This window comes from Carex rostrata, chromosome 29 (assembly GCF_964058835.1).
Source record: "Carex rostrata chromosome 29, lpCarRost1.2, whole genome shotgun sequence".
Classification (NCBI taxonomy): domain Eukaryota; kingdom Viridiplantae; phylum Streptophyta; class Magnoliopsida; order Poales; family Cyperaceae; genus Carex; species Carex rostrata.
Window position 1 is genome coordinate 6651024 of NC_135946.1, and position 121896 is coordinate 6772919.

Sequence of the window (121896 nt, forward strand, 5' to 3'; positions counted from 1 at the left end):
TTTTGAACGTCTGGAACGTGCTTCCAAGTCTCGTGTGTAATCTTGATCACTGATTTTACATTTTCTGGACCATTAGATCAGCAATTTTCAAAGTGGTTTAATAAATAGTAAAAAAATTCCAAAAAATGTAAAATTTTGTCTCCAAGCACATCTTAATATATAGATCGCATCTAACAGTTCGAATTGACTATTCATACTTTGAAAACGGAGAAAAAGGATTTGAAAGATAGGGTGCATTTGGGTGCACAAAAATTTGGGTGCATTTGAACCCTCCTCATATATATATAGAGAGAGAGAGAGAGAGAGAGATGGGCTACGGTGAGTTGCGAAGTAAAGCAACATTTTACTTCACGCTCATATTTTGTGATTTTAAAGTTCAAAACGTCGATCCGAACCGTTCATCTTGTTCTCCATATTGAAATGTGCTTGGAGACCAAATTTTACATTTTTTGAAATTTTTTTACTATTTATTAAGCAATTTTGAAAGTCGCTGATCTGATGGTCCAGAAAATTTTACTGTTCACAGCAAAACAGCAATTTTCAAAAATGCTTAATAAATAGTAAAAAAATTCCAAAAAATATAAAATTTGGTCTCCAAGTACATTTCAATATGGATTAAACATCTAACAGTTCGGATCGGTCGTTTAGACTTTCAAAATAAAAATACGGCGTGAAGTAGAAACGCATTTTACTTCGCAACTCACCGTAGCCCATCTCTCTCTCTCTCTCTCTCTATATATATATATATATATAGTATTCAAATTAAACAAAATGACTTAAAATTAAACATCATTACACAAATAGATAGTAATTCAAAAATAGAACTACTTAATTACTAAATTAAACAGTAATAACTAACAACTAATTAATTAATACAACTACCCATGCATGCAGCAAGCTAGCCCGCCCGAGTACGTACTCATCTATCAGTCATTCTGTCATAAAAAATTAGAAAACCTTATTAATTAATCATGTATAGAGTATATAAAGCAAAAAAAAAGAAATTAATATTTTTACATCACATTTAAATTACACAATACTGGCCTTTTTTTAATGAGAAAAGGTTTATGTCCACTGGGTTTTGTCCACCATCTATCCACAACCTTATCCAACTCCCGTTCTAACTGTCGGTCTCCACCTTCTTCTAACAACTTCGTCTTGCTATTTAAACACTTGATCCCTCAAATTAGAATTCTCAAAACTAACCGCCTCATCTTCTCTTCTCTTTGAATCAGATCGGTCTCTTCTCTTTGAATCCGATCAAAGATTGATCTCGAGAGAGATAGCAATACTTGTCAGATTGATCGAGAGAGAGAGAGATTGATTGGAGATTGATCTTCTAAATGGAGATTGATCTTAACATCTTCAACATCAATTATTCATCATTCTTACCATTTCCTATCTTTTTGCTGAGTCACTAACGCCTTGCTTTCTTTCTGTTTTCGCAGGGAAGAGAAGGATATAAGATGTTCCACACGGTGAGTAGAGGAAGCTACTAGCTAGAGCATATAGTTATCCATCTAATCAACCCAATCGTACTAATAGCCAATTTACCTTCTCTATTGATTGTGCTTTCACCTCTCGCCTCTCATCTCTCCTCTCTCTTACCTCTCTACTGACGGCCACGAAGGCAACGAGAGTGGATAAGAAAGAGATGATCAGATCGGATCGGAAGAATAATATGGATCGGTCGCGACGGCAATAAAATTGTAATTGTTGTTTTTTTGTATTTACCTTCTCTGATTCATTTTTCCTTTGAAATGTCGATTTTAATTGAGATTACTTACTTGATCTCATTTTTTATACATGATCGCAATGGAACCTTCAATCGTGGAGCGCGATCGAATAGAAGTTGTTTTTGTTGAAGAGCACGACAAAATTCAAATCTAGTAAGTTATTTCTGTTGAATTTGTTGTTTTCATTGTATGTAGTAACAGATCTAGCATTTCAAATGAAATCTGGAGGAAAGAGATGATAGAGAAGAGATATGGAGTATTGATATGTTAATTTTACTGTATTGCCCCGTTAATTTTACAGTATTCATATTGTCATTTTGCAGTATTCATCTTGTGAAAATCTGGAAAAAATAGATGATAGAGATACGATATAGAGTATTGATCTGTTAATTTTACAATATTGCCTTGTTAATTTTACAATATTCATCTTGTCATTTTTTAGTATCCATCTTTTGGAAATCTGGAAGAAAGAGATTATTTGTTAATTTTACAGTATTTATCTTGTAATTTTATAGTATTCATCTTGTAATTTTACAGTATTCATCTTGTAATTTTACAGTATTCATCTTGTAATTTTACAGTATTCATATTGTGAAAATCTTACTCATCCGAACAATGAACACAAAAGGTTTTCAATGTAAAAGTTATTTGTTCATAGTTTTTTGTTGCTATTATGTTATTCTGAATGTTGCGATGAATATTTTTATCTTGTGTTGAACAGATGTTGTTTGTTGTAAACATATGTTGTTTTGTGGTGAACATATATTTTGTTTGATGATGGATGTATGTATAGATTTAGCAATTTTAGAGTATACATGGTATTATTTTATGGTTTATATTTTACAATTTTACAGTATACATGATTCTTTGTAGGTTGTAGTTTAAATTGAAATGTAGCATTTGTTACATTTTATCTTACAGTATAGATGGTATTATTTTATGGTTTAGTTTTAGAAATTTTGCAGTATACAAGATTCAATTGAAAATTTACAGTATTATGTGAAAATTTTACAGTATACAAGATTTAATTGAAACTTTACAGTATTATTTGGAAATTTTACATTATATATTTTACAATATACAAGATATAATTGAAAATTCTACTGTATACAAGATTTAATTTTTACAGTATACAAGATTCAATTAAAAATTCTACTGTATACAAGATTCAATTTTACAGTATACAAGATTCAATTATAAATTTTACTGTGTAGAAGATTCAATTTTACAGTGTAGAAGATTCAATTTTACAGTATACAAGATTCAATTGAAAATTTTACTGTATACAAGATTCAATTTTACAGTATACAAGATTCAACCCAGTGCAGACGCTAATAATTAACTCTAACTGCTAATAACCACTAATAACTATCTCTAACTGCCAATAACTTCCTATAACTGTAATTTTCGAAAGTACAGTTTGAAAGTATATTTATTTTGTCATGTTGTGCAAGTTGCAATATTTTTCTAACTATCATGGGACCACTTCAAATAGTTCCTGGATGTTTTGTGATTAACTGATATATTTTATGTGATATATTGTATAATTATACAGCATGTAGAAGTAATTTTACAGTATTCGCGCAAGTCAAAGCTGTGGACAAATGGTGGACAAAAGGTTGTGGACAATTAGATGCTTCCTTTTTTAATTATCGCTCAATTATATTGCATAATTTTTTCCTTCCGCGTGATCACGTCACACGTAGCCTTCATCATTCCGCCTTATGACATCTGGCAATCCAATAGAAAATGGAGGAATTTCATCACAAGGGTTGAAGTCTTCCTCGTTGACCACATTTTCGACGCCAATTATCTGACTCTTACCATCGAGGACCATATGTTTCCTGCTATCATAGGGATCTTCAACGTAGAAGACCTATTTAGCTTGTTTGGCAAGTATGAAAGGATCATCCTCAGATCCTCATTTTGAGAAATCAACAATTGTAAACCCATTGCCATCAACTTCGACGCCGCTCCTGATATCGACCCATTTACATAGGAATAGAGGAATAACTATAAATCCCAAATATGACAACTCCCAAATCTCTTCAATTTTACCGTAATAGACTTCTTTCGCGTGAGTCGCCCGTGCATCTTGGGTGTAGAACGTGCAACTATTTTTGTCATATCTCTGGTAAGTTATGACAGTGAACGAGGGACCTCTCGCCAGCCATCTCACACTTGGATCTACATGTCCTTGCTGGACTTTGACTCTTTCTTTTAGCCAGCTTGCGAATGTGTTGTAATGTTCATTTATAATCCATTGTTCTAGTCTCGAAGAGTACGACTCCCGTAGTACATCTGTGTGCTCGGCAAAGTACGGATCAATGCATGTCATGTGTTGTAATACCTTAAAGTGTGTCATTTTTTGCTCTTCCGCACCTACCTGGATTGAGTTGTGTCCGATTGTTCCTTTGCCATGTAGTTTGCCCTCGTGCTGTGCTATGGGAACCCCGATAGGTGGTAAATTGGCCATGTAACTGTTGCAAAACTCAAGGACCTCCTCATTCATGTCACCATATACGATGCTCTCCTCAGGCCGATACCGATTTCTGACATACCCTTTTAAGAAACCCATGTATCTCTCGAATGGGTACATGTACCTCAAGAATGCCGAACCACATACCTTAATCTCATGAACTAGGTGCACGATCAGGTGAACCATGATATCAAAATATGAAGGTGGGAAAATCATCTCCAGTTTACACAGAGTGACAACTACCTCTTTCTGCAATGCTTCAAGTTCAATCACATCCGCAACTTTGCTAGAAATTGCATTGAAGAAATAACAAAGCTTGTAAATCGTGCGTCTCATGGGTTCTAGGAGTATACTTCGGATTTAAACTGGTAGCAATTGTGTCAGCAGCACATGACAGTCGTGCGACTTCATCCCTGACAATTTCATTTCATCCATCATCACAAGTTTTTTCACATTAGCAGAATATTCGAATGGAACTTTGATACCGTGAAGGCATCGACAAAGTTGTCTCTTCTCAGCTTTTGACAAGGTGTGCATTGCTGGATTGAGGTAATAACACTTGTCATCGTTTACAAGTTTGGGATGTAAAGTTGGTCGTATGTCCATATCCTCCATGTCTCTGCGAGCTTTGATCCCATCTTTAGTCTTACTGGCAATGCTGAGTAACGTCCCAACTAGACTTTCACATACATTCTTCTCAATGTGCATGAGATCAAGGCAATGTCAAACATCTAAATCCTCCTAGTAGGGTAAATCCCAGAAGATTGATTTCTTTTTCCAGGTCACAGCAGCCTTATTGGCTGCTGACTTCCTTTTCTTATATTTTTTGAAGTCATTCGGAATATCCTTTACCCTATCATGCACATGCTTGCCGAACAGTGTACGAGGGGCTCTTCCCTTCTCTTCTTTTCTGTTAAAGGTATCTTTATTCCTCCGATATGGGTGGTTACACATAAGGAATCGACGATGACCCATATACACATTCTTATTCGAATGACTTAAATACAAATCATCTATCTTGTCTTCACAGATAGGGCACGTTTTTCATCCTTAACTAGACAAGTTGGCATAGGCTGGGAAATCATTTATGGTGTAAAATAGCATAGCCCGTAATGTGAATCTCTCCGGTGTATATGCATTGAAAACCTCCACTCTGTCGACCCACAACTTCTTTAGGTCCTCGATCAATGGAGCAAGGTAAACATCTATGTCATTTCCAGGTTGCTTGGGACCTGGAATTAGTAAGGTCAACATGATGTACTTGTGTTTCATGGTTAACCACGGAGGAAGATTATAAATACACAACAGACCCGGCCACGCTCTATGCTTGCTGCTCATGTTATTGTACGGATTCACGCCATCTGAACTAAATCCAAACCTTACGTTTCTAATCTCATCACTAAATTCCATGTGCTTCCTGTCAAAGTTACTCCACTGAATAGCATCTGCGGAGTGTCGTAATTTTTCATTATTTTTCCGTCCTTCAGCATGCCAACACATTAATTTTGCATCATTTTTATTTGCAAACAAACGTCTCAGTCTCGATAGCACGGGAAAGTAATGTAAGACTTTAACCAGAGGTCCTTTCTGGTCTAAATCATCATCACAGTTACTCTCGTCATTTCTCTCGGGTTTCCTATACCAGTCTGCACCACATTTTGGACAGTTTGCCATATCTCTGTAAGGGCCTCGAAACAATACACAATCATTCAGGCATGCATGTATGTTTTGTACTTTCAGACTCAATGGACACAACATTCATTTGGCTCTGTAACATGAATTTGGGAGCTCGTTGTCATTGAGAAGCATCTCTCCCATGAGTTCTAACAATTCACTAAAACTTTTATCACTCCAACTATTACTAGCCTTCAAACAATACAGTCTCAAAACAGCTTGTAATTTTGTAAATCTAGTACAACTGGGATATAATTTTTGTTTGTAATCATTTTTAAATTTAACTGAAAACCGTTTGTATTCCTTTTCTGTAAATTCCTGCTCAACCTCAAGATAAATATCATCAAAGTCATCATTATTAAGGTCTAAATCATAATCATCACAGTCAAATTCACTACCAATTCCACTACCAATTTCTCCATTACCAATATCATCACCAATTTCCCTATTTTTCCCATTAGAAACCTCATTTGCATTAATTCCATCATTATTACTACAATTACCAGCACCATTGCTAGTTTGCCCAACATTGCCAACAATTTATCCTTTCTTTGATCCCTCACCGTGCCATACCCAACGTGTGTAGTCACTTCTAAACCCACTAAAAATCAAATGAGCCATAATCGTTTTAATATTATATCACTCATGATAGGGACAACAAATAGTTTTTGCTCCCACCTTTTCCCTATGTTTCTCAGCACATTTTATAAATTTATCAACACCCTACCTAAACTCAAGACTATTACGGTCTCATGCTAAAGATTGAGATTATGGTAACATGTATTACACAATAGTTCACATTATGGACTCATATTTTCGTTTTTAAAGTTCAAACAGTCAATCTGAATCAATTGAAAATATACATGCATACCAAATTTTACAATTTTTAGAATTTTATTATTATATTTTAGATAGAAAGAATGAAATTCTGGACTATCTAGAAGCAATAGTTTTCTATCTTTTTTTTGTCTAAAAAAATAGTAAAGAAATTTCAAAAATGTAAAATTTGAGGTATGCAGGTACATTTTCATATGGAGGATATTTAACGGTTATAACACTACTACAAAAAATATTTTTCCCATCGCCTCTTTACCATCGGATGTGCTTCCGCACAGATGGCGCTCGTCACGAGTGGCAATGCTGTAATTATGTTGAACTTTTTACCGTCTGTTCTGGATAACAAACTGATGGCGTTGATGGACCCCCTCCTGCCCCCCTCCTTTGCCATCGGTTGAATTTCACGAACCGTTAGTACTGGGCGTCTCATCTACATCGGTTTGGCTAAACGGACGATGACACTGAGGGGATTACTTTTACCATCTGTCTGTTTCATGATCCGTTGGCTTTTGGGTTGATCAACATTGATTGATATCCTTACTGGACCGATGGAGATATTTTTTAGTGGCAGTGGTGGTAAATAATTAGAACCTATGTCATGTATGTACATCAGTTTAACCGATGGTGTTTAGGGTGAGTCCTTGGTAATTTTCTCTCCCAGTGGTGTCTAGCTCTAGCTCCCAGCTGGAAGCGAAGTTAAGGCGATATATATATATCTGACCATCCATGATTAGCGCGCATGCCACATTAATTTCTGGGTCATTTGGATTTAAGGCACCACCACCTTTCACATTAATTATTCTCTCAAGGTTAAATATTATTTATTTTTCTGTTATTTTGTTATTTTAATTTGTGTCATTAATTTATTTTTTTGTCTGTAATTAGTTTGACCAGATTATTAATTGTAGATATATATGGATCCCGGGTTCCGCGGAAAGTTTGGATGTATTCAACTTTGTGTGTATTATATCCTTCGCAAGGCAATGAATGGAACATCATGAAGAAAAAAAAGATTTGAGTCCGAGTCCCCTGAATTCATCATGTGATGACTGTAACTTATATTTTGTTTTCCTGTTTTTAGCATAGTAATAAACACGTGTTAATATGTGATTGATGTCTATCCGATAGGAGAGCTCATCTTTTTTTGCTCAACTTGTTTTGGTGTCAGATCGAAGAGGAGGCCTGGCTTTGAATGCAAATTTGTTTGGAGTTATGGTATCCATCACTGAGGCCCTTGTTTTCATGTGTACTATAATGATCCACGTACATCACAAAGCATTGTTCTGTTCATGGATGTTACATTACATTTGTATTATTTGCAATTTTGCATTTTCACAGTCCCTGTCTTGTACTTGTATCATATTGGATTTCGATGAAATCAACTCTTTTATTTTCTTTTTCACTGCTACAAATCAAATAACTAGCTGTATTTTTTTGGTGTTATGTGAGCCATGAATAGTGTACTTGTACTAGCAAGTCAGTAGAATTCAAATCTCTGCAGTTCATGGATTTAATTTGTTTGTTGCCATATACACTAATTATTTAATGTTAGTGTGTGTGTGTGTGTGTGTGTATTCAAAGAAGACGATTAAGAACTTTTCATGTCGCATCAATTAACACACACACACTCATAAGATAAGATTACAAGCAAGCAAGCAAATTAAGGCAAAAAGAAAGCTTATATATGGTAGAGCAGTTGCAAATTGTTGCATATTATTTCCATGTCACATGCATTCTCACAAAGCTCATAGTTGATGAAAATTAGCATTACAGAACAAAACCAAAACCAAATTAAAACCAAAAAGAAAAAGAAAAAAAACGCTTGTGACCAAGCGCTCGATCGATCAAATAGCAGGGAAGTAGCATAAGCATAAACCCTAGGAAAATATGAAGACCTGTACTTTACAATTCATCCATAATAATATAGTACTAAAATTGCAAAAGGTTTGTTCGTTATCATCATTATCATAATGAGATATAGTCGATTGTCGTCTATCTGAAATAAAATACTCTTCTCTTAGACGGTGTAGTGCTGCTGGATCGTCTCTATGTCGAGATTCTTTAGCTTCACCACTGACTCAACATGTCCCTTTAGTGTGTGCAGCTCTCTCAGCCTATAAATTTTATATCACATAATTTGTATGAGTAATCTTAGCAAAAACAAAACACATAACAAAAATGGAAGCATGAATGAATGTTAGTTAATTACCTGGCAATCTCGGCTCTGCGCTTGGCTTGCTCGGCAATCTCAGAGAGTTCACGGTAGCTGCTCTTGTCATCAAAGATGGGGTTAGACTGAGGTGGCTGGAGGCCGTGAAGAGTCCTCTGGGCCAAGGCCCATTGGGCCTCACGCTCCTCTTTCCCGTAATCCTTCTTGGTGGTGAATGCCGTCTTGTTCTCAAGGAGGGTGTCCCATGCACGGCCGCTGAGAATGTAACGGATTGCAAATTTGAAGATGTCGAGGGGTATATAGAATATAATGCTGTATAGCCAGATTACACCTGCCCAGCCCCATCCGCATCCCTTTATTCTCGCAAAGCCCCAGTTCGCATAAACCGCAATCAGGGTCGCCACCTGTCCATTCATTAATTCATTCATTCATTAATATATTCATCAATTAATTAAGAAAATAGAGGTTACAGTAAAAAAATACTTACGAGTTGAGCAATGAGGAAGGCACTGACGAGGAGGAGACCGGGGCGCTCCATAAAGGACCAGCTGCGGGACCGGGTAACGAAGATCAAGGCTTGACTGACAATGCTGACTTGGAGGTACAATACAGCCATCTCCTCATGCTCATAGTTATCCGTAACTGTTTTTTTCAATGACCTCACGCCAAATTTATCCTACAACAAGGACATGAACCATAAAACAAGATTAGTTTTCTTCAACTGATATGATATGAAGTTATGAACTGACTTCATACTTTTTTATTTTTGTTATCAAAATTAGAAGGAAGTCTTACAGGGAAGAAATCAGTCTCGTGCACAGCCCAGAAGAAAATAACAGTCATGAGAGCAAGGTATCCTCCAAGTACAACACCAGTGGCGAAAATCTCAGGCAATTTCCAGCTGTCAGGCAGAGGTGATGGCTTCACTCTATCCTTAGAAATGGTCATGATAGTACCTATATATTTTGATAACACAACTCTTTTATTAAGTAAAAACTAAACTAAACTTAAAATGAGAATTTCTAAGTGGATTAGAAGTGTTACCGTCATTGAGGATGGCGATAATAAGAACCATAAAAGGTGAGAAATCAAACTTCCATATCAGTGCAATAAGCAAAAACCCAACCTTCAAAAATAAAAATAAAATAAAAATAATCCATTAACTAAAGGAAGATTTGCCTCAAACTGAACAAAAGAAAGAAACAGAATATATATTTCTTGACAATCAGATAGATACTCACCACAATACGGATGGTGATAGAGACAGCATAAATCTGCATTATAAATTAAGAGAGCAAAATAAATTAGCTGATGATTTGCTAAAACATTAAATAATTCAATTGATAATAACACTAAGATAGAGAGAGTGACTCACAGTATAGTTCTTCATCCTCTGGAAGATGCAACGGCTGGTGAGCACAGCACTGATAATAACACTAAGACCAGGCTCTGTCAAAACGATGTCAGAAGCTGACCTGGCAGCGTCAGTTGCATCAGCAACAGCAATACCAATATCAGCCTTCTTCAAAGCCGGTGCATCATTCACACCATCACCAGTCATACCACAAATGTGTTTCTTCTCTTGCAACCTCTTCACAATCTCATACTTGTGCTCTGTAATAATTATTAATTTCCAGTGTTATCAAAATTAATTACCGAGAAAAGTTAAGATTTGTTAAAGATAAAGAACAGAAGTGTTGGTACCAGGGAAGACTCCGGCAAAGCCATCAGCCTTCTCAATAAGTTCATCGACCGGGATAGACTCAAGGGAGGCATCCTTGTGTTGGCCAAGCAAAGCTGAAGAAGGATACATGTTTACACCCATTCCAAGCCTTCTTCCCGTTTCCTTTGCAATTGTCAGATGGTCACCTGAATGTTTCAATTTCGACAAGAACATTGTAATCAATAATAAATTAATCTTATAGCAAGGATCACCAAAGAAGAATAGCAGTATAACATTTTAATATGCAGCTTTCAAACCTATGTGCCTTGTAATATACAATTTAAGTGTAATTGTTTACGTTTTAATAGACCTTTTCATACAATCTTCCAGATAAGGGAGTTCTCCTCTCAATTTGGTACAAGGGTATAGATAAATACTTATCTGTTGCAAAATAATCTATACAATATTTCTTTGTAAAACAGTAGGAATGTTGAACAATCAATTACAACTGAACAACATAAAAAGGTACAAAGTAACAGAATGTTGAAAAATTGAAAAAGGATAAAGAGAGTAAAATTACCAGTAATCATCTTGACATTGACACCAAGGTTAAGAGCCTTGCGAATGGTCTCAGCACTGTCATGACGTGGTGGGTCAAAGAGAGGCAACAACCCAACAAATTGCCATGGCGCGCCAGGGCTTTCCTTTGTCTTCTCTGGAACTTCCTGCATAATTAATTAAAATAGATGATTAAATATAAGCAAGACTAATTAATATCTTTACAAAATGATGCATTATTTGTGAGATTGTCTGTCAGGTAAGTTAAGAGATTCACCTGTCTGCCAACGGCAAGGGAACGGAGACCACGCTCACCATACTTCTCAATTATAGCAAGAGCCTTCTTCCTAACATCTTCTCTGCAGTTGCACAAGTCGAGAATCTTGTGTATGGCAATAAAAAAAATAATAATAATAATTAGTATCAAATCTTTTTGTTTGCTACTATAGCATGAGTAAATCTAACCAACACAATGTCACTCATTCTGGTACCTGCTCTGGTGCTCCCTTGCTGGCACGGTGCCAGTTGCCTTGTTCATCGATGTATGTCAGAGCAGTTCTCTTGTCAACCGGGTTGAATGGCAAAAAGTGAACCTCCCTAATTCCTGCTCTTGCCTGGCCAAACAAATAGAATTCAGTGAAATTGAACCAACTGTTGTTTCATATTTAATCATTTGTTGGAACTAAGGAGGGTACTGGTACATACCTCTTTAGGATCAGCAAGCATGCCAACCATAGCAGCATCAATGGCATCCTGATTCTCTGTCCTGGAAGCATACGCAGCCAACAGCAAGACGTAATCCTTGTCAACCCCTTTGCAGAACACCTCAACTAGATTCTTGTCAACACTCAATTTGTTCAGAGTCAAAGTACCGGTCTTATCACTGCAAAGAACATCCATACCGGCCATTTCCTCAATGGCAGTCATACGTTTGGTGATAGCACCCTGCTGAGACAACTTGTGGGACCCGATAGCCATTGTCACTGACAGCACTGTTGGCATAGCAATAGGGATACCACCGATCAAAAGCACCAACAGATTGTCAATTCCGCTACGGTACTTGCGGTGTTGAATCGGGAACATAACAATGATCTCGATAACAATACCGAGTGCAATTGAAACAATGCAGAAGTTACCGATGGCAGTTAGAACCTGCTGGAAATGTCCGACCTGGTTGGTGGAGTCGACCAGATGAGCAGCCTTGCCGAAGAAAGTGTGAACACCAGTGGCAATGACAACGGCTTCAATCTCACCCTGTTTAATAGTGGAACCCGAGAATACCTCGTCACCGGGACCCTTTGTCGTCGGCAATGATTCACCGGTCAGGGCTGACTGGTCAACCTTTAAAGCATCACCTTCCAAGAGTCTAGCATCTGCTGGTACAATGTCTCCCAACTTGATGCTGATGATGTCACCTGGTACTAGAACTGCAGCTTCCTCCTCAACCCACCTTCCATCTCTCAGTACCTTGCACTTAGGGGCGAGGTTGGCCATGAGAGCAGCAGCGGCATTGCCGGCATTGTTTTCCTCAATGAAGGAGATGGTAGAGTTGATAACCAAGAGGACAATGATACCGACAAAATCCTGCCAGTCAGGAGGCTTGCCATCGCCGTTTGCCAGAGCAATGGCCATGATGGCAGCCATCTCCATGACCCACGAAAGCGGGTTCCACATGAACCCGAGAAACTTGAGAAACTTTGACTCTTTCTTCTCTTCGAGCTTGTTTGGCCCAAAGATTGTCAGACGGTTTGTCGCCTCCTCGGCACGCAGACCCTCCCTCGAACATTTTAGCTGCTCAAACACCTCCTCAATTGGAATGCTCTCCTGTAATCACCCAAAAAAAAAAAAATATGAAATTTAGTTGTCTGATTATGAAATTCAGAAAGTAAAGATAATTGGTGCACAGTTTACTACTACTTTTCCTCTGTGGAGATGTATTATACAGAATTGAGAAAAGTGATAAAAAATAGTAGCCCGGCCCAATATGGAATTGTATCGAGTAAGGTTGCTTTCAGGACCCCACTTTTTGCATATATGCAAAACGCACCACTTTTTGCCATGTTGACTTTGTTCCAAGTGGCCACTTATCTTTTTACATTGGATTTAGACATTTAGTTAGAATGACTGAAATATCTAAATTATCCCTTCAACGTGGAAAACATTACAAGGATGCCCATATTATCTATCTATTGAACTTCCTGTAGTAAATAAAACTATATTAAAATACCATTTTACCCCTAATATTGTTTTTTTAATATAGAAATATATTTTTACTATTATCATGCAAAAACTCTTTCTCTCACTCCAAATTAGGCCGAAGTTAGGTGATTCCCCAGTCCCCACTACTGCTAGTGAAAGTAGCTGTCACTGCCACTTGGGATTGGGATCTCTTGTGGCTTTCATTTTATAGAAGAGCATGCAAGCCACCCAAGAGGACCAGTTAAGAATGACCCGCTTTATAAAAGTCTACTATACATTTATTTGACATTAGTTATAGCAAGCACTTATGACTTTTGGCTACAACGTATGTCCCAATATGATGACTAATGAGAAAATGTTGTTTCAAGAAATAATTTCCTTATTTATTTTTATAATATATATTACACTTGGATTTGGCTAATATGCTATGGGTTGCTAAGAGGCCTCCCGTGCTACGGCTCAATATTTGACTTTTCAAAATCCTAACGGTCGATCCGAACCGTTCATCTTGTTCTCCATATTAATATGTGTTTGGAGACCAAATTTTACATTTTTTGGAAAATTTTTACTATTTTTTTAGATTTATTGAATATCGCTGTTTTTTATGGTCCAGATTTGTCTGAAAAACAGCGATTTTCAATCAATCTAAAAAAATAGTAAAACATTTCCAAAAAATGTAAAATTTGGTCTCCAAGCACATATTAATATGGAGAACAAGATGAACGGTTCGGATTGACCGTTAGGATTTTGAAAAGTCAAATATTGAGCCGTAGCACGGGAGGCCTCTTAGCTACCCATAGCACTGTAGCCAAGTCCATTACACTTTGTTGATGTATACGCACTTTATATATAATATAATATCATATAATTCCAGCCACTCTTTTTCATATTCTCTGGGACCAGGGGGGCACTTTGGACTCTGTCATTTTTTTTTATTTAAATTTACAAAATAAATATTGTTTTAAAACGGCGGAGTGGTTGACACTTGACACAGAAGGCATATAATTTAAAGATATGATTTTTAAAGGTTGATTATTTATTTGATGCCCTATGAATTTGTATAAATAGCGACATGCAAATATAAAAAATAACTTGTAATAATAATACCCTTTCAGTTTCAAAAAGGGTTATGAGAAGCTAAAAAAACATATTTGACTATTGAGCCATAATTGTGCAAGTTGTCAAGAACAAAAAATTAATAATACACAGCCTGGATTTCAGATGACATCTTTACAAAGAAATATATTTTTAATTTTGAGATATTAAACGATTTTCGTCCAAAGAAAAATAAATTTTGATTCATGTACCAATATAAGATGATGATAATCTACGCAATAATTGCAGTTGGATACAAGTCAAAATGAATATTTGGAAGGAATTAAGGAAAGGAAAGAGACTGTGGGTGGAATCCGAGAGAGATGTGATATTTAATTTAATTATAATTTTACTTTTATGCACAAAAGGGCCCCACAAAGCCTAAAATTATCTTTCAAAGAAAAAGTTGACCCGGACAAGCAGAAACCGTTGGAAATGTCTGAGATGAAAGCACAACCATTGGATGAGCATATCCCAATTCAAAGGCCTTACCTTACCTTTAAAGAGTTTAGAAGAGTGGAAATTATTGGTGATGCCTGACACTCTGTATTCTACTATTATATTATATTATATTATATTATATTATATTATATTAAATTCGATTGTTTTATTAGAATTATTGAAATTTGTCTAGTTTTTAGAGGACCGGCCGATAACAAATTTGTGGGAGAGCTTACCCTAACTTACCTGACCTTACCTGTCAAAATTTCCTTTTTGGTTTATTTACTTAATTAGATACATGAGGATATAATTAGTACATATCTTATAACTGGCAACAAAAAATACTTACTATTTCTTCCTCTTTTTCTCCTTTTGTGATTAAATAAAAATAATTGCAATAAAGGAGAAATTTGCATGACAAGTCAAAGCTAAATTATTTCACTTCTCGAGGAGAAATTTGCTTGAATTTGAAGTTAAAAGATGGAGCTGCTTATTATCATTCATAATATAAGATCTAAATTGAAAAAGAAATAAAAGAGAAAGAGAAAGTAACTAACCAAATCGACAGTCTCGTTCTTGATCTCTTCGAGACCAGATCCCCCCTTCTCCGCCATCTCTTCTTTCAATTTTCAATTATAATTTCAATTCAATCTCTAGCTCAAAATCAATTTAAATCAGCGGAGAAAGAGAGAGAGAAAGAGAAAGAGAAAGAGAGAGCGAGCATGAACTAAGCACGCACGCCTCCTCCTGTAGATAAAAAAAAGGTGGGATTGATTGAAAAGGAGAGAAAGAGAGAGGCGCAGCAGAGAGTGGATTCTTCGGTGGCAGCCAATGCCTCCTAATTTATACGCGAGTGTCTATTTGCTAACCGGTTACTTCCCGTTAATACCTCCCTTATTACCGGTATATGCCGGTAATCCTGTAAGAATTGGTGCGCGCGCCATCTCTTCCTACCTGGCACTCTCTGATTGGCTTCCGTGGTGGCTCGGGCTCATTAAAAATATCTCCCCCCTATATTTCAGTTTTGACTTTTCCAAAACACCGTTGGTGTGCGTGGGGTCCTTTATCAGCAATTATTTTAATCAATTATTAAATAAATTCGTAAAAATTTATTCAAAAGAGGAGGAATAATAACAACAGTGTTTACAAATAGGTAGGGTACAATGAACATTGAACTGTCCCAATATTATAAGATATGGATCAGGTGATTCGATTCGATTCGATTCTCTCCACTCCCCTGCTAATAATGCAACACTTTTTGGTTTGGTTCAATCTGAACCGAGTCAGTTAATAAACAACCAACCATGTAATGTTCTCATAATATGTAGAATTAATTAAAATAAAAAAAAGGTAAAATGTAAAACTTTTTAAAAAGGGAATAGCACAATTGGGAACTTTTTAGTTTGGAAGAGAGAACTAAGAGGTGTAAAAGAAGTTTAGTTCTTTATGTGTTTTTTATTCCTACCTCATGGGCCCCAGCGCCGTATAGAGAGAATTATTCTAAGAGAGAATTATTGAGGACATTGCAAATTGGCAATAGCTCATACTCCTAGTCCTACCCTCCTAGGCATTTGCATTTGCATTTGCATTTGCATTTTCACAGCGACAATCCTGCGCCTACCCAAGATATCACCCAAAAAACATGTCATATACTGTTTTCATTTTTTTTTTCTTTCTTTCTATTTCTAGGAAGAGGCTATTGTCATTTTGTCGGTTGCTATACAAAGAGAACTTCTAAAGAGGTGGAGATAATTAAGGTTCTAAAACTCTCCCGTGTTGTACTATTGTAATTTTTTTTTGGACCTAAATGTCAATTCGATCCTCACTTATTTCACATATTTTTGTAGATGACGGTGCGATCGTTGGTGTAATACACGGGACCGAGATGTCATTTCGGTCTCATTTTTTTTTCCTTTTTTTATACCCTTCTTCTATAATTGTCATGGACGCAGTGCATAATCAGGCTGGATGATAATTGTCATCCAAAAAAAGTTTAACCCAAAATTTAATCATTAAATTTAAATCCAAACTGATATTAAACAAATACCCTCGTATTCGCCAAGTATAATTTGTGTTGTTCTTTAGACAACTACAATAAAGGTCCTAAGGGTAGTTCATCATCTATTTGCACTACAATATAAATAAATACATACAAAAAAAATATTAACATGCAAATTCAATTAAATATTGACATGCAAACCCAATTAAATATTAACATTCATTCTATTACTCTACATTATTCTACAATTACACTGCAAAAATTAAGTCATTCAATAATTGATTAATACTACATGAAAATAGTTAAATTACTTGCAAACTAAATAATTCTATAATTAATAAACTTAAATTGCACTAAAAAAATAAATCATTCGACAATTGCTTTATACAACATGCAAAAAGCTAAATTACTCTACATGCAAACTAAAAACTTCTACAATTAATAATTACACTACATAACCTTAAATTACCCTAAAAAATAAATCATTCACCAATTGATTTATACTGGATGCAAACTAAAAAATTCTACAATTAATAATTACATTACAAAAATCTAAATTACACTAAACAAAAACCTAAATCACAGTTTTTCCAACACGCGGCCACAGAAAATCCGAAACCACAAGGGACTGAATTGCCAATTCGATCTAGGGTATTTTCGGATTTTTTTTGTGGCCGCGTGTTGGAAAAACTGTGAAATCAGCGGGGACTGAATTGGCATTTCAGTCAAAAAAAAAAACTGTGGGACCGAAATGTTATTTTGGTTCTTATGGTTTTTATAAAAACAAAAAGTAATCGTGTTGGTTTGGTAAAAATAAATTTTCTAATTATGGTTTATAAAAAAATTCTCCTAAAAGAGTGAAGATATTAACAGTATCGATTTGACTTAGTGAATTCTTTTATATTTCTTAAAAGAGATTATTGTCGCATTTTGTATTACTATAAGAGCATCTACATCCGTGAAACTCTTGGAGTTTCTAAATAACTGTTAACTAATTTTTAGAAATTTTGTCTCTGAAAGTTTCTAAACCCCCACATCCCTGAAACTAAAATTAGAGTTTCTTAATTGCCACATCAGCAAATAAATTACAAGAGAGAAGAATTTCAGCGAATTATTTGGCCACGTCAGAGTTTATAAACAGTTTCTTATTAAGAAACTTTGGAGCAAAGTTGCTAAATAAGAAATCCATCTGCATCCCTGAAACCAGTTTAGAAATTGCCACATCAGATTAGAAACTCCAAGAGTTTCAGGGATGTAGATGCTAGAAACCTTCTAAAGGATCGAAGATATTAATTTGTGGTTTTCTTTTTTACTGTATAGATAAACCTCTTAAAAGAGTGCAAAATTTTACAGCACATGGTTAATTTGCACAAGCCAAAACGCTCTTTTATTTTAACACTGTTGTCTTCACCCAAACTTACATTATATGTCTAGGGGCTGATTTAAAAGAAAAATTACATTATATTATTCAGTTTTCTATTTTTAATCATCAAATTTTCATGATTTTATGTTGTCTTTGATCCTAAAATTAGCAATTTTATTAGAGTTAGGCTGGGGTGCTATGGATAGCATAGTGGCCTCTATGCTACGGCTCAATATTTGAGTTTTCAAAATCCAAACGGTCGATCCGAACCGTTCATCTTATTCTCCATATTAATATCTGCTTGGAGACTAAATTTTATAATTTTCTGAATTTTTTTACTATTTATTAAGCCACTTTGAAAATCGCTAATCCAACGGTTTTACTGTTTTGTGCAGCCACCGTTGGATCAACAATTTTGTAAAATACTTAATAAATAGTAAAAAAATTCAGAAAAATGTAAAATTTGGTCTCCAAGCAGATATTAATATGGAGAATAAGATGAACGGTTCGGATCGACCGTTTGGATTTTGAAAACTCGAATATTGAGCCGTAGCATAGAGGCCTCTATGCTATCCATAGCACCCAAGCCTTACTCATTTTATTAAGCATTTTGCCAAAAATTATAGGCAATATATTGAAATGCATCGAAATTATATGAGTGGCGGTAGTGCTTGTTCAACATTTTCATAAGAATAAATAGATTTAAAATAAAATTAAAAAAAAAAAAAGTATTTAAGTTGTACGCTGCATAAAATCAAACTAGCAGTGTTGTTATCTTCACCTGATCTCCTACAAATGTGTTATCTTTTAGAATACTTGGGAACATGATGTGAATATTTAATAAAAAAAAGTTGATCAATGTCAACAGATTTAGGATCTAGGAAACAATCTTGGAACAAGTAAATTAAGTAGACAAACTTTGATTGTCAAAGATATATATATACAATCCTATCCTAGACACACTTAAATTAATTAATTAAGCAATATTTACTATATATATCAAGAATGCCTAGGTCCAACTCTGAATGTTATGTTAGTACATCATTTTTATGTATCTCTAGCTAGATGTATTAATTATTATAGCACTTTACTATAGTTTCTATGCATTCATTAACATGTCATATTATTTTAGTTAAAGATAGTATGATATTGATGTCATATAACACCAACTCTAAAATTTATTAGATAGATTTCAAACGATGAATTCAAAACCGTTTAAACCGATTTACTTTATGAATGATGCGTTTACATGAAAAATTTATATATCTTTTGAGTTATTTTAGTATCAAGTCAAGCGGTCAAAAATATTGAAAAATAAATGCACTAAAATTAACTTACAAATTCTCACTTTAGACCGCTTGACTTGATACTAAATAAATTTATAAAATTATAAATTTTGTATGTAAATCCACAGCTAATAAAGTAGATCGGATTGAACGATTTAAATTCGTCATTTAAAATCAATTCGATAGATTTTAGAGTTGATAATATATAAGTTAAAATGACATTAATATCATACTAGACTAGCCAGACTCTGTCACGATGCATATATGGACTTTTCCTTTAAAAAAAAAACAATCTTACATTTTATTTAGTTACACACACGTACACATAAATTGTTTGAAAGATGAAGATTTGACATCACTTTACAATGCCGCTTCATTATTATATATTAAGCTTATATCATCATTTCAAAAGGTAAAAAAAAAAAAAAAATCTTATATATTATGACAAGACACAAGTTATGGAGAGAGCATTTTTCTTGGAGTACTGTGATCATCCACCTAATTCGTTTACTTTTATTTCCAATGATATTACTGTATTTGCGCTAACTTTTAATTTTTGTTTAATACATAACATTATTCATTTGAACCGCTGTCCTATAATCACTGCGGTTGTCAATTTCCTTCCATTTAAAATGTAACAATGAAAAGTTTTGTCTGGATCTTATGAAGCAGACACATAATATATGTGTGTGTGTGTGTGTGTGTGTGTGATATCTATGAAGTGGGTAAGAGCAATTTCTTACTATTTAGTAGCGCCTAATTGGATCTCGGTATATACAAATATAGGCAAAAAAAGAGAAAAAAAAGGGAAGAAGAGTGATGCATGGCATGCCTGAATAAATTAAAGCTGCATATAAATTTACACAACTAGTTTCACGGAAGATCCTAAAATGGTGAGATTGGGCAACAGTGCTTGCTAGATATGCGGAGGTTCAGACAACGTAAAGTTTGATTTTTATTAACAAGTTTTTTCCATGGAGTTGCTGTATGTCTAGGGCTACAAAGTGCAAACCAATGAAGCCAAGTTGAATTTTATTTCAGTTTGAATTTGAGTTTGAATAAGATTTGAATTAAACTGATTTAATTTATTTTAAAATAAATTAATTTTGAATCGAATTAATTATAGAACTACAATTTTTTTCGAATCGAATTACGAATTACAATTTTTTTGACAATCTTAGTTATACCAGTAATTTATGCATTAGTTTTTTTCATGTGGAACAAAATTCACACGGTTTCCTTTTTACCTTTCACGAATTCATACTGATGGATTATAGACCAGCTCAAGATTCCCTTACCTTTTACGCTGCTAGATTGATTAAAATCACAGCATGGACCTAGTTAGATGGAACTTATTCCATTGTTACTGTGTTACGCTGCTGAAATATTTTTCTATTATAAGTTACCATTATATTAACAATTTTGAGCTCTGATATAAGTTTGGTTCCTGCATTATTAAAGATTGATGGTTGAATCCATTAGTTGCATTATTTGAGATTCAAACCTAAATAGTTCGCGAATCAATTTTGAACGAATTATACCCAGTTTGAGTTTGATTTGAATAAGATTCGAACCGAACTGGTTTGATTTGTTTTAGAACGAACTAATTTCGAATCGAATTAACTTTTTTCGAATCGAACTCAAATTGAATCACGAACTACGAACTTTTTGTGCAACCCTAGCTATATCAACAATATTGTAAATAATAATAATAAATTATTTTATAGGCGACATTTTTTTTATAAATTCAAATAATCAATATAAAATTTACTTTGTAAAGTAACATTTTTTTATATTTAAAAAATCGCTGATTTTTTAATTTCGAAATATAATCAAAATATAACTACATATTTTTTTGGGCACTTTTATTATTTATTTTACAGACGTAACTTAAATCATCTTAATTGGTTGAAAATATGCTCAAAACAGTAATTGCTAGTACTTTTATTTATTCATTTCACCGAGATAAATCATGTTCATTCATATATTGACCTAAGAGATGTTTTAAATAGTAATCACTAGTACTTTTATTTATTTTACCAACATAACTTAAATAATGTTAATTCATATATTGAGGGAAGAGATGCCTTAAATAATAATTATTATATAGTACTTTTATATTGACCTAAGAGATGTTTTTCCCTTTAAATATATAGTAATCAATTTTACCAACATAACTTAAAACATGTTATTTTATATATTGACAAAAGATATGTCTTAAATAATAATGGTTAGTACTTTTATTCATTTTACCGACATAACTTAAATCATGTTAATCCATATATTGACCAAAGAGATGTCCAAAATAATAATTAATTACTAGTACTTTTATTTATTATACAAATGTTACTTAGATCATGTTAATTAAAATATTGATGGAAGAGATACCCAAAAGAGCAATTGCTAGTACTCTCATTCATTTTATTTACATAATTAATTTCAATTATATATGTTAATTAAATATTAAAGGAAGAGATACGGACACAAATTAAGCAGGCATTAGTAGTACTTATCAACATATATATATAACTTAAATTAGTAGTACTTTCATTCATTTTTATCGTTAATTAAATAATTAATGTTAAGTCCAATTAGAAGGAAGAAATGATGGCCAACAGCACGGGTCACATCACATGCTCCTGCTCCGCTCCTTTATTAAATTACTGTTCATTTGTCACCGCAAACATTAATTTCAATGTGAACTTGGCTAAAAAATTTCTAATTCACCAAAACTTGGCTAGAAGCCTAGAATGATTTGAACAATGAAAGTTTAAAATACAAGTGTGCATTATGTAATAGGCAAATTAATTAATGAGGAGTGTAAAAATGTGTGATTGTTCAATAATTGTGATTTTGCAATTACTAAAGTGTGTATTTTTGTAGCACCCAAAAGTTTGCATTATTATTTTAGGCATGCATGCACAATTGGTCAATTGCACATTCTTTTTAGGGGTCAGGAATTTTGAGACAAAAAGTGTGCTGACTTGATCAAAATGGTTTGACAATTTTGCATGACTATCTAAACTCAAATATGAATGTATATATGCTTTTTTTTTTTTTTTTTTTAATTTAGATGCCAAGTGTGTAAGTTATGTTTGTAATTTGACAGCCATGCAGTGTCAAAACTTTTTCAAAAAGAAAAAGAAAAAAGTGTGTAAGTTACACTACTGAATGTTCATTCATTTTACAATAATAGAATGTGTGCATTTTTGGTGGGTCAAAAAATTCATACGACTATTTTGAGAGTTTGATGATTATTAGTTATCTTGCTTAATTTGCACATCCTTCAAATATTGCTCTACTTAATATTTTTCCATCATTTTTTCAATATATTTAATTTATATGTTCTTCAACTCTTAAAATTATTTCATATTATCAATGAAACTAAATCTTGAATTTCTGCATATGGGGCAAAAATGAAACAAAAGAACAATTTTTTTTTTTTTGAAAATATAAACAGTTCCAATTAAAATGTAAGGAGTATATAGACAATATTAACAGTAGAAGAAAATAATTGGACTTAATTAATATAAACAGTTCCAATTAAAATGTAAGGAGTATATAGACAATATTAACAGTAGAAGAAAATAATTGGACTTAATTAATATAAAGAGTTCCACTTAAAATGGATGAATTTCATTGGCTACTAACCTTAAAAAAATAAAAAATGGATGAACGTGAAGGGTGTAAATGAAAAGGGAGGCTCTTATAATATTTTTAATAAATAAATAATAAATATAAATAAAGGCGGCTTATTAAGGTTCTTGGTTCTCGCGGCCTTGGCCTTGGCCTTGTCTGAAATGAAAAGGTGGCTCATCTCATATTCTCATCTCATGCTATTACTATTGCTATTGCTATTGCTATTGCTATTGCTTGTGCATCTTCTTAGGAAAAAGGCTGCCTCTCTCTCTCTTCGTCAAAAGTCAAAAGTAAAAAGTAAAAAGTACCCCCTCCCCTCCCCTTCCCTTTCTATTCCCAAAAATCAACACAGGTGGGAAGGGAAGACTGCCCGTCTGCCTCCATTAAATCCTAATTCATTAATTCTTAATCTCTCTTTCTCTCTCCTAATTATATAATAATAATATATTTAGCATCAATGTTTGAAATTTTTGTGGGTCTGGTCTGGCCTGCGTCATGGGCCATGGAACTTTCAAACATCTAATTCAATCGTTTTAATTTATTAATGGTGCCAGGTCAGCTTCTCTAACCAACCTCTGCCTATATTTTAATTTTTAATTTAATTAACCCACCTTTCATGTTTCAAACCAGCATGTTATACATGCATGTTGTTGTACAAACAACACCACTGTTACTCTATGTATCACAAACCTCATTATATTTAACTTTTCATCAATTATTGTATAATAATTAAGGTTTTCAATAACAATTATCGCGTCACAGCGGAAAGGCTAAAAAAAAAGTTATTGTGAATAGTGTAGCTATAACAAAAGCTATCATACATAACATTTTTTTTTTTTTTAAAATATATCTATATTTTATATTTCTTCTAATTATCAACGTTATCTAAAGACTAATAAAGCAATAAGTAACACAAAATTGATTTAAGGAATTAGAATATTTACATTGAACCAGTACAAAGTCCAAATTACTATTCAAAATATCTCTAATAATATTATAAACTATCTTATTTTTTTTCATTCAAAATAACCTAACCATCATGGCATAAACTATATATTTTTTCTATTAAAAAAATAAACATCATAGAATAAACTATCTATTTTTTTTCTATTTAAAAGAAAAATTAATTTTTAGTTTAAGCCTTTATATAAAAGCCTATGTAGCATAGCGTGTACTATAGCACGTAGCGTGTAGCGTAGATAGAGGACTGCTATTACCGCTATAGCTGTTGTAGTTGAAATAGTGCACTTTTATCTCATAGCGTAGCGTTTAAGAACCGAAAACGCTATTGCGTCGCTATAACGCTCTATTTAGAACACTAATAATAATAAACAACAAACAAAAATCCATTTGCATATAATAATCGGTCCAGATATATGTGGGTGGGTCTCACTTATCTATAAATATATTATATATATATATATATATAATAATAATAATAATAATAATAATAATAATAATAATAATAATATAAATGCTACATTTAAAATTTGAATTTACTTTCCTCCAAATTTGAATTGATTGAAATTATAGACGATCACAACCTCTCAGAGTCAGAGTCAAGCAAATGACTATAATACAAGATAGCAATCAAACAGAATATCTCCATTCATTAGATAATCAAATTTTAAATTTCAAAGCTGGATATATATAGACATATATATCTCAATTCGAGAGATATGTATATATATATATAAATAATGAGAGAGGTCAGGTTCTGCGAAGGGGCATGCATTGATTGATGCATCTTATGAGGTAAAAATTGATGGCGATCGAGATAGAGACTTTTATCAGAGAGAAGAAAAAAAAAAAAATATATATATATATATATATATAATATTCAAAAAGAGAGAGAAAGAGACCTTTACTAGAGAAGAGAAGCCAATTAATAGTTATCAACATGAGGAGGCAAAATAGAACTTCATTTCTTTTCTCCCTTTTACAGATCCTCTCCCAATTTGTCCATTAAATCAATCAAATTAAATAACTGTTGGGCCCATAATTAGGGATGTCTCCAGTAGTTGTTTGAACTGGAGATGAGAGAGGTTCTGCCCCAAAATGTAAGCAAGCCAAAGCCAGAAGAGGGATTCTAATTGGTTGTGTAATGCATTTTGTCATCGCCTCTGTTGACTGACTCTACAGTCTACAGCATTTACAAAAGAGTATATGTTTTCAAAAGCACTTTTTATTTCCTAGAAAGAATCACATGCATTTGCCATATGTATGTATTTATCATACTTTTTTTACTATTTTTTTTTTATTTTTTTTTTAATGTTATTGTCTATTAATATTATTGTTTGTGGATGGTGTGTCCCTAAATAATTTTCAACCCAACTTATTTGACAAATTCTAACCATTCAAGTAATTTTCAAAACTCAAGATATTGAAAGCTACCCATTTGGGAGACCAAACTCAGTTACCATGCTTTACTTGACTTCATTTCTTTTTTTCTTTTTCGTTTTTTGAAAAATAGTGGTATATACTACCGATTTCATTGAAATCATAAACTATAGCATATATATCTGACCTGGTACCAAAATCAAATTACTTCATTTTTTTTTTACAAAGCAATCTTATCCTTTCATAAAGTTCTTTATATCGTATTAAACTTTTTATACACTTCTACCTAATCTAATCTAATAGGTACTTTTCATCACAAATGGATACACTAGCTCTAGCTGTCCCGGCTTTAAAGCATTTGTAATTTAAAATTAGGAGAAAAAGGAAAGGAGTAAATGGGAGGGATGACTACTTGATTAATTCTTCTTTAAATATTTCTTCAACTCGTAGGTTTGTACCTACGTCGACTTAGGAGTTAGGATACCTCGTCTCGTCATATAATATATATATATATATATATATATATATTAAACATTTCAAATTCCATCTATTATATATTAAAAAAAATTTACATTTTACATTTCACTATTATTTTCAATCTAAATTTACTAGCTAGTTTCGTCCTTGTACATTATTATGTGTATTAGACTTTTATTATATTTTACTGAATGAGGCTATGGTACTATGCATAATGCAGATTGGTTCGTATTATAAATCAAGGACGAAAATTGTCAAAATAATTGTTATTATTATATTATATGTATATATACCTAGCTATTAGTGCGACGCAATATATATACTTGGGGAAGTGAATTGAAGGGGTTGAGGCTGACATGCATTTATTTTAAACGCGTGTGCGTGAAGCCGTGAAACATCTCCAACAATTCAAAAACCTCAATTCAATTTAATTTATCCTTGTAAATGTAAATGTAAATGTTTGACATTATATATGTTTTTGTTTGGCCTAGCTTTTAAATCTTTACCACATGACTTTTTTTACACATCTTAATTTTCAAAAACATCTTCTCCACATGACTTTTTTACACATATATATTATAATAATATGTCAAAGCTCTTTAATCAACCACATACTATATCTTATATATATATGTGCCAAAAATCAAAATTAATCACGCACCATACAATACCATTTCTGACAGTAATATATAATTCCACGGATGACTATTTAGTTATATTAATTCTTCCTTAAATATTTCTTCAACTCGTAGCTAGTTCTGTCATTGTACCAGTGTTGTAAAAAACGCCCGCTTAGGTCGATTAATCGGCCAATTATTTTCAATTATGATTCATTATTTTCGATTATTTCTGATTAATAGTTTGACGGAACCCTGTCTGTCCAATAACCGTATACTATTATTTACAACACTGTCTTGTACATCGTATTAGACTTAAAGTATATTGTATTGAGTGCCGTAATTTTTAAAAATACCATTTTTTTAAAATTAATAAACCAAAACGCCACTATGGGGGAGAATTGCTAAAAATCGCATGGCCGCTGCGAGAGGAAGCGGGCAGCTACAACCGGGCCGCATGCGTGGGAAGCGGGTGATTTTTTAGGCCACTTTTAGGCCCAGCGGGCACATGTGGCCGCTTCGGGGGGCAGAGGGCACCCTGCGCAATTTATTTATATTACAGAGTTGAGAGAGAGATTCATTTCACGTTATTTTCACTATTCTTCTCAGCTGAACCGTAAGTTTTTTATTTTCTATCTTTTAAAAAAAATTCAGTATTTATAATTAATTTTTAATTTTAGGTTTTCTTATACTCATACCAAATGGCTGTTATGGTATCTATTTACACTGGTGGTGAGATTTTAACAGGCCCTAATGGGGTTTATTACAGTATCGGGCATGTTTCTGTAATACCGGTAATCTCGGGTACTGATTTGTTGGTTCTAAAATCGACTATTTCTCAGAACCTTGGATTGAATCAAGATCGATATGACCTTGATATTCAGGCCAAAATTAGCATGCCCACTGGTTCAGGCCAAACTTGGTTCCAACTTTTTCCTGTTCAGAATGATGGAGTCTGGCAGGTACTGTACAACCAGACAATTAGTTTTTCTGGGGGTGGATACAAGATAATTGAACTCTTTGTGAAGATTAACCGAGTCCAGCGTCCTAACCCCCTTGCAAGGTTAATCCGGGGTGCTAGTCGGGCTAATGCGTCAACCTCCTTAAGTCCAGTGTCCCAACCCCTTTCCAGATTGACATGCCTGAAAGTAGTAATGCCCCAGTTCAGGAGGGCTGACGGTCTACTAGTTGGCCCTCCCGTCGGTCCCGAATCCCTTTGCCGATTGACATGCCTGAGAGTAGTCAAGCCCCAGTTCAGAGGGACCGACCGTCTAATAGTCGGCACTCCTATCGATCCCGAGCCCAGCCTTGTGATCCAGAGGAAACTGAGGAGACGGTGGATCCCGAGCCCAGCCTTGTGATCCTATCGATACCAAATGGCCATGCGATTTTTAAAAATTCACCCCTACAGTGGCGTTTTGGTTTATTAATTTTAAAAGAATGGTATTTTTAAAAATTTCGGTATTGAGTGAGGCTATGGTACTATGCATAATTGCAGATTGGTTCGTATATTATAAATCAATACTTTATTTTTAAAGTTCAAATAGTCGATCTGAACCGTTTAATATAATTTTTATATAAAAATATAAATAAAAACTAAAATTTATATTTCTTAAAAATTGTTTCCTATTTAGATAAATCACTATTTTGAATGGACTATAATATTTTAAATCAAGTAATTCTCTACTTATCTGAAATAATAGTAAAATAATTGTAAAGATCATGTTAAATAGTTCAGATTGACTATTTGAACTTTGAAAATAAAAAAATATTGATATATAGTGCATACCAATTCACTATAGCCTTCCACTATTCTATTTTTTACATTTCTGTTTTGCAAATGATATAGAGTGGCTTGCATGATTGTGGATTAGCGATTAATTCCTTTATATATCTATTGACAAAAACCACTTGTTTCTTGTTTCTGGCCTTCAATATTTGGAAATGACATTTTTTTTTCAAGAAAACAGTAGGGACCTTGTCTCTATTTTCAATCATTGCGACTAGGGGTGTTTATTGGATTCGGTTTAATTAGTTTTAAATAATATGAGAGAGTTCGGTTTAGTTTATTTTATTAAAACTGGCTAAATAGTTTGATTTATTTTGGTTGGGAATTTTTAAAACTGGTTACACTAAACTGATTCAACCTTTTAAACTCATCTTTCAACAAAACATTTTAAAAACAAAATTACAACATAATATATATTATTTGGTTGATTTAAAACCGGTTAAATAGAGCCAAACAAAATTTTTAACTTCGTCTTATTTCGGTTCAACTGAACAAACATAAATTACTTCAGTTTGTTTTTAGTCTGTCTATTTTTATTCAGTTGAATCAAACGGAACTGATGAACACCCCTAATTGCGATTATTTTTTTGAAAGTTAGTGGTTTTATATACCAACTAACAATTTCATTGATAAAAAAATGTATTTACAATGGATCAAATGATTATAGTTTCTAAATTAATTCTTTTATTCTCATAAAATATAATCTAGTATTATAATCCTCAACTTGTTTCACGATCGGATCTGCTTTTTCGACTGCCCCTGCGCTTCGATGGCAACCCGATCTACTTACTGTCGCATTTCAATCGAGATGTTGATCACCATAATACTTTCATCGCCATCTCGCTCCACGACTGGATCCGATTCTTCGACTACCGCCGCGCTCCGACAATGACCGGATCTACTCACCGTCGCGCTCCGATCGAGATGTTGATCAACTTAACGCTATCTCGCTCCAGTGGTGTAGTCAGGATTTTCATCAGGGGTAGGCAAAATTAATTATTATTATTATTTTATTTAAATTATTAAATAATTTTCATTGGAAGCGGAATCGGTAATTGACCATGAATTAAAATCGAGAAAATCGGTATAAATCAACCGAATTAGATCGAAAAGTCGATTTTTTCGAAAAATTAATATGAAATATTGAAGTATTAAATTTTACTTTGAAGTATAGTCCATAAGACTCTTCTATTAAAATTCAGTCCATTTTGAATAATTAACCTAATAAAAATAATTTAATGCATTACATTAAATTTTAGTATATTACTTTATAAAATATTTTAGTCTATTCCTTTCAAAAAAATAAAAACATGTTTATTGTGGTTCCACTATCATACCATTCTTAATCACCTTCCTCTTGTCAGTATATTTAAAAATAGATTGATAAAAGACTACCAAATTTGTAACGACAACTCGGCTAATGTCACTAATCGAGAGCTTTGACTCAGTCAGGAGTAGACAAAACTCAAATCAAGAATCAAGGAATAGGCAAAACCCAAATCCAAACTAACTATATACAAACTTGGCACCGTATTTCAAAATCCAGGGGTAGGCAGTGCTGGCTCCGCCACTGTCTCGCTCTACAACCGAATCCGCTTCTTCATCCACCGCCTACTCACCATCGTGTTTCTATGGAGACATGAACTCTACGTATGCTCCAAACTCCGATGATACTGTACTCCTGGCTCTGATCAGCTCGCTGACTCCAATTCCTCCCCTCTCTTATTCTCCTCTCTGCTCAAGAAGGTAGAACTGAGAAAGAAGAGATGTTGTGTCAAGAATAAATACTACAAAGAGTGATAGAGGTGAATAGAAAGAAAGAGAGGGATGAGGCGGCTGTCTCTAATTGCGATTATTTACATTGGTTGATCTTCTTAGAGAAACTCTCGATCTGGTCGAAGGAAATGACAAATTAAATTGAAAAAAATATTTGTCTTTCTTTGGTGAAAGGGAAGTTAACATTTAATTTATTTAGTCAAGATTCTCATCCAGCTTAAAAATTAGTCGAGTAAATTAAAGATGTTGTCATGTTGAATGGAGAAACAGATCATAGCATGATATAAGCATATCTCAATTTTCTCAACTCGGACCCCTAGCTTGGTGAAATAATTCAACAAAAAAAATAAAATAATTCAACTAATACTTAAAAATTAGTTTAAATTAACTCATAATATTAATTAGACCAATTGCTCAATTATTGCCAATGTGAGAACCCACTTGCTCCACTAATTGCTTCTTTATGCTACTTTGCTACCTACGAATTAATATATATTAATTGGATTAATTTTTTTTGAAAACTTGGTAGTAGCTACCAAGGTTCGTGAGGATTAATTGGATTAATTAATTCATGTTTATCTGACAAAATTTCTTCGAATAATTGAGCAATTGGTCAATCAATAAGACAGAGTAAATTATACTTCTTTGAAAGTATTAAAATATAATTATACATATTTACGCACCTAATTAAGTATATATATATATATATATATATATATATATATATATATATATATATATATATATATATATATATGTAGCTAATAATATATTGATCAAATTACTATGTGTAAGTGTATGATTGAGTAATAGTGCAAATACCAAACATAAATTGAAAAGACAATATGCATTGAATTAATTCCATTAATTTGGACTAAATGGGACAAAGTGGTCAATTTCATTCCATTTTGCAAAAATAATCAATTCCTGATTGGTCAGTGGTGACCTATGGCTATGTCAGTCCATTTCTTTCGTTTTCTTTTAAATTTGTTTGTATTTATAGTATACTTTATAGATAGATATCATTAATGTCATCTGTCAATAAGCTGTTCTTCCAAATTGGCATTTAACAAAATAATTTTAGAAAATTGGTGGCGGCTTCAACGATTTTTCTATTGTAAGTTTGTTTATAATTCGGTTTGAAATCTTCCCATAAAAAAATAAATAAACAAATTAAATTTACATAAATAATTCTTTGTGAATCACGTTGACAATAAATTAAAACAAATAGTTTAAATAAGAAAAGTGGAACCTTACTATTCCTACTAAAAATAATGGAAAATAGGGATGCACATCAGGTGTTTGGTCTCTTATTAGGATCTACTTTCTAATTTGGGTTAAAAGAGAAGACAAAAAAAAAAAAAGAGAGAAAGAAAATGAGAAGATGGTTAAGTTTGTATTTCTCTAAATGTGAAGGAAATACATGCTAAAAATTTTAATAGAGTGATTTATTTCATTTTTTTTTACCTTTTTTAAAAATAAAATACTTGAACAAATATTTACTTTGACATCATTTCTCTCTGATCTTAAGGTGATGTTTGATAGAGGCATAAGGTTAAGGAGGTCTAAGTTGACTATTATAATTTAGACAAATCTGGAATCAAATTAAAAAAAAATAACAAAAATACAATTAATATTCATAATATATGAAATTCATTTATGATATATAATTTGCATACTAAAGATATCTAGGGTGAAGTAAAAAATATATATCGCCGTAAATCTGGAATCGCACAAGTAAGACCTAGAGGAAGAATAAATTTAAACTATCTAGAGAGAGGTGGCTTATTTTTATTCTGCCTATAGAGGTCTATATCTAATTAGGTCGGCTTAACTATTCCGTGTTTGATGAGTTAACTGAGATATAATCTCCTTTATCTTTTCTAAAGGAATCATGAGCAAAACATTACTTAATTTCCATCACATTCTATATCTATTATATAAAATTTAATTTGTACATAGTTCACAATCGACAACAAATAAACCTTCATGAATTGCTCACACGACAAAAAATTCCGTGCAGAAAAAGAAAAGACTAACCAATTCGAAAGCAATGTTTTTGGATTATATTTTGGATTTGTAGCGGTAACGTCTTGATTAGCAATATCAATTAAAGTTTGTATCTACTTATTTAATTATTATTATTATTTTTTTCACAGCCCAATGCGACATGAAAAGAGAAAAATATTTAGATTATTGGTCCGAAATGATCAATAGCTTGGAAGCACAAGCTATTAATTAATTATTTAATTAAATGAAATTATAAAAAAGTTATTCCTAGTTGCAAAAAGGAAAAAATATCTAATGTAGAATTAATGTAGCATCTGAAATAAGAAAATTAATGATGTGTTTTTCAGTTTCTACACCGGTTATTAATTAATTACAAGTCCTTTTCAAATTAAACAGCTCTCATCAAAAACAACATTATTTCAAAGAAAAAAGTATTATATGAAATTATATAAAATAAATTACGGTGGAGCAGGAAAGTAATCTAGCTTTTATATAATAAGTATAAGGCATCACCGAATCACGGAATAACTTAATATATATTTATATATGACTCTATTGGTCTAACATTTTATGTGTAGATCGATATAAATTAGAAAATTTCTATATTAAGTCCTGAGTTAAATTTAAAAATAAAAAGATCATAGTAATTTAATATTCACGGTGAGTTTAATTCTATAACAAAATATACTTTTTCAAAATTATGCCATTCTTTTTTTTTTTTCTAAATGATTGAGACAGGATCAAATCATGTTCCTTCAAAAGGATTTTTAAAAAAAGAGAGAAGAATTTGGAGGTCAAACATGGAATAATTAGGCAAAAGTATATATAAAAGCATGGACACAAGCCTAGAAAAAAAGAAATGAAGTCAATGGTTCAATAATTGATATAAAGAAATATATCCATTGAGTTGGTGAATTCATAGTCCCAACCTGTACATAATTTTCTTTTTTATAACTAAAATTAGATAATTCATTTTTGTGCCCAATAAAAAAAATATTATTCTGATTTTTTTTGGACGGTCCAAATTAATAGCACCCCCCTCCCCATAAAAAAATGATTGTAGATGGGGTGTTTTGTATGCATTATTCAATTGGATAATTATAAAATAATAAAATATAAACAACCTAAACAAACTCCAGTTAATGAATAATTAAATAGAACAAAAAAAATTAGATATATCAAATTAGAGAATGATCACAATTTTTTATTTAACCCTTTCAATTTAGTAGTTTATGCATTTAGCAACCTCATCAAGTAAATACTATTTCAGGACAAGTGGCATCAAGGCGCGTATATGAATTCAGGCTATTAAGAAATGGTCATGATAAATTATTTTATAGTCATAAATGACATTACAGAGATTCCATAACTAACATGTACATATTTTATGAGATTATGTCAATATTTAAATTTTAAATTTTAAATTTGCAGTGGTGATGCCATCTAGCTACTTAATGCCAATCGTCTATCTTTGAACATTACTATCGCTTTCTTAATTTTAAATGAGAGTTCGAATACTTTCACTATGCTCCATTTTTGAAAAATTAATTATGAAAATTTTGTTTACATCGGTTAAATATTTTTTTTTAATTAATTATATGTAAAATATTACAACATTCCGATTTTGTTTAAATTACATCAAAATTTTGTACAACTTTAATGATGTCAACATGTATATCCAAAATAATTTTCAAGTTACTATTTCCTACTAAAATGATGTAAAATTTTTTTTTTTTTGTTGTGTGCATATATATATAAAGTAAATTAGATCATATCCAACAACTCTATTTTATTATTTAAGTTCTACAATTTTTGTCTTAAAATTTTTTAAAACTCTATTTCATTATTTAAGTTCTACAATTTTTGTCTTAAAATTTTTTAAAGAGTGGAGGGTTGAATAATAAAGGCATTTAAATCCTTCTTATTTTTAATTAGTATAAATGAATGATCATTACGAGGAGAACCAAGTTAATATAAAGTAATATAATAGAGAAATTATTAGCGAAAGATAAAAAAAAATGAAATAGAGATAGGCTAATAAGCAATCGATTGTTCCTAGCCTCCCGTGCAACCAAATCATTTTCCGATTTTTAAAGTCCAAATTATCGATCCAAACCGTTAAATGTGATCTCCATGTTAAAATGTGCTAGGAGACCAAATTTTACCTTTTTTTTTGGAATTGTTTTACTATTTATTAAGCCACTTTCAAAATCACTGATCCAACGGTAGTTTCTGATTTTACTGTTTGGTTAAGCCACCATTGGATTAGCGATTTTCAAAGTGACTTAATAAATAGTAAAAAGTTTTCAAAAAAAATGTAAAATTTGGTCTCTAGCACATTTTAATATGGAGATCACATCTAATGGTTTGAATCGATCAAAAAATCGAAAAATGACTTAATTGCACGGGAGGCTAGGAACAATCGATTGTTTATTAGTCCCCCCCTCTCTCTCTCTATACACACACACACACACACAAGATTATGAACCTTAATAAAATTTAAACTTCAATCCGAACTTGCCAAAACTTGAAAATGGATTAGAAAAATATTAGGGGTAATGTGTATAGAAAGGTGTATATAGGGAAATATGTAGCAGACATAAATGAAGCTTTGTTGGTTTTAAATATACACCTACAGCTTTCAATTATAATATAGTTTGACTTACGTACCTATATTTTTATATTACTACTAATAAGTCACAAATTTCAATGATTCAACATTAAATTATTATTTTTTTCTTCTTCTTTGAAATGGTATACAAAAGGTTCATCCAGGGATGTATTATTAGCAATTCCAAGTGTGTGTGTGTCTATATATATAGACTAATGTGCATTTGAATGTATATGGGCCGAAATACATACGGTTCAAATTCGACTTTTCAAAATCCAAATGATCGATCTGAACCATTCATTTTGTTCTCCATATTAATATGTGCTTGGAGACCAAATTTTATATTTTTTTTGTATTTTTTTACTATTTATTAAGTATTTTACAAAATTGTTGTTCCAACGGTGGCTGTTGATTTTACTGTTTTGTTAAGCCACCGTTGGATCAACAATTTTGTAAAATACTTAATAAATAGTAAAAAAATTCAAAAAATGTAAAATTTGGTCTCCAAGCACATATTAATATGGAGAACAAGATAAACAGTTCGGATCGACCGTTTGGATTTTGAAAAGTCAAATTTGGACCGTATGTATTTCGGTCCATATATATTCGAATGCACATTAGTCACTCTCTCTCTCTCTAAGTTGACTTGGGTAAGCCATGAGTAAAACACGTTGTACTCCACGCTATATTTTTATTTTGAAAATCCAAACAACCGATTTTTGAACTACTCAATGATGTGTTGTTTGCAATACAAGCAATAAATCCTAATTTACGCTCAATTCGGTTGCAAGTGTACAACCTTGTCGAGTAGTACTTAGGGATCGTCTCCACAGGGACAAGTTGGAATATCAAAGTCTAACCTAACAATTTAATTTAGTAAAAAGGTTGGTTTGATTGCGATTAAACTGAATTATACTAAAGTCTTTAAAGCAAAATCTGATTTTTAACAAGTATGAGAAATTAGGGTTTCTTAGGGTTCCTATCTACTAGTGTTACGACTAATTGGTTTGTAAATTTTGTTCTTATATTTATGAAGGCACAGTTGGATGTTGTAGGTACAAAGTGATATCTCTATATTAATACCATCTTTAAATTAGAATAAACGTCACCTCTCGGTACTTGGCTACTCTAATCTAAAGTCATTAAGTTCTTACTGTCCCAATTGATCTAGAAAACTATCTTTCACCTCTCGGTACTTGGCACAATTTTCTAAACTATTAGGTAAAGCCCGTATAAGACAAGCATCACCTCTCGGTACTTAGCCTATCAAATACCCTATTCCTTATAGTCTGGACCTAATATTCAATTTCTCAATTGCAAATACCAAATCCTAAGATTTCATGCGATTTCGATTAAGTCTTCACAATCAATTAAAATAAAGAATAGATCATAACAAAGAACAAGAACATATGAAATAAATCCAACTAAATCATAACAAAAGTTACAAGTACAGCCCTAATCAACCCTAGAAAAGCCTTTAGCCAGTCATGGCTAAAACACAAATAAAATCAAAAGAGTAAAAGAGTTCCAAAGGAAAGAAAATAATAAAACCGGTTGATCAATGATGTTCTCTTCTCCCTTCTTCTCTCTTCCTTGCTTTTCCTTGTTTTTTCTTGTTTAAAACCAGAAATTCTCTCTCTAAAAACGTCCTTAATCTATTCTACAGGTCTCATTTTATACCCCATAACGAAACCTAGAAATAAATCCCTAAAAATAGCAAATTCGGGCTCTGAACCGCCTTATTGAGGGCCGCAATAACATCTATTACGGGCCGCAATGAGTGGAGGCAGTTAAAAATTTGTCGCGCAGAAAACTGTAAACTCATTTCGGGCCGCAATGAAAGTGCAGGAAATGAAAAGGGCTCTGTCTGTTTTGTTGCGGGCCACAATGAAATCATTTCGGGCCGCAATGAAAGTGAAAGCTGCTCCAAACTTCGTGCTGGCTTGCTACAAATCACCCATTTTGCTCCTTTAAGCTCCAAACACTTGATTACCTGCAAAATAAACATAACTAGGGCAGTAACTTGAACTTTTGGACATTTCTAACCTAATCAAACCTAATTTCAACAAAACTTGACTTAATTTACATAACAAACCCTAGGTTTCAATAGATACAATTTCGGCTTATCACTCAACATGATCTCCATATTGAAATGTGCTTGGAGACTAAATTTTATATTTTTTGGAATTTGTGTACTATTTATTAAGTCACTTTGAAAATCACTGTTTTACTGTGAACAGTAAAAGTTTCTAGACCGCCGGATCAATGATTTTCAATGTGGCTTAATAAATAGTAAAAAAAATTCCAAAAAATGTAAAATTTGGTTTGCAAGCACATTTCAATATGGACATCATGTTGAGTGATTCAGATCGGTTGTTTGAATTTTCAAAATAAAAATATAGTGTCATGGAGCACAAACTTGTTTTACTCCATGGCTCATTTTAGCCCAACTCATATATATATATATAGAGATAGGCTAATGTGCATTCGAATGTATATGGTCCGAAGTGCTTACGGTCCAAATTTGAAATTTCAAAATCCAAACGGTTGATCCGAACCGTTCATCTTGTTCTCCATATTAATATGTGCTTGGAGACCAAATTTTACATTTTTCTGAATTTTTTTACTATTTATTAAGCCACTTTGAAAATCGCTGATCCAACGGTTTTACTGTTTTGTGCAGCCACCGTTGGATCAACGTTTTTGTAAAATACTTAATAAATAGTAAAAAAATTCAGAAAAATGTAAAATTTGGTCTCCAAGCACATATTAATATGGAGAACAAGATGAACGGTTCGGATCGACCGTTTGGATTTTGAAATTTCAAATTTGGACCGTAAGCACTTCGGACCATATACATTCGAATGCACATTAGCCTATCTATATATATATATATATAGGATTTGGCTAATATGCTATGGGTAGCTAAGAGGCCTCCCGTGCTATGGCTCAATATTCGACTTTTCAAAATTCTAACGGTCGATCCGAACCGTTCATCTTGTTCTCCATATTAATATGTGTTTGGAGACCAAATTTTACATTTTTTGGAAATTTTTTACTATTTTTTTAGATTTATTGAATATCGCTGTTTTTTATGGTCCAGATTTGTCTGAAAAACAGTGATTTTCAATAAATCTAAAAAAATAGTAAAAAATTCCAAAAAATGTAAAATTTGGTCTCCAAGCACATATTAATATGGAGAACAAGATGAACTGTTCGGATCGACCGTTAGAATTTTGAAAAGTCGAATATTGAGCCGTAGCACGGGAGGCCTCTTAGCTACCCATAGCACCGTAGCCAAGTCCTATATATATATATATATATATATATATAGAGAGAGAGAGAGAGAGATAGGCTAATGTGCTTTCGGTAGCATATGAGCCAAAATACACACGGTCCAAATTTGAAATTTCAAAATCCAAACGGTCGATCCGAACCGTTCATCTTATTCTCCATATTAATATCTGCTTGGAGACCAAATTTTACATTTTTCTGAATTTTTTTACTATTTATTAAGTCACTTTGAAAATCACTAATCCAACGGTTTTACTGTTTTGTGCAGCCACCGTTGGATCAACAATTTTATAAAATACTTAATAAATAGTACAAAAATTCAGAAAAATGTAAAATTTGGTCTCCAAGCAGATATTAATATGGAGAATAAGATGAACGGTTCGGATCAACCGTTTGGATTTTGAAATTTCAAATTTGGACCGTGTGTATTTCAGCCCATATGCTACCGAAAGCACATTAGCCTATCTCTCTCTCTCTCTCTCTATATATATATATGAGGAGGGATCAAGTTACAACATTTTTTGAGTTACAACAATTTACAACAAGCATTTTCTACATTTTGAAAGTCCAAATCGTCGATCCAAACCGTTAGATGTGATCTCTACAATAAAATGTGCTTGGAGACCAAATTTTACATTTTTTGGAATTTTGTTTACTATTTATTAAGATGGGTACAAAATTCAATGGTATAAATTTGACTAGTTTTTGTACCCATCTTAATAAATAGTAAAAAAATTTCAAAAAAAATATAAAATTTGGCCTTCAAGCACATTTTATTGTAGAGATCACATCTAACGGTTTGGATCGACGATTTGGACTTTCAAAATGTAGAAAATGCTTGTTGTAACTCAAAAAAATGTTGTAACTTGATCCCTCCTCTCTCTCTCTCTCTCTCTATATATATATATATAAAGGTTGGCTACTCTACTTACATAAGCATATGGAGACCAAATTTTACATTTTTCTGATTTTGTTTACTATTTATTAAGCGACTTTGAAAATCGTTGACCAAACACATATTAATATGGAGAACAAGATAAAGAATTTTGAAAACTCGAATATTGAGGCGTAGCACCGTAACCCTCTATACAATCCATAGCACCGTAGCCTTACTCATATATATATATACACACACAGAGCACATCAAATTACAATTTCAAGGTAATACAGACACATATATGATATATAATGTATTGCTTAAAATATAAAATATTTCATAAAGTTTTACCTTAGGACAAATTTTTAAATATTTCATACCCAACAAAAAAAAAATAACCATGTTTTCTGAAAAAAAAAATTGATTTTTGGCACGGTCGCATCCCCTAGATGCGGACCTCTTTTCTGGGGGTTCCTTTTTTTTTTCCCTTCCTGATGAGGCAGTTTAATTCAAACCGGCTGCAATTTCTAACCAATTCACCGCAGTTCAATTTAAAAAAAAAAAGTTTGATCAATTGATACCACAAAGAGAAGGAAAAGGAAAAAGAAAAAAAAGAAAAAGAAAGAGGAGTTCGCATCGCCGGGGCCACATCTAGGCAATGCGGACCTCATTAATGGTCTGCATGCTCTAGATGCGGTCTCCAGAAAAGGAGTCTGCATCTAGGAGATGTGGCCAGAGTATTTTTCGAATTTTCATGATTTCATGGTTATTTGATTTTTTTTTTTTTTTTTTTTGTAAATTTCGGACCTTTGGACTCGTGAAAGGCCATGGCCCTGCGGCCTATATTATCACACTTAAAAATAAAATAATAATATAAACTCAAACACATCTTTTTAATTAATCCCTTAATTTACTTGAAATAGTTGAACTAGTAAATTTATTATTAGGGAAGGTGTATCCGTGTTTCTATGGACAAAATAATTTTATTCTTTTAAATATACAAAACCCAGCTATTATAGGATTAAATATAAACCCAGCTATTTACTTTATTCATTTCCTCATTTACTAGTCATTTGATTATCACTCAAATGCTGGTCATTTGATTATGTTGAGTGTTTTTTTTTATTAATTTCCTTTCAGCTCATTAGCGAAGATTGGAGAATTTTGTCCATAGAAAATATTAAAAAGGAAGACGGGAGCAAAAACGTACTCGTTCTAAGTTGATAGAATTCCTATCAGTCTTTCTACTTATGAAAATTTATTAGTACTCGTTCTATTTTTTTTCTCTTATTTTTAAATATTTTCTACATACAAAAAAATTCTGCAGAGATTGCTGCCTATAATAGTTTTAATTTTGAAACAATTTCAAGGTAGGTTGCGGTAAATACTAGACTCTACCGAATACCTATAATAGCTATAATACCTATAATATTAGGTAGTTGATTGTTTCTTTGAATAATGAGCTTATATTATGGGCCTGATTATGTATAGGCCTAGCCCTTACATGCGTCAAACCTAAATGGGCCTAATATTCTAATTACTTGAGAAACAGTGCAATCATAGAAAACCTAAACCAAGAAATTAATGGGGCTCAAATTGGCCCAATATTGTATTGTAATTGTAATTGTAGCATCGCTTCAGATCTATTGATTTTTCTTTCCTTCTTAATTGCAATACATATAATTTTTCCTTTGTCATGGAACCATCAACCATGGATGTGTCTTTCCACGGCACATGCATTGTTCCCTACAAGTGAAAAATGAGATATTGTAAATTGCTACTAATAATAAAATTATGATAGACTGATAAATATAGAAGGAAAAGAAAAAAGGGGTGTAGAGGTCTTTTATTTCATCTTGTCCCTTATATATATATATATAGAGAAATTTTTTAAAGTTTAAATAGTCGATCCAATCTATTCAACATTCAATTTATATTAAAATGTACTTGAAGACCAAATTTTACATTTTTTTGAAATTATTTACTATTTATTAAGTCAATTTTAAAATCGTTGTTTTCAAAGATCCATAAAATTTTCACTTTTTATTAAAATCAACGATATTAAAACTAACTTAATAAATAGTAAAAAGTTTAAAAAATATATAAAATTTGATCTCCAAGCATATTTTAATATAGAGATCACATCTAATAGTTTGGATCAACCGTTTGGACTCTGAAAATTAGAAAACTAATTAGTTATAGTACCACAGCTCCAGAACAAATATTTTAATATTAACTAACCCCCTCTATCTCTATGTATATAATTTCATCAGGGGACCCATTTGATGAGCTCTCTTCCTTCTCCAAATTAATTGCATGTAATTTCATATCATGTGATGTGTCTTTCTTCATTGCCTCTCCTCGTTGTCTTGCGCGCTTATCTTCAATTCGGGTTTCATATGGCAACAATTGCGGTGACCAAATTGTGTCACTTATCTTTGTGCGTACTTCGTCCAACTTGAATTATTCTATTTTGGCACATTTTGAATTATTTTTTAATTTAGTGAATTATATGAATAACACGATACTTATTTCATATTATTAATAAATTTACGATGCTTTATTTTTATAATGTACAACTAACACTATCATTTTTCGAATTGTAAAGTATTGAGTTATTTCGGATTCATATATATGTATTATTTTTTAATTCCAAACTTGTTACCATAACGGCTAGAATTTCATTAAAAGTCGAGCTTATCTCCAATGAAAGGCATAATAAACAATTTGATTAAATATTAGTTTAACCCATATTTAATAAAATGATAGGTAGATCTTAACTTTCATATTAATTAATTAGTGAATAGGAACCATATTTTAAACAGTGCAAATTGATTACTCATAATAAGTCGTGTCATATTAATAAGTAAAGTTGTGGAATTGGGTAATTATGTATTTATGATATATATATGGATATGAAAGCATGCATGTAGGCATGTAGCTAGCTAGGCAATCTAATCTAATCTAATCTTGGTCATGAATATTGATGCTACCTCCCGCTTTCCTAGAAGGATCATTCAACTATATATATATATAATATAATATGATATGATTGCAGCACTGATACATGTTGACTTGTCTACTATATATTCTCATGTTGACTCCGATCGATATATATATATGTATTCAATCTGTAATCAGAAAATAATTTTAAAAAGACAGCTCTGAATTGAGAGACACATATACCTAGTTAATAGTTAGTTGTGCACACAAGTAACAGTAGTATCTGATTAATTGTTGAAAAAATTATGATGAATAAATAAAAATATATATAAGTGAAGTGAAGTGAAGTGAGGGCATATCACATGAATGAAATTAATTGACACCTGATAAAGTGATAATAAATAAGTGCACATGGCGGATTGGATCGGATAATAGAACCAAACCAATTTAATTTGCAGATGCCCAAATGACCCATTTGTGCCTTCAATCAAGGCCTAGGGGAGGCTGCCCTCACATGGGCTGCTGGGCCCACCCACTGACCAAACTTTTGTTTCTGTTCTGTCTCCATTTCATATATATAAACCCTATTATTCCTATTTTAATAAAAATTGAACAGCAAATAGTTCAGACAAAAAACTCCTACTTTGTGGACTCACATTTGACTCGATCGCTAACAACTTGTTCATTATTGGTCTGATATGTTAATGAGTCAGTTTGTCACCAACATTATTCAGAATTAATGAGTTTGAGTTGGACCTAGCTCACTCACGAGCTGGCGAGCTAGCTTAGTCTATGTATGAATTTGTGTGACTTTTGTGTGAATTTGTATGCTTAAATGTACAAAATTCATGTTAACTTAATTGCTATGTTATGTAAAACGATTTTTTGTCATATCTGATGGCTTGGATTATGTAAATGTTTGATGTGCTTCAATTTTTTTTTTTTTTGAATTTGTATGACAGTAGTCCAATAAATCTTAGCGATCTAATGAGTTAGTTTGGTCTAGCCCACTTCTGGCTCATGACGACTATGAGCTATACTCACTCGGCACACTCCATTGTTGTGGCAAGTCGATCACGAACTAGATCTAGTAATGAGCCAGCTCGTTACCACTCCTAATCGCAAATGACATACTCTATCATATCATACTATAAAAAATATGAGTAGGTTTCAAAGTCCAAACAGTCGTTCCGAGCTGTTTAACATGTTTCTATATAAAAATGAGTTTGGAGATCAAGTTTTATATATTTTAAAAAAAAATTATTAGTTTTTTTAGACATATACAAAATCAATACTTTTCAGAAGATTTTGGACCATTAAAAAAAATGATCATGTATCTATCTAAAATTTAGTAAATAATTGTCCAAAAGAAATTATAAAATTTGGTCTCTAAGTATATTTTAATATGAAGATCATGTTGAGCTCTTTAAGATGAATTGTTTGAACTTTAAAAATAAAGATAAAAAATGTGTGATATAAAAATAAAAATGTGCGATATGATTAAAGTACAAAAATAATGGAATATTTTTAACCCTACTCATAAAATATTTGTGTTTGTCGACTACATAGTTTGTTATTCTCTTTTCTGGTTAATGAGAAATATATCGATTTGATGAATTTTCACTTATTGTTGCAATTGATCAAATTTTAGTGGCACAAAGAGGGTGGTTTGATAGATTCTCCTCTAGAAGGTAAGTTGGCAGAAATTATTCCAAAGTTTTAATTTTAATCAAATTTCAAAGAGGACAAATTAACTATATATTTAGGATTCATTTTCTCATGAGGATATAAAGAGGACGCGTGGCAATCGTACAGATCATCCCATGTGTTCAATCAGAATCAAGCACATGCATTATGGATGCTTAATTTGGTGCAGCTAATTTATATATATTTCCATGTGAATATGTCAATATATATATATAGAGAGAGAGAGAGAGAGCAATTGCAAGTGACTTGAACGACATTAATTGGATTGGAAATAATTAAAGATGCAACAGCAGAGATATAGAGGAGTGAGGCAGAGACATTGGGGCTCATGGGTCTCTGAAATTCGCCATCCTCTCTTGTAATACATATATATATATATATATATACATTCATTCCTTCATTCATCTTTCAATTACTAATTAATGCTAATGCTAATGCTAATGCTAATTGTCATATATATGGTAATTGATGCATTAATATTTTTGCTTCTAGAAAAACAAGGATATGGCTTGGCACATTTGAAACAGCAGAGGATGCTGCAAGAGCATACGACGAAGCCGCTAGACTCATCTGCGGTTCACAAGCACGCACCAACTTCCCCTTGGAACCAAATGCACCGGGTCTATCACCCAGTCTCAGGGCCAAACTCGAGAAATATTGTATTAGTTCCACCCCAACACTACCACCCGGGAGAAATCAGAGCACCCGAGAAGAGAGTTCGATGTGCATGCATGTCGATGGAGAAGACTATGTCGATGAGATGATTGAAGAGCTCATACATTATGGATCCGTCGAGTTTTCTTCTTCTTCTTCTTCTTCCACGACTTGTTGACAAGTTTTTCTTACAAATTTTAATTCATTTTTATGCCTTCAGATTTTATTATTGTTAATATTTGAGAAATAATCATTTATGAAATTTATAGAGCAATGGATCGGCCGGTCATTACTCGTATAATAAGGGTTGTGCCTCGCGCTTTGTGAAGGATTTATATTTTTTTAAGAGAGCATTTGTAGAGATCATATCATTAATACGTGGATGCTCACTAGTTATTGTTTCCGTACATTTATGTGGATATTTATTTATCAATATTCATTATATAATTTATATATTTTTTGCATTTTGGATATTATACGATGTCCATAAATTGAATTTTTAAGATTGGAAGACCAGTAGACTTTAAAATTTACTATTTTGATCATATTCAAATTTATTATATTTAACACATAAAATTATTTTGACAATTTTTTTAATATTTATTTGTTCTCACTTATACAACATTATTAAACTATATAATTGAATACATTATCCAAAATAGAAAATAAATTATTTAAACTACTTCTACAATATTATTAAACTATATAATTACATACGCAATTCAAAATAAAAAAGGTGCAAAAATAACAAACCTTCTAACTTAAATTTGCAATTTAAAATTAAAACTTTAACTAATAATAAAAATAACCACTCTGAAAAATATCTATTCCTTGCTTAAATAAAAGAGTCTAGCATCCTAAATTTTTGTTTAGTATTCTCCAATATCTAAAATGTATTTTGTGAACCAATTAATTAAATCTCTCTACGTGGGTTGAAGTTGTTGTTTTTATTGATATAAATATTTTAATAAAAAAATTCATTTATAAAGAATATTATTGGTGTTATGTGTATTCTAATTTTTTTTTATTAATAAAACTTGAAAAATAGCAAGTGAAACTTTTGGACAACTTTGTATTTATAGAAAAAGTTTTTGGTGTCTCTCATTTCTTTTACACTTCAACATGCAATTTGTTTGGTTTATCATTCAATATACATGAAAAAACATGCCGTGTCATACAGTGACCAAGTTGTTTTTTCATGTGTCATGCCTTGACTAAAATATCAAGGGGTGGTCACAGCACGCGAATGGTTACGCCACATGAGTCACGCTGTATCTAAACATGTCGTGACCAAACGTGTCTCACGTGACTATTTAATCATAATTTAAGTTAGTTTATTCAAGATTCACTATTTAATAAATATCTAATGGTCCTAATTACACAAGACTCGCATGTGTTAGTATGTAATAATCTAGAAATCAATAATACAATAATTTTATCATATATATTTTGTTCATGAATTGAATGATTAATCATTATGTTGCCTTGAGCATTATTGCATTTATGAATCATTTCGAGTTCATAACTAAAATTGTGAAACTTCATAATATAGATGATATATACTCTTAAAAGTCTCTAACCAAGGTAATTAGCAGGAACACTAATTGACCGCTACAAGGTTAGTGTGTGGATTAAAAGATGGTCAAGTTTTACAAATCATAGACAAGAGATGTCATTTTAATCACATAGATACATGTTTTAGGAACATGGTATTTGACAGACCTCGAATGAAACATTAAATGGAACTGTGTTCGTGTCATTAATGCTTTCATTCAGTGTTAACTTCTAAAGTATGGGGTATTCGCCTTTCCTACATAAGAGGTGTGTATGTGTGAGTGTTGGCTAACGTTGTCCGTAAAAAGCAACTATAACGATAGCACTTCGGTATACATAACTTATGCAGAGGAAGAGATGGTTTACCAAAAGTACTATTGTCCCTTGTATCTCTATATGAGCCACTTGATAGAGTAAGGATTATCTTCTAGCAGTATGATTACAAGAGTAATCATATTTGATAACCTACTCAAGATCAAGAAAATATTAAGTTTGCAAGGATGACACATACCTACCTTGAAACTAATCTGATAGCTATGAGACAAAAGAATTAACATGAGTAAATAGTTTACTGGATCGTGATATTATACAGTACAACATGATCTGTGTAATTGGATGGTCATAATGCATTTTGCCAGGTTCACCTTATGATTGTAAAAGTTAAAACAGTTTTAATTCTATTTACCAACATAACACAGATTCTATCGGGTCACACCATATAGGAGTTAATAAGAGAATCTTATTGATTAATTATAAATTGATTATGATTAATAATAAGAGAGTTATAATTAATTATACGTGATATAATTAAATTATAAATGTCATATAAAAATGACAAGCAAAAACAAAGGTTAATTTATAAGCGTGCACGACACGTTGTATAAAAGTTATCGAATCAACAACCGCAAGAAATATAATTGTTCAGAATAATTGTATGGATTTTAAATGTTAATTATGGATTAATATTTTGGGCCTAAAACTCATTAGAATTAAAGCCTTAAGTAAATTTAAAAGCCCAAATCAATTCAATTCATTTTGGGCCAAGGGCATTTTGATCATTTCACTTCATCCTTATCCATACATGTCATCATCCCTATCCACATGAGGGTATTTTGGTAATTTGGTAACCGACCCTAAACCCTATAAATAGGGGTGGAGGAGTAGAGAGAAAATCACTAATTTTTGAGTTCATACCGAATCGATTCGGTATTCTATTTTCTCTCTTTCTCGGTTTCTTTCCCAAATAGTGTTTCGATTTGGAAAAGAAAGTTATACGTAATTCACATATAATAGTTCAGGTTGTTGAATAGTATTTGCGGGATAAGTGAATAGTGTTTTCTCAAATTTTGTGGTATTTCTGTTTTGGCATATTTGTGAATCGGAATAACTGTAAATTTGTGAATAGTGTTATTACGCCTTTTTGGTGAATAGTGTTTTGCAAAAATCACGGTTTACGGTATTTTTAGTAAGAGAAATAAACCGCTATCCGGTTAGTCCTGGTGAATAACTGATAGAGGTATCAGACATCTGGTGCTCCGAGGCGAGTCGTTCTTCGTTCCAATTGTAATTTGGAAACAAGGTATAAATGTGATATTAATTTATTTAATTGTTAAATAGATTTAATTTTTAGAAAACAATTAAGGAGTAGATCTGTAAATAATTAAAAAGGTTTTTGCAATGAAAGACTGGAGAAGGAACTCTCGGTGGTCTTTCTGGCATACCTCTTTTAAACCACGGCTTAAGTTAGAAGTAAAATTTTTGTTTTAGGGTCTTTCCGCAGCTTAAGTCTAATGGCATTGGGTAACCCCAAAACCCTACAGCATGACTATGTGCCGTGCCAAAGTTTCAAAAAATTATCACAGCACGAGACACGCGAATCACGACACATATATAACACGCATGCCATGCCATTCCGTGACGAAACCGGCTCCGCCGTGCCATTTTTTCCATTCTAATAGTATCCGTTTAATAGTTAATCTTACGCTCAATTAGATTATAGTTGACATCAATTTTATTGCTCCTTTTAGTAGAGCATCACTTTTATGACTAAATCAATTTGCTTAAGCTCAAATTATTTAGTGATCTCCATTTTTTTGCTTCCCCTCAACCATCATATTTAAAGTTCAATAAATTATGTCAAAATCCATTGATGAGTGAACATAGTTTATGAATAATTGTTTCATACTTTTCCTTGTAAATGTATGTGATATCCTCAATTTGACAAGATGTAGGTAAGAAACACAATAATAAACTAAAATACCATGATAAATATAGATGTTGAACTACACAATATAAGCCCAACAATTACTAACAAATGTTAGAGAATTGCATGAGAAACTAAAATAAGCATATCTTTCCATCTACAAATAAGGTTTTACAAAGCACAACCGTAGTCACCAACAATAATACCTACATCTAATACCACTAAAAAAACAACCTACTAAAATTAATACAATTACAATTACAATTCACTCCCTTAGTTATGGTAATACAGCAAACTACATGAACTAACTCTAAAATGACGTGGCAAGGCCCTTATGCAGTAGTAACTAGTTAAGAAAGTGATTATTATTATTATTATTATGTTGCGGCTCTCACTTTGCCTCTGCCTCGGCCTCTGCTTCGGCCAGAGACAACTCGTTTCCTTCCCTTGCGAATAGGACTCGCGTCAGGTTTTGTGGTTTTCAGACCGGTACCAGTATCACTGCCATTCAGAGATTTGTCGTCAGATATGTCTGGACCAGCAGTGCTTGATGTGGGCCCACCGTTTATTGACGACTCAAATTCTGATTCCATGTTTGATTGAACAGCCGCACTACAAATTAGGGTTGTTAGGAGAGAAATATAATTAGACATTATTTGAAAGAAATTAAAATTTACATGTGTCCTCAGTCCTCACAGAACCCCTCTGCCATAAATAGAAAAAAAATAAATGAATGAAAAGCGCACCCTTTTAATGCTTTTTTTTAAAGATTTTGTGAGGGTATTTCTGGAATTAATTATTGTTTAAATTAAGCATTACCCATTGGCAGAGTTTTTATTGGTGGATCCATGCAAGCTGTTGGTAATATGAAGATCCCCTCCGTCTTCATGTTCCTTTGGACCTGTAAAAGACACATATACCCGCAAAACAATTTGAACAAAAGTATCACAAAAAGTACAAATACATGCAAATGTACCCGGAATTAAAAACCCAAATAGACACAAAACAAAAGAATGTAGCATTTTACTGGTAATGAGTCAGTAATTATCAGCATCACCAAATAAATAAACAAAGATATCACTCCATCAAATTGAAACTGTGAAAAGTGAAACACTAGAGAAAGGCCCCAAAATTTGTCGAGGAAAGCTAACAATTAGTTGCATGAATGAGATACCTGTGAAATTTTCTGGTTCTGGTGCACTTTTATTGCCTTCTAAAGTGCCTTGTTCATCTGTCTGAATATTCTGATCTTGGCCAACAACATCATTTTTCTCACTAAAGTAAAATTGTAGCACAATTATTTAGTTATGGATCAGTAAAAAATTTAAGTTACTAATTCCTTTTATCTTGTAACCAAAATAGTTATACCATGTAAAGAACCATATACATGTTTATATGATGAGGAGGGTTCAAATGCCTCCACCATGCCTCCATTTTTAAAACGTTAATAACTCAAAATTTAAATTATAAATTTCAAAATAAAACCGTTAGATGTGATCTATGCTATTTTATCTATGTGCTCAAAAAATATTATCACATATCAGTTTCTTTTTATGTGAATCAATAAGTTGAAAGCTCAACGTCTATAAATTATCCACATTAGTACGTTTTTACAAGCTCTTGATGACAACCAAAACGAAGTTGAAATATCATAATTTTTTACACATGCATAGTTAAAATAACGTAGATCATATCCAACGGTTTTATTTTAACTTTTAAGTTTTAAATTTTGAGTTATTAAAGTTTTTAAAAATGGAGGCATGATGGAAGCACCAAAAATGGAGGCATTTGAACCCTCCTCTTATATGATATACATGATATACAATTAAATATTTTAAATTTATAAAAAGAAAAAAAGGAAACCAACCTAAAAGTAGGATGAATGGGATTGCTCGTCTCTAAAATCGCCACCTCTGCAACACTTCCTGTCTCTTTGTTTACATTAACTGAAACATCTCCAACAAAGAACTATTAATAGGTGCATTGACTTGTAGCAGGGAATATGCAAAAAAAAATTTTAAATACGTACCAGCAGTTTCCTCAGTAATCCTTTGTTCTTTCTCAGCTACTACTAGTTGATATTCCGAAAGAACCTAAAAGCATAGTAACAGATAAAAATTACTAAGGAAAAATAACTAAGAAATTATTAATACATGCAATAGAACCCTTAAAATCTTACATTATTTCCAACAGTAGGCTCCAAAGTATTGACCATTCCTTCAGCTGTACATAAGAAAAATTTACTTATATTCATATTCAAAATCACGCATGGAATAAAATCTGGTACACATTTAGTATTCATCTAGTTATGGTACCAGTGCCAGCCTGGGAAGGTGGTACGATGACATCAGCATGTGATGGCGCCTTGTCGTCCAATAGACTAAAATTTAAACTCTTAAGAGGATCTAGAACATCTCTGTTATATATTCTAGAGGTAGAATCAGGGCCTGTGAAACTAGAGATGCTGTCAAACGCACTCCCAGAGAGCCTTGAGCGAACTCTTCTAGAAGTTTCCTCTTTTGGGTCCCACAACCCAGTCGAAATGTAATCCCTTTTCAGAAACTGGAAAACAGAAATAGTAGACAGATCAGAAATTTGAATTTCACTACAAGTTGAAGAGAAAGAAATGCTACTCGCATTTATAAAAGTGTTAATGTTCTATTTAGGGGGAATTTCATGTATACCCCTCAAAACCTCGAAATTAAACATCCCCCCCTCTCAATTTCATAATATCATATTTACCCTTCTAAATTCCAAAAACTTACTAATTCACCCAATTTATTGACTTTTATATTAAAACTAATTTCAAATTTTAAAAACACCCATATTACTCTTTATTAAACAATAAAAATGTGTAAGAATTGTACATATATTTGTAAAAGTGTTAATGTTTTTATTAAAACGCAATAGATAAGATAAGGTTAGTATGCATATAAATTAAATACCCTTGAAGAAGAGGACAAAGAGTGATCGAAGGTTCCCTGGATGAAGCCACCACTAAATTTGCTGGGCCCATTTGGCGGAGTGCCGAAAAGGGTGCTGGACCCACTCGCCAAGAAAGGAGACTGCCAGGGTGGCTTCGATTGCATGTATGACTTTGCCAGATCAACTGGTGACCCAATATCACTTTCTATTTCCTATACAATATCAAAAAGTTAAATAAAAAATGAACCCGAGAGGCAAATACATGAGGTAGAGAGAGAAAGGTGCTTACAAACTGTGGCATGTCAGTATTAAATTTACAAGGCCCCAAATCAATGGATTTAGAGCTTGACGGGGTGCTTTTTTTCTTCTCCTCTAACCATTTCTTTGATTCAGCTATTGCCATGCTGCGTATCTCCGGTGATACCTCAACTGGAGAGAATGGTGCATACTCTAAATTCTGATAAGAGCCTTCCACAACCCGTGATTCTATTAGCTTTATCAGCTTCTCACTTTCTTCTCTGAAAAGAGAAAGGATGATGTAAAATGCTCCAATATACACAGTTTTATATAAAATTTCAAAAAATGGATATAATATACCTTGTAAAAGTCTCTTTTGTAATCAACTGCTGAATAGTAATCTTTGATTTGCTAGTCGGAGGTATAATAATTGTATTTGTCTCTTCAACCTGACCTGGTGCAATTTCCTATCATAACAACAAAACAATGTCAAGTTGTTGTTTTGTTTGATGAATGGTTTGTCTTACACATTTTCTTTAAGCACTCTCGATTTGAAAAACCCAAGTAAAAACAATAACCTGATTTAATTTCACAAGCTTCTTCTGAGATACATCCTCCTCCTTCTCATCTGCACAAAGATTCAAAAATCAAGCTAAAAGTTTAGCGCAATCAATGAAACAATTATCAGAAATTTCATAAATATGTATCACAAATTTACTGACAAATTTCAGTGAAACAATTATCATATAGTATAGCATCTGTGAATCTGCATAAATACAATTTACTGACAACAATCTTATACATTTAGTACTGCTAATTATCGCATATGTATCACAAATTTTATAAATATGAGAAATATGGCTCAATTTAAATGCCTGCAAAATCAGATAATACTACTTTTGAGTAATTTGAAATTGAAAACCCTACAAATTTAAAGGAGAAATATAACAAATTACTCAGGAGCTGACTTAGAAACAGCAGCAAAAAGGGTAAGAATGTGAAACCCTAGAAACAGTAGTACACTGCCCCCAGTACAAAATTAGATAAAAATATGGAGAGAAATGAAAAATTGGAAACGTAAAAGAGGATAAACAAACCGGAGCTGAGCATCTCTGCGTCATCTTCTTCGAATTCACTGTCACTGGCATCTGCCGAACCGAAGACAGAGGAGATCATCTTTCCGGCACCGGAGACGAGCCCTGAGATCCACTTCTTCTTGTTTCCGTTAGGTGAGGCCGAGTTGTTCGCCGGAGGAGTCGACCCTTCGCCGCGTCCCTTAAAGAAAGACGCCATGAGAGAGAGAGAAAGAGAAGAGAGAAGGGGCAGAAATGGAAATTCGAAAATTTCGGGGAGTGAAAAAGGTTGAAACTTGTAACTGTTTGTTTGAGATAATGAATGAGGAAATCAAATCACCAAAGTAACCCAAATTTTGATTTAGATCTGGACCGTCAGATCTGTTTAAGTACGAAATCAGATCTGATCGAACAGTTCGAATGTAGATACAAAACTTGAGCTACTTCAGAGATAAAGGACTGATTCATGAGGAGTGAATTAGAATTAGATCCGAAGCAGGGTTCGACTGCTCTACAATGATAAAAAAGAATGTATGCTGCAATGAAATCGAGGCCATCAATGGATTATGGATTGCATCAGCTTCAATAATTTTGGTGGGGATTGTAGGAATAATTGTGGAGGAGAAGGAAACTGAGTGGAGTCCGTCCAACGTTCATTCTCAATCCAATCCAAACTTTCGCAAAACGAGCCGTCTGCCACGTCATTTTTTTTTTTCATTTCTTGTACTTAAGTGATACAGACCTCAATTAACTATTTAAGAGTCTGGCAGCTAGTGAGTCTGGCACCTAGTATGACATTGATGTTATATGATATTAATTTTAAAATTAATTGAATAGATTTTAAATAATTAATTCAAACCGTTTAAATTAATTTACTTTATGAGTGATGTGTTTACATGCAAATTTTTTATATATTTTTAGCTATTTTAGTATCAAATCAAGCGGTTAAAATGTTAAAAAATGAATGTATTAAAATTAACTTAAAAACTCACACATTTGATCGCTTGACTTGATACTTAATAAATTCAAAAAATTATAAATTTTGCATGTAAACACACAACTAATGAAGTAGATCGATTTGAACGGTTTAGATTCACCGTTTGAAATCAATTCGATAGGTTTCAGAGTTAGTGTTATATAGGATGAAATGACACTGATGTTATATTAGCTAAACTCACAATTTAGATGCCACTAGAGGAATTTCCCATTTATTTATCTAAGACTTATTTTAAGTAATAAAAAATTGACCGTGTTAGACTGACAATTTTTAATAGATAAAGTAGAACATAGATTACTTAGTTGAAAATGATATATTTTATTTTTAGAAGGTAAGTTTACCTTAATCAACTATGTACTGCATGTCATATATACCTTTGTATACCTTATCTGTATATAAGATTCCTATCACAATTATTAATAGGATTAATAAAATTAGAAGACAATTCCTCTCTCAAGGTAGTGATAGATCCAAAAAGAAATATATCATAATGAAATGGTATGTTGCTTGTTTAGAAAAACAATTTGGGGGAATGTGAATTTTAAACCTTAGAAACAACAATATTGCAATTATTGTTGAAATGGTGGTGGAAACTGAAAAATCCACATTACACTAGTACTTAGAAAACATTAATTGTATTGAAATAATGCTCATGTCATATTTTGCATAAATCTCAATTTTGGCTAGCTATTAATAAATTAGACAATTTAGAGCATGCTAATGTTAGTTATGATTCAGGTAATAATTCTACTGTTAGATTCTGGGAGGACGTCTGAAACCAAGAATGTTCATTGGCATCTAGATTCCCACATCTGTATCAACTATGTACTAATAAAAGTGTTCTGCTACCATATGTAGTCCATTTCTCAGGGGACTGTGCTACAATTCATGAGAGTCTTGTTGGGGATTAACCAAAATGATTGGTCAACTATTTTATACATTATTAGTATCACCTCATTCATCTCAAATGGAGAGAAAATAACTTGGAAGTGGAAAGCCTCAGGGAAGTTTTCTACTCAATCAATTTATAAAATGCTAAACAATAGAGGCATTCTTACCACTCAACCATTTATTTGGTAGGCCTTACCAGTACCTTCAAAAATAAAATATTCATGTGGTTAACCATGTATAAGAAAATTCTGACCAATAATACCTTTACTACTAAAGGATGGATAGGTAACCAACAATATTAGTTCTAGAATGAACCTGAAACTAGAGACCATCTATTTCTTAACTGTCATCTAACACAACAAATTTGGTTCTGGTTAGGCAAGAGTCAGATGATTATGACCCAATGACATACTTGGAATGACATTTTTCAATATTACATTCTTTTACCTCACTATGACATAACAAGTCTTTTGGTGGTACTCAGTGTTGTATGTTAGATAATCTGGAAACATAGAAATGACATGTGTTTTAATTATTGGTCACTAAAAACTGCTAAATTTCTTATCTTGCTAATAAAATCTTTGATTGATTACTAGACAGGAAACATGAAGAAGCAAGCCAAAATAGCCGCTAAATCTTGAATGTTTATCATAGAAGATGTCATTCCTTTGGATATTATCCCCCCTGACATGGAGATATTGCTATATCAGCCACCTAGAGTCCCTGGAGTTGATGAATGTAGGACATATCTATTCCTTTTTTTTTTTTTTTTTTTGTAGCTAGTTTAGTCATGAACTCTTTGTTAAGTGGCTTAATTTTAGCTTCTTTAGATTACTTTTGGAACCTAGCTATATCTAGAAGCTTGTTAATATGTTGCTTGCTTTGATGTTTTTATATTGTACTACTATGGCAATGTCAAAGCTAGAGAATGCCCCTGCTTGATTTGATTCTATAATTATCTCATTTCAGCAATGAAATGGACCTAAAAAACCTCCTTTTAAAAAGAAAAAACTCCAAACTTGAAAATGGTCATGGATATAATATATTTTATGGATTGAGAAATACGTATATATATTCCAAATTAATGTTCTTTTTTCTTTTTGTTTTTTAAACTAGGTACGTTCGGAATTCATAAATAAACTTGAGTTAATTCAAAATTTGAATGTATAAATACAGAGTACAGACTGACTGTCCGTTTATAAATTAGTAGGAAATTTTAAAATCAAACATTATTCATTAAATTATTTGGTTGATTTAAATTTAAATAAAGTGCAATTATGCGTACGTCGGTGCCATGAAATATGAAGGATCCGTTAATTCCGATGGGAGAAAAGAATCGGTCTAGAAGCATTCTTTGAGCTATCAATATTTTATTTTGCATGAACCCTTCTCTACCATCTCTCTTTCACTTACCATCACTGAAATTACGGGCCCACCAACCCTTCTCAAGTTTGCGTCGGTGCACTTGCCGTACAATTCCGATGATAATATCCAATCCAGCACGTGTGGTGCGGTGTGGGAAACTAGATTGGATTAGGTCCGATGAGAGCTGGACCTACTTTCGACCTATGATCTCTATAACCGTTCGATTGACTTTATGATTCGTGTGTACGCACTTTAATTTTGTGCACGAAGATCATAAAGTAAATGGACGGTTTTGAAGTCATTGTTGGTTACATATCCGATGCCCTTAGCTCTGGAAACTAGAGCGGAGTATACAAATTTATATTTGCGAGATAACTATAAAATTATCAGAGTCACAAAGTTATACAAATACCTACTCTTTGATAATATTATTATTAGCTTCTTTCTTTGGCCTAATATCAAGACACGTCAATATTTCGTAAAATATAGTAGAAATTTGTCGCACAGATAGGATGATCTCCCTCGAGAAATGAGAATCCTTTATTTTAATTTTTTAGATTTCTTGTCTATGCTTCCAACTTAGAAGCGGAGCAATGCAGTGGCGCCATTTTCCGTAACACAGTAGTCCCACAGCCTTCTCTTCTAACCCTAGATGGCTTCTCCGGCAATCAAAGGACGCCGTCCACCTCCACCTCCGCCGTTGATCGGTAAAGCCGGAAATCTAACCATCTTCATCACCCCTCCTCCTCAAACGACGACCACCATTTCTAATTCTCACCGGACTACACCAAACCCTAACCTTTTCCCAGTTCAGGCGCCACCAATCCGGTGGGAAGGTGATCCAGCGGTGGTCGCAAGGAATTCAATGGAGTCTGTCTTTCAATTTCTCTGGAGCGCTCTTGCAAAAGCCCAATATGGTAAATTTTACATTTCTTGGAAATTGCTTAGTGCTGTGTCAAATTAATTTATTTTTTTAACAATTATATATGTTTTGTCACAGTACATTCAAGCTTGGATTCTTACGTGGCGGATTGGTTCGGGTTAAACCACTCAAAGTACCAGCGGGAACTCAATGATTACTATGAAAGAATGCAAAAGGTTGTTATTAATATCAAAAATTCAGAATAATCTGTTTTTTGTACCGGTTGGTTCGTACCAACGATACCAAATTTACCAGTTTGGTTTTATGGTCAGAATTTGATAGTTATACAACCTAAACACTAATAGGGGTTTATACTGGTACCATCATAGGTAATAAATATCTCAGAAACAGTCTGATTCTGTACCACTTTTATTCATATTAGTAATTAATATTTCTACCAAGCAAAGCAATTACTTCACTTGTGCTGTCATTTTATTTACTTAATTATTTTATCCTCTCTTTTAGCCTCTGAAAAATGAATTTGGCGATCAAACCCAGCCAAAAGATGAAGCTCTGTAAATGTTCCATACCAGCATGAGCAATTTTTTGACATATAATTATAATAATGTTGTACAAGTACATCACCTTTGTTGTAAATGGTAATTTATTTTATTTGTTATTTGTGTAAATTTAGCAGTAATGGCATTGATGCCTGCACATGTCAAGTGGTTTCTTTCCCTCTTCTCTCTTAAATAACTGGTTAAGTGTTGTAACATCCTCGTTAAATTAAGTTGTGTTTTATCTTTTAGTTAATTATCCATTTCTTGCTCAGATTAGGAACTGGAAAATTAAAGTGTACGTACTTGATCCTAATTAGGGTTAATTTAGATCGTGTTTGCCTGAAATTTCCCAACCAATGTACAATTAATTAGTCACTGTATAGTGCATAAACAGTACGCAAATACATATGTGAGTCGTGAGTTATGAAAGATTTACTCACCCCTAGTCAGTAATGGGCATATTTGTCACAGTTTGTAAATAAATAAAAAATTAAGGACCTATGTGCAAAAATCAGAGAAGAAAGTGCAATGACCCATATGATATGATGCTTGTCATAATTAAGAGAACTTGGTGATTATCATAAATTTGCTTGTAGCATGAATATACAAGCCACTGAAATGAAATGTGGGTCGAGAAAGGGGAGGTAGCACAATTGGCTAGGAATAAGTCCTAGAGTTGTTGTACTCAAAGGTCGAGAGTTCGATTCCCCCTCACGACTTCGCAGCTTCTGCGAAGTGAAATGTGGGTCCGTAAAGCAGGTACATATTTAAGTTGAAAGTCCAGTCCCTTTCAAGATTAATTAAAGGGACAAATTCATTAAGTAAATGAAGAGATTTTCAAGGTGAATGACTTAATTACTCACCACATTTCACTACGCAATTAACAATTAGAGATTTTAAGTATTTAACATGCATGATTGGAGGCAGGAGTCAAGATTCGATGGCAAATCAATCAATCAATCAATCCAAACTATTCTAGCTACCAATACCATGCATACATATATATATATTGACAAACTACAATGAAACTTATCCTATTTGCATCCAAAATGTAATTCATAAATTTGCAAAAACTGCCAAACCAACTGCTGTTCATCAATCAACAAGTCCACTAATTGCCCTTATCATTTTCACATTAATGAAGTCAATAAAAAAAAAAATCCAGGAACCTAATTAAGTTCAATAAATATGCATGCATGTACATAATATATATGTGGTTAATTAATTAGAGCAACAATCAGATGATGAATTGATCGATGATGATGATGATAACAAAAAAAAGATGGTAAATTAAATTAACCTAGCTATAGAGCTGAAGGGAGTGCAAGGACGAGGAACAAGACAAGGGCCAAAGCCATAATTTGGTTTGAGAAAACCATTGATGGATGGATCTTTTTCCTTCCTATATATGTTTAGCTTTAATTTGTTAAATTTAACAACAGTTAAAAATTTACTCCCCATAGCACATCCTCAAAGAAGTACAGTTGCAGCACCAATATCGATCATGCATTCAAAAGTCAAAACCTCCTTTTTCAATTGATTAATTAATTAATTACTCCTTGCCATTCTTCAGGCCCTTTCTTGAACCTCATCAGATCGGCCAGAGGAGATTTCAACAACTTTTTAACTGGATTAGAATTTAGAAATGAAACTCCCAAGTACAAACAAACCAACAATTTGATTATCAACAGAAGCAATTCATTCTAGTTTCATAGAAAAATGGCATATCCATGTGAGAACTTGCCATTTTCACTGGAAAAGAGAGCGGGCCCCGAAATGGGTTTCGGATAAAAAAATTGATTTCTGGTTCTAGTTCTGGTTCTGGTTCTGGTTCTGGATATAAACAGGTTTGGCACTTAGAAACGGGTTTCAGTTCCAGATATAAAGACCAGTATTGTAAAAAACGTCCATTTAATCAGCTGATTAGTTGTTGGCGGTGATCAAACTGTCATGGATTTTTCCGATTAATTGACCGATTATTTTCAATTATTCCTGATTAATCGCTTGATGGTACTCTATCGTCTGATGGCTGCATACTCTTATTTACAACAATGATAAAGACATCTCCACTACTTTTTCCACATTCGCAAAGCCTCTTAATATTTATTTTTTTCTTTGTTCCAAGTTTCGATAATTACTTTGTCAGTTCTTCAGAGAAATTATAGGCGTTTCATGTATACCCCTCAAAAACTTTGAAATTATATATTTCCCCTCTAAAATTCATAATATAATATTTACCTTTTCAAACTTAAAAAAATTCACCAATTTACCCATTTTAATGTATGTTCTATTGAAACTCATTTTAACTTTATGAATCCATTTTACCCTTTATTAAAAATATATATGTGTAACATGTTTTAGATCATGTCATTTTCTAATTAGACGGTTTCTGAGAGCAAAGTGATCATTTCTCTGCTTTTTGACGTTTACACAATGACATTTAGAGAGAAAAATACATAATTTCAATGTTTTTTAGGGGTATACATGAAATTTCCCCAAAATTATATATCACTTGATTTGTAGTTTTCTTTGTAATTTTAGTGATAACTTACGGCCATTCCCATCACTTAATTTGTAATTGATCCTTATTTCATCTCGAATTTACAATCATAAATTTAGTATGCATTATGTTTCCAACTGATGTAATATCTTTGGTAACTTGCCAAAAAAAAAATTTGGGAGAATGAATAAAATTGTTTTTATTTTAGTACAGAATTTAATAAGAAAAACCCTAGTCTCATGATCTTATTTTTATGAAACAAATAAAAATAAACTTGTAGCATTTTCAAGTCTTTGTTATCAAATTTATTTCATAACGTCGGACGAGAAACCTTGACCTTAGTCGTTTTCTTTTTTATTTGTTAAATTATTCATTTTTAAAAAATATTTTGGGTTTTTTTTTTAAATTAAAAAGAGAAACTGAGCTTATTCCAGTCAATCTCTATCAAACCAAAAAAATAATATTATTCTTGTATTCCATATTCTACATCCCAAAAGTTGTTAATCCCCCTAAAAAAATACTATTAGTTATGAGGGATCGAACTAGAAGAAATGGAAAAATTGGGGCCAATTAGGATCATTCGAAAAATATAAAATGGAAGAAAGAAATCCAAAAACTATATTAAAATATCTCATAAAATGATTTTGAAGAGGGTCTAATTTGCAAAAGTTCAGTTGCCCTCAAGATAATTTCCAATTAAATTGATTTAGGAATTTGTACTTATCTTTAAAGTATTCACCTTGAAAAATACCACCTAATTATTTTGATTAGCTTTTCTAAAAAGGAATCAAAACTGTAAATATGCATTACGAAATTACCAAGTATTGTATACTATTCAAGTGTATTTTTCAAATAATTCAAATAATAAATAAGATAGTTTCAATTAAGTAAATCATTGAGGTCTCTATGTTTTTCAAATAATTAGTTTAGCAAATTTCTATAGTTAGAGGTGATGCAACATTTTTCAAAATAACCCTTGCATATTAATATTATCACAGAATGTAGAAGACCTCCTCTGTAGATCACCACTCAGGAGGAAGAGGACGAAATGTTAAAATGCACATGTTTTCTACCAGTAAAACATTATACTGATTCTCTACCAGTAAATATTTCTCAGGTGAAGCTGACTGATGAGTACATGTCAAAGATATACCAATCTGTTAACCTACCTCAAATGTACTCAAAATAAGATGCCCCACAGAAATTTCATTCATAAGATCATCAGTTTCAACATTTATAACATCACACCACAGCACAGCACCCTCTCCAATTCTACATTACATTAATACATTAATTCAAGATTGACATTTATTTATTTTTATTTGACAGAAACTATACCCTTGAAAGCCGAGGTGCGACTAACCTTCTCCTGCAGCTCACACAACAAATTGGGACAACTCTGCATTAAACTGACATAGCGCTCACTCAACGCCAGCCTCAAAAAATTCTTCGGCACAGCGATAAACCCCAGACACACATCCTTCAACCCCACACAATTGAGCCTCTCCGCCAAATCCAGAGTTGACATAACTGACTCAATATTCACATTCTTGCACAGCCTCTCCTCACAAATAACCCTCAACCCCTCTACACCATACCGGTCAGCTGCCACCAGTAAATGCTGAGCAAAAACCGTCTCTTTCTGTGCCAACGACACATCCCCAGTTTCAGTTTCAGGCACCACATCATGCTCTGGCAAAGGCAAACGATCTGTATAGATGAAATGAAGCAAGGCACTGAAAACCCACGCCTTCATGTCATTTATCTTAATAACTTTCATGCTCGCCTCAGCCATGTTACCGAACAGCTCAGCGTTGAACACAGGGGACCTAGCAGCCAATATCAGCCTGTGCACAGGAAAACTCTCTCCTCCGACAACAAACTCAACGTCAGTCCTTTCTCGACTCTTCAACAGCCTCTCAAGTTGATCATGCAAGTCAAAAGGCGGGACCCCAAGGGAACAACTCTCAGGTTGTGCTATGCTAGAGGAATCTCCAGCAGCAATGTAGATGGTGCAAAGGAGGGTGAAGCAATCGTTGATCACATAATCATCCTCCAATTCACTCCTGGGAATAAACCGAGCATACCCAAAACTGTCACCCTGAGATGAGAAGCAGTAGGAAGTGCGGCGAAAGGCGTGATGACTGGGGGTGCCGTCATGTTCTAGAAGACTGAGATCAAAGGCAGCTCTTACGTCCCATGCATCCTCACTGGTTAAAGTGAGAGAGAAGGAGATGTAAGCGACTTCTGGGTCATCGTCATCGTCTAGGTGCGGGAAGTAGAGAATCTCCCACTCGTATCCACCCGAGGAGAAGGTCGGGGACGTCATGTATTCGTCCTGCCCGATGTCTTTGGTCTGTGTGTGGTTGATTTTGACGAGGTGTGATGTGCCGTAGTTGGCCTTTGTTATCAGGATTGATGCTTCTGTGTCATTGGCTGCAGTACCCATTGCTTTTGCTGTTATCAGGCCTGAAGATGTTTTGTTGTTCACTTCGGCATTTCGTCGAGCAGTTCCAGTTCAACCAATTGGTTCAAGTTGTAACACTATCACAGTACACAGTAGAGAGGATTAGGATTAGGAAGGTTGATAATTGTATATTTTTGCAAATTAGAATTTTTTTTTTTTTTTTTGCGTATTGTATTGATCCGACAACTCCAATAAAAATCCTTATTATTAATTTTATTTCAATCCCCAGAAAAGAAAAGGATGATCCGACAAAGAAGGGGGAAAAGAGAATTAAAAAAAAGAGAAAGTAGAAAGAAACAAGTATCAAATCAGAAGCAAAGATTAAGGAAAAAAAAAAAGTGAAAAGGGAAAGAAAGAAAAGTGCGACACTAACCAGGATTAGTGGCGTGACAGTAGGGACTCGGAATTGTGAGGTCGAATTCGAATTCGATTTCCTCTCCTTTCTCCTTTCTCCTTTCTCCTTTCTCAACTCGGAAGAGAGAACTGATTGATAATCCGACGGGTCCGGATCACAAAAGTAACCCAAATTTTGTGTTTACATCAGGACCGTACGATCAGAATCTCTGTCAATCCGGTCCCAAGCGGAATTGAAGGGCTCCAATAGTCGTGTGAAAACAGATCGTATGGTCCAGATCAACTCAAAAATTCTAAGCCGACTCCGGACTCCGGACTCCGGTCGGTCTAGTGTGTCGCTTTCTGTAGTAACAAGATGTAGACTTGTAGTTGGTTGCTCTGAAATACTTGTACATTCTGTTTCTATTATATTATATTCACCTCAATGACCATTCAAAGTTGCGCCTCAAGTCAACTTAACAAATTAATAAACGAAAATGAACCGTAATTTCCTGCAATTTGGAAGTTTTTTTATTTATTTATTTTTTCTTGAAATCGTGAACTAGATCTTCTCCAGTTTAGCTAATACATTAAGTAGAGAATGTTAATGGAGACTCTATTAAATTATCAACCGACGAAAATGGATGTCTATCGGACCTGGGAAACTGGAGATAGATAGAGCAGGCATTAAAAAGTACAGATTTGACCCGATCAATATACATACATGTCATATATTGACATTATTGTTATCAATCCTTATTCGACTACTCCCCTTCAAAAATTTGAGACTGGTACATTGATTGAGGCTGATGGAACTTGTGGTGCGACCAATGTCTCCTCCTAAACCTACTTCCACCACGGTGATCAAGCTTGACAGTGGAACCCACGACTTCAAGATCATCGGCTACTCCACCAGCCTCGGCATCGGCATCGGAAAGTACATCACCTCCGAGATGTTCACCGTCGGGGGCCACCATTGGTGTCTGCGTTACTACCCCGATGGCTACGAGAAGAATGATCAGGGCGAATACATCTCCGTATTCATAGAATCAGTCGACACTTCCTGCAGTGTTAAAGCGTTGTTCGACATCCGGCTGTTGGACTCGGTCAATGAGTCCCTGTCTGTTGATACCCCGGAGGTCGTCAAGCCGCACATCTTCGGCGCTCCATCTGACACGTGGGGCTTCTACCAGTTCATCCGCAAGAAGGACTTGGAGGGGTCTGATTTCTTGCGGGACGACTGCTTTACTATCCGATGCAAGCTCGTTGTCGTCAAGGATCTCTCCGACGTTGCCGACGGCCTTGACAACGCCTCCATTAGTCAACCTGATTAATCCTTTTCATCCATTGGATTAATTCAGTGTTTAAATCATTAATTAATTATTTGTGATTTTTTAATTTTGAATATTGATGCGCGCATATGTATGTACCTTTTCATTTCTTATTTATCATTTATTTATGAATGCATCATTTTAACTTTGTTTTTTAACGCACATTGTAATTTGTAAGCGGTTGGTATTAGGCTTATGGGCGTGTAAACCGAAAGAGAAAGTATTGAGCCCAAATAACAAAATGGGCTCATTTCACTATAACTTTTTTATTAGGCCCATCAACTCTTCTCTCTATCTCTATCTCTCTCCCTGAAGATTCTAGAATCTAGAATCAGGCTCTTCTTCCATCCCTTCTCTTTTATCTCTCGCGCGACAGAGCCGACTCCTCCTTTTCCTTTTCCGTGATCTCCTTCCTTTTTCTCACCCACTACTCTTTTCGACTGCTGCGACTCCAGGGTAAGATTTTTTTTTTTTTTTTTTTTGCTGATTCTGTTTTGTTTTAGAGATTTTCTTCCTATTGTTCCTGAAAAATTGTTCATTTTTGGTTGTATCAAGGTTTTTGTACAACTTGGCTCAAAATATCGACAACTAGAGAATAACTAACCTTTCACTGGTTTTCTTGCCTGTCTTTTCCTGTACAGAGGTAACAGTGTGCTTCTCACTGATTTTCTTGCCCGGATTGACAGAGATTCTGATCGTACGGTCCTGATGTAAACACAAAATTTGGGTTACTTTTGTGATCCGGACCCGTCGGATTATCAATCAGTTCTCTCTTCCGAGTTGAGAAAGGAGAAAGGAGAAAGGAGAGGAAATCGAATTCGAATTCGACCTCACAATTCCGAGTCCCTACTGTCACGCCATTAATCCTGGTTAGTGTCGCACTTTTCTTTCTTTCCCTTTTCACTTTTTTTTTTCTTAATCTTTGCTTCTGATTTGATACTTGTTTCTTTCTACTTTCTCTTTTTTTAATTCTCTTTTCCCCCTTCTTTGTCGGATCATCCTTTTCTTTTCTGGGGATTGAAAGAAAATTAATAATAAGGATTTTTATTGGAGTTGTGGGATCAATACAATACGCAAAAAAAAAAAAAAAAAAAAAAAAAAAAAATTTCTAATTTGCAAAAATATACAATTATCAACCTTCCTAATCCTAACCCTCTCCACTGTGTACTGTGATAGTGTTACAACTTGAACCAATTGGTTGAACTGGAACTGCTCGACGAAATGCCAAAGTGAACAACAAAACATCTTCAGGCCTGATAACAGCAAAAGCAATGGGTACTGCAGCCAATGACACAGAACTTAACAGTGCTTTTGGTAGTGAGACAGTGTGCTAAATTAAATTGAATTTTTGTTGTTGGTAGTAACACAGCTATATCCATCTCTTTCTACACTGAGGCGTCAGTACCACACTATTTCAATTAAATTTCCCTTTTGTTTTCTATATTTTTCAGAAAGAGATTGATATAGCTGTGAAGCAGATAGAATTGGGTCTACCAATTGGAAATACTCTATATCTTAACTCTTCATTCTGCTTATTTGTTTATGTAGTGATGATATAACCTTTTTTACTCTACAAGGTAAACAAAGTTTTGGGGGAAGAAAGAAAATGGTGAGTGGTAGGCCGGACTTGATTATCCCTTGCGAATGTGGTGCTGGGAATTGTACTGTGGGCCCACTTATTTACAACCAGCAATGTCTCTTTGTCTGTTGCCCCAAGGGCCTGGCCAATGGCGGTGGGTGTGGGTTTATGCAGTGGCGGGATCCCAATAAAACCACTACTTGGCATTCTCATGATAATTTACCTCATCCTCCTCCTCTTTTTACTACTACTGTTACTATTGCTGAGGAGTATACTCCTCCTTTTACCGCTGCTGAGGAGGATTCTCCACTTCCTCCTCCTCCTATGACTGCTTCCCAAGATGCCCCTCCTCCTCCTCCTCCTCAGACTACAGCCATGATGTGTCCCTGCTGTGGTGCTGGTTCTTGCTCTATCGGCACTGCAAAAAATGGCCACAACTTCTATTCTTGTTCGGTACTGCTGCATACACCTCCTCCCCTTTAGTTTTTTTTTAATATGGAGATTATGTTGAGAGATTCGGTTCACTTGTTTGGACTTTGAAAATAAAGATAAGAATGTGTGGGCATGATTGGGGCAAAAAAACCAATAGGACGTTTGAACCCTCCTCAATTATCAATTAGGTATTTGTATCAAATTTGGTGAAATTTAAAACATATCAGGTCACTGATCAAACATGAATTGTTATTTAAAAATAAAAAATTAAACAACCATCGATTGATTTCTAAATTAAAGTAAGGAAGTAAAGAAGTTTTTTTAAGTATTGTTCATTTGTTTTCTGGCAGTCTTGCAAGTTCAAAAAATGGTGCGATGCGGGGTCCTTCAATCAGTGTTATATTTGTAGGGAGGAAGGGCATTGGCACATGGACTGTCCCCGACTCCCTCCTCAGACTACGACAATGATGTGCCCCTGTTGTGCTGGTTCTTGCTCTATTGGCATCGCCAAAAATGCCCGCTACTTCTATTCTTGCTCAGTACTCCCTATTTCACATTAATTACAACCAAAGCCTTCTACTTTTCGTAATTCAGTCCTCAATTAAAGAAGTCCTTAGGTCAAACCAAACCATAATTAACTATTTGTAAGCAAGCAAGTTTTATGCAATTTTTTTTTTTTTTCTTCTTTCTTCTGGCAGTCTTGCACGTTTAGAAAATGGTGCGATGCGGGGTCCTCCAGTCAGTGTTATATTTGTAGGGAGGAAGGGCACTGGCACATGGATTGTCCCCGACTCCCTCCCTCTGCGGCTACCAAGGCAGCCAACAACAACAAAATCATATGCTTCTACTGCAAACTGGAAGGCCACTATGTGGCTCGGTGCCCTTCCAAATCTCGAAGAAGACAAAACTGACTCACTCACTCTCTCTCCTTTAGTCTAGGAATGTTTGCAACTCCATCCCATCCTCTTTTGTTCACGGTATTCTCATCTTTTGTTGTATCTATCTATATATTATATGATGCATGTGATCTCCTTCATATATGCATAAATTATCTTTTGTTGACTAGGTTTGGTGTCTGTTTTGTAAATCGTGAACCGAACCTTAGTTTTTTAATTGCTTTACTGGCCATGTGATGGTGAAGACTCAAGTAGTTCTGTCTTGGATTGTAGTATAGTTGGATTATAAGGAGATGCAAAACAGGAATGTGTTAAAAATGAACAGCTAATGTTGCCTTTTTTCATTCTATTCTAAATTTCTAATATGGGGCTGTTTAATTATAGAAAGGACTGATATTTCTTGGAATTTTTTTTCATTTATGTTTCATGCTTCAGTATTCCTCTACTGATAAGAGGGAGTCAGCCTCTCTATTTTTTGTCATATTTTCGTTTTCAATACCCCAATGACACCATCCCTCTTATACTGATAAGAGGGAGAAAAGACATTTTTGTTTAGACCTGAAATCAGATATCTTTCTAAATATGTTGTTGTACTGGTATAAAGCTTCATCTTGCATGTCTTGTAATCTTTAAACTTGTATAGAAATTTAATCAAAATAAAATTTAACAAGTGAAACTTATTTTCGTTTTCTTTTGTATAAATTACACATTACCATTAGAGACTCTTTTTATCTAAAAATCCAAAAAATTATGACAGATTTAAGTAATTTTTTGTCACATTTTGATACCAAAGTATAACGCTTTTATAAATTGTAATTAATAAAAAAAATGGTAAGGAAGAAATATAATGTTCAGTTTAGAGAGTTATATATATATGTATAATATATATAAATGCAGTCAATTTCCATCGTTTAATAAATTGTGTCACTTTTATAAATCAACACAAGTCCTTGCTTAGATATAAAAATAAAAAATCTAGCCCTTAAAATATCAATACCTTTTTCATTTGATACTTAAATTTACAAAGTATTAATTTTATAACATAAAAGTTTTAATCCGTAGCAAATTGTTGCAATATATCATGAATAAATCATGACATAGATGTTAAATTTTATGGGTAACTTTTTGGCCGAAGATAGTAACAAAGCCAATTTGATACCAATTGAAACTCTGAATACTAAAATTAAAATTTCAAATGAAAAATAAATGTACTAAGATATATATTTACGTAATTTACTCTTTCCATATTTCATTTAAAACTTGCATTGTGACCTCCAGTTCGGGTCCATGCTGTAGGAGCTAACTCCGCTACTCTCCAAATAGAAGAACATGACCCTATTATTTCAAATCCGACCGTTCATCTGTGTTGAGATTCGTACACAAAAAAATCAACGGCTAAATTTTGAATAACAGAATCCTGCTCTCCTATTTAAAAAGCAGCGGAGTGACATCCCTGTGATAGCTGCAAACCAACTACAACCACTCGTTGACATTTATTCTCATTATTATTAAATTTGATTGGCGTAGTTGACAGTTGACATTTGAATGCATATTAAGCTGGTCAACGTTTAACAGCAGACAATAGCATGATATATATATACCTAATATATACCTTCTCGGCTTCTCTCACATATATATATTTTTTAAAATTTTAACATATGATCATTTTGGTGTGTTATATCTAGCCAGTAAGATAATAACGGAAGCTTCATTTTAAAACTTATTTTTTTATAACATAAAGAGACTTGAAATATCTTTGACTTAAGAAATTATATTCCTCATTGGAGCAGAAGAGTGCATTATTAATTTGTTTTCTTTATAAATTAATTATTTGACAAGAGGACATAATCAACTTAATTATTTGACAATATATGATATGTATGACTTAGTCAACTTCAATTATTATCTTATACATAAGCTCCAAAGCAAATTGGTAATGAATTACTCTATCAAAATGATATCTGACTAATTTAACTTGTGACAGCCATATCTTATACAGTCACTGCCACTGGAGATCCAACCCTTATAATTCCATCCAGAAGCTTTGAAATTCAAAAACCAACAAATTAAATAGATTAAATTTATTGTGGCAAGCAAGCTGTCAGTCATGATATTAATTAATGAGAAGAAAAAAAAAAAATAGTCAGCTTTTTGGTTAAATTAATATCTAGGAGTTGACTCTCTCACATCCCTATTAGCTATTCAGCCAGAATCACACAAGTCCATTTTACAACTTTCTACTTAAAAAGTGGTGAGATGGCATGATTTCATTGGCTTGATAAATGAAATAGTATATAGTTAATAGTTGCATAGTTCTTTGGACTTTGTAGAAATTAAGCATGTTTCAATTTTTCCAATATGCTTTTGAATTTTTTTTAAAAGTCAACCTTGACTTTAAACTTTAAAGGCTGCATAATTAACCTTTTTCCAGTTTTCCTCCCTTTTGAAGTTTCTCTTTAGTTTCTTGTTCCCCATTCTCACCTGACACCTCAACCACCAAGGTCAACCACCTTATTTTGCATCCCCTCCTTTCTCAGTAATCAGAATTGATAGATTAATTGATCATAAATTTAGAAAGCAGGCCAATCACAGTTCTTCCCTTCCTGTTAATTCAATCAAATATCATAAATGGATGTCAATCCAATCAAGCGTGCACGATTTCGCCGCAGCCCAGTGACATCTCAAGCGCCACCGGCAGAAACAAAGGCAGCACCGGCATCATCGTCTCAGACTCAGACTCAGAGGTCTGATTTACTTGGAGTACTGTGTCTCAACTGCCCCTTTGACAATCACAAGTCATGCGGCAGCTGCTCAGCCGCCTCTCTAAATCGGTCTACTGTTGTCATGACTGGTGGTCCCACTGCCAGAGTCACCGAAACACTTGAAGAAGGTGAAGAAGAGTCAGTGTATAATCGAAGGAAAGGTGGTTTTACGGGATTTAAGAAGCCGTCGACGACCACGGCCATGGGCAATATGCCTGGTGCAGAAGAAGAAACCGTGTACAATGGCAATATCTTCTCAGGTCATCAATGGAACACCGATCGGACTGCAGTCAGAACTGAAGCCATCTTTGAAGAAAGTATACATAAAGGAGGACGGCTTATATCATTCGCAACTCTGTCACCCTCCATCGATCCTACAGATGCTGCCACCGAAAAGGAAAGTACATCTCTAATGTATGACAAGACAAGCCATGACAAGCCGGGTCGATCGAAAAGGAGGTAACAGAAAGATACACATACAATCTTTTATTCTACAATTTTACAGTTTTTACCCAAATTTTATACTGATAGTTTTTACTTGTTTAATTGAAGCAGTCGGCACGAAAAAGATATCCAATTTGAGTCGACGTCATTTGTGATGGGCACGAGCACGAGCGTGCCGGAGTGGTCGAAGCAAAGCGGCGTTGAATCAGAGGACCAAACAGTATTCTTCAATGAAGCTGGCACGTCTGGTCGATTACCAGCACCGACGCATCCCAAGCGAAGGTACAGATCCAGACAGGAAAATAATTATCAGCTGCTAAATTTTACCTTGTATTAATTACAGAGTAACAAAATAATAACCTGATTAATTAATAACATGCTAAAGGAATATAAACCTGACAACAATTCATTTATGTGAGCAATTAGTTGAGTAGTGTTACATAGTTCTATTTTGTAAATGCAGAAAGACAGAGAGTACATGTGTACGTGCCCCGGCCGTTAACTCAGAAGAACCTCCGAATGATGGTTATACGTGGTGGAAATCCGGCAAGAAACAAATAAAGGAATCCCCTTACCCTAGGTATATACATAATTACTTATTTTAGTTATTATTTTCTAATTAAAATTAATGATCTCTTAATTTATTATCCCTTACCCTGGTACGTGTAAATGTTGCAGGTACTATTACCAGTGCAAAACCAAAACACACAGAGATAATTGTGCGGCAAGAAAGCACGTGATGAGAGCACTTAACGAACCCGCCATGCTCGACATCACATACTATGGTGAGCACAGTGCCATGTCTGATACCACCCCCTTCTCTGCTTCTACTTCTGCTGTTACTGCTGATATTGTGCCAGGCAACATACCAGCTGCACCTCTAGAAGAGCCTACTACTGCCAATCCAACACAATTTTTTAACTTCTTATAGATAGAGGCTTTTTCTTTTCTTTTCTTTTCTTTTCTTTTCTTTTCTTTTCTTTTCTTTTCTTAATTATTTTTGGTTGCATTACAGTAGATGTACATGTTTAGAGAGATTTATTCTTATATATTTAGTTCTCCGTATATAGCTAAGGAGGATCGATTTTGTAAATTATATTTTCTCTCAAAGTAGGATATCAGATTAACGTTAAACTCTTACATTATTAGGTATTTACGTTAATTTAGTAGATGATCCATAGATGCATACAACTGGCATGGTACCAGTTGAAAACCCACAAAATTGGTACCAGCAAACCCATCAGTAAACAGAAGAAAAAAAGAACCTGGACCCTGACACAGATTCAAAGGGGATTATTATCAAAATTTAATTGAAGCTGAAGCCTTTTTATGGATATAAAGGCCCAAAGGTCAAAGGGTTACATTTTGGGCCTCTTGGGAGTCAATTTCCTTGATTTGGTTGCTTCATTTTGAACAGTTTAATTTAATATAAATTAAGCAATGCAATGCAATTCAATTTAAGCTCTCTTGCTCTATTTTTCTGCTCAAATATGAAACTGATGGAAAATCGTTTTGTCTTATAAAGGACTATAAATTGCAAGAGGACAGATAAAATATCAAATCTACAAAATAAATAAATAACTATATAGCTAGGGAAGTAAAGGTCAATGCATTGTGAGGCTATGTCAGTGTAATAAATACCAATATTCTATTTCTTTATACAACCAACAAAATAAATGATCAACCAATCATGAATCTTGGCAAGGAAGCTAACAATATAAAGATTGAGAGGACGCACATATATATATATATATATATATATAGAGTTAGGCTGGGGTGCTATGGATAGCATAGTGGCATCTATGCTACGGCTCAATATTCGAGTTTTCAAAATCCAAACAGTCGATCCGAACCGTTCATCTTATTCTCCATATTAATATCTGCTTGGAGACCAAATTTTATAATTTTCTGAATTTTTTTACTATTTATTAAGCCACTTTGAAAATCGCTAATCCAACGGTTTTACTGTTTTGTGCAGCCACCGTTGGATCAACAATTTTGTAAAATACTTAATAAATAGTAAACAAATTCATAAAAATGTAAAATTTGGTCTCCAAGCAGATATTAATATGGAGAATAAGATGAATGGTTTGGATCGACCGTTTGGATTTTGAAAACTCGAATATTGAGCCGTAGCATAGAGGCCACTATGCTATCCATAGCACCCCAGCCTAACTCTCTCTCTATATATATATATATATATATATAGAGAGAGAGAGAGGCTAAGCTCAAATCTATTTTTCCTAGGCCCAGGAACAAACGACTCGGTTCTCTAATTTCCGAAGTTCAAACGGCCGATCCAAACCGTTAGATGTTTAATCTATATTAAAATGTGCTTGGAGACCAAATTTTACATTTTTTTGAATTTTTTTAATATTTATTAGGATGGTTTGAAAATCGCTGTTTTTATTAAAATTCTGCACCATAAAAAAACAGCGACTTTCAAACTATCTTAATAAATAGTAAACAAATTCCAAAAAATGTAAAATTTGGTCTCCAAGCACATTTTAATATAGATTAAACATCTAACGGTTTGGATCGGCCGTTTGAATTTCGAAAATTAGAGAACCGAGTCGTTTGTTCCTGGGTCCAGAAAAAATCGATTTGAGCTTAGTCACTCTCTCTCTCTATATATGTGTGTGTGTGTGTGTGCGCGCGCGCGCACACAGACAAAAATTAATAATTGCGACATTAATTAGGATTAGGAGGTCTGGTTTGTAACTCACAAGAAGTTGTCACTTAAATATAATATTAATTGTGTAATATAATAACTATGTTTGCAGTTAATTTTCTGAAGGGTCTCTTACATACACTACAAAAATAGCTATAAATTTATTAATGTTATAAAATAAAGTTAAACAAGCATAAACAAGAATAAACAAGATAAAGATGGTATAAAATATGACAATCTCTTTATTCATATATTTCTCATATGTTGTGTACAATACAAAATTACAAAGCATCTATATATGTGCTACAAATATTAAATGGAGAAATAAATTCCAATAGTAGTGAGTAGTGGAGAATGAATATTGAAAGTTATGAACATCCACATTAATAATTTATTCATAACAATTAAATGGTTTCGTAACAAGGTTATTTTTGTAAATATATATGCATCTACCATAATATCATAATACCTGAAAGTTATAGAAAACGACTAAGCAAGAAACACCGAAATTTTTAAAAATACCTCTGTCCAAAAAATGATAAAATCTAAAAAAAAATTCATACTTAATACGTCAGCAACATGAAATTTCGAACAAAAACTGAACAAAATGTTTTTTTTTTTTCTCCTCACAATATGTTTGTTTTCCTTCCGTTACGGACAACAAAATAGGTTGAAAATAAAAGGGGTTGAATGGTCAATCAATTTTCTTTTTATCAATCAAAATAGGTTGAATGGTCAAAGTTGATTGAAAAAAAAATGGTGTCCGCAACGTTAAGTTGCAGCCATGTTAAATACCGATTTTTCAAGAATTAGTGGTTTTTTATTTATTATTTTTTGGACACAGGTATTTTTAAAAAATTTGGTAAGAAACATTTTCTTTTCCCATTCTATTATATATATATCCTTAGTTTGTTAAATGTGCAGAAATAATTTAAAAACTTTCTTCACTAAAAATAGGATTACCAATAGATATCCATAATCCGATAATTCAATCAAATCTGTATGAATAGATCTGCATATGAATATCAAATATGTAGTTTATATATGGATCTTAAAAATATTTTTTGGTAGTTTATTAGATCCGCATATGGATCTTGAAAAAGATCCAGTTTATTTAATGAATTCACATGCAATTTCACATTACCCAAGTTGAACTCTAAAATCCGTGAAGGATTCAGTAAGTAAAGTTATTCTAATGAGGGGCGGATCTACTGTAGTACAAGGGTAGCCTCCCTCCTCTTCTGAATTTCGAGTTTTAGTGGTAATTTATTGGTACCGATCGACTTTATCTCTCCCTGAAAATTTTTTTGCCCCCTCTGATTGTTTGATTTGTAATTCGAGTTAAATTTAGTGTTAAAATAAAAATAAATTTCTTAAATTATAATTGGTAATATTAATTATAAGTTAGGATATTGGAAAATATAAGTCAACACATTATTTTTTTTATCAAGCACCAAATTAGTTAATGAGTTTAAATCCGATAAGTTATTTAAACCCGATTCGATAGTCCCCCCCTCCCCTTCCCTGACAAAAATCCTAGATCCGCACCTGATTCTAATATACTAAAGAGGTTGACATCACTTCACAAATTCTTTACTAATATCATGACTATGCATTACAACATAATATATTATAAGAAAATAAAAAATATTTTATACAAAATACATATTTTCATAAATTTTTAAACTATATGATAAATAATTCTTAAATAACATATTAAATTACAGCTACATATAAATAATATTCCTTAAACGATATATAAATAACATACTAAATGACATATATATTTTTTTTGATCTTTTTGATATATTTTTATAAAAAAATATATTCAAACAAAATGACATATTAAATAACAAATAATATTTTTAAATAATATAAAACAATAGAAATAAATGAAAATATGACCAATCAATTCAAAATTTTCTTAATGACATTTAAAAATTAGAAAGAAATTATGATACAATTTGCATGTAGATAGTACGTATGGCGGGTACGTGTCTAAATAAATATATATTTTGACACATAAACAAACATAAAAATGATGCATATAATCAAAATATTTGATCGGAGTGATATCACCATATTTGATCTATTGTTCTGACCAATTCCCGTACCGAAATCTGCATTTTAAACAATCAAATAGCGTCTATTACATTGAATATCTATAGAACGTGGTACTGCTGCGCTTTCATTCTTATTTTGCAGAAAACTAGCGAAATCAGGGAAGTTACTGACATTCTGAGACTTTGACGCGGGTAGCATCAGAGTCGATGCGGATAGCATCAGACCTGACGCTGGTAGCATCACGCCCTGACGCTACCACAAACGCGAGTCGCATCACGCCCTGACTCTACAACAGACGCGAGGCGCATCAGACAAACTCTACCGTCCCTGAGGATCGATACCTGATTGTACTCTTGAACGAAAGTTGTGCACTTGCAACCTAATTCGAAAGCTAAATCACGGTTTAAAAGGGTACAACTAGCTGTACCTGAAACTTTGTGTATACGCTTGCGTGTGAACACGGAGGACTGAAAATTTCATCTTTTAATCAAAGTCGTTGACTGATAAGAACAACTACATGCTTAATATAAAAATAGGAGAAAAGGTCTTGGTCCACTAATTGTCCACAACCTTATCTAATCCTGAGTTCAACTGTTTAAACTTCCGATGGTCCCCACCTTCTAACGAATCCCGTCTCCTCCTATTTAATGCGACAATGTACCTTTTTTTTTTTTAATTTCATTTCCGAATCTTTCATTTTCGATCAGATTTGCTCTGCGATTTCCTTTCTCTTGCGTCGCGACGGAAGATTTAGGCGTGAATCTCAATCAAACTATTCGCAATTTGTTTTTTCTTTTGGATTTCTCTTCCCTAGTTCGTCGCGAGTTGATTCAAGCTAGTCGCCATTTCATCGGTACTGACTTTCATTCAAATGAAATCGTGATTTTTTGCTTTTTTGTATTTTTCTTCTCTCATTCATTTTTCCTTTGTAATGACGATTTTTTTTAGATTACCGAATCGATCTCATTGTTTAAACGTTATTGCGACAGAACCTTCAGGAGTGGATTTTGATCGGATAGAAGACGGCGAAATTCAAATCTAGTAAGTTTTTTCTGTTGAATTTGTTATTTTCATTGTATGCAGTAGCAGATCTAGCATTTTAACAGAAATTTTATTTGAATATTATTCGTATGTTGTAATTTTGTTTAATTTTGTATTCTCCGTTTTTTACAGTACATATATATCTAAATTACAAGATAATGTCACATTTTACAGGATATCGCACATTGAATTTGGCAGCGATAACTGTTGACGTCATCTCTCCAGCGATATGGAGTATTGATCTATTAATTTTACAATATTTCCCATGTTAATTTTACAGTATTCATCTTGTGATTTTACAGTTTTCATCTTGTGGAAATCTGGAGGAAAGAGATGATAGAGAGGCGATATGGAGTATTGATATGTTAATTTTACAGTATTCATCTTGTAATTTTACAGTATTCATCTTGTGAAAATCTGAAGGAAAGAGATGATAGAGAGGCAATATGGAGTATTGAGTATTGATATGTTAATTTTACAGTATTTTCCCTGTTAATTTTATAATATTCATCTTGTAATTTTACAATATTCATCCTGTAATTTTACAGTATTCATCTTGTGAAAATCTGGAGGAAAGAGATGATAAAGAGGTGATATGGAGTATTGATCTGTTAATTTTACAGTATTCCCCTGTTAATTTTACAGTATTCATCTTGTAATTTTACAGTATTCATCTTGTGAAAATCTGAAGGAAAGAGATGATAGAGAGGCAATATGGAGTATTGAGTATTGATATGTTAATTTTACAGTATTTTCCCTGTTAATTTTATAATATTCATCTTGTAATTTTACAATATTCATCCTGTAATTTTACAGTATTCATCTTGTGAAAATCTGGAGGAAAGAGATGATAAAGAGGTGATATGGAGTATTGATCTGTTAATTTTACAGTATTCCCCTGTTAATTTTACAGTATTCATCTTGTGTAAATCTGGAGGAAAGAGATGATAGAGATGCGATATGGAGTATTGATCGTGTTATTTTACAGTATTCACCCTGTTAATTTTACAGTATTCATCTTGTAATTTTACAGTATTAATCTTATGAACAGTTACTAATGTAACAATGTGGTTGTGAATATTTGATGTATTGATGATTTATAGTTTGCATCTGTTAGTTTTACTATTTACATCTTTTAAATTTATAGTATTGAATTTTGCAGCGTGTTTATCTCAATTTTATAGTGTTTTAGGTTTCAGATTTACAGTTTTATAGTTTGCATCTGTTAGTTTTATATTTTACATTTGAAAATTTTACAGTATTGAAGTTCTATAGTTTGCATTTTTATGTTTTACAGTATGTGTAGTTTTAATTTATAGGATATAGATGAAGCGTAGAACTAGGGTGCTCTTAATCTCACCAAAACTTTGGTGAGCTTAACTCTAAAACTTATTAAATCGATTTCAAATGACGAATCCGAACCGTTGAAACCCGCCTACCTTACGTGTGACGCATCTACATGTGAAATTTTTAAATATTCGAATTAATTTAGTATAAAGTCAAGCGGTCAAAATTAGAAGGTTAATAAATTAATTTTAGTGCATTCATTTTTTGAACGTTTTTGACCGCTTGACTTTATACTAAATTAATTCGAATGTTTAAAAATTTCACATGTAGATGCATCACACGTAAGGTAGGCGGGTTTCAACTGTTCAGATTTGTCATTTGAAATCTATTTGATGAGTTTTAGAGTTAAGTTCACCAAAATTTTGGTGAGCTTAAGAGCACCCTAGTTTTACTTATAGATGAATATATAAATATTAATAATTAAAGAAAAAAAAATTATGAATTTTTTTTCAAAAAAATTAAAATTAATTTTAATTTTGAAAAGAAAATTTGATTAAAAAATTAATTTTGTATAATTTCCGGGATTATTTTTAAAAAACTGCAAGTTTGAGAAGTGGTTCAATTTTAAAATGTTATAGAAAGTTTTAAAACTGTCATTAATTGTAAGTTAGAGAAGTACATCAAGTGATCCCACATCAAGTACAGTTAATTTGGCAAGTTGTGCAAGTTGCAAGTACACAAAGTGGTCCCGCTGAATGTTAGAAATTTAAAGTGCGTTTTTTATAAGATTTGTTATACAAGTTACAGCATTGAATTAGTAATTTTACAGGACTGACGCAAGTTAAATGACAGTTTTTCTGTGGACAACAAGCTGTCGACAATTAGACACTTCCTAAAAATAGAGATATAAACAATCACCTCATGTGTAATTGCTAATGGTGAGACTAACCAGTTCCGTCAGAACATCATTTTTTATTTTTACAAATTAAATCACATTTAAAAGATAATATTATTGGTCTAATTATTTTTTGTTCAATTTCTTCTTATTTTAAATAGGTCAAAAATTTAAATAAAAATATACACGGTGTAAACTAAAGACTCGTTTCAATACATTCTCATAATCAATCATGTCCGTATCTGTACTCATTGATTATGACTTTTTTAAAAGTGGATTTTTATTTTCGTCAAATTTCATCCTGTATAATTTTATGACAAATGAACACGTCCTAAATGAAATATTGGGTTTTTGTGGAGACTCATATTATTTTTACGAATAATATGAAATAAGAATGTGTTGCTGGCACAATTTTATAAATTGACAAATAATTAAAAAAAAATGCGCTAAAAGAAAGAAAATTATGAATATTGGAACCATAGTAACATGATACGCAATAAATTTGCGAATAATTCATGTTTTATTCGTATTTTGACGTTTCCGGACCGAACTCTGAATAAATCGAACGTAGACTATTGGTTTGTGAGTATAATTGGAAGTTGTAATATAAAAATGGGTGATGGGTAGCAATTCCCAATTAAGGGCAGAATGTAAGTTTTGGGTGGAGTGTGGATCTAGAATTGTAGATGGGCAAATTAATTATGGCCATGTTTGTGTAATGTGCAACTTTTGTATGGTACAAGGGAAGGAGAGAAAGGGTACGATCGACATGCATGCGAAATGTGCTGTCTGTCGTCTTCCGTCCTTCCTTTCTTCCTTCCTTCCTTCCTTCCTTGGGTTGGGTAGTTGGGTAGTTGGGTAGTTGGGTTGGGTTGCCTACTTCTAAAGCAATCCTTCTTCTTTCTTCTTTCTTCTGTCATGTGCATCTTGTCTTTACAACAACACAACACAACACAACACATGACATGATTAACAACTCCTACAATTACAATATCAACCCTTCTTTTCTTCCTTCCTTCCTCAGCAATATTCCACTATTTATGTACTGTGGGGCCCGCCACCACCACCTGGTTGAGTTAAATAACTAAAAGTAATTTTATTATTTACCAGCTTGTTAATTCCCTTCCCTTCCCTTCCTTTTTATATATTATATTATATTATATTATATTTTAATTTGGTTAGTAATCAATAGCAGTACTGCCTCTGCCTGGCCTGGATCTGCTTTAATTATATATGTACCTATACTTTCCTTCTTTGGCAACCTATTTAATTTAATTTAATTTAATTTGGTATCTATCTAATCACTATTTGATGCCTTTCATCTTGGATCTGGATCTTCTCTTACAATTCTCCTCAACCTCAATTATATATATATATATATATATTTCTATAAATATTATCTCAACCGCGCGCCATCATTCAATATATCTCAGTATGACATATAAATTAATTAATATTACGTTCTTTATTTTTCTTTGTTCTTAATTTGAAAATTGAGAAGAGTATGAAATGAAATAAGAAAGAAACGCGTACGTGGTAATGGGGCCCAACTGATTGTGAGGTAATTTCCCTTAGCGGTGCTACTTAATTATTATTAGCCTTTTTAATTTGGCGTAATCACCCTTTTTCTTTTCTTTTCTTTTCTTTTTATTTATTTATTTGTTGAGAAAAGCCATATGGATCTCTCTTGTTGGCATTGACTGGATCCACCAACTCCTTTTTGCTAAACCACCCCCATCCCCACCACCACCTCACATTCACATCACATACCCAATTTTATTTTATTTAATTAATAGTAATGAGAATTTTGCTTTGGGAGAGATCAATTGTACAATTAATGATGAGCTTAGAAGAAAAAAATTAAATAAAAAGAAGAGGAGAAAACAAAGTAATTAATGACACAGTTGAGATAGAGATGTGTATACCAACATGCTTCTTAATTACGACTAATTATACAATTTTCAAACAGCATCCCATAAAAAAATTTAAGGAAATTCATCAAAAAAAAAAAAAAATCATGAAAGCCTAAACATATATATAATTATAACACACGTAGAAGGTACAACATGCACCCAGAAATTTAAAAAAAGAAAAAGAAAAAAAAAAGAATAAACAAATAATGGAGCGAGCACATCAATGAATCTAACCACAATTGAAACCACAAACCCATGAAATTTGAATTTGACCAAAAATTAAAATTAACCAGCCACCCGAATTCTTTTCTTGGGAGGTAACAACCGGAAAACAGCAGAAAGATCACGCGGCACGAAGTACAAATCAATGGGACGAGTTGTCGTGCACAATTTTCTTTTGAGAGGCCGCGGCTTTCGTGGTGCCGGGGGACATGTCAAGACCGGCTTCAATTTCTGATCTTCGGATGTCGGTGTGGAGCATTCCTCTGTGCTTGATTCTTCTGATGCTTGTGTGCGAATTGGAGGGATGGATGGCAATTCGTCTATCGCTACAGCTTTAGTAGCCATTGGCTTAAGTAATTTGAGAATTAATTTGGCAAAATTGAGATGAATGATCCCTCAAAATTTGGTGAATTGAGGGGAATTGGAGTGTAATCCACGGTTTTGCCGTGCTAATCTAATTCTAGAGAGAGAGAGAATATGTGGAGGGAATGCCGAGGTAAGTAGTTATAAATAGTCAGAGAGAGAGAGAGAGAGAGGCAAATGATTGTTTGAGAAGGAGAATTATAGTATATTAAAAAAAAAAGAGCAAGTAATTAAGAGGGAAAACGGTGGTGGGGGGTCGCTGTCAATCTAAAATGAACAAACACAAGAATTACACGTGGAAACGGTATGTATTCAGATTTAATCCAATCCGTCTATTTTTCACAATAATAATAATTACTTACTCCTAATTACCCCGCACTGCTGTGCCTGTGGGCTGTGGCTGTGGGACTCAGTCAGAGTGTCAGACTCAGATCTCTCTCTCTCTTAATAAATAATTAAATATATATTATGTCTTAATTTATCTTTGGTTAGAAGAGATTAGAACGAGGTGCCATGCCAGCTCAGCTTCAGCTTGGACTTGGTAGATGGGGTCTGGGCCCCATCTAACCCAAGCTTAGAATACAAGGCATCTTTTATGTGGGCCCAACTGGCGGTTTTTGTTATAATACATTAATACTAAATGCAAGGCAAATTAACAAGGCATATGACTATATTAATTCATTGCCCCAAATTATTTTATAAAATTCTATTAGTATTTTATATTCACAATTACAAAGTATGGTATCTAGAATTAATATCAAAACTACTATTAAATTATAAATCTTCAGTTAGATCATATATATATACTCATATCCAATCTAACCATTGATCACCTAAAAAAAAAAAAAAATTAGACATGTATCCAACTTGTTATATTTGTTTGCACTGAAAGTATCCATAATTTAGCTGAGCCACTCTCTAGAACTACGGCAATTATATAATAATAAAAATATTAGAAAAAAAAATTCAAGACTTTGTACATGAGGTTTATATGCTTTGTACATGAACTTTGTAAATGTAGTGTTATTGTTGAGATTTATACGCTTTCAAGTGTTATTGTTGAGGTTTAAATTCTTTGTGCATGAGGTTGTTACACTTTACTCTAGAGATTTAAAGGGTTATTAACGAGGTTTATATTGCACATGAGATTTATACGAAATATTTGAAGGATTGTAAATTGAGGTTTAAATTATTTTGAAGCAAAATAAAAAAAAAAATTGAAAGTCACAGAGATTTGAAATGGTAAAAAAAATTACGACACAAATATAACTCGAAAGTTATTCTTCATGGATCTCATTTGAAAGATAAAATAAGGTAAAAAATATTCGTATTTTTAGATTTGCAAAATTCATCACGGATCGTCGGAAAAATGAACGAGAATGATTAGAAAAAAATAAAAATAATAAAAGAGTGAAATGAATCTTTCCATTTTTGGCTTGAAAACAAAAATAATTAGGAGTTAAAACTATACAGATTTAGAATTTTAGTGCTTGCAAATAGAAGTTTAAATGTTTGCGAGTAGCATTGTAAAATATTATAAACATAGCTTTAAATGATTTTGAATATTAGCGCTGAAAATGAAAGTTATATAACATTTGAAGTTTTCTCTGTTAAACTACATGAGTGACGCGCTCGGAAATTTTATTTGAGATACAATTATTAGACTCCTAATAAAAATTACCTCGTGTTAAATTGTATTAAAATGTTGAACAATCTAAAATTAATGTGTTTCTTAATGCATTAAAAAACGATATTAACTTGTAAAATTTATTACGTTGCCATGTATCTAACAATTTACTTGGGAAATTATATTTGTATATATGAATTTTAAAAGTGATATTGTGAAAATGATATAATAAGAAAGTGGAAAATGAAAAGAGGGTAGAAGATAAGAGTAGTCCTGAATTATGAAGAAATAGCAAGAATGCCATTGCACATTGGTTAGAAGACCAGATCTCTCTCTCTCTCTCTCTTGCACTTTGGTAGGCAAAAGCTGGGTAGGTCACATGCAATGCAACTTGTTGGGCCGCAAAAGCTGTTATTTCATTATTCCAATTCCCATTTTTTTTTATTAATTGTCACTTAAAATATTTTAAAAATATATATTAAGTGATTTTCTATTTCAATTGGTGTATGAATTTATCATATTGTAATAATAGTATTGAGCGATTCTAGTGAACCAATTAAATAGATATTGAGGTGCATGGTGTGAGTTTAATTTTTTGTTTTTGTTTTTGTTTTGTTGGTAAGATGGAATTGTTATGCAAAACGGAGAAAAAAGAATGAAGCATATATATATATATATATATGTTGGTGTCCAGCATGATTTATGTTTGGCATTAAGATATAGAAATTAATTAAGTTTGGATGGAAGAACAATAAAAGGCATGCACATGAATTATCATGTACTCATGTGAGGCTAGCTCAAGTACTACATGTGTGTGTCTATATATATATATATATATGCCAACGACTGCACTTTTTTTTTCTTCTTTCTTTTGAGCATCCAATGTAATGCAGATCCAATTCCTCTTCAGCTCCATTATATATATATATATATATATATATATATATATATATTTTTATTATTTATACAAATTGGGTTGTGTCTCAAGTGACAATTAAGTCTCAAGTCTCAAAGTCAAGTGACGACACGTTAGGTAGAATATATTGCCAAAATTCGAGACATATATATAATTGTCACATTCAAAAGTGTGTTTTAATTGGTGTATAATATATTTTTTAATGCAACAAACATATGTGAGTTGGTCTAAGGAAATTAGTGAAATTAAATTGATTGGTTGTACGTGGCCCAGTTGGCAGAAGCTGCACTGCAGTCTGCAGGGAAGAAATTAAAGCAGAAGCATCCAAAAGAATCACCGGTAAAGTAGCAATGAATGATTAATTGGTGAATGGCGTAACAAACCCCATTTGGATGGGCCATTGCCCATTGGGCCTGCCTACCTAGCTTCTCAATTATCACAAAATTCAAGGACCATCTCAGAAAAAAGTGACTGCACAGCCTCATTCGGCATTCGCACTCTCTCTCTCTCTCTCTCTCTCTCTCTCTTCCTTGCCTCCTAACAACGAATTCGTATCCTCTCCATTAACTCAAACAATAATTAATGCATCTGGACCGTCCGATAAATTTTAATATTCATGCAGACTAAATTCACACTGATATTAAAGTGCCTCTGAATTATATACTGTGTTCGGATTGACTCCGTTTAAAATTAGACAGTCGCAATGCGTTAACTCAAAAGATGTTCTTTTGAGTTAATGCTGATGATGCGGACTCCCTAACAATGATTCTTCAATTTTAAGAGGAGTTTCAAGTGTGTGTATATATATAGAGAGAGATGAGCTACGGTGAGCCATGGAGTAAAACGCATTTGTACTCCATGCCATATTTTCATTTTGAAAATTCAAACAACCGATCCGAACCGTTAGATGTGATCTCCATATTCAAATGTGCTTGGAGACCAAATTTTACATTTTTTGAATTTTTTTTTACTATTTATTAAGTAATTTTAAAAATTGTTGTTTTGCTGTGAACAGTAAAAAAACAGTAAAAATTTATGGACCATCGGATCAGCAATTTTCAAAATTGCTTGATAAATAGTAAAAAGATTCCAAAAAATGTAAAATTTGGTCTCCAAGTACATTTCAATATGGAGATCATCTTGAGAGGTTCGAATCGGTCGTTTGGATTTTCAAAATAAAAATATAGTGCCATGGAGTACTAAGTCATTTTACTCCATGGCTCACCGTAGCCCATCTCTCTCTCTCTCTCTCTATATATATATATGATATATCACTCATTTTATCTCTTTAAATTTTCTAGTTACCTCTTATATCATCTTATATTCTAATAAATCATATATTTGCTGAATATAATTAAATATATATAAAATTCAAATTAATTATATTTAAGATTTTGAAAATTACAATTAATTAAGAATTAATTAAAACTTCAATTCATTCTCCATGAACACTCTTTCTCTTCATTTTTATGTTATATATATTTTCGAAGAGACCATACCCTCAGTTTGGTTTTCAAGGGTTCTTTCTAGCTCCTTGAATATCATCTCAAAATAATAAGCATGATTGGAATGACATTGGAGAGCATTGAGATGTTTTAGTGCAGGTCCAACAAGCTAGCGTGATTCAAATGGTGCTGAAGATGCATGGTTAGAAGCAATCAGAATGAAAGCATTTAGCTTATATATATAGGTTCAACAAGTATGATTGGAATGGCGGTCAAGAGGATCAGAATTCAGAAGTGATCATAATGATAGATTAGCACATGAGAATATATATAGAGGCAAAGTTTTCATATTCCATAATTCCATGCATTGATGTAACATGGAGCCATGGAGGTGTGAAATTTAGAAATACGCAACTCTTGAAGCGGATAATAAGTCTTTATTTCTGTCCTTTTTTTTGCCACGTGGCATGATGTGGGATTTGGCACGTGACATAAGAATACACGGTGAAGTAACTTGTCAAATTAAATACGCCCCCGATCGAAAAAGATTGAAGATATATATTGTTGCATATATATTCTTAATCAAATAGTGCCAGGTACTGGTAACTGGGTGGCAGTGGCAGTTGAGGTGCTCTGAATTAATTCTGATGACCTGATCTGATGTGATCTAACATGGTGCAGGATTGGGCGCTGAACAAAGAATCAATCAGAAAAAAGAAGCACATGCACTGCATCATGCACTCACCTCATATAGTAGTATAGTACTGGACGGTGCAGTGCTATAGTGCAAATTAATAGTTCAATCAACGGCCATGGGCTGGGCTGGGCTGGGCTGGGCTCCCAATAATTAATTACGGTGAGGTGTGAATTGTAACAGGCCCACAATTTGAATCTGAGCTAAGCTGAGCCCAATTGATTCTGGCCCATCATCAATTACAGATCATACAATACCATCTATTTTTCTTACATGGTCAATGAATCCCTTTATTACTTAAAGATACACGTAGTCTGCAATCATTCTTTGACACGTGTATTTTATAAATCCGAAAGGAATCAAAACTTGGAAAGTTCAGCACTTAAACTGGTGGGACCGCGTTTTGTAGTCCACTAGTTCTAGTTCTAGTCCTAGTCCTAATCCTACTTCCGGTCCACACACACCATTCACAAATATTATTAATTCAAACTATATATATATTCTTCATTTTCCAACAAATTCTCCCATTGGATTCCACAATTTCACTATCAGATTTTGATCTTTGAATTTTTTGTGCCACCCCACCCTGCTCTGCTCCTACATACAACGTTCATTTAAAACGTGCTAAATAAAAGAATTTCATTTTTCCTTTTCTATATTTTACATTTTTTTTCTTCGTATTATGAGAAAAGATTTTTATCTACTGTTTTCTGTTCACAATTTGTCCACAACCTTATTCATTATCTTTTATATCCAGGACTCTATAACTTTGTATCCATCTTATCCGTTCTATCTTCTACCGTCTTTCTAACTAACTCCATCGTACGGACCTTCCTTTTATTAACTTTCTCAATTTGTATTTTCGTTTTAAAAATTTTATCTCTCTTTCTCGTTTCACAGACACAAAAAATTCAAGATTTAAGAATCGATCGAACTTAAAAAATCTCAATTTTGAGCGGTGAAATAGCATCTCTTTCTCTCCATATGCTATCATTTGTCTTTATCTCCTTGATTCTATCATTTAAATTTTGATTAAATGGATATTACAGCGGTGAGATTCTCCTTTCTCTCTCATCGGACCTCATTGATGAAATTGTATCTACGTACGTTGCTGCATGCTAACGAACAAAGATATTTAGTGAATAATCCAAAACAACAGTGAGATTCTCCTTTCAAATATTTAGTGTAAAATTAACAGCTGTGAGCGTCACCTCTGGATTCATTTCTCTTTTGTCAAGGCACGCCTCTAGGGTTGTCAGTTGTTTTTGCAAGTGAGATTGAGATTTGCCTACTCACTTGAAACTTGAAATTAGAAATGGACGAGAGGAATGATTTTTTTGATGACTTATTATTGAGCTTTTGCTTTATCTTTTGGTTAATAAGTCGCGAAGACGGGAAGTCATATCGCCTAAGGTAACAGAGTATTTATGTTTAGATCTGGATCGCCCGATCAGAATCCGCACAAATATTATTCGGATCTAGTTAACATTTTTACTGATTTAAATTTTCAGTATTTCTGTTGAATTTCGATATGAAGGAGATATGAGGAGACGATTTGAAAGAGGCGATATAGATGAGAGATGAAAGCGAGGTGATATGGAGTATTGATCTTATAATTTTACAGTATTCACCTAGTTAATTTTATAGTATTTATTTTGTGATTTTACAATATTCATCTTGTGAAAATATGGAGGAAAGAGATGATAGAGAGACGATATGGAGTATTGATCTTGTCATTTTACAATATTCACGTGTTAATTTTACAGTATTAATCTTGTGATTTTACAATATTCATCTTGTGAAAATCTGGAGGAAAGAGATGATAGAGAGGCGATATTGAGTATTGATCTTGTTATTTTACAGTATTCATCATGTTAATTTTACAGTATTAATCTTATGAAAAGCTGGAGTAAAGAGATGATAGAGATGTGATATGGAGTATTGATCTTGTCATTTTATAGTATCCACATGTTAATTTTAAAGTATCATCTTGTGATTTTTACAGTATTCATCTTATGGAAATCAGGAAGAAATAGATGATAGAGATAAGATATGGAGTATTGATCTTGTCATTTTACAGTATTCACCATGTTACTTTTACAGTATTCATCTTATGATTTTACAATATTCATCTTGTTAATAGTTACTAATGTTTAACAATGTGGTTGTGAATAGTTGGTGTATTGATGTTTTATAGTTTACATCTATTAGTTTTACTGTTTATATCTTTTAAAATTATAGTATTGAAGTTTGTACTGTGTTTATGACAGTTTTTTAGTATTTTAGGTTTTAGATTTACAATTTTATAGTTTGCTTATGTTAGTTTTATAGTATATATTTGAGAATTTTACAGTATTGAGGTTCTACAGTTTACATCTGTATGTTTTACATTATATGTAGTGTTAATTTAAAGGATATAGATGCATATATAAATATTAATAATTGAAGAAAAAAATTAATTTCGAAAAAAAAATTGTTGCAAAAAAATTAATTTTGCATAATTTTCAGGGTTATTTTGAAAAAACTGCAAGTTTGAGAAGTGATTCAGTTTTAAAAATTTCTAGAAGGTTTTTAAACTGTCATTAACTATAAGTTAGAGAAGTACACCAAGTGGTCCCGCAGTAAGTACAGTTAGTTTGACAAGTTATGCAAGTACACAAAGTGGTCCCGCTGGATGTTATAATTTTAAAATGCATTTTGTATTTGATTCGTTATATGAGATTAAGAAATATAATTAAAATTTTACAGGATTCTCACAAGTCAAGTGACAATTTTTTGTAAATAAACAATAAACAACTAGTTGTCGACAATTAGAAGCTTCCAAATGAAATTCAAAGGGAAGCTATCTTTTTTTAAATCTTGAATTCTAGCAAACATGTAGACCGGCTAGTCTGTGCGTCTCTTACGATGGAGTGACACATCAACTAGGCTTGTTGTGATTTAATTAGTATGGGTGTCCTAGCATTTTTTCTTTCTATATATATATATAGAGAGTTAGGCTGGGGTGCTATGGATAGCATAGTGGCCTCTATGCTACGGCTCAATATTCGAGTTTTCAAAATTCAAACGGTCGATCCGAACCGTTCATCTTATTCTCCATATTAATATCTGCTTGGAGACCAAATTTTATAATTTTCTGAATTTTTTTACTATTTATTAAGCCACTTTGAAAATCGCTAATCCAACGGTTTTACTGTTTTGTGCACAACCGTTGGATCAACAATTTTGTAAAATACTTAATAAATAGTAAAAAAATTCAGAAAAATGTAAAATTTGGTCTCCAAGCAGATATTAATATGGAGAATAAGATGAACGGTTCGGATCGACCGTTTGGATTTTGAAAACTCGAATATTGAGCCGTAGCATAGAGGCCACTGTGCTATCCATAGCACCCCAGCCTAACTCTCTCTCTCTCTCTCTCTATATATATATATATATATATATATATAGAGATTGATTGGATTTAGGTCAGCGTCTCACTAAGAATAACTCACGAACTCGGTTTGTGCAAGCCCGCGCGCAGAACCTGATTTGCAAATTGTGGGTGCATGTCTAGTTTTTGATATTTTATAAAAGACGGTCTACCCTTGAATTTTTAGAAATGCTACGAGTAAATAATAAATTAAGTATGTTAAAAAAAATCTATAATTAAATCTAGAAAGTAATAAAACTTAATTTTTAATTTGGGAAATATATAATTATATATGATTAATATTGATTTTGTTTTACCAAAGTAAAGTAAGCAGATATATAGAAAAATTGGTATTAATTAGCAAGTAGTAGAATAATATGATATAATTGGTTGCATTAATTAATTAATTGTTTCACCTTGGGTTTGAATATAATGCCCACGTAACATATATATCTAGATATATATATATATATGATATTATCCATCTGATGATTAATTAGACCATGTCCACCTAACATTTAGTATTGATGAATTAATCCATCTCATTCTTATCCTCATACTCATAGATAGAGTCATAGTACATTTCCATCTCTGTGTCTTTCAGTCTTTGTCAGTTTGTCTATCCCTATTCCTATTCCCCTTCCCCTATCCTATTCCTATTCCTATTTCTATTCCTATCTATCAACTTCGACTAATTAGAGAAGAGACCAAAATCCAAAACAGCAACCCTTTATTTTATAAGCCCACAGGCCACAACGCCAAGCAAAGCAATTAATTAATTAATTAATTAATTCGGACATATTATATATATATATATCTCTATCTAGATCTTCTATAGCTAATTGATGACAACAACGCCACCTACTCATCTAATTGTGATAACACCAAACACAAAAGAAGCAGCAGCAACAACGAACAACAACAAGAAGAATTAATTAGGAGGAGAAGAAGAAAAAGAAGAAGAAGAAGATGCCGGTGAAAGTAGCGGCTGGGCCCATTCTGAAGTCAACGGTCAACCTCCCGAGTGAAACCCAAAATGGAGATGGAGATCCAGCAGATGAGATGAAGGATCAGAAAATCATGACGACCAGTACTACTGGGTTTAACTTGTTACAATCCATAAAGGAGAAGGACGACAAAGGAGATGATAAGGAGGAGGAGGAGGAGGAGGAGGAGGAGGAGGAAATCATTAGTGGATCAGACGACACTTGTTCCATCGGCGAGTGCTCTTCCGCTGACGATGACGACGAGACTAGAGAAGACGAGGTGCAAAGCAAACAAATTAGTGATCAATATCTAATTCAGATCAAGAGCAAGAGCAGCCTCACTTCTCTCGATTCTTTGGAAGATTCCCTTCCAATTAAGTGAGCATTTTCAATTTCTATTTCATCATATTAATTAGCTAATTAATTATCAATCATAATTTATTTATTGTTGCTAACAAATTATAAAATGGATCGATGATCGATTATAGGAGGGGATTATCAAACTTTTACTCAGGCAAGTCAAAGTCGTTCACAAGCTTATCAAATGCGGCTAATGCAACGGCAAAGGATCTGGTCAAGCCGGAGAATCCATTGAACAAACGCCGCCGATTGCTGATTGCATGGTCCCGCAACCGTAGAGCCTCTTGCAGTTCCCTGGTCTCAATCGCCGAGTCAGAATTACCATTGATGCCACTGCAGCGGCTTCCTTCTGTAGTTTCAGAACGTGAGGAGGAGGAGGAGGAGGAGGAGGAGGAGGAAGAGGAGGAAGAGGAAGAGGTGGTGGAGGATGAGTCGTCATCATCATTTTCGCCATCAGAGCGAATGAGGAGAGAGAAGGAAAAGAGGAGGCCTTCCCTCTTTACAGTCACCATTGCCCCGCCCGAAATAGATCATGATCGTGTTCTCTCCTCTATAAGCATCGGCAAGATGGCGTTGCGATCGCCCGGCAGGTCTCTCTCTCTCTCCGATCTCAGCCGACATGCCTATGCCATGACCAACCTTGATTAATTAGCTCAAGGAAGGAACTTCTTCTTCTTCTTCTTCTTCTTCTTAATTAACTTTCAACTTGACATTTTTTTTAAATTAAAACTTGTTGTGTCTGATTTAATGAATAGGGCATTTTGTTTTAGATTTGGGGATGATTCGTATTTGCATTAATGCCGAAACTATATATGATATAAAATGAGGAATCAATCGCAGCATGGTTAGTTTAGAGATTTATTTAGATGTATTTAGTTGTGTACTTAATTTGGCAAAGCAATGGTAATTTTAGTTTTGCTTTAAATTTCTCCTTCATAGGAAAAACAAACAAAAAAATTATGTACATTAATTGCATCCTTCATTTGTGTGCGGCTGCTGGCTGGCTGGCTGGCTTGTAAATAATTTGAATAAATTTTGGCACAAATATTTTCTTATTTAGTTGATGAATCTTGATTGTAATAATTAATATTTGATATTAATTGTATGTTATTTGTTGGTGGTGGCCGAGAGAGAGAGAGAGAGAGAGAGGATCCTATGCTTGGTTGGTTAGATGATTAATAATTTATTATTATGTTATATATATTATTAAGAGTAAATTAAGAGTGAAGACTAGTAGTGCAATGGCTATTTAAGAAGAATTATTGAGGGAGAGAGGGACAAGGTCACAATCACAAGGGAGAGACAAGCGACAAGGGACAAGGGGATGGGATAAGATAAGGTTGCCGATTGAAGCTTTCCTTTCTTTTGAAATTAATAAATAAATGCAATAAACAACCAACTTGGGATAATATAATATGAATATTTAATAATGCCATGCTTAGCATAGCATAGCATAGCATAGCATAGGAGGAATAGGATTGGTGGTAGCGGTTGGTGATCTTATCCCTTTGCACCTATTTACCACCATATTCTAATTTTAATATCATTATCATTATCATATCATATCTTATCTTATCTTATCTCTCTTCCCTTCTTTCTTTACCACTTACCACTTACCACTTAGCAGCCGTTACCACCTTTTTGCTTTTGTTTGTTCGTTTTTTCTTGTTTCATATATTTAATGGCCCAACTTGTCTCCCTCTCTCTCTCATCGTCTCCTCTCCATTTGTAACTTAATGGATGGATGATAGACGGTAGATGGATGGATGGATATATATACTTGTTTGATGCCTTGCAAATTGTAAATAAAGGTAGATTGGATTTGAAAATTAGGTAGGTAGGAACTAGGAAGTAGAAAGAGAGGAAAGTGAGGGGTGGGGTGGTGTGGGGTGGTGCTTTTGAATTGGAATTTTCACAAGTGGACTTGGACTTGGACTTGGACTTTTCTTTATTGTATTTGTATTTGTATTTGTATTTGTATTAATAATAGTTGATTTATTAGTTGTTAAAATAATAAGTGTACAAGACGAAGATATATGCGAAGATGTTTGTAGGAATGAATTGGAATTGGAATTGGAATTGGAATTGGAATTGGAATTGGATGGTGTTGGGCTGTAGGTGGAGTGGCCCATTTATAGGGCCCATATAAAAGCAATTAATCAATTTTATTATTGAATTGCATATGGTATATGGAGAAGGGGACTGGGGCCCAATGATCAGTCCATTGACTGCAAGCAGAGGCAATCAATCAATCAATCAATCAATCACACTCCCACTCAGTGTTAGTGTTAGTGTTAGTGTTAGTGTTAGTGTAGTGAGTACTGACTACTGACTACTGAGTAGTGTTAATAGTGTTATAAATAAAGTTATAATAATGAATGAGATCGGGATTTGATTGATTACATGCTGAGATCGCCTCGCTTGCCAAGAGGATCAGATCAGATCAGGAAGAGAAGCCAATGCCAATGCTGATCACTTGCTGCGGCGGCGGCGGTGGCGTGGATGTGCGGCAGGTGGTGGGCGGCCTGCTGACGGCGTCCATGTTCCTCATGATTGCCATAACAAACACCATCTCCTTCGACCATTTATCCTCTCCTCCTCCTCCAACTCCTCCTCTCATGTCTGTCAGTTCTTTAAACCCTAATTATTCAATCCTTCTCCTTCTCTCCATCTCTGTCTCTATTGGGGGATTGAGGGCACCATCATCCATTTCTATTCAATTCAGTTTATTTGATTTCAATTTCAATTTTTCAAAAATTTGCAGGCCAAGGTAGATCATAGGGTCAGTATCAGCACTGGGACTGGGACTGGTACTGGTACTGGTACTGGTACTGGTACTGGTACTGGTACTGGTACTGGCACTGGCACTGCAGTTGCAATCCCACTCAGACTCGCACCCTGCTGGCACAATCCCACTTCCCGTAAGTAAACAACTCACTTAACAGTTACTGTGTTACTCCTCCTTTTCACCATATCTTTTTTCTTTTATACAGAGATCATCAACGAGTCAAAAGGGTTCATTACATTTTCTCTCACAACTGGTCCTCACCATCACATTTCACAGGTACCAGATAGGATGCTACTCTCTTTTTCCTCTCTATGTGCTCAAATGTTTTTTTACCCATACAATACTTTTATATGTTCAAGCTCAAAAAAAATATGTCAATAAAAAGTACTGTGATTGTCTTGCTACAACAAATATTTTTGTAAAGACATTTCTGCTTTTTAGTTTATATTGATTTATGGAATTGTATATTAAATTATTTCTGTAAAACTAGGTAACAGATGCGGTGGTTATTGCTAGGTATCTAGGTGCAACACTTGTTCTCCCAGATATAAGAGGACGTCAAGTCGGACACAGAAGGTAAATTTCCAAAATCTAAATGCTCTTTCTTTTTTTTCTTTTTTTTTTCTCCTTTGGTTTTTGTTTCTGATTTAGTATAGTGTCCTGTCTACATACAAAAAAAAATGAAATAAAAATATGTGCCAATTTACTATTACAAAAGGTGAAATATGGTAATGCTTTCTTTAGATCCACATTTTTTTTCTTCCTCTGCCAAGATTTTCTGCTCATTTTGAGACCTCCACAATTCCTTAATGTAAGCCCAAATTATCACACTAGGATGTGTCCTGTGTTAAGCCTGGTACTGATTTAACATAACAGATTTTTGCATATGTATATGCCATATTACAATTTAAGGAAATTGTATAAAATAGTTTGCAGCTTTTTGCTCTCCAATATCATTTCTCGATACTGACCAAAATATTTATTATTAACAAGGAATTTTGAAGATATATATGATGTAGACAAGCTTATATCCACACTTACCGGTATCGTCAGAGTAACTAAAGAGCTGCCTGCTGACATGGCAACCAGACAGCCAGCTATCCTCAGAATAAAGAATCGGGTTTCTGAGTATAAAATTGAGAAACAAATCCAACCCGTTTTCAGAAGAAACAACTATTTAAGACTCGCACTCATTTACCAATCAACTAGTTTTGAACCAAAGCAACTATACACCAACAAGGAGTTACTGGCAACAGCATGTGCAGCCATGTTTCAAAGCTTGGAACTTCAACCCGGGTTGCGGGAAATTGGGGATAAGATAATCCAACGGTTGAGGGAACTTGGCGCAAAGTATAATGGAGAATTTGTGGCTGTTGATTTGAAAAGCAGTTGCTTGTTAGATGGAGTTGCAGGAAGGAAGAGGTGTTACAGTGCAAGTGAAGTTGCGTCATTTTTGAAGAAGGCAGGGTTTAGTGAAGAGACTGTGGTATACTTGACTGAGGCTTTCTGGCATGAGAACTTGAACCCTTTAAAGAACGCTTTCCCTAAAACTTATACCAAGGTAAATTTTTTGTGTTCTATTAGGATCTCTATTTCTTATGTGTTCCTATAACAAGAGTTATAAGTTGCTATTGATCCAAATTGCATTGCAGGATGATATAATACCAGCTGAGAAGAAAGATCAGTTTCTAAAACCAGGAAATGAAGACCTGGAAAAAGCCTTGGATATTCATGTGTGCTCAAAGAGTAACACCTTTGTAGCAGCTGTCTATGGACCATTCTACAGCTACATCAGCGGGAGACGCATTGCATTGGGTCGTTCCCACATCCTCTTAGTCTCTGATGGGTGGGCCCAGGATTCAGATTTTGTATCTCCTTTTGTATCCAAGAAGAGCCATGTGGCATACTCCTGTTATTGCTAGCATTGTCTAGTTCTTTCCCTCTTTTTCTTTACCCAATTTTAGCGTAATTGTTAAAGTGTACTTTGCTCATTTTTACTTGGTTAATTTTCCAGCTTGAGTAAACACGACAATGCAATAATGACACATAACAACAATAACATCAAAATGAAATCACACATATATATTTCTTTTAGGAATAGGAGTACAAAACATGGATGAAAATATTTCAAGCCTTTGGAGAAGGGAGCACAAAACACGGATGAAAATATTTCAAGCAGAATTTCACACGTATAATACGTAAAATTACACACAATATTATGGAGTTTTTGTACAGCATTACGCAGTATGAGTTAGAGGTGGTAGATTAGATTTTGTTTTTGTTTTATTCACATTTTTAAGTTCAGCTCTCTTCTTGTCCCTCTGCCTTTCCCTCTGCATAATCAACCAAGCAAATTGTAAAGTAAATGAAATAGGTGTTAAACAATCACATTTAATTTGGTAATTAGCATGACCAACCCATGATTTACCACAAAAGAAATCTAAATGTATACCTTGTCTGTTATTTTTACGACAGAATATCCGTGAAAAGTAGTCAACAAACGGAGTCTCTGGAACAGGAATAAATTTCCCCACAAAAGCCAGAGGCCAGCTGAAAAACATATCAAAGATTTGAGACAATGTATAGTTAGAAATTTCATCTTACCCAACCCATGGATAGAGGGAAAGGAGCTCGTTACGTGTATGTATAATATACCTTATAACAGCAATGGCAATTGAGATAAGCCAAAAATACCAGCTAAGTCTGACAGTGGATGCGAATTTCCCAAGGAACTCAACTATCAGTATCTGAAAATAAAAAATAAATAAAAAAACAAGAAAAGACATTATATCAATAATATTATTGTGAAACGAAACTAGGGTTTGGAAAAGAAAGCTGAGTTGAGTGAAGTGAACTTGCCTGAAGAACAACTGTGATGCCTATAATACCCATAAAGAGGCGGTTGCCAGTAAGGCCCACAAATACATTCTTCTCCTCTGGCTTCCTCGCATTGAACTCATTAAATATCTGACATAGAAATGTCCGACCAGTCAGTGCATAAAACTATTAGACATTTGTTTATTATATTATATTATAATAGTAATACATACTAACTGTAAAATGACATGGTACCTGGCACAAGACAAAGGTGTTAAATATAAAGGTGTTCTTCACTTTGTCAGCATGATCTTTTGTTGAGTTATGCTCAAGGTTGAGTATCTTACGGCCACCAAAATTGAAAATGAGGAGAACTGTCACTTGATAAAGTGCCTGCTTGTAGAGACTCAGTCAGATCAGATAAGATAAATTCTCAAAATGGAAAAAAGAAAAGTGAAGTAGAGACTTGCCTGAATTAGGAGATTCCTCCACATGATATTAGTGATTAGTGGGTCCCTATGTGTCAAATCAACCACAATATGATTATAATCTATTGATGATGATGATTAATCTATTCCATATAAACTGAAAGAAAGAAAATGAAGTACCTACGACCAACAGGAAGGCGTTTCATGAGATTGTCAGTAGGTGGTTCAGTAGCCAATGCAAGAGCTCCAAGTGTGTCCATTATAAGGTTAACCCAAAGAAGCTATTCATTCCTCAACACAAAATGGAAATGGAAGGTCAACTTTATATTACTTCTCATTTTAGTTGTCATATATAATAGCTGTTTTGCAGTTTGTAAAAATTAAAATAAATTACCTGGACCGCAGTCAGAGGTACCTCACCAGAGGAGACAGCAGCAACAACATTAATTACTAGAGCAGCGACATTAACTGTGAGTTGAAATTGTATGAACTTCTGAATATTTGCATAAACCGACCGGCCCCACCTCACAACCTATAGTAACAAAAGTTGAAAACAAAGAAGACTTACTCCATCACCAGTCTTTTACTTGCAAGATACTGTTCTTATTGGTACAAACTGGGTGTGTATACAATATCTAACCTTAACAAGAGAAGCAAAATTGTCATCCAAAATGATGATGTCAGAGCTTTCTTTAGCAACCTCCGTTCCAGAAATGCCCATGGCCAGACCTATGTCAGCCTGTATCGTCAAATAATATTTTTACAACATTTAGGGCAAGAGATAGATAGATAGATAGATAGATAGATAGAATGCATGTTCACTTAGAGAAAGAGAGAGAGAGAGAGAGAGAGAGAGAGAGAGAGCAGTAAGGTACATCATTAAGAGCAGGGGCATCATTGGTACCATCTCCGGTAACAGCCACCACGTGACCTTTCCTTTTCAAGGCTTGTACCAGTAACAGCTTATCGTTTGGAGATGACCTCCCCATGACCTATAATCAATAATTTTGCCGATTAAAAAAAAATAGAAAGACATTTAATTCAATTGTAATTAAAAAATAGCAATGAATAGGATATAAACAACATACACTTATCTTTTCAGCAATTGATTCCCTCTCACTTTCTGATAAAGCACGAAACACCCGACCTTCTATGACCACTGGCTCAGTAGCATCTCTTGTGTCAAGTATGCCACACTCAAAGGCAATTGCCTTAGCTGTTTGTATATTATCTCCTGTCACCATACGTACCTAAATGTTTCACAGAAAAAAAAAAAAAAAAAAACTAAATATTCATCTCTTTCATTTTTATAATGAGAGTGAATTTAGGCATTAAATAATTACCTTGACACCAGCACTAGTACAAAGTTCCACAGCATCCTTAACCCCTGGACGGCACGGATCCTTTTAAAAAAATAAAGAAGAAAAAGAAAATTAATCAAACGGTCAAGGATATATAGAATTACAAAGAAAGGAGCATTAAAATTTGCAAGAATACCTTTATTCCCACTATTCCAAGGAGAATGAGTTCTTCCTCTGGCAATACCCAATTGTCCCTATTTTCCTCCTTTGGTACAGCTTCCGCATTGAGTGGTCGATACGCAAAAGCAACACATCTAAGACTAGATTCGGCCATGACTTCTATGTGTCTCTTGTATTCATTTAGCTTAAATTATACACACAAAATGATAAGTTCAAGTGTGTGATTTTAGCAATTTCAGAGGCTTGCTGAAGAAAAAAATGAAACATGTAACATACTTTGTCTGGGTTTATCGGATAAATTGTACCATCAAGAGAGAGGCAACTGCTACAAGATGAGAGAACTAATTCAGCTGCACCTTTCCAGTGTATATGAACCTTGCCATCAGGCTACACTCAATAAATAAATAAAATAATAAGCACATGAAACTAGTCAAAATTTAATATTACATGAAAGATAATTATTCATATAGTCACCTACCAGTTGTACAGCAACACCACCACGCTTCTTCTCAGAGTTAAATGGAAAAACACGAATAACCGAAGATCTATTTCTTGCTTCACTGAATTTCATTCCCAACTAAAATGGAACCAAAAAGAAAATTAAAGTTGCTCATATGAAAGAAAAACCAAATAGAAGTAAAAAATCTTGATAGACGATGAAAAACCAAATACCTTGATGCCCCATGAAAGGATTGCTTTCTCAGTAGGTGAACCTGTTACCTCATCAGCTCCACCATCCTAAATTGTATTATATATAGTTTTCATCATTAAATATACCTCTGAAAAAGCACACACTGCCAATAGTGTACAGTAACGAGATCACTCACCTCAGGCTCAAACACATTGGCAGTAGTGTTTTGTGAGATGCCCTCCATGAGAAGGCTTGATACAGTTGCTGACATCATCTTCGTATTGCTGACATCATCCAACCTGGTTCCTCCAACATAGGCCTCCACAACTGTCATCTAATATTAAGGAATCAATTAAGTTTATACAAATACAGGTTTGCCCTTGGGCTCATTTTATAGGTGAAAATTATAATCATTAGTACCTGATTTAAGGTGAGTGTGCCAGTCTTGTCACTACAGATGGTAGTTGCCGAACCCATCGTTTCACATGCTGACAGTCTTCTTACCTATAAAAATAATTTTCAAAATAAAAAAGGTAATGTAAAATACCAAATGATTTTCTTATTTTGGCAAGGCAATGTGATTTGGAGCAAAATTAGGAAAATAAAAAGAAATTCATGTATTCACCAAAGCTTTGTCCCTCATCATCTTGCGCATTGAATATGCAAGCCTGTAAAATGAAAACAAGAAACTTTTCAATTAAAATGAAAAAAATTATTGGCAACAAAGAAACATTTTGAAACATTGAAAATTTTCATTACGTAAGCGTTACAGCCAATGGAAGCCCTTCAGGCACTGCCACCACAACAATTGTTACCTAGAAGCAAATTTAAGTAAAAAATTGGGAATATTAGATAATGTGTTTTAGTTAAATGCCTGGAGTTGAAAATATTAAGAATCTAACAATATGAAAATACATACAGCAATGGTAAATATTTTAATAGCCCCAATGAATGACTGTTTAACGCTTGTTTGCCCCTTCACAAATTGAGTTGTGCCATCAGAATTCTTTGTATTCCCCGTAAAATACCTGAGAAGATATGACTAATAGGTTTAACATGATATAAACAAATTTTCAAGAAAAAAGAAAGTAAAGATTTACTATGAGAACCCTACAATATTATAAACTAAACATACCTTATCCAAAGGACAAAAAGAACTGTGACAGCAACAGTCAAACCCACCATGCCAATGAAAGTAGCGACACCATTTAACCGTACCTTTTTTATGGCCAAAAAGCACTCAGAACAAAGTATAAAAATAAAAAAAGGTAGAAAAAACAAAAAGGAAATGTGCTAATAAACCTGAAGGGGAGTTTCTTCACCGTTATCTTCTGAAATATTAGCCATCAATAGACCCCATTCGGTGTTTAATCCAACAGCTGTAACCTTTTTCCATAAGAATAAATTAATTACCAATTAAAAAATCAATTATGTTTACAACTCTTCATACATTATAGAGCATTTAATAGTTGCATACCATCATGGTGCCATAACCATCAGCAACTTTGCAACCAGACATCAAAAATGGGCCATTTTGATTTTTGTTCACCTATGTATTTTGTTCCAAAAAAAAATTGTTTATCAAGTTTAAGAAATCATTATTATATGAACAAGATGAAAAGCAAATACAAAGAAATTAAAGTAACTCACAATTTTGGATTCCCCAGTCATACTTGATTCATCTATAGCAAGAGAATGCCCTGATATTAGAACACCATCTGCCGGGACCTTATAATAAGAGAAAGAGTATAAGACTTAGTACAAGTTGATATGCATATGGTATTGTTAAATTCAATAAATATGACCATAGAACATTATAAGTTGATATGGATAAAAAGTTTGTAGAACTCACTTGATCTCCGATTTTTAGAGGAATTACATCACCAACTACAAGATCGAAAATTGAAGCTTCAACTCTCCTTCCACCTCTTATCACCTAGAAAATTTCCATTGGCCCAAAAATTAATTTAAAAACGGATGTAGATTTTGTACAGAACAAAAAACATTTTGTTTTACCAGGTGTAAGGACTCACCTCCACTTTTATGTTTTGTTTCTCTTCATTTAAGTGCTGGAACTGAAGAGATTGCCTATAGTCACTGGTTGCTAAAATAGAGAGGAAAAAAAAGAAATAAAAAACATTTATTAGATAAAGGATAGAAAACACTTTAGAATTGTAATTTAAAAAAAAAATAATGATGACAATAAGTACCAGTGAAAAATATAACAAGAAGAACAGCGAATAGAATACTTCCACCATCATACCAACCTTCACTTACACTCTGCAAAAAAAAAAGACTCGTAAAGTAGCAAAAGGTTAATTTTCAATAATACAGCATAGATACTATAATAATGTAATAGAGAGAGAGAGAGAGAGAGAACCTCAGTAGTCATCCCCAAAACAAGAGAGATGACAGCAGCGACCGTTAATATAATCAGTGTTAAATCTTGGCTTGCTTCCCACAGGAATAGCTACAGATTCAATAATAAAAATTAAACAACAGTACTGGTTTAAAAATCTAGAAGCAATAGAGAGGCATAATATAGGAGGCATACAAAATAGTTTTTGCCTTTCTTGCGGGGATAAGTGTTGGAGCCGAATAATTCTTTCCTTCGTTCCAATTCTGTTGCATCAGCACTTATACCCCTCTCTGCATTACTCTTCAATAACTTGGACAACCCGTTTATCTGCATTTGAGCAAACATAAAAATGACTTGTTTTTAATTTTATGTAAAGAAAAAGAAGAGAGACATGGACAATTCATAGAGAGAGAATTATACCCCTCCAAGCTCTTGAAGAGAGGAAAGATTGTGCTCCCTAGATAGAGAAGTTAATTCCTCTGAACTAATTGAAAACCCATCATTGCTGCTTGGATCTACTGTTCTTGAGTCCACACTCACCGCTTAATTCAAAAGAAAATAGCAACCATGTGAGATCAGCTTTTATGGAATTAAATTGCACATTATTAAAAAACAGTACCTGCTTGGTTCATTGTTACAATATTTCAAACATGAAAAATGTGAAGAGAAACAGAATAAATATAACCAAAAAAGAAACTGGAAAGGTAACACTAACCAACAGCCTCTCTTTCTCCTGCCTCCTTGAAGAGGAATGCTGCCTGAGTTCACAAAAAGTAGTAGGATAAAGGAATTTTAATTTGGAAGTACTTGGTTGTACTGCATAAATTGAAACTGAATTTGCTGAAATTGGTACAATAAATGATGTGTGCTTTTAAAACATACTCGAATAACTTGAGCATGTGCGCGAATTTTTCTCCTGATTTTATCCTTCTCTTCTTCCTTTTTAAGGTCAAGGGTGTATCTAAAACGCCGCGATGCATTCAACACAAGGGCAGCTTGCTGAGAGAGAAAGAGAGAGAGAGTCTTAAATAACATTACTTTTTTTATTTTTGAAAAAACAGTTTAATTACAAATAGTTTGAAATTGTTAGCTCTCCATCTTACATAGCATTAGTGATTTATGCTCTCACAACAATGTGGATTGTAGTTATTTAAGAAAATATAAATTTAATAGAGTTCAACATGTAATGTAGTTACAATGCTTATGTCACAGAAACAAAGCTTAATCCATATTAAAATTATGTTTTAGTAATGTTATAGATATATTAACGTATAGTTGTATACCAGCTGCTTTCTCTGTTAATGGAATATTGATTGGCCTTATATATACTGTGAAAAGTAACATAAAAACTGCAATACTATGTTTCTTTCATATTGCTTATTCCACATTGATATAGTTTGTGATCTTGAATTAATAGTAAAGGGTATTGTTATATGGTTGAGAGAGAACATACTCTCCAGCGTCGAAGGCGGTCAACGGGAACATTTTTGGGAGGGATGTCAAAGGCATCTTGGGAGGTGGATGCGACGGCCACAATCTCATTATCAGTGGAAGGACCACCAACCTCCTCATCGTACCTCTTTTGGTACTTGCCTGGTGATCTCGACTCCATCTCTCTCTCACTCGCACACTCACTCTCACTCTGTCTCTCTCTCTCTCTCTTGCTATTGCTCAATCAATCAAACAACCTATAAATTAATTAGATGGGTGGTCAATCAGTTAGTTGAGTTAGGAGAAAAGGAAAGGCACAATAACCAGAAATCATCCAAACTGGAGTGCAGCCATGCAATTTATGCAGCCATTTTAGAGCGCTAAAAATAGCAACAACTGTGTAATTGTATTGCATGATGAGAGGCACCCAAAAAGTAATAATTCATAATAATTCACATATTTCGTATTCCTACAATTCATATAATTCATAATAATTCACATATTTCGTATTGTTGTAAAGTTTAGCATGAAGTGAGTGCGTGAGCTAAATTTGACAAAAGTTGCAGGATAATTAAAGGGGAAAGCTAATTAGTAATTAGTAATGAATGAATGAATGAATGAATGAATGAATTTATTAGAGTAAGGTTGGAAAAGGGAAACGAGCTTTGGAGTTTCTTTTTAAAAGAGAAGAATCGAGAGCACGTGGTACCGATACCGTACCTGGCGATGGTTTGAAATGTGCTTCCACCTTTGTCTTTCTCTCTCTTGTGTTGATATCAATTGAATTGAATTGAATTGAATTGAGTCTCATCGCGTTCGCATCGCACCTCAACGCGAGAGAGATAGAGAGAAAGAGGAGAGAGGAGGAACGGCGATCTCGATCGAGAGAGAGAGAGAGAGAGAGAGAGAGAGATCTGAGAATGGGAAGTTTCCTGGAAGTTTCATAACTAACAGAGTGTCTCGGCTACTTATTAGTTATTACATGGACAGGATCACAGGAGTCACAGGACTGGACGCCTAATTTTAGGTAATTACTTAATTCTCTCTCTCCTCATCTCCTGCACGCTGCACCTGCACTAATTTCATTTAATACTATCAAATCAACCTCTCTTCTCCAGTTCTCCTTGTCCCCCCTGGCCCCTGGCCCCTGGCCCCTGGCCCCTGCCCTCGCACTGGCTCACTGGCAGGAGCGAAAACGGATCCGTATCCGATCCGTATCCGATCGGTTTTCAGTTTTCACCCATTTGACCCTTGCACGATGCACAAATCAGTTAAATGTTCTTGTTGTTGTTGTTTTGTTTAATTTGTTTCTTTTGTAATAAATAAAATATACTAACGTGTCATTACTGTAATGTGGTGCTGTATCAAAATTTTCAAAACTTCACCTGACATTTTTTATCATTCAATTTTATTCATCAGCAATGCCAATCCAATGTGCGTGGCACTAATAGTAAGAGCTGGCATTGGCATGAAATGTTGAATTGAATTGAGTCTCATCGCGTTCGCATCGCACCTCAACGCGAGAGAGATAGAGAGAAAGAGGAGAGAGAGAGAGAGAGAGAGATCTGGGAAGAATTTTTTTCATAAACCATAATTAAAAAAAGAATTTTTAGGGAACTGATATGATTAATTTTTTTTTTCAAAAATCATAAGAACTGTGGGAACGCCACGGTCTGTGATTTTTTTATTTTTTCAGACCGTGTGGTCCTCACGGTAGGGGTGAGTAATGAGCGAGCATGAGCGAGTTAGGGTATGCTCGTGCTCGCTCATTTCGCTCATTTAATAAATGAGCGAGTTGTTAAATGAGCGAGTTCAAGCGAGCGTCGGAAATGAGCGAGTTATGAGCGGCTCACGAGTTATGAGTACTAAAATTTAATAAATTGTCATAATTCAATTAAATAGAATAATAACAAAAAAATCAACGGTATTACAAAAATAGAATAATAACAACATAAACTAACAATAGCATCAACAAACAACAATCAACAAAAACTAAAGCAGCACTAATAAAAATCCAACATAAATCCAAAAACATAAACTAACAACAGCACACTGTTTTGAGGCGTCTGTTTAAAAAAAATAAATAAATGTATAAACTATGAATATTTGGGATTGAATGTGGCGGCGGGATTAGATGTGGCAAATTTTAAATGAGCGAGTTGGGGCATGCTCATGCTCGCTCATTTAATAAATGAGCGAGTTGTTAATGAGCGAGTTTAAGTGAGCGGATAAATGAGCGAGTTCAAGTGAGCATTTAGTGAGCGAGTTATGAGCGGCTCACGAGTTATGAGCAATTTACTCACCCCTACCTCACGGTCTTGCAAATTTTTTTTTAAAATTATTTCTCCACACTTGCACGAAAATTGTCACAAAAAATCTGAAAAAAATTTCAAGACCTTGGGAAGCTAACGGTCTTAACAAATTCAATTCTCAAGACCATGGGAAGGTAACAGTCTACCCAAAATAAACTCAAGACCGTGGGGTTCCCACGGTCCGGTCTTCATTTTTCTTTTTCCCTACCCGAGACCGTGGCCTTCTTCCTCATGCATCCCTTCCCCATTTTTTTCCTTCCCTCTTCTTTCTTCCTTCCTTCCATCATCTAAATTTTTTTTTGTATTCCCATAATTAGAGTGATTTTTATTTTAATTACATAAGTTTTTATATTTTTGAAAGAGGAACAAAAAGAGCTTCAAATCTACAAATTTCGCTAGGTATGTGTTTAATTCTTTTATTTTTGATAAATAATCCGCAATTATGAATAAATGAGTAGAATAAATTATTTATGTAGTATAAATGATTTATGTAGTAATTGTAGTATAAATAAATGGTTTATGTATATTTTTTTCTTTTTGTAGTATAAATAGTTTATGTGTAATTTATTTGCATATAGTAATTGTTGGATGATTTATTTATTTGCATGTTTTATGTAAATGCATGGTTTATGTGCATGTAGTTTTTTTTAGTGTAGATGCATGTAGTTTTTTTTAGTGTAGATGAATATAGTAATTTTTGAATTATTTATTTGTGATTTATGTAGTAATTGTAGTATAAATAAATGGTTTATGTATAATTTTTTCTTTTTGTAGCATAAATAGTTTATGTGTATCTTTTTTATTAGTATAAATGGTTTATGTTGTGATTGAAGTATAAAAAAATAGTTTATGTAGTAATTTATTTGCATGTAGGTTTTTTTAGTATGCATATAGTAATTGTTGGATGGTTTATGTGCATGTAATTATTTTTAGTATAGATGCATGTAGTTTTTTTTAGTGTAGATGAATGTAGTAATTTTTGAATTATTTATTTATGGTTTATGTAGATGTATGGTTTATGTGCATGTAGATTTTTTTAGTGTAGATGCATGTACTAATTATTGAATGATTTATTTATTTGCATAGTTTATGTAGATGCATGGTTTATGTGCATGTAGTTTTTTTTAGTGTACATGCATGCACTAATTGTTGAATGATTTATTTATTTGCATAGTTAATGTACATGCATGATTTATTTGCATGTAGTATAAATAAATGGTTTATGTTTATTTTGTTTTTTAAGTAGTATAAGTGGTTTATGTAGTATAAATAATGTAAAGTAATAGAATGAATGTGAATATTTGATTGGGTTTGCATGTTATGCATGTCAATTGTTCGCTTCTCAGAGTGTGCTTACAAAGTTCCAAATACAACTAATTGTACTTTTTTTAAACCTTGAATCCACTCACGTCTAGGATTGCAAGTGTACAATCCTATCTGTGTAGTAAAATAAGGTATCGATCCTCAGGGACGGTTAAACTCAATTCTAGACTTTCACAAATCCAAGTTAGGTACTAGAAGTTTGAAGAATTGGGTTTGATTTGTTTCAATTTCTAAATTTCAAAAGACAATTCAATTAAAGGTAAATGAAAGTGATTAAAAGGTTTGGTTTTGAATCAATTATAAAAGGTGTTCTTAGGGTTTCAGACTTCATCTCCAAACTTTTCCTTCTCTGGACCTATCATACAACTCGCATCATCTCTGATGCGACCTGTGTGATGCGACTCGCATCATCTCTGATGCGGGTCGCATGGCTCTCGAGCAGAGCTGACATGAGTTCGTATCTAAGTTGATTTCTTGTGCGAGGCTTCGACATGTGGCTCTCGCCTACTGGTATCTAACCTAGATTGATTGTCTGGTTAACTAGAAGTATCTATAACCTCTCGATAATAGAAATTTCACCTCTCGGTTACTATTGATCTTAGATCTACTTCAAGTGCTCAATTACAATTACAAGATACATCAAGGCCTAATTACTAGAAGAGATGCTATAGACATCTAACAGTAGACAATCAAGAATCAATCAAGAAATCACAATCAAGCAAACAATGAATACTCAAACAACAATCACACAAGTTCAACATTAGATCAAAACATCATTCAACTCAAAGAAAAGGTTTGGAGATTACATCTTAACCCTAAGAAACAGGGATCTACTCAAGCATAACAAAAGTAAACATGAAAGAGAGAGAGAATAAGCAAATCATGATGGAGCTCGAAGATCCAAAGTAGATTGGAGAGGATCTTGAAATCTTCCCTTCTCTTCTTCTTCAATCAAGCTCCAATCTCCTTCTTCTCTCTTGATCTTCGCTCTTTTTGTGTTCTGGAATGTAGAGGGGGAAAAGCCTCCCGAATTCTGGCATAGGACCTCCTTATATAGGCAACAGAGTTGACTTTGGGCTTGTCAGATTTAATTTGAACTGGGCGGCAACAGTTGATGCGACTCGCATCGGGTGGATGCGACTCGCATCAGATGGTCTTCAAGAGAGAGCAGTGAGGGTCGCATCGCAGGTCGCTTTGGGCTTGGATGCGACTCGCACCAGATGAATGCGACTCGCATCAGAGCTTCCTGAAGTCTGCCAATTGCCTGATTTTGCCCAATTTCGCCTGATTCCTGCAAAGTAAGAACCAAAACTTAGCAGTACCACATTCTATGGATGTTCAATGTAAAAGGCACCCTTTGTTGGTTCAAAACATAGATTTTTGTATGGAAACAAGTCGAAATGATAGGTCTAATAATGTGATAACATCAATATTGAATGTTAATTTTTTTTTGTATGTATTTATTTATATTGCAGTGAAAAATGCAAAGAAGTGAAGAATCTTTATTGCAGTTGCCTCATGCACAACATCAATCACATGCGGCATCTGTAAAGGTGTTTGTTTAATATCGGTTTGGATTTAAATTTACTTATTAAATTCTTGAATTCAAATTTAATTTTTGGTTAAACTTTTTTTGCATGACAATTATTGTTCCAGCCTGATCATGCACTGCGTCCTGGAGCTTTGCAAATGCACATTGACTACCATGAAACTATGAAAGAAGGTTTGAAGAATTTAGGATTGTATCAGATGGTCGAAGTCCACCACTGCTAGGTTGATAAAGAGTTGATCACTGCTCTCGTGGAGAGGTGGAGGCCCGAGACAAATAGTTTTCATCTTCCAGTAGGGGAGTGCACAGTGACATTGGAAGATGTTAACTGTTTGTGGGGGCTTATCTGTTACCGGTACAATATTTTTTGCTGCTAATTTAAACTTTTGTTATTAAATGAAATTTTGTACTAGTATAATTTTATTTAACATCTATGTTTACAGGGAATGCTATCTCTGGATGTACCGATGATAATTGGTCACAATTGATCCTAGATTGCCTAGGACATGAAGTGTATGATGGTTATGAATGGGATGATAATGATTTTTATCATTAAAAGGTGGAGAATTCGGGTTAACCCAATGAGAAAATATCAATCTTACAAAACTATGTGCGTCTTACAAAGCTATAATAGTGGCTTACATAATTCGTCGAATTTAGACGTAACTTGCAACACACCGCTAGGACATGGTCGCAAGGAATGCCAGTAAATTGTGGTTTTTGACACTGACAAACAAGCATCCCCCTCTCTCCAAATGAAAATCTAACTTCATATTCATGTCTCCCTTTACTCCATACAATAAATAAATTAAAATAATTAAATGTTACAATTTATAAATTTAAACTGATAATTTAAGTAAACAGCTGATATATCGTTCTGACGACTCCATCATGAACTACGACCTCAAAAACGTTGGGTCCCATTGGTATCACTTCATGCTTTAATCCTTTTGAAGTCTGATATTGTAAAACTGATAATATGTTATTTGAAAATCTCACTCCTCTTTGAACCCACTGTTGAGCGACCTTACCTCTTTTCACATACCAATCCACAATTTTGTAAAATGTGCGCTCAACTATTGTTGTTACAGGCAGCTGGCGAGCCACTCGAAATACGTTGTTCAAGGATTCTGATCCGTTTGTAGTCATTATACCCCACCTATTCAGGCCTCTGTCATGACATTATGCCCACTTATGGAGTTGCAAAGGCTTCTTCGAGATTTTGCAACCGTTTGCCACACCACATGACATACTAATGAGTAGTAATACTCATGCCTTTTATCAAATCCATACCCTCATAAAACCTCCAAGGTTTCATCTTACACACAAATTTCTTGAATAATTTTTTGATAATTTGGTCCTTACACAACTTGTAAACATTTGACGCAATATGTTGAGAACATAATCGATGAACTGCTTCACCCCTTTCCTCACACCACCCTAAATCAGGTCTATCAAACACTGAACGGATTGCAGCATGCTGGTCTGATATAACGCATATCCGACCAAGACCGACAACATTTTCACGTACAAATTGCATAAACCAGCCCCAATTGGATGAACTCTCATCATCTGCAATTCCGAACGCAATTGGTAATAATTGTTGTTCTGCATCATAAGCGCATGCCATGAATAATTTCCCTTTATACCTGCCGGATAGGTGTCCAGCATCTACACTTATAACTGGTCGGAGATATGGCCAGGATTCAATGCATGGACCGAAAGCCCATGCCACACGGGTGAAAATACGGATGCCCATTTTTGTAGATGGTTCGTGCTCAATTACGTATTTTGTTCCTGGGGTAGACATCTGGATTGCATCGAGCAAGGAAGGTAGCAGTTCGTAGGCTTTTTCCCAAGAACCAAATAAATCAGCAATAGCCAACTCCCTCCCTCTCCAAATCTTGTTGTATGAAGGCTCAACCATTTTGTATTGACTTCTAACTGCAAATCAACATGCTTTAATTGACATCTTCAGGTCCTCCTTTAGACCAGGTTTGATAAGACTGTCTACTTTACAAGCAATACTGTAACAATTGTGCTCGTCTGAGTTTGTTGCAATTGTCCAATTTCCCATCTCAGTGGTTTTTGCGTATACCCTCCATGGACACCCCTCTGCTCTACATACAACTACATAACCAGTATGATTGGTATATTGTTGTTGTAATTCTAAGTTATTATCTAGGGCAAATGCACCCAACTGGGATTTAAGATCGGCTTTGGATTCAAACATCTGTACCACTGAAAATTGACCGTCAATTCTGGGTGGATAACCAAAAAATGTTTCATCCTTGTACGGCATCGGCACATCGTCATTAAATGCTGGAAAAGGATGCTGCAATCCTCGATTAATAAAGGGAATAGAATTTACCCACTCTTTCATTACATCTTGCATTCTAATTTGATCCTCCATTTCAGCCATATCATCTTCTCCGACAGCTGAGCCACCAAGGTCAGAGTTTGTGTCTGAGCTTGTGTCTGAGCTAGTATTATTATTCATCTCGTTAAAACGAGTTACCAAATCATCCACTATCGATATTTCGGGTGGGTCATCACAATATATGGGTGAATCAGACACCGTTGTGTCTCTACTACTTCCAAGTACACTACCCGGATATGGGTCATAATTGGTATGACTAACAATTGGTACCGACTCAACAACTAAATCAAGAAGTTTAAAATTCAGTACCTGAGTGGCATATTCAAGCATCATGTGCCATATCGATTCCTCGTCTACGCTAAATAACTGATATTTTTCTGTTGAGCCAGGTGGTGCCGTGTTCAAACGAGCATTGATTATCAGATCGAACTAACTAGGGAGCAAATGAATGCTAACATATATACGTTTTTTTAGCTCATCAAGACTCGTTAAATTAGTAACAGAAAATGTGCAGGTCGGTGCGTCTAAAATTTCGCGTCCATAATAAATATTTATTTTCACTCGAGACATTATCTAAACAAAAAAAATTCACAACAATAATCGATATCATTTTCAATTTTACAACCTAAAATATGATCGTCATTGAAAAAAAAAACTTACTACAATCTTTAGATGAAAACAAAAAAAATACACATAAACTATTTATACTACAAAAAGAAAAAATTATACATAAACCATTTATTTATACTACAATTACTACATAAACCATTTATACTACATAAACAATCTATTCTAATCATTTATTCATAATTGCGGATTATTTATCAAAAATAAAAGAATTAAACACATACCTAACGAAATTTGTAGATCTGAAGCTCTTTTTGTTCATCTTTCAAAAATATACAAACTTATGTAATTAAAATAAAAATCAATCTAATTATGAGAGTGCAAAAAAAAAAAATTTAGATGAAGGAAAGAAGAAAGAAAGAACAGCGAAGATGAAAAAAATTGGGAAGAGATATACTCACTGGATTAGGAAGAAGTAAGAGTCACGGTAAAAAAAAAAAAGAAAAAATGTAGGCCGGACTGTGGGAACCCCACGGTCTTGAGTTTAATTTGGGTGGACCGTTCCCTTGCCACGGTCTTGAGAATTGAATTTGTTAAGACCGTTAGCTTCCCAAGGTCTTGAATTTTTTTCCAGATTTTCTATGGCAATTTTCGTGCAAGTGTGGAGAAATAATTTTTTTTTTTTTTTTGCAAGGCCGTGAGGACCACACGGTCTGGAAAAAAAAAATCACAGACCGTGGCATTCCCACGGTTCTTATGGTTTTTAAAAAAAAAATTAATTATATCGGTTTCCTAAGAATTCTTTTTTTAATTATGGTTTATGAAAAAAATTCATCTGGGAATGGAAAGTTTCCTGGAAGTTTCATAACTAACTGAGTGTCTCGGCCTAATTTTAGGTAATTACTTAATTCTCTCTCTCCTTATCTCCTGCACCTGCACTAATTTAATTTAATACTATCAAATCAACCTCTCTTCTCCAGTTCTCCTTGTCTCCTGCACTAACTAATAGTAACAGCTGGCATTGGCATGAAATGTTCAAATCAATTTAGAAAAATAATAATTTTACTTTTATTGTGAACTAGTAAGAGTTGTATGTCTGTCATATTTGCCTTAATTATTTGTGAGAAATCATATCTATCAGCAGATAATTAATTATACATACTTAATATATTTGTGAATGAATTAAGGTGTACGAACTGAAATCACATGAATTAATTAATTATAATCGATCATGCCTGCAATGGTAACTAGACTAGCTATAAGCTAGTTTCAGTAAACTTAACTTTATCATGATATATCCTCTTACTACCTCTTTTGCAAGAAAAGTTTACAACATTCATTTCCAGGATATGTACTTTATCATGGTCATGTGTAAAACATATATACTTAAGCAATTAATAATGTCATATCAATATCATACATATTTAAATTTATTTTTTTAATACTACAGATAGAAAAATTGGAATGAAAATTCTCCTCCTGACAGCTTCGTTTGAAAATTTCCCATGAAAACAAAACATAATTAATACTGCTTTATTTTGAAGAGCATCATAATCAATGTAAAAATATATAATAAAGTTATTTTTCAAATCCATTTGGCCCCACATCAAAATATATAGAACCAGAATGCAGAAACTTTTATTAATATTAAAAAAATATATAAAAATTTACATTATGCATTCAAATTCAAATTCAGGAAATTCAAAATCTGCCCAATTCGAAGAATAATTCTCCGAATCCAGATCTTCTTTCCAAAAAAATTATTCTACGGATTCAAAAATTTCTTTCCAGAGCATTATTCTCTCGATTTGTGTTTCCAGAGAATAATTATAGGGAAATGTGTTTTTAAAATTAAAATAGGAAATTTTATGATTTATTTATTTTTTGTATTGAAATACTAGAAATATTTTATATATTTATTTGAAAATAGATGGAATACTATATAATTTGATTTATTAGAAAGAATACAACAAATAATCCGGATGAACATTTTTCAGGTCGATTTTTTTGCAATTGTAAAAAAAATTAAAATATTTCTTTGTGTGCTATTGAAAAATAAATATTTTGAATCTGGGTTATTAATCTCAGTTTAAAAGTCACTTCTAGATAAATACTGGAAAATATTGTGGTCCTTCTATTTAAAAAAAAAAGATTAATATGACATTTGTCAGAAGAAATGATTTGATATCATTTTTGTTTCAAAATAGATGCAGTATTTTAAAATTTGAATGTATTAGAAAGACCACGATATTTTATTTATTTACTCATTCATAAGTGACTTTTGAATCGGAATCAATAACTCAAATCAGAAACATTTTTTTTTTCCAATAACATACAAAGAATTATTTAAATTTTCTTAGAGCCGTAAAAAATCTGACCTAAAAAATATTGATCCGGGTTATTTGTGACAGTCTTTCTAATAAATTAATATAGTATTATATCTATTTTCAAAGAAATATAAAAAAATATTTCTAATATTTTAATACAAAAAATAAATAAATCATAACATTTTCTATTTTAATTAAAAAACACACATTTCTCATTCTCCGTAAACTCAAATTTCTTTCTGGAAAATAATTTTCCAAAAAGAAGGTATAAATCCGGATAATTATTCTCCAAAATAGCTAAATTTCAAAAAAAATCGAATTTAGATGCAAAATGTTAAATTTTATATTTTATTTTAATATTAATAAAAAAATTTCTCTCAATCTTTATAGATACGTAGGAAAGTGGTTTACATTTAGACTATTTTCTTCCTTGCATTTTATTTTATTCAAATTTTGAATAAAAGTGGATACCTCACCTATTTCTTTTTTTTTTGGTTGAAAGCCCGTAGGCGATTGCATTGATCCAATGATGTACAAAGTAGCTATTATATAAGTTTGTTTTGTTGAAATTAAACAACATTAAAACCTATACATGGAGCTACTTATACAATCATCTAATTTGCTATGTCAGAAAATAAAATATACGTGAAGTCAGAGAATGCGAATTGTTCTAATCGCGCCCGAATAACAAGTAGGTGGGCTTTCCGATTTTCTTATCTGATAATGTAGACAGCAGTAATTTTTTCGAGTTGCATATCTCGCGGACTATGCCTCATTCTTGAGAACGAAATGTCTTCTTCTTTCCGAATTTGACGCCACCCATAAGAGTTCACAGCTGAGAGGCACTGAATCAAACCGGATCGGGACAGTCACCACTCAGAGAGGAGGAAGACAAGGGCACTGAATCAAATTGGAACCGGAAACTGAATCAACCGGACCAGGACAGTCACCACTCAGAGAGAAGAAAGAAGAAGAAAGAGAGAAGAAAGAAGACAACTCTTCACGTTCTTGTCATCGGCAACAACCAAAATACATACCTTATTCATATATAGATATAGTAGATACTACGAGGCATAATGAATTTACAAACCCTCAGTCGAACCCGGAAAACCGAGGCGAACGGAAAAGACAACAAGCGACGGAATCCTTGAACGAATCCATCCGCTCCATTAAGACACAGCAAGATGAACCGAGCAGACGAGAGGGGCTAGTGAAGGATCAAGGTGGAAGAGTAGGGTGAAACAGCCGGCTGACTCTACGGAGAACCCTAGGAGAGAGCCCCACCTATTTCTATTTAGAAACAATAAGTTTGATGGATCGGTACCAAGGTACCAACACATAGATAGTTTTTACAATGACCAACTAAAAGCCGTAAATCAACAAGCCTCTAAGTATGTTTGGATGAAGGAGAATAGGGCTGTTCTCAGAATAGTAACACTATTCTGAATAGTAGTGCATCAAAACATGTTGAGTGCTATTAACCCCACCAAAAGGTGCAATAGTGATTTCAGCCAAAAAAAAGGTGCAGCATGAGGAGAGAGAAAGAGTCCTCTTCAATTTTTTATTACTTTCATTACACAGTTGGCGCTTACATAATTTCCCTTTTAGTTTGTTTTGGTTGATGGTAGGATCCCTCTTTCAAATCCACATATTCATTGTGCAAATTTGGAGGAGTACCCTGTAACCAGTATATACAGAAGCTGATATAGATTGAGACAAAAATTTCACATTGGACCCAGATCAGAGTTTCTTTGATACAAATAGGATTTTGACCTGTTATTAAAATAAAAATGTTGAATGTCACCTATTAGTCCAATATACTTCTATAATAGGTAAAAACTAAAACAAGGAAAAATAAAATTCATACTTGGTTGATTAACAAAGTCAATGTCCAATGTCTCTGAAATGTAGATTAGACTAGTGGTAAAAAAAAAAAAATTCTTCTTCTAATGACCAAGATTATTGTGCAGATCTCAACGTTAAAAGTAATCTAGTTTTTTTTTTCAACCCTTTTATTTCTATAGGGCTTATTAACTATTTCAGATTTATTAAACTACTTTTGTTCTAATGGTTAGATTATGTTTTCGTATATTACTATAAATTAAACTATTTGTTGAAAATATCTTCTTTAATTGTACTTTTTACCTGGTTAATTACTAGTTAGATATTTTTAATATTTTTTTTATCTTCAACAATATACATATTGGATAAAAAGATGCTTTAAATATTTTTTAATTGCTCTTGGATGAATTTCCTATTTTTAATTACGTTGATGTATTAAATTAGCTAAAAAGATGTTTCAAATATTTTCAACAAATAATAATTAAAGATTAGAAGGTAATTGCACAAAAATTATTACTTTATTCATTTTCCCCAAACTCTATTTCAAAGAATACATTCAAACAACTTTTCAGCTATTCCGAATAGCTTTGAGTTAGCACCATTCTTAAATAGTAGCTATTCTAGCTATTCTATAGTGCATCCAAACGTACTCGGTTCCCTTTTATTTAATTTTTACTCAACCAAATGAAAGTATCAAAGTATCTTAAATCTGAATTGTATAAATTTGAACCTATTTACTGTTATACTACTTTTGACTGCTAATATTTCCTATGCAGTCTATTCATTGTTTGTTGATTTGATTGTTCTCAACAACAAAATTATATGATACTATTTTTGTACATGTATAGAAGTCCCTTTTGTCCATGTTTACTTCATCAATGCACTTTCTAATGAAAAAAAATGTGTTGCAGACGGAAACAGAAATACCATCCATATAAACCAATAAACACCAAAAACTCAATTGCGGCGGAGCCGCAACAAGGTCACTAGTGGATCAACAAAGATGGAGGTTTTTATGACCATGAAAGTTCAGTGGTGCTTTTAAAAATAATAAATGGAAATATAAAAATTTATATATATCCTTCCGAGTATTTATCAATATCCAATAAATATAAAAAAATTACAAAAATATTCATGGTTTTTGTGTTATTTTTAAAACTATCAAACCGCTATAAGTCCTGGCGGCTCAGTTCTTTTTCGGCCATCAGAACTCTAAACGGTTAAAAACGTTCCTGATCGATAGAATAATGGGCTGCTCAAAGTTCTATATATATGTCGGATTTTTTTTTTAAAATATAACTCGTTTAAGTAATTTCAAGAGAACAAACATAATAGGTGAATAAGTTACAAAAATCACTTTTACCGAGGTACTGCTTCGGTTGAGAAAGGCCTCACCAAAATTTTAGTATAAAGTAGAGATGATTTTTTTTTCTATAACTCTCTCCCTCCACCAAGGCACTCTGTTGGTGGAGGTGATTTTTATAATTTTGCAATTCAATGTGCTTGTTCTATTAAAATCACTTAAATGAGTTTTATTTATTTATTTTTTTTAAATTTATATGTTGTAGGGTTCCGAATTTCACCGATCTTCATTTTTTTCACCGTACTCACTTTCCTCTCTCTTTGTCTAGGCGATTTTGGGCAATTTGTAAAGAAGTCCATATATTTTGTTATTATTATTATTTAGTCCAAATTAGTTATTGATTAGTATAACTAGTTGTTAATTATTATAGTTAGTTATAAATTAGTATAATTAGTTATTAATTAGTATAATTAGTACAAGTAGTTATTATTTATAAACAAATAGTTATTAATTAGTATTTTTTGGAAAAAAATTTATCTTTTGGAAAATTTATACTATTTCTTTAGAATTTTTGAAAATCGCTGTTTTTTACGGTCTAGAATTTTCTAAAAGCCAGTGATTTTCAAAAATTCTAAAAAAATAATAAAAAAGTTCCAAAAAATGTAAAGTTTTAACCTTCAAGCACAATTTAATATGGAGATCAACTTGAACGGTTCGGATCAACGTTTTGAACTTCAAAATCGCAAAATACGAGTGTGAAGTAAAATACTCATTTTACTTCGCGAAGCACCGTAGCCCAGCTCAAATTTTTATAGTTAGTTATTAAATTTGTAGAATTAGTTATAAATTAGTTAACTAGTGCTAATATATGTGGGTTGCCCTCATAAATAGATATGAAGAGCATAGAATCAATGCAAAAATATATAATAAAGTTATTTTTAAAATCCATTTGACCCCACATGAAAATATATAGAATCAGAATGCTTTCAATCTTTATAGATATGTAGGAAGTGGTTTAGATTAATACTATTTTCTTACTTGCATTTTATTTTTAGGTGCTTTTTACTTTTAAAAAAAAACAATAATAATAATAATAAACGATGTGTGACGAAGGCAAAAAATCAAGACTCAGTAGTAGATTACCATGTTTGAATATCATGTCAAAAATAAGAAAAGAATAAATCAAAACAAATTAGGAGAAATAAGACTCACCTCCAAAGTCTATTTATCTATGTATCAAAATCAATTAATTCGTTGAGATTTTGCGAAAAGATTAAGTGATGAATTGTAATTTCTTTATTGCAATTCTGATCAAGTATTCTTTATATAGTCAAGTATTTTTGCAATTCTGTCTATTGTAACGGATGCCTATTCTAACGGTCCCTTCTAAAAATGAAACTTTCATAGAAATGTGTTTTCCTAAAATCAGTAACTCCATTTTTTTTTTTTTGAAAGAAGCGCTTTAGCCACTGATTCCATTGAACATGAAGACCTTACAGTATTCAGCTGGTACTAACAGACTGGTACCAGGTACAACAACCCAAGACAGCACTCGGCATTCAGAAAATAGCATAGCACCAAAAACAAACATAACAGTTGTAAGGCCTAGAAAGCATAAAAGTAATAATATGCAAAACAGACCCTAAATATGCAAAATAACAATACCCTAAAAAATAACCACAAGTCCATACACCAAAATATGCAAAACAGACCCTAAAAAAGTAATAATACCCTACACAGTCCAGAAAAGCGTAATAGTCCCTGAAATTGTAATAAATCTCATATGATAGAAGTGAGGTGCTTGAACTGTCATCTTCACCACCTGAACTGGTCCCTGCCCAAAACATAAGGATTGAATCATGTATATCCTCCATGGAAATCAGAGCAGTACCTGTCAGGTCCTTCAAATCACAAGGTAAAATGAGACTATAAGATTAGACTTTTGATTCATGGCCCAAAAATTGGCTACAACTATAATCTTAGCCCCTAAAACCTGTACACCTTGAACCTGTTCACCCTTAAACATAATTATATTTCTATCAAGCCACAAATCCAAGAGAACAGAACCCTAATTATTTCTAGTAAGTTAGCATCTTTTTAAAGGAATGCAATAATCTAATTCCCACAATTCACTCACAGAACTGTACTCAAACACAAACCTGTTATAATTAGCAATCCAAGACTATATAGATTTAGCAAATCGACAACTAACAAACAAATGATCAACTAACTCCATCTCAGCACAGTACACATTGCATCTCTTGTTAAAACCCTATTTTGCTTAACTAGCCATAAGTTTTGACTTTTAAAGATGTTTTAGCACACAAATACTGTGGAAATCATTATTAGGTACCCCCCATATTATAGAGAGAATTAACAGTAAAATTTCCATGTGTGGTCCATTGCCATAAAATCTGATCAGATGAATCAACTAAGGTCAAAATTAGAAAATTGATTAAGGAGCACCATTGCCTAAGATAGACACCATTCAACTGTCTAGCAAATTCTAATTGTATATATAAGAGGACCTGATAAGACCTCAGTAACTCTTTAATTTCCTAATTTAGTCAATAATGATTAACCCCTAACGGGTCTGGGGCTTATTTGTCCCTAATTCTTCTATTTTCTTAACATAATTGCATTCTTTTGTACGCATTACTTATAATTGATTCTACTTAAACTGAATAATATCATTTCAACTCATAATTCAACAAATTACAACTTATGTTGCAAAAAGTTCAATTATACTTTTTTTTTGCTTGAATCATGCCCGTAGGCAAGTTACATTCTTCTTTGTTCCTGAACTAGATAAAGCAGAATTCCTTTTTATAATGCACCACACTGTGCCTTCAATCTACCCAATACCCCTTGCCAGTTCACTAAACATTGGATAAGTATATCCTTCATACTGCACCCCTAATTCCCTTGCTATTCTTGCCAGTCCATCCGCTATCTCATTCCTGGATCTTGCAATATGTAAACATAACTATAACTAAAATCTTTTGCTAATTTGACTATCTAATTAATCTCCTGCATTATCAAGTGGACCTATATCTGTCATCTGTGTCGAAAAATGGATGCCGCTAAATGTAATTAGGAGAAGTCAACAAAAATCAATTGAACAACTACCTGTAAGTGTAAATTAAAAAAAAAAGGAAAAAAATGTAAAAGGATACTCTGTAGGAAAAACTTATCCTGAATCCTCAGAAAATGTAGGTTCATACGATCCCAGTAAGTATTGACACCATTGTTATCTAGAACCTCTCCCCGAAATTTTGACCACTGTGGGACCAGCATTTCCAACAACCTTCTGTGAAAAACAAAAATAAAATCAACACAAGCACTATCTTTATAGTACACTTAACATTGGTACCAATCAGTTTTGGTCACAGTTCTTTTATATGATTTATCCTCAGCTCTGTACTTAATATTAAGGTTCAATGCATTGTACAGTACCATTAGACACAATACAATACTGATAGGTTAGAATATATTATGGAAACAGGGAAAGGGCATAGAGTTTGACTACTTTCTCATTCTACAATTTATGAGCAAAATGGTAAAAGTAATTAAATACACATACCAGTATCATACTAATCCACTTATTAATGCCTGATCCAGGTACCAGAACCTGTTCACTCATTGTAAGACCTCCAGCTGCAGCTGCGGCAAGTCCACTTACCGTAGCTCCTCCATTAGTTCCCTTTTTAACTTCTGTCAAATTCTATGCACCAATTATCATAGTTATTATTTGTAAGACGAGATAATTGTACTTAATTAGACTAAGTGATGGTTGTCTATAAGTGATGTCAAACTGGTGCTCGCTATGGATTTTGGTGGAGTATAAAGAGACATTTTCAACAAAAAGATCTGAAATTTTTATTGAAACTATCATTTTTTTTTCTATATCAAATACAAAATAACTCTATCATGTACATATACACCAAAGATAATTAACTCTTAAACTTCACAACAAAACATTAAATGACCATTACACCCATTTTTCCTAAGCAAAACATATAATTCTGAATTTCAAATTTTTTTTTTTTTTAATTATATCACGTGGTCCAGGCCCGCTTCTGCGAGACTGATTCGATAGTCACGTGCTATCTATCTCAAGGGCTGTTTCCCCAACCCTTGGTGGGGGGGTCTGGTAAGATTGGAATACAACTCTGGTCTTAGACCGAGGGTCCATTATATCATTGAAGTGATATATTCTAAGATGAAAGAAGGATCTCCATGGGTATGGAACACTGACTCCATCTTCTTTTGCTGTTTTCCCTCCTTAATTTAATTACGGTCAAGTCTACTCCTTAGTCAACTGACAAGGAGGAGCTTGTTTATAATTTAGTGCTGGTACATCTTTATATGGTGAAAATAACCCAAATTGGTTCTAGTAATCAATATATCCATACCCTTAATCCCATTTGCTAGTGGCTTGACAGAAGTTATCTCAAGTTAATTTGACATGTCCTTTTTTAATTTTTATAGTACTAGCTAGGAGGATTACGGTGCTGTATTATCTTAATTGAAACAATTAATAAAAAAACACAGGGACTTCACTTCACTCTGCAAATAAAGACATCTATCTCAATGGAAGAGACGAAGCATGCATGCAAGTTAAAAGTACATTACATCTAACTTCTTAATGAACAATTAAGAAAGGAAATTGAAGGCAATCATTATTCCATCCAGAAATGCATGTAAACGATAAATCCTATATATTCCATTGACAAATGCATGTAAATGATTCAAGTTTCGTGCACCGAGACTTGTGCCGCATGCACCTTCGCATTTCCACCGGGGTTATTCTGAAACCTCACAATGCTAAACATCCCCATGTCGACCCCATCGGGCACTGTTGCCTCACCTTGCACGGCCATTTCTGCAAGAATCTTCCCTACTGCAGGGCCCATCTTGAACCCATGGCCCGAAAACCCACCGGCTACCACCACGTCCTTCCCGAACTCCCCTCCCAAGAAATCAATGATGAAATCGCCATCTGGCGTCATGGAGTACATGCATGCCTGTGTCATGACGGGTCCATTATTGGCCTCGACATGCGCAGGCATGAACTTGCTGATCCATTGCGCAACGGGATCCGCCAGTGTATTTTCACTGGGTTCCTTTGAGGACCCCACCTGCCAGTCTCTATGGTTAGGATCACATGGGATTCCTCCGTGCATGGCAATTTTGATGAGGTTGGGGTACTCTATGCAAGGGGTGCTGTAGATGTTGGGAACCCCATAACTCGTGAAAGTAGGGAAACCGGCAGTTGCTGTGAGCTCCCCTTCGTGCCCCTCTCTGATCTTCCAATAGCATATCAGAGTGTGCACCGGCTCTATCGGCAGCTCTATTCCGCTTACCGACCGGACTAATTTGTGGGTCCATGCGCCAGTCGTAATAATAACTTTTTTGCCATAAAACACCTCCCCGCGGGCAGTAAGCACCTGAACAGGCTCTGATGCTGCTTCCTTCTTTATGCCGGTGACCTCCGTACGGTCTCTGATAACTGCTCTGTGCCGTGCTGCCAGTGACTGGAACATTGCAACTGACTTGGTTGGGTTCAATACACCTGCATGTACATGCATATTTAGATTGATGTATTGGCACTATAAATGTGTGTATATATTCATACCTCCAAGTGGAGTTTCCAGAGCTGTCCATCCATCGATCTCTGGCAAATCGAACGCACCGGAGAACCTCTCCTTCAAGCTCTTGTTATCCAACAAAGTGTGCTCGGTTGAACTTGAATTATCAATGCAAGATTTGAAACTCAAATCAGACAGTGGCCCCATATCAAGGTGAGGTGTAGGAGTGAGCACGGTGTACCCGGCCTCGGACTCAGCGGAGAGAAAGAGAGACCTAGAGAGAGAGACTAGAGGTGGGTAAAAGGACTCCGGGTAGGTAAGCCGGGTTGTGCGAGAGTGGCCATGAGATGAACCGAGTGAATGGAGGAGATCGAACTGTTCCAAGAGCAGAGTTTTTTGGTTGAGTTTGGAGAGGTGGTATGCCGCACAGCTACCCATAATACCGGCACCGATCACAATTACATCGAAGTAACTGGAACTGTCCATTTTGATTTGTTTTTGAGCTACTCTCTCTCCCTCCCTGCTAGTACTACTTGGGATGTTGATGTACTATATATTCTCAAAGGTATCTCTAACTACATCTATATTCATCTATATACTACATCTATAGCCCCAAAATACAGTTTTGGGTCTTTTATTGAAAACTGCTAAAATCCAACCTTCATCTCTCTCTCTCTCTCTCTGTGGGTGTTTGTGTGGTTGAGTTTCTTTTGGAGGTGTCCGTAACCGTATTGCGCTCTCTCTCTCTCTCTGACAAACCATTTTTAGAGTATATATATAATTATATACTGATGATAAAATTAATGGTTCCTTTTTTCTGTTGTGTCCTTTTCAATTAAACAAGGGTTGATACAGGATATTGCATCCCCACTAGCTGCCAGTACTGTCAACATATATATGATATGGATCAGATTTTGATTCAGTCCTGATATGATTTGAATCTGAACCATCAAAATTTTACTTATGAATTCATATTCAATAAATTAAATTTAGAGGATTTAAATGTGAATTGTATCCATTATTTTAGCAAATTTAAAATAAATTGAAATTATATTTGAAATGTTTCGGATAAAATGTTTAAAATATTGCAAATTACATTCATGACATGAATGAACATAATTGTTTTGTATTATATAATTATAAAAGAATACTATATTATTACTCAAATTAATATAAAATGTATGATCATCATGTGATTATATACTATATTTAGACATGACATGTGC

The 121896-nt window shown here is 33.5% G+C and overlaps 12 protein-coding genes and 1 pseudogene across 15 annotated transcripts; 7 read left to right on the forward strand and 6 right to left on the reverse strand.

Moving 5' to 3' along the window:
* Positions 1-8411: 8411 nt before the first annotated feature.
* On the reverse strand, positions 8412-15693 carry LOC144546427 (plasma membrane ATPase-like). The gene is made up of 13 exons (XM_078294965.1): positions 15410-15693; positions 11823-12941; positions 11609-11731; positions 11395-11499; positions 11140-11284; positions 10601-10765; positions 10272-10510; positions 10138-10170; positions 9941-10022; positions 9692-9852; positions 9384-9572; positions 8936-9300; positions 8412-8840 (listed from the first exon to the last, which is right to left on the reverse strand). The coding sequence occupies exons 1-13, from the start codon at positions 15464-15466 to the stop codon at positions 8744-8746; spliced, it is 2880 nt and encodes a 959-aa protein (XP_078151091.1). The 5' UTR covers positions 15467-15693; the 3' UTR covers positions 8412-8743.
* Positions 15694-43861: 28168 nt separating this feature from the next.
* On the forward strand, positions 43862-44412 carry LOC144546250 (ethylene-responsive transcription factor ERF003 pseudogene; annotated as a pseudogene).
* Positions 44413-48120: 3708 nt separating this feature from the next.
* LOC144546428 (uncharacterized) lies at positions 48121-52509 on the reverse strand. Of its 2 annotated transcripts, none has more exons than XM_078294966.1 (12): positions 52251-52509; positions 51732-51781; positions 51514-51620; positions 51206-51434; positions 50937-51128; positions 50307-50553; positions 50171-50214; positions 50020-50084; positions 49859-49948; positions 49166-49266; positions 48811-48892; positions 48121-48603 (listed from the first exon to the last, which is right to left on the reverse strand). In XM_078294966.1, the coding sequence occupies exons 1-12, from the start codon at positions 52444-52446 to the stop codon at positions 48369-48371; spliced, it is 1638 nt and encodes a 545-aa protein (XP_078151092.1). In that variant the 5' UTR covers positions 52447-52509; the 3' UTR covers positions 48121-48368. The 2 variants fall into 2 exon arrangements, with proteins under 2 accessions (XP_078151092.1, XP_078151093.1); XM_078294967.1 differs by having other exon boundaries at positions 49859-49937; positions 50021-50084; positions 52251-52508.
* Positions 52510-56039: 3530 nt separating this feature from the next.
* On the forward strand, positions 56040-57149 carry LOC144546299 (uncharacterized). The gene is made up of 3 exons (XM_078294859.1): positions 56040-56396; positions 56480-56577; positions 56867-57149. The coding sequence occupies exons 1-3, from the start codon at positions 56132-56134 to the stop codon at positions 56918-56920; spliced, it is 417 nt and encodes a 138-aa protein (XP_078150985.1). The 5' UTR covers positions 56040-56131; the 3' UTR covers positions 56921-57149.
* Positions 57150-60578: 3429 nt separating this feature from the next.
* Positions 60579-62378, reverse strand: LOC144546429 (BTB/POZ and MATH domain-containing protein 1-like). The gene is made up of 2 exons (XM_078294968.1): positions 62242-62378; positions 60579-61945 (listed from the first exon to the last, which is right to left on the reverse strand). The coding sequence occupies exon 2, from the start codon at positions 61848-61850 to the stop codon at positions 60720-60722; it is 1131 nt and encodes a 376-aa protein (XP_078151094.1). The 5' UTR covers positions 61851-61945; positions 62242-62378; the 3' UTR covers positions 60579-60719.
* A 632-nt stretch (positions 62379-63010) lies between these two features.
* Positions 63011-63535, forward strand: LOC144546251 (BTB/POZ and MATH domain-containing protein 4-like). Its single transcript, XM_078294790.1, has one exon. It carries the CDS (start codon positions 63011-63013, stop codon positions 63533-63535), a length of 525 nt encoding a protein of 174 aa, XP_078150916.1.
* A 334-nt stretch (positions 63536-63869) lies between these two features.
* Positions 63870-66884, forward strand: LOC144546034 (uncharacterized). The gene is made up of 4 exons (XM_078294581.1): positions 63870-63988; positions 65081-65564; positions 65894-66082; positions 66242-66884. Exons 2-4 carry the CDS (start codon positions 65139-65141, stop codon positions 66452-66454), a joined length of 828 nt encoding a protein of 275 aa, XP_078150707.1. The 5' UTR covers positions 63870-63988; positions 65081-65138; the 3' UTR covers positions 66455-66884.
* Positions 66885-68907: 2023 nt separating this feature from the next.
* On the forward strand, positions 68908-70779 carry LOC144546290 (uncharacterized). The gene is made up of 4 exons (XM_078294851.1): positions 68908-69660; positions 69757-69927; positions 70109-70225; positions 70324-70779. Exons 1-4 carry the CDS (start codon positions 69068-69070, stop codon positions 70574-70576), a joined length of 1134 nt encoding a protein of 377 aa, XP_078150977.1. The 5' UTR covers positions 68908-69067; the 3' UTR covers positions 70577-70779.
* Positions 70780-89047: 18268 nt separating this feature from the next.
* Positions 89048-90394, forward strand: LOC144546434 (uncharacterized). Its single transcript, XM_078294974.1, has 2 exons — positions 89048-89559; positions 89670-90394. Exons 1-2 carry the CDS (start codon positions 89165-89167, stop codon positions 90187-90189), a joined length of 915 nt encoding a protein of 304 aa, XP_078151100.1. The 5' UTR covers positions 89048-89164; the 3' UTR covers positions 90190-90394.
* Positions 90395-91916: 1522 nt separating this feature from the next.
* On the forward strand, positions 91917-94355 carry LOC144546431 (protein MANNAN SYNTHESIS-RELATED 1-like). 2 transcript variants are annotated; one of them, XM_078294972.1, is made up of 7 exons: positions 91918-92165; positions 92306-92335; positions 92384-92462; positions 92535-92605; positions 92820-92905; positions 93323-93890; positions 93982-94355. In XM_078294972.1, exons 1-7 carry the CDS (start codon positions 92001-92003, stop codon positions 94249-94251), a joined length of 1269 nt encoding a protein of 422 aa, XP_078151098.1. In that variant the 5' UTR covers positions 91918-92000; the 3' UTR covers positions 94252-94355. The 2 variants fall into 2 exon arrangements, with proteins under 2 accessions (XP_078151097.1, XP_078151098.1); XM_078294971.1 differs by having other exon boundaries at positions 91917-92165; positions 92306-92462.
* A 30-nt stretch (positions 94356-94385) lies between these two features.
* On the reverse strand, positions 94386-102423 carry LOC144546430 (calcium-transporting ATPase 5, plasma membrane-type-like). 2 transcript variants are annotated; one of them, XM_078294969.1, is made up of 35 exons: positions 102197-102423; positions 101499-101733; positions 100928-101044; positions 100761-100803; positions 100466-100587; positions 100241-100372; positions 100067-100156; positions 99897-99966; positions 99720-99790; positions 99539-99622; positions 99337-99414; positions 99164-99235; positions 98989-99072; positions 98822-98904; positions 98606-98714; positions 98446-98501; positions 98312-98354; positions 98107-98190; positions 97883-98020; positions 97728-97793; positions 97534-97632; positions 97332-97442; positions 97072-97239; positions 96918-96977; positions 96663-96824; positions 96450-96566; positions 96215-96313; positions 95969-96106; positions 95755-95855; positions 95617-95662; positions 95402-95539; positions 95189-95296; positions 94985-95076; positions 94782-94879; positions 94386-94662 (listed from the first exon to the last, which is right to left on the reverse strand). In XM_078294969.1, exons 2-35 carry the CDS (start codon positions 101655-101657, stop codon positions 94631-94633), a joined length of 3270 nt encoding a protein of 1089 aa, XP_078151095.1. In that variant the 5' UTR covers positions 101658-101733; positions 102197-102423; the 3' UTR covers positions 94386-94630. The 2 variants fall into 2 exon arrangements, with proteins under 2 accessions (XP_078151095.1, XP_078151096.1); XM_078294970.1 differs by lacking the exons at positions 94386-94662; positions 94782-94879; positions 94985-95076; ... (1 more) ...; positions 95402-95539; positions 95617-95662 and having other exon boundaries at positions 95755-95865; positions 102197-102421.
* Positions 102424-107912: 5489 nt separating this feature from the next.
* Positions 107913-108587, reverse strand: LOC144546252 (uncharacterized). Its single transcript, XM_078294791.1, has one exon. It carries the CDS (start codon positions 108585-108587, stop codon positions 107913-107915), a length of 675 nt encoding a protein of 224 aa, XP_078150917.1.
* Positions 108588-119649: 11062 nt separating this feature from the next.
* On the reverse strand, positions 119650-121349 carry LOC144546433 (putative sarcosine oxidase). Its single transcript, XM_078294973.1, has 2 exons — positions 120718-121349; positions 119650-120654 (listed from the first exon to the last, which is right to left on the reverse strand). The coding sequence occupies exons 1-2, from the start codon at positions 121154-121156 to the stop codon at positions 119831-119833; spliced, it is 1263 nt and encodes a 420-aa protein (XP_078151099.1). The 5' UTR covers positions 121157-121349; the 3' UTR covers positions 119650-119830.
* Between the last annotated feature and the right edge of the window lie 547 nt (positions 121350-121896).

Coding starts and splice junctions, on each gene's coding strand:
- LOC144546427 (XM_078294965.1), bottom strand. CDS start 15,466: ATGGCGGAGAAGGGGGGATCTGGTCTCGAAGAGATCAAGAACGAGACT. Junction 10,023..10,137: donor CTATCACCATCCGTATTGTG/GTGAGTATCTAT, acceptor TTATTTTTGAAG/GTTGGGTTTTTGCTTATTGC. Junction 8,841..8,935: donor CGCAGAGCCGAGATTGCCAG/GTAATTAACTAA, acceptor TAAAATTTATAG/GCTGAGAGAGCTGCACACAC.
- LOC144546428 (XM_078294966.1), bottom strand. CDS start 52,446: ATGGCGTCTTTCTTTAAGGGACGCGGCGAAGGGTCGACTCCTCCGGCG. Junction 51,435..51,513: donor ACAAAAGAGACTTTTACAAG/GTATATTATATC, acceptor TTCTCTTTTCAG/AGAAGAAAGTGAGAAGCTGA. Junction 48,604..48,810: donor AATAAAAACTCTGCCAATGG/GTAATGCTTAAT, acceptor CCTAATTTGTAG/TGCGGCTGTTCAATCAAACA.
- LOC144546299 (XM_078294859.1), top strand. CDS start 56,132: ATGGCTTCTCCGGCAATCAAAGGACGCCGTCCACCTCCACCTCCGCCG. Junction 56,397..56,479: donor TCTTGCAAAAGCCCAATATG/GTAAATTTTACA, acceptor GTTTTGTCACAG/TACATTCAAGCTTGGATTCT. Junction 56,578..56,866: donor ACTATGAAAGAATGCAAAAG/GTTGTTATTAAT, acceptor CCTCTCTTTTAG/CCTCTGAAAAATGAATTTGG.
- LOC144546429 (XM_078294968.1), bottom strand. CDS start 61,850: ATGGGTACTGCAGCCAATGACACAGAAGCATCAATCCTGATAACAAAG.
- LOC144546251 (XM_078294790.1), top strand. CDS start 63,011: ATGGAACTTGTGGTGCGACCAATGTCTCCTCCTAAACCTACTTCCACC.
- LOC144546034 (XM_078294581.1), top strand. CDS start 65,139: ATGGTGAGTGGTAGGCCGGACTTGATTATCCCTTGCGAATGTGGTGCT. Junction 65,565..65,893: donor ACAACTTCTATTCTTGTTCG/GTACTGCTGCAT, acceptor GTTTTCTGGCAG/TCTTGCAAGTTCAAAAAATG. Junction 66,083..66,241: donor GCTACTTCTATTCTTGCTCA/GTACTCCCTATT, acceptor TTCTTCTGGCAG/TCTTGCACGTTTAGAAAATG.
- LOC144546290 (XM_078294851.1), top strand. CDS start 69,068: ATGGATGTCAATCCAATCAAGCGTGCACGATTTCGCCGCAGCCCAGTG. Junction 69,928..70,108: donor CCGACGCATCCCAAGCGAAG/GTACAGATCCAG, acceptor TTGTAAATGCAG/AAAGACAGAGAGTACATGTG. Junction 70,226..70,323: donor AAGGAATCCCCTTACCCTAG/GTATATACATAA, acceptor TAAATGTTGCAG/GTACTATTACCAGTGCAAAA.
- LOC144546434 (XM_078294974.1), top strand. CDS start 89,165: ATGCCGGTGAAAGTAGCGGCTGGGCCCATTCTGAAGTCAACGGTCAAC. Junction 89,560..89,669: donor GAAGATTCCCTTCCAATTAA/GTGAGCATTTTC, acceptor GATCGATTATAG/GAGGGGATTATCAAACTTTT.
- LOC144546431 (XM_078294971.1), top strand. CDS start 92,001: ATGCCAATGCTGATCACTTGCTGCGGCGGCGGCGGTGGCGTGGATGTG. Junction 92,463..92,534: donor CTGGCACAATCCCACTTCCC/GTAAGTAAACAA, acceptor TCTTTTATACAG/AGATCATCAACGAGTCAAAA. Junction 92,906..93,322: donor CGTCAAGTCGGACACAGAAG/GTAAATTTCCAA, acceptor ATTATTAACAAG/GAATTTTGAAGATATATATG.
- LOC144546430 (XM_078294969.1), bottom strand. CDS start 101,657: ATGGAGTCGAGATCACCAGGCAAGTACCAAAAGAGGTACGATGAGGAG. Junction 100,373..100,465: donor CTCTTCAAGAGCTTGGAGGG/GTATAATTCTCT, acceptor GCTCAAATGCAG/ATAAACGGGTTGTCCAAGTT. Junction 94,663..94,781: donor TCGTAAAAATAACAGACAAG/GTATACATTTAG, acceptor TTGATTATGCAG/AGGGAAAGGCAGAGGGACAA.
- LOC144546252 (XM_078294791.1), bottom strand. CDS start 108,587: ATGGTTGAGCCTTCATACAACAAGATTTGGAGAGGGAGGGAGTTGGCT.
- LOC144546433 (XM_078294973.1), bottom strand. CDS start 121,156: ATGGACAGTTCCAGTTACTTCGATGTAATTGTGATCGGTGCCGGTATT. Junction 120,655..120,717: donor TCTGGAAACTCCACTTGGAG/GTATGAATATAT, acceptor ATGTACATGCAG/GTGTATTGAACCCAACCAAG.